The 144,179-nt window shown below is 40.6% G+C and overlaps 3 protein-coding genes across 8 annotated transcripts; all 3 read left to right on the plus strand.

The window, feature by feature from the left end:
• The first annotated feature begins 8,415 nt into the window (after window positions 1-8,415).
• On the plus strand, window positions 8,416-63,049 carry DAB2 (DAB adaptor protein 2). 4 transcript variants are annotated; one of them, XM_058170288.1, is made up of 15 exons: window positions 8,416-8,638; window positions 37,916-38,117; window positions 39,489-39,628; window positions 40,474-40,572; window positions 41,826-41,957; window positions 43,754-43,837; window positions 45,881-45,904; window positions 46,069-46,116; window positions 46,356-46,418; window positions 47,712-48,338; window positions 52,175-52,331; window positions 55,696-56,226; window positions 58,736-58,851; window positions 60,036-60,113; window positions 61,739-63,049. In XM_058170288.1, the coding sequence occupies exons 2-14, from the start codon at window positions 38,015-38,017 to the stop codon at window positions 60,102-60,104; spliced, it is 2,193 nt and encodes a 730-aa protein (XP_058026271.1). In that variant the 5' UTR covers window positions 8,416-8,638; window positions 37,916-38,014; the 3' UTR covers window positions 60,105-60,113; window positions 61,739-63,049. The 4 variants fall into 4 exon arrangements, with proteins under 4 accessions (XP_058026271.1, XP_058026272.1, XP_058026275.1 ...); XM_058170289.1 differs by having other exon boundaries at window positions 60,036-60,109; XM_058170292.1 differs by lacking the exon at window positions 47,712-48,338 and having other exon boundaries at window positions 8,419-8,638.
• Window positions 63,050-70,007: 6,958 nt separating this feature from the next.
• On the plus strand, window positions 70,008-108,856 carry LOC131193383 (complement component C9-like). Its single transcript, XM_058173477.1, has 12 exons — window positions 70,008-70,084; window positions 78,489-78,582; window positions 80,071-80,218; window positions 81,584-81,731; window positions 84,255-84,393; window positions 86,394-86,606; window positions 89,108-89,348; window positions 93,419-93,544; window positions 97,662-97,843; window positions 99,512-99,740; window positions 101,301-101,475; window positions 108,680-108,856. The coding sequence occupies exons 1-11, from the start codon at window positions 70,008-70,010 to the stop codon at window positions 101,453-101,455; spliced, it is 1,752 nt and encodes a 583-aa protein (XP_058029460.1). The 3' UTR covers window positions 101,456-101,475; window positions 108,680-108,856.
• A 12,053-nt stretch (window positions 108,857-120,909) lies between these two features.
• LOC131193343 (complement component C9-like) lies at window positions 120,910-142,892 on the plus strand. Of its 3 annotated transcripts, none has more exons than XM_058173423.1 (12): window positions 120,910-120,990; window positions 121,987-122,080; window positions 123,199-123,346; window positions 125,532-125,679; window positions 128,398-128,536; window positions 131,378-131,590; window positions 133,324-133,564; window positions 135,376-135,501; window positions 138,238-138,419; window positions 139,033-139,261; window positions 139,822-139,996; window positions 140,989-142,892. In XM_058173423.1, the coding sequence occupies exons 1-11, from the start codon at window positions 120,914-120,916 to the stop codon at window positions 139,974-139,976; spliced, it is 1,752 nt and encodes a 583-aa protein (XP_058029406.1). In that variant the 5' UTR covers window positions 120,910-120,913; the 3' UTR covers window positions 139,977-139,996; window positions 140,989-142,892. The 3 variants fall into 3 exon arrangements, with proteins under 3 accessions (XP_058029406.1, XP_058029407.1, XP_058029408.1); XM_058173424.1 differs by having other exon boundaries at window positions 141,431-142,892; XM_058173425.1 differs by having other exon boundaries at window positions 142,035-142,892.
• Window positions 142,893-144,179: the final 1,287 nt, after the last annotated feature.

Here is a 144,179-nt window from a genome sequence, read left to right on the forward strand (position 1 = left end):
GACAAATAAATAAATGTTCCTTTGTATATACAGAAGAATCGGTGCTGGGTTCAGCAAAAAGCATGGATCGCAGTTGCCATCTGTTTCTACGCTGCTGAGATCTTTACTGGCAGAACAAAAGAGTGTACTTTACTCATTGTTGATAAAAAAACAAAATAGGAAATTAATTAGAAGAAATGTGCAGTATGTGGAAAAGAATATACAATGAGTTCTATGTTTATAAAACATACATAATAAATGTCCCAAAGGTGCTTTTTTCCAAAAGGCAACAGGGCTTGATTTCCCCCACACCCTTTGAAATGCTTTGCTTCTCATCCAAGAAGCTTCTTCAGTTCTGAAGTTCAGTTTGGTTCTTGGATGAAAAGTGAAACATTTTTTAAAAAGCGAGCCAGGAGTGTCCAGTTGGCTTAGAAAAAGCGCCTTTGGGACAACCATGACCTGGATGATTGAGAATTTTCTTAGACGTACATATTAAATGCCTATTTGTGCTTAAATCTGTGTACATTAAATGCACACACAAGTTCTGTATTTCAGGGAAAAAGTAAGGCAAAAATGGTAAAATTCCAATCCTGAAAATTTTATGGGCATAGAGTTTCCTGACAGCAATATAGAAGTATTTGGCCACAGCCATCTTCTGCGATATATTTTGAACTTTCTGCCTGGGATTTCCTAATGATCTCCCACCCAGATAGTAACGCAAAAAGAAATGTGGCACACATGTGCATGTATGAATTAGACATAGAAGTCCTCTACACATACCTTTGACAATGGATCTCAATGGAAGGTGATACAATAAAGGAAATTGAATGGCATGTCAAATGTGGCTGACAGGCATTCAGCAAGCTAAGCATAATTTTCAAGAACAACCTCCCCCTATGCCTGAAAAGTTTTCGATCAATGTGTGCTATGTGCTCTAAAAGATGCTGGTGAAACATGGACACTAACCTCACAATTGATAAATGTCTACGGAGATTCTTATTCATCCATTGGGATATAATGGTTGTCCCAATGATGCTTTTTCAAGAGGCAAGTGGACTTTCTGGTTTTATTTTGAAGATGTTTCGCTTCTCATCCAAGAAGCTTCTTCAGTTCCGAGTCAGAACCTAAGACGCTTCTTGGATGAGAAGTGAAACATCTTCAAGGACAAACCAAGCTTCTTCAGCTCTGACTGGATGATCCTTCCAGTCCCCACCATCCAGTCAGAGATGAGGTAGCTTCTTGGATGAGAAGCAAAATGTCTTCAAAGAAAAACCAGAAAGTCCAGTTGCCTCTTGAAAAAGCACCGGTGGGACTCACACTCAAACAAAAGCTACGAGCCATGGAAAGATATATGCTTGGCAGCACAAGACAAGATAGAAACACATGCACATGAATTAAGAGAACGAGCAAAAGTATACGATATCATCAAGAAAGTAAAAGAATTGCAATGGAAATGGGCTGGTCACATAGCAAGAACAGATGGCAGGTGGACCAAGGCAATCATAGAATGGATCCCACTTGATAAAAAGCACCCACAAAAGAGACCTAAAACAAGATGGATCGACCACATCAGCAAGTATCGCAGGCCAAATTGGCAAAAGGAAGCTCACGAATCATATTGGTTGGAAACATATGGAAGAGGCCTTCATCCTGCAGTGGATAGACAATGGCTAAAATGATGATGTATTAAGAGATTGGCTCTTAAACCAATTAAAAAAAGAAAGGAACTGGGACAATGACCTTTGAATGCAGACATTGCAAGAGCCAGTTATTTTTCAGCACTTTGGTCTTCCAGCTGACAAGCGACACCACTGGTAAATTCCAAGCCTGACTCCTGAATGAATGTTTAAGAACTTTAAAGTCAGTGATTATTCTACTCATTTTGTTTTTAATGAAGATTAAATAAACATGGGTGGACAGGGCAGTAAAGGATTACATTTAAGCACTTGCTGGCAACAAGAGTCCTTTGTATAGCATTATTTCTAGCTATAACACGTGCCCATGTTGGAACTGTAGCAGAGATACTTGCAAAACTATTTGTAGCCAAAAAAAAACACCAAAAAAACCATCCGGGTAAAATTGTTCAGGTGTGTGGGTGGGTGTCCTTTTTCCAACCAGGAGTTACAGTCTATTTTGAGATCATCTTGACAATGTGCATTTATAACCACGCTGTTGGTACTTTTGTAGGATCTGTTAGAACTTGCAGCAATTCTTCAGAATCCATTGCAAGGATCATCATAATCATACTGCTGTGAGTAATTTCTAAGTTGATGTCTAGTAGACTTTCACATCCTGGATTACAGCATCTGCCTCTCTTTAGTGCATCACTTCCCTTTTTTTTTCTGCTTGCGTTTTACAAGTCTATATTCCTTCTCTTTCTTGGGTAGAGCTCTTTTCTGAGATAGGGAAACTCTTTTAAAGGCTGCAGCTCAATTCTTAGTGAGAGGAAGCCACACGTTCCCTTTACAGCTGCTCCAGATTGAAGCATGTGGGAGGCCATGGTAAGATCAGCTCATCAGGCCCGTGGGTGGCTGGTTATTCTTACGATGTTTACAATTGAGCAACAATAATAAAACAGCTGCTACAGGTGGTGATTGCCCGTAGAATCATAACAGAGAGATTTAAGCATGGCCTACAATCGACGTGGAGAATATTTGATCCTGCAGAACGTAATGAATTATAAATCCCATTATCCTTCATCTATGATCATGGGGCTGCTGTGAACTCTCATTTGGCAATCCCACAGGCTCCTTATTCCGGAGTTTACAGAACCAACCATGTAAGGGGCATGCATACTGGAAGGGGCGTGCATAAGTGCACCAGCGTGCCTACCGTCCCTGTCCTAATATTGCTTTTTACTTGCTCTTTTTGTGTATTCAAATTATGTTTATACTTTTATCTTATATATGCTTGACAAAATAAAATAAATAAAATAAAATGTATAGGTCTTTAACAATCCTAATACCCTGTTTCCCTGAAAATAAGACCCAACGGGAAAATAAGTCCTAGCATGATTTTTCAGGATGCTTATAATATAAGCCCTACCCCCAAAATAAGCCCCAGTTAAGATTGTCAGCCAGATGGGTGCCTTTAGTACCGTATTTCCCACAAAATAAGATCTAACCAGAAAATAAGGCCTAATGCGTCTATTGGAGCAAAAATTAATATAAGATCCAGTCTTATTTTCGAGGAAACACAGTATTAGCCACATAGAAAAAAGGAACACATTGGGTGGAAAATTGGAAAAAGCTCATAGAAGAATCTACCCAGTCTCCTGCCCAGAATGATCGCTTCATTGCCCTGGATATGTCAGGCTCTTTACAGCAATTGACAACTTCTTTAGCATCACTGCAAGGGCCATCTGCGAATTGGCTGCGGCTCCTGCAATTGACAGAGTGAGCTCACAATCAGTTGCTTTCAAAACTCCATCAAAGTCACGTGCACAGGCTTAAGTATGTCAGTAAGTAGCATTCCTTCTAGATCAGGGGTCTCCAACCTTGGCAACTTTCAGACTTGTGGACTTCAACTCCCAAAATTCCTCAGCCAGTTTTGCTCCCAGAGGAATTCTGGGAGTTGAAATCCACAAGTCTGAAAGTTGCCAAGGTTGGAGACCCCTGCTCTAGATAAAACAACTTTATTGTCATTTTTTTTACTGCAAGCAAACCAGACCACATTAAAAATGAAATCCTGTTGCCTGCTCTCAAGAGAAAGTGTATTATCTACCCAAACACATACATAACGCACATTTACACATGCAATATATATACATAAATATATACCTGCACCATTCATATATATACACCTATGCTGTCCCTTTTGAATACGTAGCGGAAAGAGGTAACTTGAGAGTTCACCAGGTTGTTGCTATATGGAACAAAATTGAATCTAGATGTTCTGAATCTAGATCAGGGGTGTCAAACTTGTGGCCCACAGGCCGGATGCATCATGTGCTGGCCACGCCCACCCATTTTAGCAAAGGGGATAAAAGTCATATGTCACGTGATGACAACAGGACAACATGAGTTTGACATCCCTGATCTAGATGTTCTGCTTTAGATACCATGAAGCCTCCTCCCAGAAGGTAACAAGGAAAACAGATTGTGAAGAGAATGTGTAGAGTCCCAGACAATCCTGCAGACTACTATTTCTACTGAATAGAATAGAATAGAATAGAATAGAATAGAATAGAATAGAATAGAATAGAATAGAATAGAATAGAATAGAATAGATTTTTTTATTGGCCAAGTGTGGTTGGACACACAAGGAATTTGTCTTTGGTGCATAGGCTCTCAGTGTACAGAGTACAGAAAAGAAATGTTCATCAGGAATTCTAAGGTACTATTGTGTGAAAGGGGAGTGTAAGAAGGGAAAATGAAAAATCTCAGATGGTGATTCCTGCAATCCAAGGACAACCTGGTGGCCTCCAATCCATTATAACTGGGTCCTTCTAAGAGCCTTCTGGAAGTTGTCATTCCAAATGCATGAAGCCAGTAAAGTAGTATCTCCCATTACAATGAACTAGCATAGTTTGGAGGGGAGCTATCCCTTCTCATATGAATATAATAATCTACCACGATGGCTAGTGAGCACATGAAGAGTGCTTTTCTCTCAACAGCCACTGCCCCATCTATCTTGGTGTGTTTTGTCATTCAGGCCTTATTTTTAAAATCAGAATTACTGAGAGGTTTCCATTCAATTTGCTGAACTTTATAGCATGGTTGTGGTATGAAATATTTTGTCAAACAGACTGAGCAAATGAAAAACAGACTTCTGGTCTAAAGATAGAAAAGAGGAAGGAAGGTTATACATCTCCGAATTGCAGATAACCAGGGCAGCGGTTCATGTGAGCTTTCTGACACCTGCTCTGTAGATCACGGGCTGCAAACTTGAGATCTTTGCTCCTTCTAAGATAGCAATGGGATAGTTATGTCTAACACAGTTGACTTTGAAGATTTTGAGGGTGGTGGTGGTTATGCTGCTGAGCATCTTTGGTTTAATCTTCAAGGTAACCATATCCCTTGTAGCTCTTACTGATATAATAATGCTTTGCCAACACTTTGATGCTTCAAGGATAGTCCTGGAAGAAACAGATGATTCATCAAGGGCAAGAGAAAGTACAGCAATTAAAAACTCAAAACACAGAGCTGCAGGGAACTCTCCTCCTCCTCCTCTCCTTGCTCCTCTAATGAATAACATCTCAATTGGATCTTGTTTTTATTTGTTAAGGATTCTTCCTTCTTAAAAAAAACCCTACACACTAATTGTCTTTAATTACCTTGCCATATATTTTAGATGCTTTTAATTGTTCAAAGCAGAGGTTATCTTTAGAAACCTATTAGTAGTGCCTGAACGTATGTAAAGCCAAAGAAAATTCAGAATCACCAGCTAATAGAGGATGGACGGTGTTATACAATGCAGAAAAAGGGAGATTCTAAATTTGAAAACCTAAAACCAGTGGATGAAAAGGATTGAACTTAGTGAAATTTGATGGGCTAAGGCACAAAGGTCAAACTCGATCGTGAAAATTTTCACCCATTGTGAAAATTTATATATCAGAGATCATATATAATAATGTAGCCTTTTTCTTTAAATAAGCTATTGTAAAATGTTTAAAATTGTAGCCATTGGTATTCCCACCCTGAGATGTCAGTATTATGAAGACAAATAATGTAAAGCCACAGTGGCGCAGTGGTTAGAGTGCAGGCTACTGCTGTTGACTGCCAGCTGTCTGCAATTTGGTAGTTCAAATCTCACTAGGCTCAAGGTTGACTCAGCCTTCCATCCTTCCATGGTGGGTAAAATGAGGACCTAAATTGTTGGAGGCAATATGTTGACTCTGTAAACCACTTACAGAGGGCTGTGAAGCACTGTGAAGCAGTATATAAATATAAGTGCTATTGCTAAAACAGGTGAGCTCAGGTTGATGATTTTGTTCAGGGCCTATTTTGTTCAACACAGCCAGGAAAAGTTGGTTCATATTCCATTAGTAGAAGTTAATCATTAAAAGGAAGGATTCATGAGATTGGAACTATTTTTGAAATGGCTCACATACCCTTATCTAAAGAAGATGATTGGTTCTCCAGTTGATGCCAGTGATAAGGGACCTTCCATTTCCAAGGAGGATGCAGAGAAAAGTGAACCAAGGAGTTCTTGATTGCATTAGCCAGAATTGAGGATGCAATCTTAGAAAAATGCTGGAATTATTCTCCTGGGATCTTTGTCCTGAAAGGATACCATTGTTTCCCCACTGTCTGTATGCTTGTTACACATTTTTTCACCCCAAGAAAATCATCCTGCCCTTGAAACTACTCACTGCTCAGGAATGTGAGGAATAACACTCTTAATTGTAATAATAGTTATGTAGTAATCTTGTTTCATGTGTGTTTCCTTACTATAATCATTGAAATAACTACATAAGCCAGACTTTTCCAACATGGAATCTCCAGATGTTTTAGACCAGGGGGCTCCAAACTTGGCCACTTTAAGACTTGTGTACTTCATCTATAGTGGGCTGAGGAATTCTGGGAGTTGAAGTCCACAAGTCTGAAGGTAGCCGAGTTTGGAGAACCACATGTTAGACTGTAACTCCCAGTATTCCAAGTTCTTTTAAGAGTGGATAATTAAGCAATGACCAACCTTACATGTATAAAGTTGCAGCTGTTGTCATATCTTCTAATTGTAGAGACCAGTGCTTCTCAACTCTGGTCATTTAAAGTAGGGGTCTCCAACCCTGGCAACTTTAAGCCTGGAGGACTTCAACTCCCAGAATACCAGCTTTGCTGGCTGGGGAATTCTGATTTAAAAATGTGTGGACTTGATAATGTCTAGGAATTCTGGGAGTTGAAGTTCACACATCTTAAAGTGACCAAGGTTGAGAAACACTGATCTATGCTATTTTTGACCCATGAGATTTTTGCATGGTATAATTGAAATTGCAAAAAAAAATAAAATTAAATGGATCGCATCTTATGGAACTGTTTTGTGTGTTTTTTTATTTCCACTCACAAGCATTTATTATTGCTCAGGTAAAAAAACTGAATGGAAGCTACTATTAAATATCAATTTTAATTATACTCAAAGGTTAATAAACTGTTCACAGAGGAAGTGGATTTAAAAGGCAAATAGGCAGAAATAATCATGCAAAGTTGGGTTTTCCAGATTTTTTTTTCAACAAATACTCTGGTACATAGATAATAATTGAGCAAAATTTTCCAATTTCTTTGATTCATATGGAAACTGATCACCCAGGTTTTTTTTTAAAAAAAGATATATTCTGCCTTTATATGCTTGAATATATAACAATGAGTTTGCTTTATTCAATCATTCTGAAGAATTGTACAAAACAATAAAGTGATATATGGCATCCTGCAGAGTTTCTCAACTTTAGCAACTTTATGATAAGTGGACTTCAATTCCCAGAATTCCCATGCTGGCTGGGGAATTCTGAGAGTTGAAGTCCACCCATCTTAAACTTGCCAAGATAGAGAAACCCTGTTCTATAGAATTTGGGAAATGCAAAGGCCAAATCTGTTTCATTTGTTCCTTTCAGATATAAAAATAAAACATTCCTCTAGCTTCCAGGACATCTAACCCACAATTTACTTAATCAGGATTTACTCAATCAGCTGGATTCACCTTAGCCTTTGAAGCATGTCCTGCGAGAATTTCCCATTTGAGCCCATCCAGTTATATGAATCCTGTCACTTGCTTTTGTGTGTGTGTGTGTGTGTATCTATATGTGTGTGTGTGTGTGTGTATCTATGTATGTATGTATGTATGTGTATATGTATATGTATATGTATATATGTGTGTTGTTGGTTGGTATGTGGCTAACTTCAGCCAGTGGACCATTGTCAACTCAAATGAGTTGCTTAGTTCCCAAATAAACTGAGCAATGAACTCAGAGTATATTGGCTGGAATATGGTGGTTTCATTTCTGATTTGCTGGTAACACCAAATCAGTTAAAAGAGCAAGGAGCTGCATTCACACAACATGATAAACTTGGTTAGCATTAACCTTATGTTAACTTTAGGCAATTTAGCCTACTGTGCCAAACCCAGCCTGGGGGAAGGGGAGATTTATGGTTGGTCGGCAGGTTAAGGTATTCTACAAATCTAGTAAACAGAAGAAATCATCCATGGGATTACCGTATTTTATTTATTTAGTTATTTACGGTATTTAGTTAGTTATAATCCATCACCTTGTCTGAACGCAGGCTAGGGGGGTGCCAGGCGAATCCTGCCGGCGTGCCTATTCAAAGGGATGCGCGAACACGCAACACTGCCTCCGTTCACACAACGGGGGTGGGGAGGCTCGCACGTCGTGCGAAGGCAGCTCCTCCTCTTGCTGCTGCCGCCGTTTCGGCTCTTCTTTTCCCTCCTCCTCGGTGCGGAAGGAGTTAAGTTTTGGCAGGCGCAAGACACAGTTAAGGGGGAGTCGCCCGAAGCCGAGGCAGGCAGCGCAAACATCGCGGCGCATTCCTGGGTAGCCCTCAGCTGCCAGCATCTGATTAAAACCATCTCTCTCGCTGTGAGTGGCTAACTAAACAGAAGGCTGGAGTACGGCTGCGTCTATTTAAGCCGAGTTGCCGGAGCTGCGCCTTCGCCGGCTCCAGGGGAAAAAAAGCCTCATGCGCTAAGCGGGTCGGGGATAAGCCGGGTAAGTTGGCAACCAAGGAAAAAAAAAAAAGGACGCGTCTTTGGGGAGCCTCGGAAGGGCGACGCTGCAAAGGGGTCGCGGTGGGCTGCGCGTTTGGAAACGCCGAGTTGGGTTAAGGAAGGAAAGGAGGAGACGGTGGCCAACTCAAGGGACGAAACCAAAGCGGTCGCGGCTTGGGAGGGAAGCGTCTTCCGCGGCTCTTTTTTCTTTTTTTCCTTCCCCTCCCTCGGCCCCCCCAAAAAGGAATCTCCTTGGGGATCTATTTCTCCGGGATTTTCGGTCGCCTGGCCGAAAGCGGCTGCTTTTTGCTCGAGCTGCTTGCGAAATAACGAGGATCTTTTCTGATCTCCATCCGAGCTGGCTTGTTGAGCCGCCGAGCAGACGCGCATGGATTATGCGGGCTATAAAACCTCTATGGAGACAGATTTTCTCCGCGCCCCCCCCCTTACGTTTTCTAAAAGCTTTTTTTTTTAATATGAGTTGCCAAAAAAAAAAAGAAGTGGGGGGAGAGGAAGAGTGCTTGCTGTAAGGCTTGTTCGAGGAATCCAGAAACCTTTGCCAATCTTGGAGGCTGACGGTAGGAAAAAGGGAGGCAACAGAATGAATGGGAAGCACATAGAGACCGAGCGAGCTGTAAATATGGTGTTTTGTATAGGAAACTTGGCTTAGAAGATTACCTTTTCAGAATGGAAAATACCACCCTAAGAGTCCAGGATTTCAAAGCGGGGGAGGGCATTGACTTAAGAAAATAAGTATTGGCGTTTAAAAACAACAACAGGCAGATGCTTGCAGATGCTAACAAGGAAAACTTGGAAGAGTTGTGGAATAAAGCAATGAAATTTCAGAAGATGAAAACTGCAAATTCCTCAGAACTGGAGGGGAGGGAAAATAGATGGTTAGGAGTTGTAGGCCTTTCCTCTTAATGTAAACCCACTTGTTCGTATGCTTTTAAAAAAATGTTAAATTAAGCCCTGGTACTTTGAGTCACTGGACAATGTTCTAAACATAATAGCTTTGCCTGGAGCAGAATTTCCTCCCAGGTGTAACATTATTCCTGCAGCTCCTTCCTTGCCCAAGTGAAAACAAATAATAACTTCCCCAAAGCAGCCCAAGATGGAATGATATGGTTTTCCCAACAGCAATGGATGAATAGTGCTTTAGTCTGTGAGTGAACCAGTTATGTTGAAATTAACTTTAGGCATGTCTGGCTCATCTTTTGAAGATAAAGTATTGTTACTTTTAAAAGCCTCTAAAGGACTTGTAGGATTCTTGTTCCCTTCGACCTTCCCCTCCTCCCATGCCTGTTTGTTGGGAAGGCTAAACCTTTCTTAAGGGATAAAATGCGTATTTGGTGTCAGCATCTGGAAGCATTTGTCTAAAAAAACCAACATTGGCCATGTTATGTGAAATAATACATAGTCTATGGTTTCAGTAAGATGTCTTGTTCCCCAGTGAAGGTGGAAGCAAAGATTATCTGGGGATTGCAGGATTAATTATGGACAGCAGACACATTCTTGCTTAGGAAGAAAGTGGGTTTGCCAATTTATCTGCTAGTTCTTTTTAATCCAGCATGTCTGAATGCAGGCTAAGTGCCTGCCTTCTATTGCTGGGTGTTCATACCAAGTTAGTTTCATTACTAGGAAGAAAATTGCTCTCCTCAATGGCTTTGGATTTAGGAAGCCTCTAGCACACACCCTAATGTGTGTTGATGCTGGCTGGAAAGAAAGCTGCTGATATCTTGGAAGGAAAATTGTCTCCAGCTGTATGTAGAGATCCTGCAAAAGGTTAGTTGAAGCTAGAAAAGGGAGCTAATGTCTCATACAATGTATTCTTGGGCTGTATGAAGCAAAATGAGAGACAGCTGACTCTACCGTCACAGGTGTGATAAAGAGTGTTGTGGCTTCTGTTAATGAAATAAAATCTAAGTAGGTTTCATGGTGTTCTGTGTGTAACCTTGATTAGCTGAAATGCTTGCTATTCACTCAGCCTGTTTGATACGTAGAGTTGGCAACTACGGGTCAAGGAAAATAATTTTCAGCAATGCTCTTGTAACCTCTGATACAAACGATGGAATTTTTTCTCTTGGACTGCATGTCCAGGAAGACCTGGAAATTGCTTTGTAAGCAGAAGACTGTGAGTGAAGTTGTAATGTTTAACTCTGGTTAAAAATGTCTTCAGTGGGCTACTGACATTGGGAGCAATGTAGGATCAAGGATTACAATGTAGATGTGAAATGTGATGGTACAGTTTTATTAGCTACTTATGAGGAAGCTTTTGAAGACCTTGTTAGTCTCATTAGTAAGGCATCCCCTTACAATGGTTGTGCAAAATATTAAGTACTTGCTGCATTCTTTCACTCATGTAAATGTTGAGTCATCTTTTCAGTCCCAGCAAGGGGCTGTAACAGCAAATAGAGATACAGAGGATAACCAGCTTAGCCTGCTCTGTACAGCTGAGATACAGCCAGCAGGAGGGTTTATCAGAAAGCTGGTTTCAGCAAGGTTTTTCATAATTTAGTCTCCCAATATGATACCCTCCAGATAAGAGACTTCCCGAGAGTGCCAGGTATGGGGAAGGCGGATTATGAATAGTTTTGAAATGTAGATGTATGGAATAAATGTATGTAAATCTCTGGGATTCTTAAAAGCAACTGGATGCATAGCTAGTGCCAACCTCAGGTTATACTAGTCATTTGATGTGTGGAACTAATTTCCTAGCAAAGCGTATTGAATAGAGCAGTTGGTATCAAATCATGGTCATGAGAAACTTTGCTTGAATGTCTTCATTTTTGTTCTAACATATCCTGCTGAGAGTGTCTTCTTCAACCCCTTGAATTTGTTTGGATGAAAAGTCCTCTAATAAATTCTGAGGAATCTCTAAAATGTAGACATTGCAACATGTTTTTTCTGAAGAGTTGCTTCTACTGGAAATCGATTGGACAGCAGTTGAGATGAGGAGGAGATGATTAATTTCCAGCCTGATATAGTTTTTTCACAGATCTTGCCAAGCAAGGCACATGACAGTATTGCTGAAAGGAGATTTGATTAGGAAGGAAAGTGAAGAAAGCAGATGAGTCAGTTTGCCTTCTAGTCAAATTGCATTTGGCTACAATTTCTACAATCTGATGTTTTGATTGTGCTGCCTGGAACTTTTGGGGACTGAAGTTTAAATCATTTGCAGGTACCTGATTGCTTATTCCTAGGCCTGTCTTATATATTGTATTAGCCACAGATGTCAATGACCTTAACACCTCTGTCCTGGGCCTCACTGATTTGCAATAGCAATAGCACTTAGACTTACCCTGTTTTCCCCAAAATAAGACATCCCCTGATAATAAGCCCAATCGGGCTTTTGAGCACATGGCAATAAGGCACGGTTATATACCACTTCACAGTGCTTTACAACAGGGGTCTCCAACCTTGGTCCCTTTAAGACTTGTGGACTTCAACTCCCAGAGTTCCTCAGCCAGGGACTGTGGGAGTTGAAGTCCACAAGTCTTAAAGGGACCAAGGTTGGAGACCCCTGCTTTACAGCTGTAAGTGGTTTACAGAGTTCCCAGAGTTTATTGCCCCCAACAATCTGGGTCCTCATTTTACTGACCTTGGAAGGATGGAAGCCTGAGTCAACCTTGAGCCATTCAGACTTGAACTCCTGGAATGAGCAGTGAGTTAGTCTGCAATACTGCATTCTAACCACTGAACCACCATGTTTCTACCATTAACCATGGTATCTTTCTGGATCAGCTCAGTGATTTGGGAGATACCATGTTGTGATGGTTTCCCCCCAATTACACTTGCTGCTGGAGGGAGTTGGCCCACCTAAGAATTCTGCTTTGCAGGGTATCAGCTTGTTGAGGGCAATATGCTGACACTGTAAACCAGGGGTCTCCAACCTCAGCGGCTTTAAGACTTGTGGACTTCAACTCCCAGAATTCCTCAGCCAGCTCTGAGTTGAGTTCCTCAGCCAATTCTGGGAGTTGAAATCCACAAGTCTTAAAGTCACCAAGGTTGGAGACCCCTGCTTAATCTGCTTAGAATGAGCTGTAAAGCACTATGAAGAGGTATATAAGCCTTAATTGCTATTACTATCAGGGCTGTACCTTCTCCCCACTTACCGGTATTTTAAATATCTACAGGAAACGACTGGGGAACTACAGGAAACGACTAGTGTCCAGTATTATCAGTATATTGATTATTTCAGGTGTAGATCTTTGTCCTTGGCTGAACAGGTATGGCTGTCAAAGTCCTGGCCTGGCATCTGGATACTATAGGACTTTGGTTGAGGGAAGAAGAGTTTTTGGTGAAATTTAGGAGCTATGGTTGAACAGTGGTTAGTTAGAATGTAGTATTGCAGGTTAACTCGGCTCACTGCCAGGAGTTCAATCCTGACTGGCTCAAGGTTGACTCAGCCTTCCATCCTTCCGAGTTTGGCAAAATGAGGACCCAGATTGTTGGGGGCAGTAGGCTGACTCTGTAAACCACTTAGAGAGGGCTGTAAAGCACTATGAAGCAGTATGTAAGTCTAAGTGCTATTGCTACTTACCAAGACCAGATTGTCCATTCTTGGTTCTACTCAGGGTTGTACTCCCCTACATGTGCAATTTGGCCAGCCTCCTAGACTCCAGCAGCTCCTGATCATTTACCCAACTTTGTCTTGTGCTTCAGTTGCTTCCCTTTCTGGATTGGGAGGTCCTGCCCACTGCTTCTGAATGGAGTACTGCAATGTGCTCTATCTAGTGCTGCCCTCTAAGGCTGTTGAAAAACTCCCCAACAATCCAGAATGCAGTGATAGTTATAGTTATGGATGCCCCTCATATACACATGTAACATCACTAACTTTCTGAGCCACACCAACTACCTATGGTTTGATAACTTGGGTGCAATTTAAGGAACTGGTTATTTATCTATAAAATTTTTCATAACACAGAACCAGGATATTTATGAGACCTCTGTAACTTTTTATCCTACAGACTCTAAGGGTAGGAATGCTTGGGTCCCATCCTTCAAACAATGCCATCTGATGGGACTGCCCTCTGGAATGATCTCACCCCTGACCCTACTGGTCCTCAGAAAGATATTTTAAAATATGGCTTTTTCCTGTGGATTTTACCTGGTTTTTTTTCTTTTTCTTTTATTGTGCACCAACAGGAGTCACAGCGTTTTGAGTCTGGAGGCTGTATAAATTCTTTAAATAACTTAAATAAATGAAAACCATATTATGGCTCAAAGGTGTATGCATCAAAAGATTTTGGCTTAAAATTGTTATTTTAGCATCACTGGGTTGCATATGTGAATTTAATTTATCTTGTATCTTAAGTATTATTAGACCCTGAAGTTCAGAGGAGTTTATTATTACTTTTGTTATGGCTGTCCAGTCCAAAAGATGTGCAACAAGCAATATATAAAAATATCAAATTAAACTTGAAACAAAATATATTAACCTGGACAAAAACCAGCTACAATAATCAGGCACAATAATACCATCACCACCCCAGGCTTCTAGAACAGGGGTCTCCAACCTTGGCGACTTTAAGACTTGTGGACTTCAATTCCCAGAATTCCTCAGCCAGCTTTGCTGAGGAATTCTGGGAGTTGAAATCCACAAGTCTTAAAGTTGCCAAAGCTGACTGAGGAATTCTGGGAGTTGAAGTCCACAAGTTTTAAAGTTGCCAAGGTTGCCAAAGCTGGCTGAGGAATTCTGGGAGTTGAAGTCCACAAGTTTTAAAGTTGCCAAGGTTGCCAAAGCTGGCTGAGGAATTCTGGGTTGAAGTCCACAAGTCTTAAAGTTTCCAAGGTTGAAGACCCCATTCTAGAATACTATCAAGTCTTAAGGCCTTCTAGAACCCCAGGAGAGGGAAAGCTGTATGAATCTCTGAGGCAATGGTATACCAGAAGGCAGGAGCCGCAGTGACAGAAAGCACACTTTCTCTCACAAGATGGTAATGTTTAATTGAGGGGGAACCACAGTGTCTCTGAAGATAGGGAGAAATGATTGGAGACAGGAAGTCCCCAAGATTATTAGACCCTGTGTCACAAAGAGCTTTATAGGTGATGGCCAGTACCTTGAATTGCATTCAGAAGCTAGTTAGCAGTCAATGCAGCTTGCAACACAACAGTGGTACGGGGCATGAAGTGCCCATTACAGTTTCCACCACTGTATTTTGGAACAGCTGTAGTTTCTGGATGGTCTTCCAAGTGCAGCCCTCTAAATGCATTGCAGTACAGTAGTCCAGTTCTGAGATCACCAGGGCATAATGAGTGACTTCCTGTTTGAGGAAAGGGTGAAATTGGCAGACTAGATAAACCTATGCAAAGGGCCACCTGGCCGCAGTTGTCACCTACTCCTTAGGTGTCAGCCCTCCAAGACTAAGGATGGAAATGTCCCTAACTCAGGGGACTCAATGAGTCACAGCTACTCAGTTATGTCAGGCTTGAGCTGAAGTCTGTTCTCTATCCAGTTGTTTAGGTTAGTACATAACTGACTTCATCCATGCACCTTGGAGTTGAGATGTATAGTTGGGTGTCATCCATATACTGATGATACTAAAGCCTTAACTTTTAAATTTGGCTCTTAGTAAAACATCTAAGTACATTGTATTGTCACTGAGTTTTAATTTACACTCTGAAATTCCTAACTGAAATTTCTATTCAGCAGAAATTGAGCAAAAAAGTAGAGATTACAATATATACATACCAGTTGTCTTTGAGCAATAGCAATCATCCTATCCTTTGTAGATGTAATATACCAAGATTTATTAGTTTATCTCAGATGTTTTGCATTTATAAAAGAGGATACAGATTGTATAGCAATCTGGGGTAATCCTGTTTTTCCTCCAGCAGTTTGGGGGAATGTACCTATTACTTCATCCTCCCCACAACTCCTCTGCAATAGGTTGGGCTGGGAACTGGTCCAGAATCGCCAACTGGGCATCCGTGGCCAAGGATGAATTTGGGATTTTAGCCAATGTTCTGGTCTTGTGGTTGCTAATTGAATACCCATGAGAAACACACAAGACGACTGAATATTCTCTTGTATGGTTCCAGTAACATAAAACAAAGGCAGTGAGATAAAAATCAACCTCAACACAACATAGTGTATAATTAGCTTTCACCTGTGAGTGCTGGAACCATCCACAGAAGATTGTGAATTAGTGGTGAAGAACATAATCCACCAATTGCTGTATACTTGACAGAGCAAGTTGCCTTAGTTCTGGGATCCATGTATTGGCCAAGATAAACCTTGCATCACTAGACTGACTCATGGGTGGAACCAAGAATTTTTTGGCATCGTTGCAGTCAGCCTTTTGACAAATGCATAGCCATGCCTTCCTTGCTTGATATTAAATTTAATACACTTGCTAGCCCAGAACCCATCGGTGCATATTATTTTTTTAATTCTTATTAAACTTCAAACCAATGCTTGCTATTAAACTTCATACACTTTCCTAGCCTAGAACCAATCAGTGCATATTATTCTATTTTTTAAAAAAAAAAAATTTTATTAAACATTTTTCAAAAAAAATATCTTTAAACAATAGTTTCTTTCGAAAAATTATAATATATATATATATATATATATAATTCTTAATATATATTATTGCATATTATTCTTTATTATTATTGTTGTTGTTGTTGTTATTATTATTATTATTATTATTATTATTATTATTATTATTATTATTATTTAATTTTTATACCGCCCTTCTCCCGAAGGACTCAGGGCAGTTCACAGCCAGATAAAACCAACAATAAATAGATACAATACAAATAAAAACATTAATAAAAAACTTATTAAATTTGGCCCCTAAATTAAAATACATAAAACTATAAAACCCCATTTAAAATTACAAATAATAATACTAGTTCTATGCCAGTCCTGCGCGGAAGAATAAATATGTCTTCAGCTCGCGGCGGAAGGTCCGGAAGGTCAGGAAGTTGACGAAGTCCTGGGGGAAGCTTGTTCCAGAGGGTAGGGGCCCCCACAGAGAAGGCCCTCCCCCTGGGGGCCGCCAGCCGACATTGTTTGGCTGACAACACGCTGAGGAGGCCCTCCCTATGGGAGCGCATGGGTCGGTGGGAGGCAAATGGTGGCAGAAGGCGATCCCATAGATAGCCCAGTCCTAGGCCATGGAGCGCTTTAAAGGTGATAACCAACACCTTGAAGTGCACCTGGAAGACCACAGGCAGCCAGTGCAGCTTGTGCAGGATAGGTGTTACATGGGAGCCATGAGTGGCTCCCTCTATCACCCGCGCAGCCGCATTCTGGACCAACTGAAGCCTCCGGGTGCTCTTCAAGGGGAGCCCCATGTAGAGAGCATTGCAGTAGTCCAGGCGAGAAGTGACGAGAGCATGAGTGACTGTGCATAGGGAATCCCGGTCTAGAAAGGGGCGCAACTGGCGGATCAGGCATACCTGATAGAAAGCTCTCCTGGAGAAGGTCGTCAGATGTTCTTCGAAGGACAACCGCCCATCCAGGAGAACGCCCAAGTTGCGCACCCTCTTCATCGGGGCCAGTGACTCGCCCCCAACAGTCAGCTGCGGCTGCAGCTGGCTGTACCGGGATGCCGGCATCCACAGCCACTCCGTCTTGGAGGGGTTGAGCTTGAGCCTGTTTCTCCCCATCCAGACCCTCAGGGCCTCCAGACACCGGGACAGCACCGGGACTTCGACAGCTTCGTTGGGGTGGCCTGGGGTGGAAATGTACAGCTGAGTGTCATCAGCGTACAGCTGGTAACTCTCCCCAATCCCCAAGACCTTAATCCATGTTCTTTATGCTGTTTCCCCCCATTAATTTGCCATAACGGGGTTCTTGCTTGGTGCAAGCATCTTTAAAGGGAAAGGATCCCAAATCATGTGTCAGAATGCCATGGACTATAGCTTTTTCAGATGTTTTCCAGCTGTAGGGGGACAATCAACATTTATGTGACATGATGGCAAATATCATACTTTTTGTCTCTGAAAAACAGCTGGGAAGATTGACAAAACCTGGCAAAAAATGTTTCAACAAATTCAGTTTAAGTTTGAATATATTAACATTTTAGGAACTTAACAGTAGTAAGTTTTTCTTGTAATTGTTCAAGAAAGGATCAGAAAAAATGTATTGATCTATCTTGGATGTTATAGTAAACAAAGCAAACAAGGAATGTCACTTTAAATTCCAAGATAAGGAAGCGAGATTCCAGTTGTACAATATTGAAAAGTATTTTGTAAATATTTCCTGTTTGGAATTCAGTGTCAGAAAAGAAAGGTTTTTTTCCCCCCCCAAAGGATTTGTGCTTTAATTCAGGGGTCTCCAACCTTGGTCCCTTTAAGACTTGTGGACTTCAACTCCCAGAGTCCAGCCAGCAAAGAGAGGAACTCTGGGAGTTGAAGTCCACAAGTCTTAAAGGGACCAAGGTTGGAGACCCCTGCTTTAATTCATTTTTACCTATGCAGACTCTTACAATTAAGTCAGAGGTTTGCCTGAACCGGTAGCGGAAATCGCAGGTGGGCCTGCCCACCCATCCCGGCTCTATGCCATCCTATTTAGGCATGTTTTTTAGCTGTGCACATGCATGCAAGCCGCACGTCTGAGCAAAGTGCATGCACAGAAGTCCGTGCGCATCTGTGGACCACACACGTGCTCACATTTCAGAATCAGTAGGGAAGGTAAGTGAATACCACTCCTGCCCTGGATGGCTAGACTTAGTAAACAGGAAAATATGAAGTTATAACGGGAGAATAATATCTATGCCCTACATTGGCACAGAAGAGTTCACCATCCTGATCTGGTCAAGAATGAAGTGCCAGAATAAACTGTGACAGCACATGTCTTATTAGCATAGGGCTGTTTCACTGCAGACTTATTAATTATTATACAGGACCAGATTCTTCTACAATTCCTCCATCTAATATCAATTAGTAAAGCCTAGGTATACATTTATACATTTAAAAGACTTGTATAGCTGCCCATCTTATAGAACACAACTCCAGCCAACTACAAAACCAGATTCTTCTTGTGCCATATCCGTCATCAGACGTTGGTGATCATGTTGACAATCCTATTTTTATCAACAGCCCCACGAAAAAGTGCTGTTGAGTTTTGTTCAAACCAATCCCTTAGATTTTGAGCTACGGTGGCATAGTGGTTAGAGTCCAGTAGTGCAGGCTACTTCTGCTGATCACCAGCTGCCAGCAGTTTGGCAGTTCAAATCTCACCAGGTTCAAAGTTGACTCAGCCTTCCATCCTTCCATCCTTCCAAGGTGGGTAAAATGAGGACCCAGATGGTTGGGGGCAATAGGCTGACTCTGTAAACCGCTTAGAAAGGGCTGTAAAGCACTATGAAGCGGTATATAAGTCTAATTGCTCTTGCTGTTTTGAAGCCATGATGATGTTCTTCTGCCTGGACCTCCACAATTGCCAGTCCATCATTTTACAGAATCCTTGGGGTCCACATGATGCTGAGAAAAGGGAGGTTGATTATTTCTTAGATTTATATGCTGCCCAGAATTGTACAACAGTGAGATCAGCAACATATAAATTTAATAAATAAATATCACCTTTCTCAGCACCTTGAGGAAAAGCCAACCCTCTGAAGCCAGTCGGGAAAGATACCATGGTCAATGGAATCAAAAACTGTTGAGATTCTCACATCATCTCTGTTTCAAACCTTTCAAGATGACCAATGCTGTCTGTATACACTCTGAACCCAGTCTGAAAATGATCCAGACAATAAACTTTCGTATGATTTGATGTGATTTGTAATATGATTTGATGATATTATACAATATGATTATATTATACAGTGTGTCTTAGATTTATTCCTAAGACATTCCAAAATAAAACAAGCAATTAAAAGCAACACAGAATAGTGCTCTAGAGCAGGGGTCTCCAACCTTGGCAACTTTAAGACTTGTGGACTTCAACTCCCAGAATTCCTCAGCCAGGAGTTGAAGTCCACAAGTCTTAAAGTTGCCACGGTTGGAAACCCCTGCTCTAGAGTGATGGCCCTCAATCTTTCTGGTCTCAGGGATTAGTTTTTTTCGGGGGGTGGGGGGGTGGGGGGGGATTAACCAGGCACAATCTCAGATCATGATGTGGACCCCTGCTCTAAAGCGAAGTTAGGAGTTCAAACAAGTTTGGTTTGAATCCTGGTTCTGCTTGTTAAGGGTTAGGGTTATAGACAAACCTCCTCAACCTCATTCTCCTTGTGTGCTATGAAGATGTGGAGAAGAGTAATTGATAATATTACTGTTATGGTAATTGACATATTTAGTGGATATGCTGTTTTTGAACACTAGAAATGCTGAAATGTAAAATCAATATTGAACTTCAATGTAGAAATTTGAATGAGAATGTCATCCCCTAAGAACAAGCTTAATGTTCATATGCTTAGGATCTGTTTATGATCATTGATAGGAAAGGAATACAATTCCATTCTTTGAATTAAGTATATTTGCTGATGACTGAAGTGCTATGTAGTAAAATGTGCTGTATAAGCCAAAATGCCTTAGTTTTTGAGACAGGATGTTGTAATTCATTTCACAACTTCCCCTTTGAAGTATATAACAATTCATGAATTATCCTCTTCTTGACTTACCCTTGACTCAAGGATATCACCATTCTTGGTGGTATGAATACAATAGATATACAAGTTTAGCAAATTCTTGGCATAATTTCCCAATACAGTGCTGTATTACTCATTCTGTTTCAGTGGAATGCATTCAGTTATAGTATCCATCCATGTGCATGGCTGAGCAAAGGAGGGAAAACTCCTATTTGTTGCTAAGTAAATGTATTCCTTCCTGGCTATTTCTAAATAATAAAAATCCAAATAAAGGAGTTGTCTATTCTCCAAGGAAGAAGATGAATTTTCCTGTGTGTGAAAATTTCACTGTGTGTGAATTTCACTGATGAGAATAAGGTGGCTGAATTTACACAATGGGCCTTGTCTTGGTTACTGAATTAATTCACCTTGCCTGGGTTGTTGTAGTGTATTGAACAGCACCCTGATCAAATTACAAAATAGGCAGTCAGATTTTAACAATGTATTAGCTATATTTTTGAACTGTTTGATTTCAAGTGATTTAAAAATAAAGACCAATGGGAAGGAGCCAAAATCTGAAGGTTGCACACCAATCGTTAGCAATAGATAGAATAAGCTAGTTTTCCTAATTAAAGTGAGGTTTTTCTTGGATGCTGACTTCTAAATTTGTCTGCATCTTTGTCTGTGAATAGAAGATGGCATTCCTATTCTATACATTGGTATAGAACGTATCAGTTAGATTGAATTTCTTAAGAAATGGAGATTAGATGCAGGATAGTGTTTGATTGGATAAAGGACACCTTTTTTTTAGAATATATTTAGAGCTATTAATATAACTGAATGCAAATTGCTGGGTTAAATGTTGGTATTTGGGGGGGGGTGTTTCTTGCTTTTAAATGTTAATGTTTATCAAGGTAATTTTCAACTTACAGCTGGTCATTTAAGGACTGTTTGCAGTCGTCACACTTGTAGAACAGATGCTTTGTAGCCTGTAAAGCACTTGTAGGCATTTGTAGGCGCTGCCCTCCAGCTCACTTAACTATATTTCTCAGCAGAGTCTTTCAGAATGCTGGTTTCACTAGCATTTTCTCCCCCAGAGAGGAGAAGGATGTTAACAAAGGAGATAGATTCCAAAAGATAAAATACTGAAGGCTCCTGAAAGGCTCCAAGTCTCAGTATTCTGAAATGTATGCAGCTGCATAAAGACGGTACTGGGTTCCACTTACCTTCGCTACCGGTTCAAAACTGTGAGCATGCACGTGCGCATGCACAGAGTGTCCATGATGATGTCTGGGTGGGGGTGGGGGCAGAGCTGCCACCACCACTACCAGTTCGCCCGAACTGGGGTGAACCTGTAGAAACCCACCACTGCTTAAGGACCATAATGGGGAGCTCAGATTGCGATTGTGAAGCAAAGCAGTCATATTGGATTTCTTTCTTAATGCTACAGTGTTTTAGGGCCAAAATTCTGGCTTCAATTGTAGTTCTCAGCCAAGGACTACATATATATATCGTATTCTTTTTCTCAAGGTGACACACACACACACACACACACACACACACACACACACACACACACACACACATAATAGTATTCACTTCTTCAGATTTAATCCATAACCACAACTCTTTAGGCTGGCCTAAAAGTGTAGCCAGATGTCACACCATGAGGTTCCATGTCTCAGAGTGGACTAGAATCTGGATCTCCCAGTTCAGCATCTTAACTTTAGCTCGCTGACTTTAGAAGAGTATTTTAATAACTAAATCTTACCATGCAGTTTGCCATTGGAAAGCCATTGCTGTAATCAAAAGGACTCTGGGTGTCTAAAACAAGTGGTTCTAGACCAGGGGTGTCAAACTGGATTTCTTCGAGGGCCGGATCAGCATTGTAGTTGTAGTTCTCCTCTGCAGGTGGGCTGGGGGGAGTGGGTGGAGACAGGATAGATGGTTTCCTGCAACACCCTGCAAGCTGAAAATGGGGTGATGCATAGCCCCCCCGAGTCCCGTTTTCCCTAGCAGAGGCACCATGGGCTGGTCCTTTGCTATTTCCAGGCCAGCCCCGTGGGCCAGATTTAAGCACCTCACAGGCCGGATCCCTCTGTGGGTCTTGAGTTTGACACTCCTTGTTCTGACCCAGCTCCCCAAACATGACAAACCTTGAAGTTAACTCAATTCCTTTATTAGGAGCGCCAGCAGCCCCAGCAAAAAGTTTCTCTCTCACTGCAGCCTAATAAGTCTGGCCAGCCGGAAGATGAATAGTTGCCTGCCACATCTATTCATCTCCTCCTTTTATCCGCAGAACTGAGGTTGGGGCTTCGCTAACAGTGGTGGCTCTTCCTTCCCAAGGATCGGTCCACGAATTTCCACTGCTCTCCTCTTCTCTGCCTTCTGTGCATCTGCATGTCAGGCACTGGACCCAGCTGTTCCTCCTCTTCCTCATCAGCCACCTCCAGACCTGGGGGCTGTTGTCTCTCCATCTGAGGGCTGAAAGATGGCCCAGACTACGCTTCTGTCTCTCTCTCTCTGCCAGCTCCCCTTCGGAGCTCTCAGGTTGCCTTGTTGCTGACCCTGACTCCCACACCACCACCACCTCTGTTCTAGATCAAAGGTCACCCATTTCAATCTGGGAAGAAATTCCCTTTCTGTACATAGGAAGAAAATGGGAAATGATCAGAACAATCTCCCCACCTCCACAAACACTATCGTTATATGCTTAAAAACCATGTAAAATACAAAAGGGTACATACCTTCTTAAATTCCAAAAAGCAAAGCTATCTTCCACAAGCTATGTAAATTCTTAGCAAGATGCAGGAAGAGGATAAGTACTCTTGAGACTTCCCATATATCTGCCTGTGAAATGTAGACTATTAATCTTGAGTTCTTGCTAGACCAGTGTTTCTCAACCTCAGCAACTTTAAGATGTGTGGACTTCAACACCCATGCTGCCTGGGGAATTCTGAGAGTTGAAATCCACACATCTTGAGTTAGTAAGGTTGAGAAACACTGTGTGAGGCCATGGAGAGATCAACATAAGACATTTACTGTTCGCTGCCTGGCTACATTTTAATAGACCTCAAGATAGTAAATACTCAGAACAATACCCAGAAAGATGAAAATAAACAGTACACCTGTATAAGAGATCCATGAAGTTGTGGGCTAATTAAGATGTATATGTTTTTGTAGCCTGAGGTTAATGCCTAGGTCCGGCAATCTTGGGCCTCGATACAATTGGCAGCCTGGTTAGCAATTTTTCTCATGATACCTGATCTTATTACGTAAGTTACTTTCAATAGCTGCCTGTCAAACTCTCATCAACTTTCTCTAATTTGTGAATGTGAAATGAGCGTGAGAAGTTAAGGTGAATTCCTGCTCTTCCTGTGATCAGTGGGGCGGTTCAGGTCCACAAAGGGAAATTAAATGAAAGGGCCTTGACAGTGAAATGGTTGCCCTTTTGGCAGGACTCTACACCCCTAATCAATTATGATTTCAGCATAGGCCAGCTTAAAAGACACCTCTTTCTTCTTGAATGAAAGGTGAATACGGGTAGTCCTTTCTTAGAGACTGCCTCATTTAGTGACCGTTCAAAGTTATGGTGGTGCTAAAAATCAACTTAGTGACCAGTCCTTACATTTTTTAACCTTCACAGAATATCCCCTGCTCTTAGATTTACTTATTTGCTCCATTTCAATATGACCTAAAAGAGAAAGAACCCAGTTCAGTTGAAGAAAGTAATAAGAAGAAAAGTAAAACTGAAGTAAAATCGTAAGCCCTATCGCTGTCATGGGAGTTTCACCTAGCAACCACTTCATTTAAGAACCAAGTTGCTGGTCCCAACTGTAGACACTAAATGAGGACTACCCGTACTGCTTCCGAGATGACCACTTGTAATCCTGAAGAATTTCCTTCAGATAATATTTCCATTTTTCCATTTGAACCGAGGTACCAAGATTTGGCTCAGTGGCTAAGACGCTGAGCTTGTCAATCAGAAGATCAGCAGTTCAGCGGTTCGAATCCCTAGTGTTGCATAACAGAGTGAACTTCCGTTACTTGTCCCAGGTTCTGCCAACCTAGCAATTTGAAAGCATGTAAAAAATTCAAGTAGAAAAATAGGGACCACTTTGGTGAGAAGGTAGCAGGACTCCGTGCACCTTTGCCATGTATCCACAAGACCGCGGAGATGTTTTTGGACAGCACTGACTCTTCAGCTTAGAAACGGAGATGAGCATCGTCCTTAGAGCCAGAAATGACTAGCACGCATGAGTGGGGGAACCTTTACCTTTACCTTTTTACGAAGATTTTTTAAATGTAACCAGGTTTCTACATTAGAGTAACTCCCAGCTTATTTATCTACAGTTTTTTGAATAAACTCTATACCGAGATATAAATTGTGGTTTACACAAAACCACAATGACTGGGGTCATGCAGCTTTGTAAGCCACAGCCAAATTACAGTATGGCTTTAGCTGTACATTGTCAGAGCCATAATCTTTCAATGTTCTTCAACTTTTGCTAATGTTCAGCAGTGAGAAGCATTCATATCTTTGCATCTACAACGGTCAAAAAAGAGTTTGAAAACATACGCTGTATTTCTGTCCCTGATCCTGTCGGCACATTTTGTAGCATGAATGTAATTCTGAAAATAGAACTTGACTTGCCGGTCACAGAGTGATCCAGCTATTCAGTCACATCCAACTTTCACACTTCCTTCTCTTGCGCTTCTTTGGAGTTCTATCAAGCAGTGAAAAGCAGGACCAACACAAGGCACAAAGCTGAACAGGGCTTGGGTGGAGATTTATGTGATCTGCGTCATAGTAGGTCAAGGCTGGCAGGCAGCTTGGACTATGGCTTGCCATTTATAAATGTCATGCTACTTTGGCTCTACACAAGCTTTGTCATGAGTGATGGAGAGTTCTGTAATTTTCTCTTTTTGACAGATGTTCCCCTCTATTACTTGGATACATATTTTCTAAATGCAAAAACCACTGTACTATGACAATGCATTGCTTCTTCAAACTGGGTGAAAAGTAGGGGAACTCACTGTAATTTAAATGTGAAGTACTCTGTTTTGAGGACAGAAGGTAGAGAAGTAAATTTACCTGTCAAAATGCCACATCAACTTGGAATTTTTTTTTTTCAGGGAATAGATAGGATGTTGATAGGAGAATTATTTTTCAATACTTCAGTACTTCCTGGCCTTTTGATATCATCAGCACATGATTAAAAGCCTTGCAGTTCCCATGACATCCAGAAGGAGGTCTCCAAGATTGATTGATTGATTGATTAAATCACATTTCTACCCCTGGTAATCAAAGAACATGTGGCTGCTTACAGTATCTTGTTTTCCCCAAAATAAGACATTCCCTGATAATAAGCCCAATCAGCAGGGGTGAAATGGTACCAATTCGGGCCGGTTCCCCCGAACCAGTAGTAAAAAACGCTACAGGTTCACTGAACCAATAGTAAAAAAATGTAAAAAAAAAAGTTCCAACAATCAGCTGAGCGACACGTGATCGTCGGAACTTTTTTTTTTACTTTTTAAGCATTTATATTACTACTGCTTCAGGCGAATAGTAGTAAAAATGCTTTTAAAAAGTAAAAAAAGGCTTGGACGATCACGCAGCATGGCTGTGATTGTCCGAGCCCTTTTTTTTTTACTTTTTTAAAGCTTTTTTTTTTACTACCTATTTGCCCGAACAGCTGTGTCGCACAATTGTTGAAACTTTTTTTTTTTACTTTTTTAAAGCATTTTTTACTACCTATTCACTTGAACCGGTAATAAAAAATGTTTTTAAAAAGTTTTTAAAAAGGTTCCCAAGATCACGCACCACAGCTGTTTCCCCACCCCTCGCTATTGTACTTACCTTCCCAAGCCTCCTTTTGGTGTGCGCAGCGCATGTTTGGTGTGAACTATCCATGGGCGCATGCAAAGCTTACTTGGTGCGCAGCCCACATGCGCGGCCCACATGCGCGGTAACAAACCAGTTCAGATTTCACCACTGCCAATCAGGCTTTTGAGAACATGGCAATAAAGCCAAGCGCTTATTTAAAAAAAAATATAAGACAGGATCTTATTTTTGGGTAAACATGGTACATATAAATTAAAACAGCCACGTGAGATTAAAATTCATCTAAATCATAATAATCTCCATCAATAACCACATTAAAAATGCCAAGACACAAAAAGCAACAAGAAAAAAAAATGGAATCAGGGAAAACGTAAGAAAGGTTTCCCTAAAGCAATTCAGTTTGCAACTTTCCCTGAATGTATGTGGAAAAGTGGGAGAAGAAAATGAACATAATTCCTTTTGACTTGACAAAGTTAGGTACATATCCCAGCAGCCACCGGGTCTCCAGAATTGGCAAGGTAGGTTCTCCTAATAGTTAAAAAGAATAAGATCAAAATCAGTGAGTAAAAGCTTTTCCAGAGGACCTGCATTGGAAACCTGGCACCTGAAAATATTTGGCTGTTTTTCCTTCCCTCAGGGGTGAAAAGTTGTTTTCCATTGCTGGGGGTTTTTTTTCTGTCAGGGTTCCCTGGAAGTAAGAATCCACATAATAACAACATTTAGGTAGAGCAGTATATGTTTTCTTCAAGGGACAATTATGGTTGGGTTTTCATTTGTTGATTGTTTTTTTTGTTTTTAGGATGGTAGATAATAAAATTGAAGAAAAATGCCTTTATCCTCTGATAATGTCCATAGGTAGGTTTGTCTATTAGTAGTAGATTAGTATATACTAATCAGCGATGGGTTTCACATTACTACCAGTTCACTGTGCGCATGCTCGCTTTGTCCACACGTGCACCTGGTTCACGTATGCGCCTGTCTTCCACACATGCATTTTGCTCACGCGTGTGCCTTCCGTGCATGTACCCAGCCTCAAAAATGTGCCTAAATAGGATGGCATAGAGTCATGATTTCTACAACCAGTTCAGGCGAATCAGTCTATACCGGCTGAATACAATCTCTGATACTAATCATGAAAAGGGTCCATTCTCTCACCTTTGGGATTATAAAAGATCTAAAGAGCTCTTCAAGTAATTCCACAGCAACGTTCCCAAGTTGGTACTCAGGTTAGGAATTCTGGAAACTGTAATCCAATACATTTGAAGGACATAAGTTGACATATGCAAAATGTTTTGAGTTTGAAACATTCTAACCTGAAACAGAAGCTGAAATGGTTTTTCTAAGACTAGAGCAGAGTGTTTTGACCTTGAAATGTTTTGTACACCTCTAGGCATTAGGTCACTTGCTATTCAATAACTTCCATGCTTTTATTTTTTTTTAAAGTTGTCCTGATGTGCTAGAAAGTTTGAACATAAAGTCCTGGTATTGATTTGGAACTTCTGAGGCATCTGTTATAAGAAGCTTCAAGAGCTATCTCTTTCTGGAACTACCATTTCTTCATAGGGAATAGTTGGCTTGCAAAGTTATGTTTCCCCAAGTATTGAAGTTGTTCACAATCCATCTTTATGTCCATTCAGCTGCAACTTGCATCATACCTAGCTGCGTACCTGCCATGAATGGGGAGTTGCAATCCAACACATCTGGAGATATCAATGGAGATTCTTAGTCATCCAGATCATGGGTTGTCCCAAAGATGCTTTTTTCAAGAGGCAACTGGACTTTGGTTTTTTTTAAAAAAATATTTTGCTTCTTATCCAAGAAGCTTCTTCAACTCTGGGCTGGATGAGAAGGGAAACCTCTTCAAAGAAAAACAAGGAAGTCCAGTTGCCTCTTGAAAAAGCACCTTTAGGACACCTGGAAATAGTAGGTTTAAGAAGGTTGCTCTGATGAATAATTTTGAAGGAAAAATGTTCTGCTGTCTTGGTGAATGTACTATGGTATGTTAGTTGACTATAATGACTGAATAGAAAGTCCACATTAAAAGAAGATATTTTTAGTCTATATGTTGGTGTCCTATTGGCAGGATTGCTAAAGGCATCTGAAAGAGGCAGATGGAATTCTGGCTTGGATGCACCTTGACCCAACACTGGTCTTGTATTCTACTGGGATAGTGCCACTGCTTTATGCAGTTCAAAAGCATCCACTGCAGAGTAAATGATTGGGTGCCTTCCAAGTGTTATCCAGATCAGGGATCTCCAACCCTGGCAACTTTAAGACTTGTGGACTTCAACTCCCAGAATTCCTCAACCAGCAAAGAGTTGAAGTCCACAAGTCTTAAAGTTGCCAATGTTGGAGACCCCCTGATCTAGATTACAACTGTGGTGAATCCACCAAATACAACAAGTGTTTGAGGTTATGGAAATGTTTACCCAAAATCTTTGATGGACTGCCCTTTGGCTTTGTGTCCTGGCTGAAAGCTTTCCAATGTTCTGAGAGGAATCTTTTTTCAGCTGTAGCTGGAGATGCCAAAATTTAACCTGAGACAACCTTCTTCAGGCGAAGCACCTGTTGTGGCTCTTCTCCTAAAATACTGGGAGTTTCCTTAAGCTGGTTGTTCTCTGAATGAACTATCTGACACCCCCATATAATTAGCATGCCCATTATTGTATTAAGTGTTTCTGTAAATTATTGCTCTTTTTTTAAAAACAACAACAAACTAAAACCTACATCCACCGTTGCTCAACTATCAATTAGGCTTGATTTATTCCTTCATCTGTATGGAACCAAGTTTGGCTTCTTTGTAATAGGAGAATTTTGTTCTTCCACTTTTCTGATGTACCTTGGAAAACATTTCCTGTTAGAACTATAAATGTGACTTTTTTGAGTTTGTAAGACTTTTATCACAGCATTGGAAGAAAATATCCATCTGGTTCAGTTTCAAACTGGGAGAAAGATACTGGAAACATGGAGGCTGATTGGAAAGATGGTTTATTAATGAAGCAGAACCACATGTGATTCTGGACAGCTGACAAAATGGAGTTGAGAGTGGGTGGCTTTTATACCTTCTCTGGGATTTTCCTGTTCCTGTGCAAGAACATATATTCTATTGGCTGCTGTCAGACTCTCATGGGGCCATGTAGGGATTATGTAGGGGCCATAGCTGGCTCTATAGGCAAAGTACAAATCCTAGGAATTTGTCTGAGCTAAATTTGGTTGAAGTGTGGGAGGGTGATACAATGACTGAAATACCCTTAGGACATGGGTGTGAAACTCACGTCACAGCAGCATCATGTGACGTATCAGGACTTTTTCCCCCTTGGCTAAACCAGGCGTGGGCGTGGCCAGCACGTGACACAGGCCGGGAGTTTGACAGCCCTGCCTTAGGAGATTGTGCAATGTAGTGAGCTCTCTGTCTTCTGCTAAATGGTAGTGGGCTAATTTTATTATGTCCTGAAGGCTCATGTCCTGTTCTTAATCCCATCATGCTGGAGCTGAAGGTCTTTTGTTTTGTAGATAGGCTGGCCCAGTCTTTCTTAATGGGCACAAAATATCTGCTATGGGGGGGGGCTATTAAGAGTGAGTCTGCTTCCTGCCTCTAGAAAAAACATGTTTCTCCATTTATTAATTAATATTCTGCCTTTTTAATATTCCTCAAAATACTTCATTCTTCTTGGACAGGGGTCCTCAAACCTGGCAGCTTTAAGACTTGTGGACTTCAACTCCAGCAGAGCTGGCTGGAGAATTCTGGGAGTTGAAGTCCACAAGTCTTAAAGCTGCCAAGTTTGAAGACCTCTGTTTTAGGAGGAGCGGTGGCTTCCCGCAACAGTCTCATACAAAACGCATGTTTTCTAAGCCTTATTATTGAAAACAAAAGTGTTACAATAGCTGCACTGTCCTCACACATTTATCTTGAGGTAATTACTGTTTTATGTATGTCCATTGCCTGTTTCTTTCTATGCTGGTAGTTATATCTAATAGGGCAAGGTATTTTTTTTTTCTGTTGGATTATGGAATACTTGAAATGTTCCAGTGGAAAGCTTCAAACGGGGCTGTACGGGTAGTCCTCAACTTGAGCCCAAAATTTATGTTGCAAAGTGAGAAATTTGTTAAGTGAGTTTTGCTCTATTTTACAACTTTTCTTGCCCCGTTTGTTAAGTTAATCACTGCATTTCTTAAATTAGTAACATGGTTGTTAAGTGAATCTGGCTTCCCCATTTGCTTGTCAGAAGTTCGCAAAAGGGGATCACGCGACAGTGGGACATTGCAGCTGTCATAAATGTGAGTCAATTGTCAAGCATAGAAATATAAATCATGTGACCATGGGGATGCTGCAATGGTCATAAGTGTGAAAAATGGTCAGAAGTCACATTTTTCAGGGCCGTTGTAACTTTGCATGGTCACTTAGTGAAATGTTTTAAGTCGAGGACTACCTGTATTGATCTAAGTTCATTGGAAACGTATCTTTGTGAATGTCCTTTCTGGAAAGGCTTTAGTTATGATGTAACACAAGCTTTCCCATTCTCCTAAGACATCTTCAGGGCGTGAGGTCGAGGAAGGCTTTTTTAAGAATTGTTATTACCCAAAAAAGCATTTTTCTAAAGTATAGTTGTGTTTTTTTATTAACATAGAACAGTGCAGGAGAGAAATAGTGCAACGTTTAACGGGTGTATATTTCAGAAACATCTTTAAATACTATTGATGAACCTTGGTCACAACCTGAAAGCTATGTGCTTATATTTTAGAAACAGTAGTTCTTACTGAAGTATTCTGAGATTGAATGTGAGTAGTTTACAAAGAGAAAGGTTTGTAATGGAAGTTAAACCTAGCTGGTACCTAAGGATAAGATAAAGGAAAAAGTTCCCCTTGCACATATGTGCCATTCGTTCCCGACTCTAGGGGGCGGTGCTCATCTCCATTTCAAAGCCGAAGAGCCAGCGCTGTCCGAAGATGTCTCCGTGGCCATGTGGCCAGCATGACTAAACCCCAAATGAGCACAGAACGCTGTTACCTTCCCACTAAAGGTGGTCCCTATTTTTCTATTTGCATTTTTTACGTGCTTTCGAACTGCTAGGTTGACAGAAGCTGGGACAAGTAACGGGAGCTCACCCCGTTACATGCCAGCACCAGGGATTCGAACCACTGAACTGCCGACCTTTCGATCGACAAGCTCAGCATCTTAGCCACTGAGCCACCGCATCCCTAAGGATAGAAGGCTTCAATATCATTTGAGTCCTCAGTAAGGATTTTCAAATCGGCTACGCAAGGAGAGCTTCCTCTTTTTGCTGATGCTGCTTGAAATAGTGAATGAGCTGGAATTCAGGAGCAAAAGTCTTTCTTAGCTGAAGAGCATGGCAGGATCAAAGGAAGGAATCATGGGGACTAAAATATTAACTGGTTAAGGCTGCAACCTTTGTACTCCAAAAACCCATGTCAGCATTCCAGTACTTTCAGCTGACAGATAAAATACAAGCAGGGAAGAAGACATGGTTCAGTCTTGAGTTGAGCAGGGATTCTCTTGCAAACACTTTTCTGTTCCAGTAAAGGAGAATACAGTATTTGCAACTCAGGGTTGAAATGAGGCATCCTAGGTAGTTTCTGAGCTTGGTTGTTTTCTTGCAGATATTCTTGTGAGCATTGACAATGTTGCCTAGTTTGGGTAACAAAACATTTGCAAGAAAGCTAAGCTGAGAGAGCATGAAGGACCCCTCACATGTCTGCTCCTTGCTAAAAGTGCAGTAGGGGGACACATGGATGCCAGTAGGACAAATGCTTGTATACCTCTAAACAAGAACACGAATCTGCAAACCTGGCTATGTTCCCCTGCCTGAGGCGCTGAATGTGCTAAGGGCCATGTTTCCTGGCTGTATTATTAACTCATCAAATATCTTGCCCCCATGTGTATTTAATTTGGATGTCTTTAGTGTATTGTTTTAAAATGTTTTTAGTCTTTTTCATTGTAATTGGTTTTCTGAATTGTAAGCTGCTCGAAATCATTGGGTGGCTATAGAAGTTGAATAAATAACACAATTTTGCAATAACTAAATGAAATGTTCTAACGTGAAGACTGTGCCCCGATGCCCATTCCTCTGTAGGATGCTGACTACATATTAATTGATCATGAGCCTTTTCAAATCCTATATTCCATTTATCTTTATATTAGTTATAAATGACCTTTTAAACCAAAGACTTCTGGAAAATAGATGCAGGAGCTCCCTATCATATATGTATTAATTTATTAGGGCCAAATGTTGCTTCGTTCCATTATTCTGTAGAAATAATGAAATGAATCTTTCTCATGAGAAGAACTGGAATATGGAAGGTAACAGCACAGAGCTCGCCTTGGCCAAATTGAAAAGAAAACTGGGGGGGTCACCTTATGAGGAAGACCAGGTCAGAAAACTGATTCCACAAGAAAACTAGTGTGATGGAAGAGACGACACAGCTCTTTCAGTAACAACAGCTCTTTATTAGTAGACTAGTACAACCCAACAGAAGGCTAGTCTGGCAGTGTCCTCTTTTATAGAGGGCTGCCAGACGGCTTAACCAATGAGCTTTAAGTATTTCCCCGCCTTTTTGGAGGACCTGAGTGAAAGCTATAGCTCACTTCTTATATGATACATAACAACTAGGGCTAGACTTTATTCAGTGGCTGAGACGTTGAGCTTGTCGATTGAAAGGTTGGCAGTTCAGTGGTTCGAATCCCTAGTGCCACATAATGGGGTGAGTTCCCGTTACTTGTCCCAGCTTCTCCCAACCTAGCAGTTCGAAAGCACCTAAAAAATGCAAGTAGAAAAATAGGAACCACCTTCGGTGGGAAGGTGACAGTGTTCATGTGCCTTTGGCGTTTAGTCATGCCGACCACATTACCATGGAGACGTCTCTGGACAGCGCTGGCTCGTCGGCTTTGAAATGAGTGAGGCAGGATACAATATTATAGTTTCCAGAGATTAATATTTAAGACTGTTCAGAATTCCAGTGGCTGTGACAATTCTACCCCCATCCTAAATACTTTGAAATCCAAATCAAACTTGACTAGAAAAAGCAGGTCCATTAAGAACATTTGGTTACTTCTGAGACTTTAACTAATATTTTCAACAGGCTGAGTTTAGTATTTCATAATATTGCATAGCTTGTGACAATAACCTTCCAGATTCTATGGCTACGCACATCCTGAGATTATAACCCATTCAAGATATTCAACAGTCCTTATATTATTTCAAGATGCTTGTCAAAGGAAAGACTTTTAGTCAAGCAATTATTGTGGCATAATCAGTGTGCAGATGATCATTTCTTTTTGGAAGTGACATAGGCTTCCGTGTACCATTCAACACTATATGGGTCTACTTGTTTTATTGAAGCACCTTGAATTCAAAGTGAGAAAGCGTCACTTAACCTACCAAAGTTAATGTTCTGGAGAGCCATGTTTAAATTATGACTTATACTGTTTGGCAATAATGCAAGTTATCATTTTGAAAGTAGCAGGTTGGGAAAGGCTGGTTTGATAGGAATAAAGGAGATGATTCTGCAACTGACTATTCTATTTTAGCCTCATTGGAAAAGTAGAAAGATTTAGTGGATTCTCAAAGGTAGAAAGATATGGCCAGGATGATGCCATCTGTGGGTTTTGGATTTAGTGGTTCAGTTGTGGCTACTGCTTAGGGCAAATTTCAGGATCCCATATGACCATCTAGATCAGGGGTGTCAAACTTACAGCCCATGGGCCAAATGTGTCACATGCTGGCCATGCCCACCCCCGGTTTAGCGAAGGGGGGAAAAGTTGTGATAGGTCATGTGACAACGACATGATGCGTGTTTGACACCATTGATCTAGAGCAGGGGTCTCCAACCTTGACAACTTTAAGCTTGGAGGACTTCAACTCCCAGATTCCCCCAGCAAGCTGGCTGGGGAATTCTAGGAGTTGAAGTCCTCCAGGCTTAAAGTTGCCAAGGTTGGAGATCCCTGATCTAGAGAATGATAAAGATCAGGCAGCCATCACCTAATCTGGCATTCAGAATCAACATCTGAGCTGTTGGCAGGAGTTACTGGGTTGACATTACTTGCTATAGCATTACTTTCATAGACAACGGAACGTATTAGGTCTCAAGGATGATTTTAAAAAAAACATTTTAATGTACAACTATGTTTTTCTAAAACTGCATGGTGCATACTCCGAGAGATCATTTAGCCTAAGGTCTGAATTTACCTTGGTGCTCTGCAGTTTGGATTATAGCTCCCAAGAAACTATTCTCATGAAGCCAAGCCACATTGCTTGATGAGGGTGATGAGAGTTGAAATGTACAGTATCTAGCAGGCTTCAGCCAAAAAATGTCAATAGCATTTCATATTTTGGTTTGATCGATGGATTGCTCTGAAAGTCATAAAGTGAATGGGGGCGATCTTGGCTTCCTCGATAGCCCATCCATCTTTCCTATGTGAGCCAGTTCCCTTCAGACCACACGTGGGATATGAGATCTGTGTCAAGTATGCGAGAAGTTCTGATACAGTTTGCTATCTTAGTCCCATGCCAGAAAATCTTTATTTTTATTATTCCTCTGGATGCAATAATTGCTGATGGAAAAGCAATTGAAATATTTTGATAAATTTTTAACAGATGAGGTAGGGTTTCTGGCACTTCACTTCATTATGATGCAAGTTATGTATACATGTATAAGACTGTCTAGTACAGTTTTTCTCAAACTTGGCAGGTTGAAAATGTGTGGGCTTTAACTCCCAAAATTCTCTAACAAGCATGACTGGCTAGGGAATTCTGGGAGTTGAATTATACACATCTTCAAATTGTCACGGTTGAGAAACACTGGTCTAGTCACTATTTCATCACTAGTTGGCAGTCTGATGTTCATATTCCAGTTTGTCCCAAAGGAAGGTATCATAATGAAACACGATTTATATTGATATTGATTGTTTCCTAGTATGATTTGATTGCTTATTGTACCATATGACTGTAACTGGGTATTGTGCCTTGTGATTCTTGACAAATGTATCTTGTCCTTTTATGTACACTGAGAGCATATGCACCAAAGACAAATTCCTTGTGTGTCCAATTACATTTGGCAAATAAATAATAATCCTTCTCCTTCTCCTTCTCCTCCTCCTCCTCCTTTGTCTGAGGTAAATTTTTCAGACCAAGAAGCAAGGAGAACCAGAGAAACTGTAGAATGATGGGAGATTTATTATTATCATCATTATTTTTAAACTACTGTATGCAGCCTTTCTGAACAAAGCTATCCCTCCTGGTAGCTTGCAGCATCTTAAAGTTACAATTCAAATATTAAGTTTTCATTGAAAACCTGCAACATGCTTCTGTAGCCAAATGAAGTTAATTAAATTTTTTGGGAGAAAAATTTAAAATGTATACACACACATCTCCTGAACATAAAATAGTGCCATTAGTCACTTTGTAACATCAGAGTAAACTCATAAATATTGTACTTAAAGCTACAGAAACAGGCTTTTTAAAAAAAGGGAAGACAGTATTTAAAATATTAGACATAATTAGACATAATTAGACATAAAATATTACATAATCTTAGCTGTTCACCATGATGCAGGAACAAATGGAATTTAAATAGGAGTAGGACACATCTCTAGAGGGATGCGGTGGCTCAGAGGCTAAGACGCTGAGCTTGTCGATCAAAAGGTTGGCAGTTCAGCGGTTCGAATTCCTAGTGCCGCATAACGGGGTGAGCTCCCATTACTTGTCCCAGCTTCTGCCAACCTAGCAGTTTGAAAACACGTAAAAAATGCAAGTAGAAAAAATAGGGACCTTTGATGAGAAGGTAACAGCGTTCCGTGTGCCTTTGGTTTTAGTCATGCCGGCCACATGACCACAGAGACGTCTTCAGACAGTGCTGGCTCTTCGGCTTTAAAACAGAGATGAGCACCGCCCCCTAGAATCAGGAACGACTGGCACATATGTGCAAGGGGAACCTTTACCTTTGCCTAGGACACATCTCTAAATGTGTATTTCCACTAAGAGAGATGACAGAGACTTTGATTAGATCTTGCAATGATGAATTTAGAGCAACCTTTTGAAGAAAAGGAAAAAAGTCCTGTTCGTTTCCAGTGTGAGTACTTACCCGGACCTATTTAAATCCAAATTGAATCAAATCCATTAAACTTTTAATCTTATCAAGTTTAAGAATTATTCTAACATCAAGGAGCTGATTATTTAGTTTATCAATGAATTTGTAATTGAATGATACCAAGATCCTTCTGTTTTTTTAATTGTTACTATCAGGGAGTTGCAGGATAGAAGCTTTTTAACACCATTGTAATTATTATGGGAGTATCTGACCTTGTCTGAGATTAGAAATTAAGTAGCGTGGTTGTTTTTTATCTGTACATGGATGGAAAGTCATCAAAATGTCAAGGCTGTAGGCAATACTGGAACAAAAAACACTAGAAAAAGGCAACGGCCAATCAATTATATACTGTTGTGAAGACAACTGAGGTCCCATGAAATCGCCATCAAATTCAGTTCAGAAGACAAATTATTTTTCCATGTCAAAAAAATATATCTAGCATTCAGAGTCATATTTAATGAGACCTAGAACTAGAAGAATCAACTGACAGACTGAAGTGAGATGGACAAATATTGTATCTTGATATAAAGCAGCTTTTATAGCTTTCTGGTTTTTTGGAGCTCCGTGTTCGAAATTAGAACATGGATCCAGAAAATCTACCACAGAGCTTGTTGAGAGTGAATCTGAATCTGGATTTTCTTTACCACTGATTCTGGGGGACAGTTGAGCTGCATTGTTTTGGAGTAGACAAGTTTTCTGCTCCATATCTTGCCATACTTGAAAGGGCTGAGTCCTTTGCTGGTTGGGGAGCTTTTGCCAGTTGCTTGTCCATATGTCCATATGATAAGAATATCAAGAGGCCGCTGAGCTTTTTAAAAACTATTGGAAAATGGAAGAGACCTAAGTCATCCATTTTAGTTTATGGCCTCATCTGTCTTTGGACCAGATCCGATTCATTTTTCTGTTGACTTTTAATGAGAGACACCGAGAGTGAGAGAAAAATCAAAATTGTATTTGCACAGCATTGGAAAAGTGGAGAGATTGCTGTTGATGAGAAGGTGATAAGGAAAATATTAGAATGTGCAGAAATGAACATACTAACATTAGCAATTAAGGAGAAAGAACAAATTGAATATTATGTGATATGGGACATATTTTATCAATGGCTGGAGAATAAAAAAGGAGTTTGGAAGTGAAGAAGATTAAAGAGAAAGTAAAAATATATTAATAATAATAATATCAGAGTTGGAAGAACCTTGGAGGTCTTCTAGTCCAACCCCCTGCCCAGGCTGGAAACCCTACACCATTTCAGACAAATGGCTATCCAACATTTTCTTAAAAACTTCCAGTGTTGGAGCATTTACAACTTCTGCAGGCAAGTTGTTCCACTGATTAATTGTTCTTACTGTCAGGAAATTTGTCCTTAGTTCTAAGTTGCTTCTCTCCTTGATTAGTTTCCACCCATTGCTTCTTGTTCAGGTGCTTTGGAGAATAGTTTGACTCCCTCTTCTTTGTGGCAGCCCCTGAGATATTGGAAGACTGCTATCATGTCACCCCTAGTCCTTCTTTTCATTAAACTAGACATACCCAGTTTCCGCAACTGTTCTTCATATGTTTTAGCCTCCAGTCCCCTAATCATCTTTGCTGCTATTCTCTGCACTCTTTCTAGAGTCTCAACATCTTTTTACATCGTAAAAAATGTTATGTGAATGTGAATGAGATAGAAAATGGTGAATGATGTTGCACAGAGATGTTTGTAACCAGACGACACACTGCAGATGGACAGATGGAATGTTTAAGTTTGTAACTGAAAAATAAAAAAAACTTTTATATGAAATAAATCAATTCATTTTCTTTTCTGAAGGTCAGAGTGGTATGCTTGTCCTCTGAGGACCAGGAACTGGAGATCAGTTTTATTATTAAGCCCGGTCTTTGTCTTTGGAATTGAAGCTGGCCTCTCACCATGTCAAGTGAAGCAGAAACAGTCAGTGTCAACAGTCAACAGCCAACTGCCCAGCAGCAAACACCACTCAAACCACAGCCTTCCAAAAAAGAGAAAAAGAAAGGTAAGGTGTAAAAGTGAATCAGAAGGCATATCATTTCTGAAACCATCTGGAAAAGACTTGAGGAAGCAGCCTGGTGCAGATCAAAATAGGATGGAGGGCCTGGTTTCAGTCCGGTTTGAATCAGACCGTACTCATAATTTGGTGCTTGGGATTGTCCAGTTGATGAGATATATATACTTCTCTGATGAATAAAATGCATGAAGGTATCTGTGAGTAAATAGAAAATGGGAAAGCAAATAGTAGGAGGAATCCTTTGCCAGGGGATGTTTGTAGGAGAGGAACATACGTGAAAGTTACTACAAAGTTCATGCCACATGTATGTTAACCAAATGCAAACTGATGCAAGAACAGAAAACATACTCTGGAAAACGCAATGATAAAATGAAAAGCAAACAAGAAACAATAGGACAGGAATGGTAGGCACGCTTGTGCTCTTATGCACGTCCCTTACAGACCTCTTAGGAATGGGGAGAGGTCAATAGTAGACAGTTTTTGGTTAAAGCTTTGGGGATTTTGGAAGAGACCACAGAGTCAGGTAGTGTATTCCAAGCATTAACAACTCTGTTACGGAAGTCATATTTTCTGCAATCAAGATTGGAGCGGTTCACATTAAGCTTAAATCTATTGTGTGCTCGTGTGTTGTTGCTATGGAAGCTGAAGTAGTCTTCAACAGGAAGCACATTGTAATAGATGATTCTATGAGTTAAACTTAGGTCATGTCGAAGGCGGCGGAGTTCTAAGTTTTCTAAACCCAGGATTTCAAGTCTGGTGGCATAAGGTATTTTGTTGTATTCAGAGGAATGGATGAATAGATTTGAAATGAATAGATTATAACAAATGAATATATTTGGTTGGTACAGTGGTCCAGTTTGCGGTAAATCTTGAACCTGATGCTTATGAATCTTTAATATATTTTATAGGGTACAAAAATATACTCTAGTCTCTTGAATATCCATCTATCCTTTTTACTTTCTGTTATTACGAATTAAAAATAAACTAATTGGAATCTTGCATTGGACTGCCATCTTATGGTCTTGTCGTACATAGCAGAATCCTTTGACTTTAAAAAGTGGTCAGCCAACCTTGGCTCTTCCAACTTTTATGTGTATGTAACCTTCTGTTCAGAGAATTGACCCTTGGCGCTCCTCTATACACAATTATAGCTCAAATATATTTATGGCTAGTGCAACAGGAAAGCATTACTAACATGCTGAATGTCTGCTCGTTGCATCCAGAAGAAGAGCTAATAATTTATTAACTACAATACACCGATGAGGGGCGCTGGCTGTTATAAAATGCATACTGTACTCTGTTATCTGTAGCCACAGCAAGATTTCAGATGGGCTTACATGAATTAAACTGGCTTTTCAGGATTGGAAAAAACAGAGGAATTCCTTTTGGCCAGATTTCAAGGTGATGGGGTAAAGTACAAGGCCAAATTGATCGGTATTGATGATGTTCCAGAAGCAAGAGGAGACAAAATGAGCCAAGATTCAATGATGAAATTAAAGGTAGGTTTGAGTCATTCCTTGCAAGTTCAAGTCTTATTAAACCTATAGATAATGTCATCTACATAGATATGGATTTTTGTCTAAGAAGACCATCTCTAGCATTGGAAATGATAGATTGTAGGTCCTTGGTGGTCTCTGAGCTTGATTGTTTTATTGCAGGCATTTCATTACCCAACTAGGTAACACCATCAGTGCTCTGTTGGGGATGGTGACAATGGACAGGATGTGCTTGCAAATCTAGTTTTACCAGAATTTTGGAGCTATTTGTTATTGCATCCTGACACGGACTTAATTTGAAGATGGGCCAAATGTCATGTTTGTGACTTTTCCTACTGGAGAACTTGTGACTCCAGACATGGGTATCACTCTGTCTTCTGACTCAAGAGAAAAATATCTCGAATTACCACACAGGGGAAAAAAAGGAAAATTTGCTAGAACGAGTGTTCTGAATCTTGTATTCAGCTTTCTGGCTTTTCTTCATATTTTCCATCAGAAAGCTTTGTTTATTGGGCCAGGGGAAGTAAGGTTCAAGACCTGTACATTTTCCAATATAGGTCAAAAATGTTGATAATAGTTTGAAAAGTGACAGTTCATTATGCTGCATCCCAGTTCGACAGGACTGCAAAAATCAAGGGATGTTAAGCCAGGTGGTTTCTTAACTTTGTGGCTTCATTTTTCTTTGGTTGGAAGCACTAAAAGACCCAAATAATTTTTACTGCTCTTTTAAGGAAAAAAAAATGCAAAGTGAAGTGAACCAATTTCAATAATGACACTTTTTTACTTATTTTGATTGATTGATTGATTGATTGATTGATTGATATAATATGCTGGCTTTTGGTTACTAGGGAATGGCAGTTGCAGCCCGTTCCCAGGGACAGCACAAGCAGAAAGTGTGGGTGAATATTTCTCTTGCTGGAATCAAAATCATGGATGAAAAGACTGGGGTGAGTTCTATGTCCAATAGGGGAGTCCGGTTCTGTTTAGAGGCCTACCTGCTTGCTGAAACAAGGAAATACTAATTTTCATTCTAAATCTTTATTACTCTCAAGCACTGTGTCTAAACCAGAGATCTCCAACCTTGGCAACTTTAAGACTTGTGGACTTCAACTCCCAGAATTCCTCAGTCAGCTTTGGCAACCTTGGCAACTTTAAGACTTGTGGACTTCAACTCCTAGAATTCCTCAGCCACAAAGCTGGCTGAGGAGTTCTGGAAATTGAAGTCCACAAGTCTTAAAGTTGCCAAGGTTGCCAAAGCTGACTGAGGAATTCTGGGAGTTGAAGTCCACAAGTCTTAAAGTTGCCAAAGTTGGAGACCCCTTGGTCTAAACCGAAGCTGGAGTTCCTTCAATAAAATGAAATAGCCATGTTAGAATGGAGAAACTAATTATGCACCTGGATTAAGTATATCCTGTTCTTAACTTTAAAAAAATTACCTGCCTGCAAACTCTTGCTGCACGTTGTGAATTGCCATGTAAAATTGAGTTAGCTCTGATTTGCAAACAGCAAATGAAGAATTAACATTGAGGCACAACTCTTTTTAGGTCAAAGGACAAGCAACAGCTGTAATATCTTAAATAGCTATCTGACTTCTTGTCCTATATTCCTTGTTCTAAACTGAAACTTAACTTCTCTTATATCAAATACTTTTTACCCTCATAACAATATCTGGGGTTTCTGGTTCTATGATTGGCATATATGACTTATTCAGGAGAACGTAGATTTCTAGATCTCTGGTACTGGTAATTCAAACTACATGTTGGACTATAATGCAGTTCATTTGATTTTTGCTTAGGGTAATGTACAGACTCAGCCAAGCATGATTCAGTCAGCCAACTAAACTAAGGTTAAACATGATATGCGACTAAGTGTTTTATCTATCAGAGTAAAAAAATTGTTTTGTAATTATTGAACATCAGCTAAAGTGAACAAGAGTGGTAGCAGTCTTAATTAGAAAACAGGTTATCCTCTTTAAGAGGTAAGGACTTCAACTCCCAGAATTTCTCAGTCAGCCATGCTGGCTGAAGAATTCTGGGACTTGAAGTCCGTGTCTCTTAAATTGGCCCAGGTTGAGAAACACTGAGTTAAACAATTAAACGTGTTATGCAAACTTGTCAAATTGCTTATTCTGAGCTCTGGTTACTTTGACAAGGGATTATGCTATTCATGGTTATTTCTATGTTGCTTGGTTTGATTCTAGGTTATTGAACATGAGCATCCAGTCAACAAAATCTCTTTCATTGCTCGAGATGTGACAGACAACCGAGCCTTTGGCTATGTCTGTGGGGGAGAAGGGCAGCACCAGTTCTTTGCCATCAAAACATCACAACAAGTAAGAGGATAATAATGCAAGAATAATGATTGGCATAGAGGCTGCTGTCCCTTGCTGCCAATTGTCAATACAAGAAAGACAAATGTGACATTTCCCCCAGTCAAAAAAACCTGTCCATCTCTGGTTTAAAATAAATTCTGTGACTCAGCTCCAGGTTCTGCCTGAATGTGCTCTATCCATAAACGTTTGTGTTGTGGTCCACCAGCAACCTGCAGAGCTGGCAGCAGAGTCAGACAGTGAGGAGGTTGGGGAGGAACATGGGCCTGTCCTGGAGTCTGGGGAAGGCTCAGATGAGGGCTCTGCGTCAGAGGCAGAGAGGGGGCCAGGGCCATCTGGGAATTACGTGCTGCCTTCGGAGCCTCCAGAGTCAGAAATCAGTGAGGCAGAGGAACAGGGGGAGCCTGTTCCTAGTGCGCGCATGCGCAGAGCTGCCAGTAGGCAAGAACAGTTAAGGCAAAAGGGACGACTTGGGAGTAGGGCTTGAAGATGATTGGCCCCTCCCATAAGACATAAAGGAGGAGCAAAGGCACTTTGTTCGTTCTGGTCAGTTTAAATTCTGAAGCTCTGTTTTGACTCTGTGCTCCTTGTGGCCTTGCAAAGCTAACTGCCAGTTAGGTCTTTGGCAGCGTGTCAAGGGAGATAAAGATAGGTGCTTATCAGCCTTATCCCAAAGGACTGGGAAGGACTGCGACATACGTCTGTCGGACTCCTTACAAACTATTTGTGACTCATTACAGCCTGTGAATGAACATAATTCACAGCTGTTGAAATAAAAAGAGGGTTTTTGGGACTAATCATGTGCTTTTACTGTCTCAGGAAGCCTAGGTCAGAACAGTTCTTTGGATAATCATTGCTAATGCAATTCCTACAAGATTGATCTATTAATAATAATTTGTGGTCCTACCTACCGTATTTGGGGAGCCTTAGTTTTTGGGGAAGAAAATAAGAAAAAAACTGATTGGCAGTTGGATTGCCCTCCCGGAATACCTGGAATCAGCTATTCCCAGAGGTGAATTTTAGGAACAGGTTCCTTGGTTGTGAGCTCTGTACCTTGCTCATTTATTTATTTTTTGCTTTTTTTTCTGCCTCTGAAACTTTTTTCTGCCTCTGAAAGCCTCTGAAACAGAGCTTCAGAAAAAAAGCCTCTAAAGCTCTGTTTGGGAACTTCTTTTCTGAAGCTTCATTTCTGATGCTTTTTTCAGCCTCTGAAACCTCTGTTTGAGAAGCTGGGCGGGGCTACATTTGGAGTATAAGACACACCCAGATTTTCACCATCTTTTTGGTGGGGGGGAAATGACTCCAAAAAATACAGTATTTCATTCAGAGTGCACATGACATGCATAATGGAGCAACACTTGGGAAACAAGAGCTGTGTTTCATTCTGCTCAGAATTATAGCCCAGGTTCCTTATTCCTTAGACCTCCAGGAAAGATGATTCTAGAGCAGGGGTCTCCAACCTTGGTCCCTTTAAGACTTGTGGACTTCAACTCCCAGAGTTCCTCAGCCAGCAAAGCTGGCTGAGGGACTCTGGGAATTGAAGTCCACAAGTCTTAAAGAGACCAAGGTTGGAGACCCCTGTTCTAGAGAACTGTAGAATTCATTTAATATCTGGGATAATACACAATTCCTCTTAGTTCTCCAGGCCCGGAGTAATCTTTTCTCCTTGGATGGTGCTTAGCACAATCATTTATATTTCTCGAAACCATATATCTGCCATTTAACGAACTTGTAATTCAAGCCCTTGAATTGCCTGGTTTTTTTTAGAGAATGCATCTCACTTGGCTCTCTTTTCTTAGGCTGAACCTCTAGTTGTAGATCTGAAGGATCTCTTCCAAGTAATCTATAACATGAAGAAAAAAGAAGAGGACGATAAGAAGAAGGTAATGCTGCTTCATGGTAGACTCTGACAGATTTCAGGCTACATTATAATTGGATACAAAGCTGGAAAATGCTTCAGTTGATTCCCAAATGTTTGCTACATCTTGAACTTTTAACTAAATTATAGGGTTGTGTAGTATCTTCAAAGGGCCCCTTTGCTTGGATAAAAGTCTGAGCACGTTGATTGCACAGGATAAATGCTGTGGTGCTTTGCTCTTAATTGGTGGCCTGGACGTGGTGCTTCAATTGACAACAGTGGCTTTTGTCAACTGCAGTAGCAAGGGAGGGAAGGAGCTATGACTCTTCCAGTGCTCTCATTGGCTGCAGAGCCACAAAGCTGCATTTCATTGATTCAGCAGCCTGCCATTCGCACTTAGGAAAATGCTTTCCTTTTTCAAAAAACGAATGTCTACTGCTGGGCCAATATTGCTGCCAGTCTGGCTGGAGGGGTAATATGAGAGGCCTCTTTGATTGGAGAGCCCGAGAGTGCCCCTTTGTCCATGTCCAATAGCAACCATAGCTTGCTGGTAGAAAGCACACACGGTAACCAGATGTAGCCTTCAATTTTAAAACAGTTTATTTTATTTATTTTATTTTATTAGATTTTTATACCGCCCTTCTCCCGAAGGACTCAGGGCGGTGTACAGCCGAAATAAAATACAGAGTATATACAATTAAAAGAAATTAAAAGAAACTATTAATAAATGGCCGATAATTTAAAAATTTACAAATATTTAAAATCTCTAAAACCCCAATTTAAAATCAACTATTTATGCCAGTCCTGCTTGAGTGAATAAGTATGTTTTTAGCTCACGACGAAAGGTCCGAAGATCAGGCACTTGACGTAAGCCAGGGGGGAGTTCGTTCCAGAGCGTCGGTGCTCCCACAGAGAAGGCCCTACCCCTTGGAGCCGCCAGCCGACATTGTTTGGCGGACGGCACCCTGAGAAGGCCCTCTCTGTGAGAGCGTACGGGTCGATGGGAGGCATACGGTAACAGCAGGCGGTCCCGTAAGTACCCGGGTCCTAAGCCATGGAGCGCTTTAAAGGTGGTAACCAGGATCTTGAAGCGCACCCGAAAGACCACAGGAAGCCAGTGCAAACTACGGAGCAGTAGTGTTACGTGGGAGCCTCGAACGGCTCCCGTTACCACTCGCGCAGCTGCATTCTGGACTAACTGCAGCCTCCGGGTGCACCTCAAGGGCAGCCCCATGTAGAGAGCAAGTTGAAGATAATAGTGCTAATATTATATTGGATGGATGTTTATACCTAAACTCTGTTTAAATGAACAGTAACAATCACAAGCCAATATAAAACCAGTGCCAACAATAAAGGTAGTCCTCAACTTATGATCATAGCTGAGCCCAAAATTTATACTGCTAAGTGAGACATTTATTAAGTGAATTTTGTCCCATTTTATGACCTTTCTTGCCACAATTGTTAAGTGAATCACTGTAGTTGTTAATTTAGTAACACCGTTGTTAAGTGAATCCGGCTTTCCCATTGACTTTGCTTGTCAGAAGGTTGCAAAAGGGGATCACATGACACAGACACCGCAACAGTCATAAATGTGAGTCAATTCCCAAGCGTCCAAATTTTGTCCCATTTTATGACCTTTCTTGCCACAATTGTTAAGTGAATCACTGTAGTTGTTAATTTAGTAACACCGTTGTTAAGTGAATCCGGCTTTCCCATTGACTTTGCTTGTCAGAAGGTTGCAAAAGGGGATCACATGACACAGACACCGCAACAGTCATAAATGTGAGTCAATTCCCAAGCGTCCAAATTTTGATCAGAATGGGAATGCTGCAACGATCATAAGTTTGAAAAACAGTCATAAGTCACTTTTTTCAGTGCTGTTGTAACTTCGGTCACTAAATGAACTCTTGTAAGTCAAGGACTACCTGTATAATCAACTTGAAACACCAGGATACTGATTGGGGAATGCTGGGTGTTGAAGCCCACATGTTTTAGAGTTGCAAAGTTTGAGAAACACTGAACAACTTTTCTTGAATATTCCTGATGCAAGTTTTTTCTTCTATTTCAGAATGAAGAGGCCAGCAAAACTGAGGTAAGAAAGACGTGTCTTATGGGGCGAGTTATATATCGGAGATCATAGCAATTATATGCACCAAGACAAATTTCTTGTGTGTCCAATCACACTTGGCCAATAAAAATTCTATTCTATTCTAGCAATTGATTTCTTAAACCTGACTTAATTTTGTTTTCTTCCAGAATGGTAATGATGAAGCAACTACTGATCAAGTTGGCAAAATAAAGTTGGTATGTAGAACTTTCTAACTTGAAGAGCAGGTTAATAGACTTCTGAGTGGTGGATAAACCAGAAAAGGTTGCATTATTGCCACAAACTTTGACTGACCTGATATAGCTAGTTTGTCTCATAGCTTAATGCAACAACAGCTTGGTTTTTTTCCAGCATTCCTGTGTCTGCTTTTGTTTGGACTTGAGTGACTTATAGATTGAAGTGTGGAATCCTAACTGTTACAAATTTTGTACTTTAGGGTGTCGACCAGATGGATCTATTTGGAGACATGTCTACTCCTCCTGACCTCAGCAGTCCCACAGTGAGTAGTAAATGATTACCACCTTCAAAATCAGGAACATTTTGAAAGTCCTCTTCAGTGTTCTCCTGTCGTGCCTGGATGATGAAGTGATCCTCTATAGACAGTCCTCTGTTCAAAGGATCTTGATGGAGGGACCTTGAACAAACTGCAGATTGTACTATTGATCGATGCCAGAGGCTCATTGTAGCTTTGTATCTAAGGATTGATCAGGATCTAAAGAAGAATACCTAGCATAAACTGAGTTCCCATAAAGTATCTTTGCATAGCTTTGGCTGGTTTGAGGAATAATGATAACTTTAGGGATAGTATAGAAACACATTGGCAGTCCAGAAGGTTATAATAAATGAGTGTAAAGAAAGAAGCTTGGAGGAAGAGAGATGGAAACATTTAGCAGAGTTTATTTGAAGAAACTACCTTAATGCACTTGGTTTGATAATTAGCTAGATTTGGAAAGCTCTTGATCAAATACTGCTACAGTAGCATCATGACATCCAACGTCGCCTATTCAGGGCTGTTTCAGTACAAGCCGTATAACTTCCTCCTCCTGCCACTGTTTCATAATCAGGTATGGATAATCGTGGTCTCCAGTAAGATTGTTTTCCCAACACAAAAAGCCAATCCAGGTCATGAATGTAAAAATGCATTCAGAAACCTAAACTCATGGCTCCTTGTTATAAACTGTGGCTTTTTGGTGGCTCAGTCTACTGTCTGTATTTGGAAGAGTCATCGTTTCTTGTTAGAATGAATGAGAAATTAAAGTCTGTCTAATTGTTATTTTGATTCTAGCTCATGCTAACTATAAATGATGCCTGCTCTGATGTTTAACCTATGCTTAAGTCATAGAAAGAAAAAAAACTATGGTTAAAGAATTCCCGAAACGGTTGATATCATGACTGTTTTTATATATTTATTATTTGAAAGAGTTGTCGTGTGCTGTCCAAAGACCCTTTTTGTGAGGTGGATGGCCCTATAAATGTGATCATTCAATAAATAAAATAGGAGATTAGATGCTTGTACATGCATACTCCCAACCAATGATTGGTTTGATGTATTACTATCCATTATAAATCCAACCGAGATTGAAAACAGCTGGTTCAATAACTTCACAGTGGGGTGATAGTTAAAAAGAAGAAGGAGAGCAGCAAAATGCCTTTCTGTCATAGGCGCACATTTTCTATATATATATATAAAAAAATCCATTTCAAATCTGCTTGCTTATCATTTTTTTTTAATCAAGAGCTCATGAGACTACTTGCACACATGCTAATCTGTCTTCTTTCCCAAACCTAACAGGAGGAGGAAAAAGAGATCCTGTTAGTGGATTTAAACTCTGAGATTGAGGCCCCTCCAACTTCTCTCAAAGGGGAGGACCTCTTCTTGAACGACATCACGCCTTCCCTGCCATTGCCAAAGCTACAGCCGCCTTTCTTGCCTGAAAATGCTTTTTCTGCAAACCTCAGCTTCTTTCCTACCCCCAGTCCTGACCCTTTCCGTGACGACCCTTTCACGCCAGCTGACCAGTTGGCACCCCCTTCCCTTGATTCTTCTTTAAAACCTTCCAGTCAGAAGATGGAGAACAGTGGTGTGAATGGGGACATAGACTACTTTGGGAAAGAGTTTGATCAGATTTCCAACCGGACTAGCAAGCAGGAGATGCCGTCCAGCCAATGGCTGCTTGAAAGTAAATCGGCACATTTAGCGGTGAAGACATCCGACGGGGTGCCGGAGAGAGAACAGAATGGTTTCGTGGCCAAATCCCCCTTGAGTGTCTTTGCAGAAAGCTCTCCCAAAGGAACACCTGTGCAGAATGGGTTACGGCTAGACTCTGATAGCAGCCACCTGTCAATGCCACAAGACTCCATCACGATTAGCCCACCTCCACAAAGTACAAAGCCAGGAAGAGGAAGGAGGACTGTTCAGGTGAACGTTGGGGCATGCACAAAGTGGTAATATGCATGTTTTCTACTTGGAGTAGGTGAAGGAAACTCTTTCCCTCTCTTCCTGAAAGCTCTGCTGGCAAGAAAGCTTTCCTTACCTTCACTCTATAAATGCTGCAACCGCTGTGAACTTAAATTTTTCTCTGTAGAATCATCCTTTCCTAACCTTGCTTTCTTTCTCCTAACGCTGCCATATATTTATATCTTGGGTAAGTAAGACACTTGGAACTAGTTATTGCATGCATTAAGCACATTGTTTTGGAAGAAACACCATGTTTTCCTTGTTTAGTTCAAGTATCGGAATCTGGTATGGGATGATCAACCATGTATAGTAGACCTCAAAGGTCTGGAAGTGAGGTCAAGGAGATAACATAAACAATCTTGGTTTTCTCATATAAACTGAAACTAGTGCAGGATAACCCTCCTGAAAGCCAAACCTTGTCTTAATTAAGAACAATAGACCCCAGCAATCTAGTACTAATGAGAACCATCTCAACTATAGGCTTAGACTGAAAGATTTTTCAGGAATGTTGCATTTTTATTTTCATGTATGGGGAGGGCAGGTGATTAAAACTGGGAGTGTGCACGAGAGGTGGTTGAATACCATCAATTCGGGCTGCGCTAGACTGATTTTTGCAGCTCTGTGAGACAAAAGCAGCCCAAACAGACACAGGTATATAATTGGAGGTACAAGGAGTAGAATCTTCAAAACCAAAACTGATTTACCTCACACCTGATTTTTCTCTCCCCAATAAAAGAAGAGGTGAGAGACAGTAAAACCAAAAGTAAAATAAATAAAAACCTGTTTTTGCAGAGGAGATGCAAAATAACCTTCCCTGAATCTGGATACTTGCTTATATCCTCTGCATGTACCTATCTGAAATTAAGTATTATTGATATTTGAGGAAGGAATAGTTGTATGTGCAAACTTGTCCCATTCTTTATTTGGAAAGAAAAGAAAGAAAGAAAAGAGAGAGAGAGAGAGAGAGAGAGAGGAAAGAAAGAAAGAAAGAAAGAAAGAAAGAAAGAAAGAAAGAAAGAAAGAAAGAAAGAAAGAAAGAAAGAAAGAGAAAGAAAGAGAAAGATGGATGGATAGATAGATTGACAGTCTGAATTTAGCTTTTTTCCCATTCTAATGGTTATGCTTTGGATTTTGGACTTGGAGCCAGATCACTCAGGGTATACCCCCCCCCCCCGTTAAAAGCCTATCTTAAAAATGTAAGTTTTAGCATTAACTACTGAGTGATAAAAAGGCTTGTCCATTGTACTCAAATCAGTTCAATAAAACAAAATCTTGCTGGAGCAAAACATTCTGTGTTACAATAAAATATTGCAACACACAGCCTGCTGAAGTTCTGAAATACAAAGTTCCACACTTTGTCTCCCAGGAAAAAGTCTTATTGGCCAAGTCTGTCACCATTAGGCTTCTATGTTGGATTTGGGCAGGCAAAACATACCTTATTGTGCAACTGATGAGTTGGCTTAAGTTGGCCAAAGGTGCTGCTGGGGTTTATTTCCAGTAAAAGAAAATGTATGAATATGTAACTCTGGTTTGAACTACGAATTTTTTGGTGCTCTCTGAGCTTGGTTGTTTGCTTGTATATGTTTCATTACCGAACTAGATTATGTCATCAGTGTGAGTAAATGTGAGGTTTGTTATCTGTTTATAATAGCTTCCCCTGCCAATTTTGGTGAGAGATTAGTTTCCTCCTTGGTGGTTCTTTGATTGGAATATTGTTTTCTGCTTAATTGTATGTCTGGTGTTGATCACTGCTTATCTGAGTATTAGCTGCTGGAAGAAATGTGTTGTAGGTTGTTTGTTTCCTTCATGGATTTTTTTTTTACTCTTTTTTGAACTGTATGCAGTTTACCTCCATTTGTCTACTGATGATTGATTTGTCTGAATGCTAAGCCTACAAGAATTCCCTAGTATTTTTCAGCTACTGATCGAAAGCAGGGGTCTCCAACCTTGGTCCAACCCTGATCGAAAGCAGGGGTCTCCAACCTTGGTTCCTTTAAGACTTGTAGACTTCAACTCCCAGAGTTCCTCAGCCAGCTTTGCTGGCTGAGGGACTCTGGGAGTTGAAGTCCACAAGTCTTAAAGGGACCAAGGTTGGAGACCGCTGATCTAAAGTATGGATATCCATTCTTTTGGATTGCCTGGGCCACACTGAATGAAGAGGAATTGTTTTGGGCCACATATAAAGTATATACTATAGTAAATGTATATAAATCACATAATAATGTTAAAAGTTTGCGAACTTGTGAGGCTGCATTATTAGATTGGACAGGCCTAATCAAAAGCGTAGTTGAGACTTTTGATAGAGACTGTCCACGTGTTCTGAGATTAAGGCATTTTTCATTTAAGAGGTTTATATATATATATATTTTATTAAATGTGGAAAGCATCTTTCCTATAAGAGCTGAGCACATGCTACCTGAGAGGTAGATTGGGCTTAGACCAACCCCAACCTTGGCTACTTTAAGACTTGTAGACTTCAACTCCCAGAGTGGAAGTTGAAGTCCATAAATCTTAAAGTGGCCAAAGTTGGAGAGCCCTGGCTTAGACCGACTTGGCCATAAGTTTCTATGGTTGATTGGATCATAGTTTCACTCAGTTTCCCAAATCCTAGTCCCCATGCTTTTGTTTACTATTTTACACTGATTAATTATCATTTTATTGCAAACTGGTTTGATGCTTCCGGCATTGGACGTGCAATAATAACGCTAGCATTTAACTAATTCTAATTGTGTTCATTTCTTCAGGAATATGTTTAAAACATGCCTCTGAGTTTATATACAGAAGTAATTACGTTCCCCAGAATGCCACTCTTTTATTTATTTATTTATTTAATTAATTAATTAATTAATTTATATATCGCCCTTTTCCCGAAGGACTCAGGGCGGTTTACAGCCAAATAAAAACAGATTCCACAAAAATTAAAAACATTTTTAAAAGCTAATTCGATTAGGCCGAGATAGACTAAAACTATAATAAAACCCATATTAAAACTACATTAAGCCAGCCCTGCGCGATAAAACAAAAAGGTCTTTAGCTCGCGTCGAAAGGTCCGGAGGTCAGGGAGTTGACATATCCCTAGAGGCAGCTCATTCCAGAGGGCAGGAGCCCCCACAGAGAAGGCCCTCCCCCTGGGGGTCGCCAGTCGACATTGTTTGACTGACGGCACCCTGAGGAGACCCTCCCTATGGGAGCACACGGGTCGATGGGAGGCTATTGGTAGCAGCAGGCGGTCCCGTAAATAACCCGGTCCTATGCCATGGAGTGCTTTTTTGGGGCTGTTTATTCGGTTTGTGCGTAGCCCAGTGCTTCTGCATTAGAGAGACTGCTTGTCAAAAGGACACACGATTTGTTCTTCCGCAATAAAATGCTGTTGGCAGTTGATGTTGCACCATCATTTACATTGCACATGAAAACTCTGCAGGCCACAACTATAAACATTGCAAAGTCTTCCTTTGTTGTTGTTGTTTTTCAGATTTTTAGAAAAGATTTTACCCAAGTAAAGGAGAATAGGCTTGTATTAATGTTTTGCATCTCTATACCTGATGTTTCTGAAGCATGCCACCCTGTTTAATATGAACGGAAATCATTTGTCTGGAAGTTGATCACTCACGTCTTACATCTCTAGCTTGGTTTTGCTGCTGGAATGTCACAATGTTGCTGAGCAGATTGGGGTGCTGGTAGCATAAAGCACGACTGAAGATACTTAACTCCAAATAACAGAATTCTTTCTGTGCAAAAAACAAACAAAAAAACACAGCCTTTCTAATGAAGGCTCCCTCTGGTTGGTTTTTTTCTAGAATGCAGCCAGCGACTTGTTTGGTCCTGATATTTTTGCTCCTGGATATTCTGTAACAAGCACTCTGACTACTGCAGGACAGCCTTCCGGTGTACAGACTAACCCACTAGACCTCTTCAAAACCAATCCTCCTACAGCAGCTCCCATACCTGGACTAGGTTGGTAAAGATTGTGAAACATGAACCTAACTTACATATTAGCTAAGTATGTTGAATGAATTATGCACATACTACTACTCTATGGTCCAGGGTGTTATGCAAACCCATTAAAAAGGGGATTTGCGGTAGTGGTGGGATTCAAAAAAATTTACTACCAGTTCTGTGGCCGTGGCTTGGTGGGCGTGGCAGGGGAAGTATACTGTAAAATCTCCATTCCCACCCCACTCCCAGGGGAAGGATACTGCAAAATCCCCATTTCCTCCCCATCCCACTAACCTGCTTTCCAGCACCATTCTCTTGTGCAGGGCAACAAAAGAAGACCCAGCAGATCAGCTGGGACTCGGAAGGCAGCGAATAGATGGGGGTGGGGCCAGTCAGAGGTAGTATTTGCCAGTTCTCCAAACTACTCAAAATTTCCGCTACCCGTTCTCCAGAACTGGTCAGAACCTGCTGAATACCAGCTCTGGTTTGCAGGGTAAACAGTAGATTGGTTAATTGTGGGAAAGTATGTCAAGCAAATCTCAAAGATGCTTTTTTTCAAAAGGTAACTGGACTTTTTTTTTTCCCTGAGAAAGATTTTCGCTTCTCGTCTCAAGAAGCTTCATCGGTTCTGGCAGGATAGTGGGGGCAATGGTAGAATTAGTTCTGAGAGGGTGGGAGACGGGATTAGAAGGATTATATTTCTTTGCAATCAAAACACCTGGATGACTTGAGAATCTCTACATTTATGTCAAGCAAATCAGTCCTTATATCGTTTTTTGAAAATAATAAATAATAATAATAATATTTTAATTTGTATACCGCCCTTCTCCCGAAGGACTCAGGGTGGTTTACAGCCAAGATAAAATACAACAACAACACATACAATACTAAAAACAAACATTAAAAAACTTATTCAATTTGGCCCCATTTTAAAATACAATCAACCCTATAAAATTAATACAAATTTCAAACCCATAAAATCAGCTAAAAGATTTAAAAATCAAGCCAGTCCGGCAAGACAGAATAGATAGGTCTTAAGTTTGCGGCGAAAGGTCCGAAGGTCAGGTAGTTGTCAAAATCCAGGGGGAAGTTCGTTACACAGGGTAGGAGCCCCCACAGAGAAGGCCCTTCCCCTGGGAGCCGCCAGTCGACTTTGCTTGGCTGATGGCACCATAAGGAGTCTCTCTCTGTGAGAACGCATAGGTCGCTGGGAGGTAGAAGATGGCAGTAGACTGTCCCGTAAGTATCCCGGTCCTAAGCCATGGAGCGCTTTAAAGGTGGTAACCAATACCTTGAAGCGCACCCGGAAGACAACAGGCAGCCAGTGCAGTCTGCGCAGGATGGGTGTTACATGAGAGCTCCGAACCGCTCTCTCTATCACCCGCGCAGCTGCATTCTGGACTAACTGGAGCCTCTGGGTACTCTTCAAGGGGAGCCCCATGTAGAGAGCACTGCAGTAGTCCAAGCGAGAGGTAACAAGAGCATGAGTGACCGTGCATAGGGCATCCCGGTCCAGGAAGGGGCGCAACTGGCGAATCAGGCGAACCTGATAAAAAGCTCTCCTGGAGACGGTTGTCAAGTGGTCTTCAAAAGACAACCGCCCATCCAGAAGAACGCCCAAGTTGCGCACCCTTTCCATTGGGGCCAATGACTCGCCCCCAACAGTCAGCCGCGGCTGCAGCTGACTGTACCAGGGTGCCGGCATCCACAGCCACTCCGTCTTGGAGGGATTAAGCTTGAGCCTTTTCCTCCCCATCTAGACCCGTACGGCTTCTAGACACCAGGACAGTACTTCTATAGCTTCGTTGGGGTGGCCTGGGGTGGAAAAGTACACCTGCGTATCATCAGCATACAGTTGGTACCTCACCCCAAAACCACTGATGATCTCACCCAGCAGCTTCATATAGATGTTGAACAGGAGAGGCGAGAGAATCAACCCCTGCGGCACCCCACACATGAGGCGCCTCGGGGTCGATCTCTGCCTCCCTGCCAACACCGTCTGTGTCCAGTCAGAGAGATAGGAGGAGAACCACCGATAAACGGTGCCTCCCACTCCCAAACTCCCCAGCCGCCGCAACAGGATACCATGGTCGATGGTATCGAAAGCTGCTGAGAGGTCTAATAGGACCAGGGCAGAGGAGTAACCCTTGTCCCTGGCCCTCCAGAGATCATCAACCAATGCGACCAAAGCCGTCTCCGTACTGTATCCGGGTCGAAAGCCGGACTGGAACAGGTCTAGATAGACAGTTTCATCCAGGTACTGGGGTAATTGACGTGCCACCGCACTCTCTACAACCTTCACCGTAAAGCGAAGGTTGGAGACCGGACAATAATTTCCTAAAACAGCTGGGTCCAGGGAAGGCTTCTTGAGGAGGGATCTCACCACCACCTCTTTCAAGGCAGCAGGAAAGACCCCCTCCCGCAAAGAAGCATTTGTAATCCCCCGGAGCCAGCCTCGTGTCACCTCCTGCGTGGCCAGCACCAACCAGGAGGGGTACGGGTCCAGTAAATATGTGGTGGCATTCAACCTCCCCAGCAATCTGTCCATGTCCTCGGGAGTCACAGGGTCAAAAGAAAAGGCCTCTGGTAGTGGAAGACACTGTTGGATACAACCCTAAAATGATTAATATGACTTTATTAAATTAATACAACTCTTCTTTTATTATTTTTATTGTTTTATATTCTGTAAGCCACCTTGAGGCAACAACATTAATGCAATAAACAAACAAACAAACAAACTATAAAAAATCAGTTTGGTCATTTCTGCATCAGCCAGGAAGGCCCACAGAATTCTTTCTTCAGAAGTTTGAATGGCAACAACCTGCAATGTTTATGTGACAGAGTGCCATTAAACTCCTGAGAGTTTAAACTCCCATTAACAAAAAAACAAGCAAATTCCCATTCAGGGTTTGTTTGTTTTTTTGCCCTAGCTCTACATAAGTTAAGAAGTTCAGGTACTCGACTCCCTAACAATTATATACTGTACTTCCAGGCTAAGGGCTGGGAAAAGTAGTGCTGATTTGTGAGGCTACGGTCCCAAATTTAATAAAGTGACTTTGAAAGTATTCCAAGTAAAATGATAGTGAATATAATCTGAAAGTAAAACAATACCGCATATTCTGTACTTGGATTTTCAGAATTTTTAAGTCCACAAAACAAAGTCACCAGATTTTCACAAAACAATTTACTGCGGGTTAATAATTTCTAGAAAACTCTTCTGAGAAAGCCTTCTTGCAAATAGACAGGATAAAAACTGAGGGAAATTGGATAGAGATAATATAGGGAAGAGTATAGTCACATTTATGAAATCGTATTGATACTTTTTTTTTGAGTTGTCCAATAATGAGTTTACTTAAATGAGTCATTTTATTTTTTTCCCCAGGTGGTCTGCCTACATCAGCATCCCCAACACCAGCATGGGGTCCCCAGTCTACGCCCTTCGGTCAACCAACCCCAGTGTTTCCTGGAACTGCTCTGACCACTCAGCCAGTGAAATTTGCACCATCTCTTGGTTTTGGTGCTCCTCAACAATCACCTGGTTGGGGCCAGCCAGTTCCAGGCCAGACTCCAGCTCCTGATCCCTGGAGTCAATCTGTGTGTGTTTCTCCATCCAATGCCTGGGCACAGCCTCCTACTAGTGGAAACCCATTCCATATCAACATGTTTCCACCTTCTCTGGCATCTCACCCTCCATCTATGTTGTCCTCCATGTCATCTACTAGCCCTCCTCCTCAGTTGCCTCCTAGAACTGCACCACAGAAGGAGTGCAGTGTAAAAAAAGAAAGTGATGCCTTTACTGCTTTGGATCCTCTGGGTGATAAAGAGATAAAAGATGTCAAGGAGATGTTCAAAGACTTCCAGCTGACAAAACCACCCGCTGTGCCTGCCCGGAGAGCAGAGCAGCAACAACCAGGTAACAAAATAGAGGTTCCTCGAGATGTGGCTGGCCGCGATCTCATTGGTCTCATTGAATAACCTAGTTCTATATCAAACCTCTTCTTGACCATATTGAGTGGCCTTGAATAATCCATTTCTCTTATATTAGCTAAGTGACTGATACAAAAAGTGTGGTATTTGGTGGCAACTTAATTTTTCAATTTAAGTAAGTCTAGTAATGGGACGCGGTGGCTCAGGGGCTAGGACGTTGAGCTTGTCGATCGAAAGGTCGGCAGCTCAGCGGTTCGAATCCCTAGTGCTACCGTGTAATGGGGTGAGCTCCCGTTACTTGTCCCAGCTTCTGCCAACCTAGCAGTTTCAAAAGCACATAAAAATGCAAGTAGAAAAAATAGGGACTACCTTTGGTGGGAAGGTAAAAGCGTTCTGTGCGCCTTTGGCGTTGAGTCATGTCGGCCACATGACCACGGAGACATCTTCGGACAGCACTGGCTCTTCGGCTTTATTTATTTATTTATTTATTTATTTTATTTGATTTTTATACCGCCCTTCTCCCGAAGGACTCAGGGCGGTGTACAGGCAACAATAAAATACAAACACCACAATATACAATTTAAAATACGAGTTAAAAAACTTATTATAATTAGCCTAGAACCTTAAAATTGAAACGGAGATGAGCACCACCCCCTAGAGTCGGCAACGACTAGCACCTATGTGCGAGGGGAACTTTTACCTTTAGTTGGTGGTAGTCGGTGCCTCAGTAGAGGGCACTAGTACTCTATAATATACAAGTATTCCCAATCTACAGAAACATGAAGAGTTCAATACTCAGAATTCCCCAGTCATTGCTCAGAATTCTGGGAATTGTTAGCTACCAGGTGAGAAAGGGTGTTGTATATGCTGTCTTAGGTTGACAACGAATGTGATACAACAATAATCAAATAGATTACAGCTTTGAATTGACACCAGGAGATCTGTTAAAGTAAGAAAGAAACATGGCTGCTTTCCTGAGGCAGCACAAGTTTCTCTTCTTCATCCACAAAGCTGCCTTCTATTCTAGAATTCCTGGCTTGCTAAAGAAAGTCACGTTCTTTATTTTACAATACTCTATAATGCAATTAAAATGTTTACCAAAAAAAGGTCACGTTCTTAATCTGTCTGGGAATTTTTGGCTCTTTATGAAACTAGGCAGTGTTAACAAAGTTGTGCCATTTAGGTGCAACAGTGGCTACTAGAGTGCTTTCATCTGTCCGAAAAAAAACCCTGAAGATTTTCCACAAATAGAAGTAGAAGTAAATGGTGTTTAGGGAGGAGAAAGGCTAGGAAAGTCAATCAGGAATTTATTTATTTTATGTATTTATTTATTTTGTCACAACAATATATGTAGGAATCATACAAAAGATTATATAGTATATAAACATATATGGGTAAATATAAGGAGGTATAAGCATATATATAGAAAGAAGAAAAGAAAAACAATAGGACAGGAACGGTAGGCACGTTTGTGCGCTTATGCACGCCCCTTATGGTCCTCTTAGGAATGGGGTGAGGTCAATAGTAGAAAGTTTTTGGATAAAGCTTTTAGGATTATGGGAAGAGACCACAGAGTCAGGTAAAGTGTTCCAAGCACTGATGATTCTGTTACAGAAGTCATATTTTCTGCAATCTAGATTAAAGCGGTTGACATTAAGTTTAAATCTATTAGTTGCTCTAGTATTATTGAAAGCTGCAGGGTAATTGTAACAGGCTGTGAGAAATAACCTTTGGGAGACAGGAGGAAGAGCCACAGCCAGGGCAATGGTCAGGAAAGTGATATCCCAGCCCATAAAAGAACAGAAGTGAAGAAAACGTGTCAGAAGAGATCCATCCTAGTTCTCTAAGTAGCAATAGCAATAGCACTTAGACTTATATATTGCTTTACAACCCTTTATAGAAGAGGGCAATATATATGCGATATATAGCATAAAGTGGTTTACAGAGTCAGCATCTTGCCCCCAATATTTTGGGTCCTCATTTTACCCATCTCGGAAGGATGGAAGGTTGAGTCAACGTTGAGCCTGGTGAGATTTGAACTGCCAAATTGCAGGCAGCTGGCTGGCAGCAGAAGTAGCCTGCACTACTGCACTCTAACCATTGCACCACCGAAGCACATTAAAGTCAAGCGAGGGGAGAAGTAAATATAGTGTTAGCACACATTAGTTTGGTTTCCTGTCTGGACTAACTTGAAAGGCTGACACTAATACTATGCATTAAAAGAAAGCAACTATGTCCCTGAATCCAATGCTGATTTGTGTTGATTGCATGAAATCTGGGAATCATGCATGTACAGTATGTGATGGTTGCTTAGTTAGCCTTGACATGGAGTTTGCAGAAATACATTATGTATTGCTCTAGTGAAGATATCCTCAGTTTGGGTGCTGTTTCCTGTGAAGTTCATGTCTGATGTCAAATATGTACTTCTTTGCTACCTAATAAACTTCCTGGCAATATTTGGATATTTTACAAAAGTGTTCCTTTATTCAACATAGGGCTTCCAAAGCTTGGTCTGAGACAAAATGCTGTCCCGCTTATTTCCAAGCCTGCTGAAGACCGCTTTGAAAATCCTTTCAAGATGGATCCTTTCGCTGCTCCCTCACAAGGTTTAGTAAGTATCCGGACTCCATTTTACATGCAGTGACTTATAACATGGTTTAACTGTGGGCTAAGGGGGAAAAAATGTGAACATAGAAACTTGATGCTCAAATAAATAGACTGTATTATGGCTTAACTCAGTGGTCCACTTCACACAAATATTAAGACGATGCCTGGATTGCCATAAAAAGTTAAACCACAAAATCCATGTTAGCCTAGTTTAGAATGTTGAGTGAAAAGACAAAAAAAAAATTGTTACCTATAGCTACAATCCAGTGTTTACTCTCAAGATGAAAGAAAGTGGGCTTCTATAAGCTGTTAAACTGAATAACAAAGCTGTGGCCTCTAATTGGGAAGATCTGGAATGAGAGGTTCCCAGTAAAGTAGAAAGACTTTAATTTGAATGTTGTTCTTAGTGTCGTAAAAACAAAATTCTGATTCACAGTGGCAACCCTTTAAGGAGAAAGGAGCTCCTTTTAATGGCCTAACTTTAAAGTTAATGAAAAGTTGGCCCACCCCATTTTTCAAGCGAGATTTAATTACATAATCCAATATAACATTTCTCTGTGTCAGTTGTTCTTGTAGGAGAAAATCCGTAGCAGATGGATGGGTGGAAAAAATAGAACTCATTCTTATTTGTTAATATCTAATAAGCTGATAATACTGGAAAAAGCTACAGATACTTTTAATGAGAAATGTTTCAGGAAAGGCTTCTTGGTTCTTTTTTCCTAAAATGATAACTTTAGATATGTGAATAATTCTCAAACTAACCTTGATCCAATAAGCTAGCTAATATGTTAGGTGTATTCAACTGGGCTAGATGTGGGTAGACTATACAGACACAGTAAACTGGACATGTTTTGGGCCTGAAGAGACCAAGCTACTGTGGCAAATATTTTGAAGTCCTCCATGTCCTGCAGTTTTTCAAGGTGTTGAAATGCCTAAACTGGACTGTATTGCTTGTCTTTCATCTTTGTAAGAACTCTACATCTCGATTTTGTAACATGAAATTATCATGCTTAGTTTTCCCTTGAGAAGTATATGCTTGTAACATTAGCTGCTAGAAAAGTAGTGCTTAGTTTTGCTTCTGTGGGTTGAGAAATATAGGAGTGTTTATGTACCTTTGGCTTGGAAAAAAGTTTGTCTGCAAAAATATCTTCAAATCATGGTGAAAGTTTTCCTTTTCCTTGTCTCCAGATTGCAGCTCAACAACAGCAATTGTCTTCGGTTCCTTGTAATGATCCTTTTAAAAATCCATTTGCATAGATTAGGTTGGTAAGTGATATTTAATGTAGTTACACTGTACACTGAGAGCATATGTACCAAGACAGATTCCTTGTGTGTCACACTTGGCCAATAAAAAATTCTATTCTATTCTATTCTATTATTATTATTTAACATATGATTAGAACATGACAAAAGTGTAATGTATGCACATAATCCACATAATTATATACAAAACATCCATGGGGAGAAGGCAATGGCCTCATAATGGGTTGTCCAATTCAGATATCCAGGCTCTGGCATTGCTTCGTGCAGATCTTCTAGGAAATAGGGAATGCAAATCCTGGGCAATCTTGCACAATATGGTTAATTGTTTGCATATCAGCACCACAATCACTACAAGGGCAGTCTTTCCATTCCCACTAATACAATGAAGAGGCACTTTTTTTTTTTGTTTACATTTATATCCCGCCCTTCTCCGAAGACTCAGGGCGGCTTACAGTGTATAAGGCAATAGTCTCATTTTATTTGTATATTTTTACAAAGTCAACTTATTGCCCCCCCAACAATCTGGGTCCTCATTTTACCTACCTTATAAAGGATGGAAGGCTGAGTCAACCTTGGGCCGGGCTTGCACCTGCAGTAATTGCAGGCTGCTGTGTTCTAATAACAGGCTCTAACAGCCTGAGCTATTACGGCCCAATACTTCTTCCAGTATCATACCTAATTCTGTTCAATTTCATCCAGACAGAGGGAGGCAGTCTTGGTAGAGGGATCACTAATGGTCAGACCACAAGAAGGTATCTTGGACCATTCTTCTCTCCAGGCATTCTTGGGATTAAATTGGGTAGATGTTAAATGAATAGCGGTTTATTATGCTGGCCTATTTAAATCTTGTGGTGGGCACATTGTCCTGGTGAATAAGGAAGGCCATGTTGTTCAGCATCCTTGACCTCAGCAACCAAGAGCTTGTTGTCTTCTAATGTGGAGAGATATGATATTGCTAAGTACTGGTAACCAGTGCATAGGAGTGGGGTGCAATGTGCCAGAGATGATATGCATTGTCCAGTGGAATTGGATGTGGGCTCTATTAAGTCACATGCTGGCACAATATTCAGCTGTGGAATCAACCAAAGCCAAGGCTGTTGTTCCTAGGATATTAGCATCAGCACGCCAAGGTGTCTCAGCTTTAACGTACTTAATGGATTTTAATAATGTATTTAAATTGATGTGTTTCATTTACTTAATGTAGTGGCGATCCTATTTAACTTGGCTTTTGAAAAACCCTTCTGAACTCAACCGAACAGTTAGCAACATTTTAAGGCCCGATATATCAACATGGGCTTTTGACTGATGGCAGCCGGAGCCTCCTTAAATTGAAACAATTAAAAAAAACCTAAAGTCTCATGAGAATATAAGATTTCTCAATTTCAGTGTTCTCCTTTGAAATGTATGAGATTTTATTTGAGATTTGGGAATTTCACGACTGCTATATCTTTCTTAATTATAAATGTTGCAAGTGTTATTTTGGAATACAGTGGAATATCCAGACATTCACAGGCATTATATTGTTCAATCCCATTCTAAAGTACTCCGCAGTTAAATAAAACAAAAGCAATACTTGTTATACATCCTTGTATAAAAATCACCTTTTTAATAAAGTTTGTTTCCCACAGCCCACCAAATGTGAAAAGAAAACAAGCGTTATGGAATGCAGCTGTGAGATGCTCACAATCCATCTCATTTCTCTTCACCACAAGTGGGTGTTATTGGCAAAACTATAACTGGATTGTTGGATCAAACAGATGCAAGGAACAACTGGACACTGAGCTTATTGTCTTCAGTCAGCATTATCTGCCTCATTCTTCAACTTTTGGATTCATTCAAGTTAAGACCTTGGAACTTCTTAAGCCGAGGAAGCAATTTGCTTGAGACCAAACTGGAACTGGTGGTAATTTTTAGCCCATGTGAATGGAAGAAAACACTCTATGGTGTCTCTTATTCCCTCACTTTCCATTTTCATCAATGCTTAAAAGCACTAAAAGTGAAAAATGAAAGAGAAATTAATGGTTCTTTATGGACAAAGACACACAGATTTGTATTCACTTCTGCACAAGGGAAAACCATGATGTCAGCAGCACTGAGTTGCCAAGAACATAAAATAAAATAGTCAAATGCTATTGTAGAGTTTTCCTATCAATATTATTACAATTTTTTTTAAAAAAACCTAGCACTCTCTTTACAGCCCACCCAAATGTCAAGGTGAAAGAATATTTAAATTATGAAATGGGCAAATATTGTATTACTTCTAACTGGTGAGTTCTAAAAATGCAATTGCTAGCTCTAAATTATGCAAATTGAAACATCTTTGATGGTAACTTGTCCAGGATATCAAATGCTGTTTTCCTAGAACATATTTTGTTACGGATTGGTCTCTGGTAAGATTCTTGTTTTTGGAATCAGTGCTGGGAAAAAAAGCTACAAAAATGGATAAATGGATTTTAAGATAAGCTATTAAACTGGAAAGCAATTGTACTTTTAACAACTAGTCTGAACAAAATGATATTCATGTCTATTAATTATGATATGGCTAGAGGCTAATAATTCACTCTTTAAACAATAAGTTTAATAATAAGTTGGACAAAGCTATTGTTAACAGCCAGATGTCTCTCCAGTACAGCAGTTACCAATATAAACTTGAAATGGTATCCATGTTTAAATGTTTAGGTGAACACAACCTGCTGATCTACTTCCTAAAAAATACCAAGCCTCCAGTGATCCATTCAGCTCTGTATAATATTCTATTGTACATTCCTGTAAGACAAAGCTCTCAATGCATATGTTTGTCTCAGACTGAAAATACAGAAACTTCTTCTGGACTGTGTTACACTGTAAAAAGTACTCGGGTGTTCTGGCAATTAAATGTAACTTCATTTCAAATTGGCACTCAGAGGAAATGTTTGATGATTAAATATTTTCTTTACTTGTTTATGGAAGAATGCCTGCCTGGTGGACCAAGTTCACTTTAGTGATCAGATGATCTTCTATTAAGCAGAGCAATGTAATGAAACCGGGATTTTTAATTTCTCTAAAATGTAAGCAGCCACTGAATGCCAGCGGATGGTGCTATTGATCCAGTGAGTTGGTATGTAACATGACATTTTTTATAGATTATGAATTTACAGTACAAAATAACCACAACAGTTGAAAATGAGGGTATCAGCTCTTGAGTGCTTATAGATGTTGATTCTGTTTTTTACCAACTAAGCATCTAAGTAGAGTCTTAGATAGCACTTAGCAATAGCACTTGGACTTATATACTGCTTTACAGCCCTCTTTAAGCAGTTTACAGAGTCAGCCTATTGCCCCCAACATCTGGGTCCTCATTTTACCAACCTCAGAAGGATGGAAGGCTGAGTCAACCTTGAGCCTGGTGAGATTTGAACTACGAAATTGCAGGCAGCCGGCAGGCAGCAGACGTATCCTGCAGTACTGTACTCTAACCACTGTGCCACCGTGGCTCTTGATGTAGTAATATGGCTTTTTGATAGAAAGATTTCTTCACCTTATATGCTAGCATCAGTGTAGAAGCCCATTATAATGGAATGTGCACCTGCAGCAGCAGAAGGAGAGGATTTGGTCAACTTGGAGCTTTCCCAGCAAAAGACCCAATTCAAGACACTGCATATTCCTGAGCTGGATGGGAGAGAGAGAGAGAGATGAGGTTGGCAAGATAGATGTCAGGCCCAAGTCCAGAATGAGACAGATCCAAACGAGTCCAATCCTTTATTGACTTATACCCAATAGACAGAATCTTGCCAAACTAAAGTTATCCTGAGAGATTCTAGATATGAACCTCCCTCTTCCCACCCCTCAACACACACCTTCCTTCCAGTTCAGGACTGCTGAGTCTCTTGATCCAAGCTCTTTCTGGGAAAACTCTGAATCTTTCCCTTCTGCTACTGCAGGTGCATATCTCATCACACTCATAGAGCAAATAAATCCCATTTGGACATAATAGTATTTAAACATATATACCATATCATAGTGCTTTACAACACACTGCATGGCTTGCAGTGTCAGCATTATTTGCATGTTGCCCCCAACAATCTCGGTTCTCATTTTACTGACCTCAGGAGGATGAAAGGCTGAGTCAACCACAAGCCGCCTCAGGATTGAACTCAAGGCTGTGGGCAGAGTTTGTTTGAAATAGTGCACTTAACCATTGCACTACCAAGGCACTAAAAATGGATAGGCAAACTTGACCAAACATGAACAGTATTCCACCTTCCTTTGATAGTACATAGTATGCATTGGTAGTGGGCAAGGTTGCATAGAAAAGTCTGAACTGCTAAGGTATATTTATTTATCCATAGTTAACAACGTGGTTATAGCTAAAGCAGATCTTGAACTAGAAAGGTTTTTTTTAAAAAAAAGGTATGAAAATTGTATGGAATATCCATACAGATATGTATAAAGGTAAAGGTTCCCCTTGCACATATGTGGTAGTTGTTCCTGACTCTAAGGGGGCAGTGTTCATCTCCGTTTCAAAGCCGAAGAGCCAACGCTGTCCGAAGACGTCTCCGTGGTCATGTGGCCGGCATGACTAAATGCCAAAGGCACACGGAACGCTGTTACCTTCCCACCAAAGGTGGTCCCTATTTTTTTACTTGCATTTTTTATGTGCTTTCAAACTGCTAGGTTGGCAGAAGCTGGGACAAGTAAGAGGAGCTCATCCCGTTACACAGCACTAGGGATTCGAACCACTGAACTGCCGACCTTTCGATTGACAAGCTCAGCATCTTAGCCACTGAGCCACCATGTCCCTAAAGATATGTATGGAATAAGATAATAAGGCTTTCGCAATGGCTGGCTGTAGATTATATTCAACTGGGCAACCATAGAATATAAATAAGAAAGAGTCAATAATGCAGGAGAGAGGGGAACAGCAAAACACAACTGAAAGCTGAATTTATACAGAGAAAAAAAAATCAGTGGGATTATTTTTGCTATTGGTTCAGATGACCCAGAAATTTCAGTGGCAAAAAACACATGGGCAAGGTGTACACACACTACAATTGGCAAATAAAGGTGGGAACAAAATACCTTGTTTCCAAAACACAATCAGTAGATCATCTTCCAATTAAAACAAAGGCTGTGATAAGAAATGAAATGGGATGATAATATATTGATACCTTCTAAGGTTGCTCTGAGACCCAAATAATGTAGCAGCGATAAGAATCTGGACATTATTTGAGTTCCTTAAGTGAGTTAAAAACAAAAGTGATGGACTGGGTTTTAGAACTGAGAGCTCAGGTGAGCTAACTCTTAACTGGTACACTGGTTAACAATTGTGTCATATTTTGGACAGTTTGGTGTAGTGGTTAAAAACAAGCTAGAACCAAGAGACTGGGTTCTAGTCCTGGCTTGGGCATGAAACCAGCTGAGTTTTGACAGTCACTCTTTCTGGGTTTGAAACAGTCACTCTTTCTCAGCCATGGAAGGAGGCAGGTGAAAACAATACTTCTAAAAAATCTTTGCAAGAAAACTGCAAGAGTCAAAAACTGACCTGAAGATGCACACACAAACACAAGGCCACTGGGTCAGTTCATCTGCTGCCATGAAATGTAAATATCATTGGTTTGCTGATGTTACCCAATTGTACATATCTGCCCCTGGTGAATTAAGTGAATATTTTACCCTCTGCCTGGAGGATATGAGGATCTGGATGGGAAAAAGCAAGGTTCAGCTGAACCTTGGCAAGATTGTGTGGCTTTGGGGCAGTGGTGAAATCCAATTATTTTTACTACCGGTTCTGTGGCACGGCTTGGTGGGCATGGTTTGATGTGGTGTGGTTTGATGGGAGTGGCTTGGTGGGCATGGCAGGGGAAGGATACTGCAAAATCTCCATTCCCACCCCACTCCAGGGGAAGGATATTGCAAAATCCCCATTCCTTCCCCACTCTGGGACCAGCCAGAAGTGGTTTTTGCCGGTTCTCGGAACTACTCAAAATTTCCACTACCGGTTCTCCGAACTACTCAAAATTTCCGCTATCGGTTCTCCAGAACCTGCTGGATTTCACCCCTGCCTTGGGGGTCTGCCACTTCTAGGACTGTGCCATCTATGATGTTGGATGGCACTGCATTGTCCCAGGCAAACCCAGTGCACAATTTGGTTTTCTTTTTGGACTCGCAACTCATGCTCAAAAGGCAGGTGGCAGTCGTGGCTAGGAAGGCCTATGCACAGCTTCGTATTGTGTGCCAATCACACCACATGGTGTGTAGGGGGGTGGGTCCACTCACAGTCACATCCTAGTCACCTCTCAATTGGATATTGCAATGTGCTTTTTATGGGCCTGCCCTTGAATTGTATTTGGAAACTTCAGTTGATGCAGAGTGCAGTGGTGCAGGCAATAATGTGTGCATAGACAACACAGTACTTCTGTTCCCTGAGCTGTATTGTCTACAGGTTCAATTAAAGGTGCTGGTTTTAACCTTTAAATCTCTTTTTATTTTATATTTATTTATGCATCAAATTTAGAGACTGCTCATCTCACTCGCAGAGCCCAGTCATTCGAGAGATTGCCTCTCCCTGATTAAGAATAATTTCAGACTAAATACTTCCAGGCATGCAAGAGTAGTATTACTAATTTAGTTATTACTAATTACTACTTTTAGTAATGCTAATGTATTAATACACTCACACTTGTGAGATTCTGTTTTTTATATATATATATATTTATTTACATTTATATCCCGCCCTTCTCCGAAGACTCAGGGCGGCTTACATTGTGTAAGGCAATAGTTTCATCCTATTTGTATATTTATATACAAAGTCAACTTATTGCCCCCCCAACAATCTGGGTCCTCATTTTACCTACCTTATAAAGGATGGAAGACTGAGTCAACCTTGGGACTGGTGGGACTCGAGCCTGCAGTAATTGCAGGCAGCTGTGTTTAATAACAGGCTATCTTACAGCCTGAGCCACACCACTTAATATAACTTTACAATAAAATAGAATTAACTCATCTGCTCTTGTTTCCTGTCCAGTCTATTTTGTAGGGCTGAGATCAATCTTACAAAGTCTGAACATACTTTTCTCCCACCATCCTCTTTGCACCTCAATAACTAGGAAGGGTCGCTTCTGAGCTTTTTGCTCTGACCACATTCCTGGAGTGGGCTTAGCCATCCAGACTGTTCCTTTGGTTGAGTCTCATTGCCCTGTCTCCCAAGGTCATTCCCACACACTACTTTTTGTTGTTAGTTGTGAAGAAGTGCCCGACCCACCACGACCCCGTGGAAAATGTTCCTCCAGGCCTTCCTGTCCTCTACCATCCTCTGGAGTCCATTTAAGCTCACGCTGACTGCTTCATCCATCCAGCCACCTCATTCTCGTGTCGTCCCCTTCTTCTTTTGCCCTCAGTCTTTCCCAGCATTAGGCTCTTCTCCAGTGAGTCCTTCCTTCTCATTAGGTGGCCAAAGTATTTGAGGTTCATCTTCAGGATCTGGCCTTCTAAAGAGCAGTCAGGGTTGATCTCCTCTAGGACTGACTTGTTTGATTGTCTTGCAGTCCAAGGGACTCGCAAGAGTCTTCTCCAGCACCAGAGTTCTATTACCTCTCACCAACGGTGCCCCGAACTGCAGGTTGGATGAACATGCTTTCAAAGCCATGTTCTCAGTGCTGACTCATAATCCTCCATATGTGTAGTATCCCAGTAATCCTGAAGAATCCCAGTATTCTTCAGGATTAGCCATGTTGTCTGGATCTGTTGGGAATTGCAGTTCAGCAATATATAGACTCTACATCCTACTTACCTGTTAACGTTATCACCTTCTCAACTACAATTGTTAATAAAACTGCAAGGCTATAACGAGGGGATTTTTTTCTTTCTTTCTCAACATAATAGAAAGTTGATTTAGACTTAATTTCATCTTAAACTTGGCAGCTGAAAATGCAAGTGCAAATATAAAAAGAAACTACTAGCAAATATTTAATTTCTTTTATCAGGCACGGGTTTCTAAAGAATGAAAAAGTCCCTCTCCATGGGATAATCTCTTAAGTAAACAGTGTGACTTAATTGCAAATAGAAAGGGCTTGGCTTCCCGTATTTTCATCAAACTTTACATGAAAGCAAAACTTCAGCTTTATCACGAAGTACTATTTTGCAGCTTTTATACAAGTTGCAACGTAGCAAATAAAATTAGATGATCCAAAAAGCTTATTGAACAGCTACTCACTTTATAGGGAAAAAACTGTTCTTACTAAATCTTGAACTATGTAGAAGCTGTCCATTAATGACTATTGTATCACATTGTTTCCATTAAATTCACTTAAATATTGATGTAGTTAATAGTATCTTTTCCCTGCCATGCCCACCAAACCATGCCCACCAAGCCATGCCACCCACCAAGTCACACCCACAGAACCGGTAGTAAAAAAATTTGAAACCTACCACTGATTCATACATTACCTATACAATAACCTAGATCAAAGTTCCTGCCTACCACAAGTTCTTTTTGGCCATAGAAACGCAAAATGTCCATTACCTCCATCATGGTTACAGATTGCAGATTTCTGCAAAGAGAAGCTTTTCATCTCCTGACTGAAACTTCACTATTTTATCATTAGGAACTTTCTTTTAAACAGTCGCTTCCTTGCAGTTTTTACCTACTGAAGTTTACCAATATCCTCTGGAATAACAGAAGACAAATCTACTATCTGGACAATCACTCAGAAATCATAAAAAGTGATCAATGGACAATCTTCCTAGTGTGGGGGAACCCATCCTATTAGAAGATAGAATCCAGAGGTGGGTTTCAGCAGGTTCTGACCAGTTCTACAGAACTGGTAGTGGAAATTTTGAGTAGTTCAGAGAACCGGTAAATACCATCTTTGACTGGCCCCGCCCCCATCTATTCTCTGCCTCCCGAGTCCCAGCTGATCGGGAGGAAATGGGGATTTTGCAGTAATCGTCCCCTGGAGTGGGGAGGAAATGGAGATTTTACATATCCTTCCCCTGGAATGGGGTGGGAATTGAGATTTTACAGTATCCTTCCCCTGCCATGCCCACCAAGCCACGCCCATCAAGCCATGCCACGCCCATCAAGCCATGCCACACCCACCAAGCCACACCCACAGAACCGGTAATAAAAAAATTGAATCCCACCTTTGATAGAGTCCCTTGAACATTATAACAGACTTTGAATGCCAGTGGAAGGCTGACAGTGAGTGAAATCAGTACCCATTTTGAGAGGAGGATTTAGGAGATTTTGAGAGGTTAGGATTTAGGCACATTGCCTTCTAAATAGCTAATCTGGATTTAAGTTCTTCTCAGCAATGAGCTTCAGCTTCCTGGTTGAAGAAATGTGAAGACTTGTTTCAGCCACTATCTTTCTTAGAAATTGGTAGCACTAAATATGAGCTAACTTGCTCTTCCACTTTTTAACCAAGAAGATCTGTCCTATTATTGGGCAGAGAGAGAAAGAGAGACACTGTCCATTCAGAAAGTAGGTGAGAAACAGTGATAGGCTGAAGAGTAGAATTTAATGGGCCATGAGCACCACACACTACCATCTAGGATATATTTACTGTCCTTAATTGTATATTTTATTTCCATCAGTTCCTATATATTGAACAAATTTACCATTTACCATTTCTACAATATTTTATTCTGCAGGTAAAATAATGAGGCATCAGTGGCCTTACTGAATTTGAGTTCAAAAGCTTGGGTTTCCCATTTGCCCTTCGCCTCTATTTGTACCAATAGACTTGCCAAATTGAGTACATGTACAACTAGGTCCAGATCACTTCTCGGCAGTCAGCATGAGCATTGACCTTTATTTGCCATCACATTTTGTTTATTATCCTTTTAATATTTAACAAAATTGAACAGAATAAAAGACTTGAATCTGGGTTTTATTTACTTTTTCGTAGACCTACCACCATGTCTACTTCTTTGCTTCTTATAGGAATTCTCTGCATTTTAGGAGCAAATAGTTTTGCCTCAGGAGGGAAAGCAAGGTAAGTTCATTGTACAGGATAGAGGTAATATTTCGTAGCATTTGTGTGTGATTTTCTCCAAATTTCCTAGTACTCTATTTTTAATTTCGGGAAGCCAGAAGGTAAGAGAACTACCTGCTTCCTGCCATTTTCCAGATGCATCTGAACGATATGTCAATCCTATTGACTACAATAGTAATTATTTCCATGCATAAAATAATCAAACTGTTAAATGAGAATTATTTTATTAGTAACAGATTGTTAACATTTATGTACCTCTGAACCGGTTTGTGAATACTGGAATTTCAAACAAAAAATCAAATATTTTTACGTTAGAAATATTCATAAAAGTATAATTTAGTCAAATTCCAACACTACTTTATATAATTTGCTTGCTCTTTTCCAGCTTGCCCAAATTGCATCTCACAAATGTAATTTGTATGTGCCCACAAATTTTATTCTTACAAAAAAAAAAAAAATAGAAGGAAAGAAGGAAGGAAGGAAGAAAGGAAGGAAGGACTTTGAAGTTACATCTCTCTAATTTGAGTGAAAGGGATTTAAATATACAAACTGGAACACAATATCTGATGCTCAATACTTGGTAGGCCTTTGCTGTTAAGTAGAATAGAATAGATTTCTTTATTGGCTAAGTGTGATTGGACACACAAAGAATTTGTCTTTGGTGCATATGATCTCAGTGTACATAAGAAGAGAAGATACATTTGTCAAGAATCATAAGGTACAACGCTTAATGATAGTCATAGGGTACAAATAAGCAATCAGGAAACATAAATCGTAAGGATACAAGCAACAAAGTTACAGTCATACAATCATAAGTGGAAGGAGCTGGGTGATGGGAATGATGAGAAGATTAATAGTAGTGTAGATTTAGTAAGTAGTTTGACAGTTCTGAGGGAATTATTTGTTTAGCAGAGTGATGGTGTTCAGGAAGAAACTGTTCTTGTGTCTAGTTATTCTGGTTTGCAGTGCTCTATAGTGTCGTTTTGAGGGTAGGAGTTGAAACAGTTTATGTCCAGGATGTGAGGGGTCTGTAAATATTTTCACAGCCCTCTTTTTGACTCAGGCAGTATACAGGTACTCAATGGAAGGTAGGTTGGCAGCCATTGTTTTTTCTGCAGTTCTAATTATCCTCTGAAGTCTCTGTGTGTCTTGTTGGGTTGCAGAACCAAACCACACAGTTATAGAGGTACAGATGGCAAGTGTTGACATTCTAAAACTTTGATGCATGAGGCCAACCTCAACCTCATCTCAAGGTTTATTTCAAGGATAAATAGCCAATATAGGAATAGCATGGAAGAAGAATGAGCTAAATACTGCCTCTTTCCATGGTGTGCTGACAGTAAACACAAGACAAAGCCAACTGTTTGTCTCCTTTTTTAAAAAGAAATTTTATTTTTCCACAACAACAACAAAAACATTACATCAAACAATTTCAATATGCTGAAGGGGTGTTTACATACCTTCTTGTGCAATCTCAAGATAAACATCTCTTTCATAAATATATCTTTGTTTTTCTAACATATTTTCCCATCTAGCCAGTTATAGAATAAATCCCACATTTTATAATATTGCTTGTCTTCTTGATCTCTAATTTCAAATGTCAATTTACTCATCTCTGCACATTCCATCATCTTCCTAATTATTTCATCTTGCAAAGGTAATTTCTCATTTTTCCAGTTTTTAGCAAACACAATCCTAGCTGCTGTAATAATATTCACAATCAAGTATTTTTCATCTCTAGTGTATATCTCAGGAATAATTCCCAACAGAAAGACTTCTGGCTTAAAGTCTATATGTTTTTTAATAATTTCCTCCAATCATGTGTGTATCTTAGTCCAATATCTTTTTGCTTCAATGCATGTCCAACACATATGGTAGTATGATCCAGGTGCCTGATGCCTTCCAACATTTTTCGGATTTGTCCTTAAACATTTTTGCAATTCTTTTCAGGGATAAATGCCACCTGTAAAACATCTTATACAAATTCTCTTTATATGCTGTAGACACCAACTGTTTGTCTCTTATCTTGGGTCCTCACTTATTTTTCCTACATCAGTGGTACAGAGAAAGTTTATGAGAATTCTTTAAAAATATGAACGTACAAACCCATCAAATCATTTTTAAAAACTTCTTTGTGCTGTATCACATCAGGTAATACCTTTCTTGTTTGAATTCTGTTTTTAAAACAAGAATTGCACTCGGAAACTACAAATGATTTGAAGAAGTCAACCCCCTTTTTCCTACATTAGAATAGAACAGAACAGAACAGAACAGAACAGAACAGAACAGAACAGAACAGAACAGGACAGAACAGAACAGAATAGAATAGAATAACAGAGTTGGAAGGGACCTTGGAGGTCTTTTTTTTATTATTCAAAATGTTTTACAAAAAAAATTTTCCCCATTTCCCCCCAACCCCCCTCCCTTCACTAATCCCTCCCCCCTCCCCCCCTGACTTCCCGGATGAAGCACAAGGTATACCGTATATACTCGAGTATAAGCCGAGTTTTTCAGCACGTTTTTTGTGCTGAAAAGCGCCCCCTCGGCTTATACTCGAGCTGCCGCTCAGCCCTTCCTCTTGCAGCGAGTCCTTTCTACCGCAGGCAGCTAGCTCTCGTTAGTGCGCGCGCATGCGCATTTATTCCTATGTGGACACACGCGCACCCCTCACGCACAATTACCCGCGTTAGTTATAATTGTTGACAGCGTTGACAGAGGGCACGAGGAGGCGAGGCAAGGCAAGGACCCCGACCGAAGAGTTATAATTGTTGACAAATACACACGCGGGGGCGAAGAGTGAAAACCCTCCGGGTTTCAAGCGAAGGAAGGCGCCTGGCTACACACCCGCCTTCAAAGAAATAGCTGGCATTCCTCGCGGGTGACGGTAGCAGACACACACACACACACACACACACACACACGCTCGCCCTCCTAAATTCATTTCCCCCACCCCACCCCACCCCTTTTTTCTTGGCTGCTTCTTCTTTTTCTCCCTCCCCCCCCCCCGGCGCCGCAGGCCGTCTAGGGCTCTCCTTACCCAGCCCGTGCAAGTGCGGTCAGCTGCCAAATCGCACGTTTCCTCTCCTCCCACTGAGGAGGTTTCAAGCTCTGGATTTAAATACAACCGAAAGGGGACGCTGGGGCTACAAACAAGACAGGGGAGGGGAGGGGGGAAGGGGAAAGGGACGGAGGGAGGGAGGGGAGGTCGAGGGGAAGCGCAAGAAACTTGTCAGGTAAAACTCAACAGGGAAGGGCGGAAAAAAAACAGGGAACTGGGAAACGCCCCAACTAGGGAGAAAAGGGAAGGTGTTTTTAAAAAACAAACGCCCCGAAACCCGGCGACGGACCCTTTTCCAAACCCGGCTGCCGAGCCGAGAAGTGACGGACGGACGGGCGGCCGACTCGCGAGGCCAGAAGGTAGCCCAGCCGCCCCTCGTCAGGCTTTTCTCAGTTACTGCGGCCCGCTCTCCCTCCCTTCCGTAGCGGTTTAGCAGGGCTGCTTTGGAAGAGCCTTAAACGAGCCCGTCCTCAGCCACCCTCCCTTCCCTTCCTTGAGCCTCCAGCTCCAGCAGCAGTCTATCCCGGTGGGCGACGCCTCCCGTTTGCCTTCCTGGAGCCTAGCCGGCCCGCTCTCCCTCCCCTCCGTGGCGGTTCAGCAGGGCTGCTTTGGAAGAGCCTTAACGAGCCGTCCTCAGCCACCCTCCCTTCCCTTCCTTGAGCCTCCAGCTCCAGCAGCAGTCTATCCCGGTGGGCGACGCCTCCCGTTTGCCTTCCTGGAGCCTAGCCGGCCCGCTCTCCCTCCCCTCCGTGGCGGTTCAGCAGGGCTGCTTTGGAAGAGCCTTAAGCAGCCCGTCCTCAGCCACCCTCCCTTCCCTTCCTTGAGCCTCCAGCTCCAGCAGCAGTCTATCCCGGTGGACGAACGCCTCCCGTTTTGCCTTCCGGGCCTAGCGGCCCGCTCTCCTCCCCTCCGTGGCGGTTCAGCAGGGCTGCTTTGGAAGAGCCTTAAACGAGCCCGTTCTCAGCCGCCTCCTTCCCTTCCTTCGAGCCTCCAGCTTCAACAGCAGTCTATCCCGTGGACGAACGCCTCCCGTTTGCCTTCCTGGAGCCTAGCGGCCCGCTCTCCCTCCCCTCCGTAGCGGTTCAGCAGGGCTGCTTTGGAAGAGCCTTAAACGAGCCCGTTCTCAGCCGCCCCTCCCCTTCCCCTTCCTTCGAGCCTCCAGCTCCAGCAGCAGTCTATTCCGAAGTAAGAATCCGGCCCGTCTACCTTCCCGGAGACTGGCCGACCCGATCTCCCTCCCTTCTCTAGCGGGGCAGGTGTCTAGGGCTAAAGAACCTTGAGCTCCACCGCCCCCCTCTCCCTTCCTTGAGCCTCCAGCTCCAGCAGCAGTCTATCCCGGTGGGACGCCTCCCGTTTTGCCTTCCGAGCCTAGCCGCCCCGCCTCCCTCCCCTCCGTAGCGGTTCAGCAGGGCTGCTTTGGAAGAGCCTTAACGAGCCCGTTCTCAGCCGCCTCCTTCCCTTCCTTGAGCCTCCAGCTCCAGCAGCAGTCTATCCCAGTAAGAATCCGGCCCGTCTACCTTCCGGAGACTGGCCGGCCCGATCTCCTCCCTTCTCTAGCGGGGCAGGTGTCTGGGGCTAAGAACCTTGAGCTCCACCACCCCCCTCTCCCTTCCCTTTCCTTCGAGCCTCCAGCTCCAGCAGCAGTCTATCCCGGTGGATCCCAGCAGTCTATCCCGGTGGACGACGCCTCCCGTTTTGCCTTCCCGGAGCCTAGCCGGCCCCGCTCTCCCTCCCCCTCCGTAGCGGCTCAGCTGGGCTGCGGGCCCCGTCCTCGGTCGCCCCTTCGCCCCGGCCCTTTGCTGGCCTCGCCTGGGCAGGGCTGGGCAGAGCCGGTGACATCACCCTCCACCGCCCGCCCGTTGCCGTCCGCCGTCCGCCGCCGCCGCCGCCGCTGCTGCCTCCGTCCCTCCCCTCCGCCCTCCTCCAGCAGCCAGCAGCGTGGCGGGCGCTCGGCGCGGCAGGGCCGGGCTGGCGGCGGCCTCTCCTGGCGGCAGCAACGGCGGCGGCAGCATCAACAGCACCAGCAGCACCAGCGGCTCCGCAGCAGCCCCGCAGCCGCCTCCTTCCCGGGCGCCACCTGCATGAGCCACCGCAAAGGCGACAAGCCGCCCATCAGCATCCAGGAGCACATGGCCATCGACGCCTGCCCAGGTCCCATCCGCCCCATCAAGCAGATCTCCGACTACTTCCGCGTTTCCCCGCGGCCTCCCGCCGCCGCTTTGCTCAGCCGAGCCTCCTCTCTCTCTCTCTCTCTCACACACACACACACACACAGAGAGACTTCTAAAGTGGGTTTAATGATATTAGAGACCCTTATTGCCCTGCCAAAAAAAAAAAAAAAGAGCCACCCCAACGTCTATGAAAATTAACCTTCTCTTCCAAGAGACACTGTGCAGGGTATTTTCACTGTTGGTGTGCATACAGGCTTAGATTTGTGCTGGGTTCTTAGTACTTAGAGCACTGACCTTCAGAGGCACCCTGGTCCCTTGGAAGCTAAAGGAGGACTCATTTTCATGCTTGCAGTGTTCAATTTGGGAAGGGCATCCAAAGAAGTGGTAGATCCTTGTGTGTCCAATCACACTTAGCCAATAAAAATTCTATTCTATTCTATTCTATTCTATTCTATTCTATTCATTTTATTTTGTCAAATACATATTAAATAATTATATAAATATAAGCATGAATTGAATACATAAAAGGAATACAACTAAAGGGAACATTAGGACAGGGACGGTAGGCACGCTGGTGCTCTTATGCACGCCCCTTACAGACCTCTTAGGAATGGGGTGAGGTCAATACTAGATAGTCTTTGGTTAAGGCTTTGGGGATTTTGGGAAGAGACCACAGAGTCAGGTAGCACATTCAGGCATTAACAACTCTGTTACTGAAGTCACATTTTCTGCAATCTAGATTGGAGGTTCACTTTTAAGTTTGAATCTATTGTGTTCTCGTGTATTGTTGTGGTTGAAGCTGAAGTAGTCATTGATAGGAAGTACATTGTAGCAGATAATTTTATGAGCTATGCTCAGGTCATACCAAAGGCGGCGTAGTTCTAAATTTTCTAAAGCTGGGAATCCTCCTTCCCCCTTTTGCACTTTTATTGTTTTTCGTTCAAATAAATATTCATGTTATTTTACTTGGCTCTATCTTTATTTTTTACATTGACCAGTAGCTGCCTCATTTCCCACTCTCGGCTTATACTCGAGTCAATAGTTTTTCCCAGTTTTTGTGGTAAAATTAGGTACCTCGGCTTATATTCGGGTCGGCTTATACTCGAGTATATACGGTAGTTAAAAATAAAACAAACATATGCTAAGAAAAATTTCCCCCAAAACTATTATACCAATTTTCCCTCTCTAGCTCTGACTTCCTCCTAACATAACCAAAATCCTTCAGGAGAGGGGGAAAAAAATTAACAATTAACAGTAACAAAATATATAAATCAATAGAACAAATTAATCCTAAAGTATTTAAAACCAACTAAAGCATAAAAATCCAATCCAATTCAAAGAATGTCTCCCTTATAGCTTCTATAACCATATAATTTTTCCCCCAGGTCTTTCTTACATAAACTCTTTCAAAAATATTCTATTCAAAATACAATACAACACATTTTAAAATTTCAATACCAAGAACTACAGTAGCTATTCAAATTTAGTCCTTCCTCGTCAAAATCCAGTATAAATCCAAATACCTAGTCTTTTATGATAGATATAAAACATATAATCAACCCATTTCTTCCAGATCTTCCTCACATATTGTCTTTCAGGGACAGTAATATTTTTGTCTGTTAACAATTCAAAACAACCTCGTTTCAAGGATAATACTTTTGTCTCTTACCATTTTTTTTGATGCATTAATCTCTGTCTTTCCTTCATTACTCCTTTTGAAAAGTCAGTCACAATATTGCCTAATAGTTCCTTATGTCCAAAAATCCACAAATTACTACCATATATTCCATCAGTCCAAAGAGAGAATTCTTGAAAAGCATTAAGCCTATAAATTTTTTTCGGTTCGGGAGACAGCCTCCTGTAACACAAATTCTGACATTTCATCCAAACTATTTAAAGGAAACTTCTTTACATCAACTTGTTTATTCACGATCATATCTTCATATTTATCCACTTTTGTTTGTATCTCCTCCATTGCATTTAAGTCCTGATCACACTGGTTAATTTCCTCCAAGCCTTGATCCAAAAAGTCCCCATTTTTTATCAGTTCGTATTTTTGAATAATTAAATACATTCTTTCTGTGTAATCCTGTATAAAGTCACGAATCCATTCTTCTGAAAGAACCTTCATGGCAAAGTTCTTGCTGAAAATCCCCTTATGAAATACTTAAACAATGTAATATAATCCAACAATCCACAATCCAATACAATAAGATGAAGTCTCCATTCAGTTTCGATTTCACAGCAAGGCTATCGGTCTATTTGCAGTTAGTCTCAAACGCCATTTTAAAAGAAGGAAAAAAAAATTTTTTCTCTCTTTAAAAAAAGGAGGAAGTCAGGAAATCAACAATACTTGCAAACCAGTAATTGTTCACTCATGCTTCTTCCGTCTGCTTGTAGAAATCCACAAAAAGAAATCAATTGTTAGCAGAACTTGGACATCTTCCTCTTTTCCTGCTTTTGCAGGAGACGCGCTGGATACTGGAGATAGGAGGAATTCAATGGGATTCGACCTTTTGGGACTTTGCATAACAAAAACAAAGCCCCTAGGGGAATCTACCACTCTCCCCCCTGCTCTTTCCCCTGCTCTCTCAACCAGAGAGGGAAAATTAAGTCGGGAACAGCTGTTCATAGCTGTTTACACCGGCTTTTACCATATCCAGTGCGGAGTGCCATAAATTAGCACCCAGCGAGAAAGGTGGCGCCAAGCAGAAGTCGGAGGTCTTCTAGTCCAACCCCCTGCTTAGGCAGGAAACTACACCACTTCAGACAAATGGTTATCCAACCTCTTCTTAAAAACTTCCAGTGCTGGAGCATTCACAATTTCTGGAGGCAAGTTGTTCCACTGATTAATTGTTCTAACTGTCAGGAAATGACTCCTTAGTTCTAAGTTGCTTCTCTCCTTGATTAGTTTCCATCCATTGCTTCTTATTCTGCCCTCCTATGTTCATGGAGTTGTCAACATTCCAAAATGCAGCTTCTGTGGAATCTTGAAATCAAGTATCCTCATGCAAGCTTATGTACCGAGAGACCACAATGAGGCGGCATGCAACTAAATGAGTACGCAAACAAAGTCATATTGTTCCCTTTCACTATGTAGATACAAACATTGTACATATAAACAGTGTTAAATCAGAAACATTTCAATTTACTTTAAAGACTATTTTATTCTAAGGGTGACCCAAGAACCTAATGCTCCAGAGCCCATTGACTGCTTGCTGACTGCCTGGACTGATTGGGGGCCATGTATTCCATGCTCAGGAGAAAGAGTAAGTAGTTTTTATATAATTTTGTTGTTGTTAGTTGCAAAGTCGAGTGTGACCCATCGCGACCCCATGGTCAACGTTCCTCCAGGCCTTCCTGTCCTCTACCATCCTCTGGAGTCCATTTATGCTCATGCTGACTGCTTCAGTGACTCCATCCAGCCATCTCGTTCTCTGTCGTCCCCTTCTTCTTTTGCCCTCAATCTTTCCCAGCATTAAGCTCTTCTCCAGTGAGTCCTTTCTTCTCATTAAGTGGCCAAAGTATTTGAGTTTCATCCTCAGGATCTGGCCTTCTAAAGAGCAGTCAGGGTTGATCTCCTCTAGGACTGACCGGTTTGATCATAATTTCATAATTTATCTTGTATTAAAAGGGCTTCATAAAGAAGATTTATTTATGAAGTATAGGCTCCTTGGTGGATATTAGTTTCAAATAGTAAAAGAAAAAAGGCTTTCTTGTTTGGAATCACTGGTTGTCCACTAATTATAGCGTTAAATTTGAATGGATGGTAAGAGATCACTCATTTAAATCCTTTCACAGTGTAAATGTGTATATTTTCGGTAGCTATGAAGTTTCTCAGGTCATGGTTGTCCCAAAGGTGTTTTTTCAAGAGGCAACTAGACTTTCTGGTTTTTCTTTGAAAATGTTTCGCTTCTCATCCAAGAAGCTTCTTCAGGTCTTCTTCAGCTGTGGAAGAAGAGCTGAAGAAGCTTCTTGGATGAGAAGCAAAACATTTTCAAAGAAAAACCAGAAAGTCCAGTTGCCTCTTGAAAAAACACCTTTGGGACATTTTCAGTAGTTGTACATTGGCTTTCTCAACATCAACAACTTTAAGATGTATGGACTTCAGCCTTCAGAATTGGAAATCCATACATCTTAAAATTTTCTAGGGTTGAGAAACACAGTTGTAGGTGATGATCCAGCAATAGCAATAGTACTTAGACTTACATACCGCTTTGCAGTGCTTTACAGCCCTCTCTAATCAGTTTACAGAGTCAGCATATTGCCCCCAACAATTTGGGCCCTCATTTTACCTACCTTAGAAGGATGGAAGGCTGAGCCTGGTGAGATTCGATCTGCCAAATTGCAGGCAGCTGGCAGTCAGCAGAAGTAGTCTGCAGTAGTGCCTTCTAACCACTGCGCTACAGTGTTGAACTCTGAATTTCCCATCCTTTCTATTTTGGAGTAATAAAATACGTTTCCATTTCTTTCACCTTGTATATTTATTTTATTTATTTATCATCTTTTGAAACAGCCCATTTCCCTCACAGAGGGGAATTTTGGGTGTCGCACAAATAAAATATTAAAACATAAAAGTATATCAAAATTTAAAATTTATAAAGCGGCAAGGATGATTAAACTTCAGTGCTAATCATTAATTAATAGGCAAAGGGAGGGCTTTCGCGACCAGCCTCATTTTCCCCAGCCGTTCATCCCCTCCACAGCTGACTGATTCTGAGCCTGTTTTAATTTTGTTTTTAATGTCTCTCACAAAGCACCGCTCAAGGGGTATTCTGAAGTTCGGACAGTTTGGAGGGAAGTCATGCATTGTGGCTCTGAGCGATAGAGAATCCTGTGAGACAAAAAGCCTGTGTCCAGATGAGAGAGGTCAATGTAAGGATCAAGAGTTTGAATGTGAAAATGGTAGGTATGGCGCAGTGGTGGAATTCAATCCTTTTTACTACCGGTTCTGTGGGCAAGGCTTGGTGGGTGTGGCAGGGGACGGATATTGCAAAATCTCCATTCCCACCCCACTCTGGGGCCAGCCATCAGTATTTGCTGGTTCTCTGAATTACTTAAAATTTCTGCTACTGGTTCTTCAGAACCTGTCAGAACTTGCTGAATAGCACCCCTGGTATGGAGACTCTGACATCATTTCTCTATACATCATTTCTCATTTCTGCCATCACTAACTATAGTGGTCTGATGACAAGATGAAGATTCAGAGTCATATCATTATGATTAAAACTCTAGGACAGTGGGCTTTTCTTGCAAGGAAAGCCTCCAGAGTCACCTTTCAGATGGAGAAAATTGCAGATGTGTTCTTGCTTGCTTTTAAACTTTCTCCAATTTCACATTTTTTTCTCAGCCTGCATTGTAGAGTATGACGTTGAATATTGTACAGTAAGACGTTGAAAGGGATGCAGTGGCTCAGTGGCTAAGACACTGAGCTTGTCGATCGAAAGATCAGCAGTTCAGTGGTTCGAATCCCTAGTGTCACATAATGGGGTGAGCTCCCGTTACTTGTCCCAGCTTCTGCCAACCTAGCAGTTTGAAAGCACGTAAAAAATGCAAGTAGAAAAATAGGGACCTCCTTTGGTAGGAAGGTAACAGCGTTCCGTGTGCCTTTGGCATTTAGTCATGCCAGCGACATGACCACGGAGACATCTTCGGACAGCACTGGCTCTTGGCCTTTGTAAGAGAGATGAGCACCACCCCCGAGATTCTGGAATGACTAGCACATGTCTGCGAGGGGAACTTTTACCTTTAATGTTATTTTTGTAATAATATTTTATTTATGCATGCATTTTTATAAGCCATGTTTTGATGGGGTAACCATACTATAATGTTCAGAGAAATGTTAAATATCAAAGTATTATGATATTTCCTGTTTAAAAAACTGAAGAAGATCTTGCTCAGTTTCAGTATACTTTAATCACCAATATGTATTATTTTCACTGCATTATTATATTATGATGATTGTTGCTTTTCCCCAAATAAAACTTTTTGAAAATATTTTGCATTACATATAGGTGTAGCTCCATTTGCACTGAAATGCACCGTATGATTCAAAAGTATTATAGTATTTCCCCCCCACCCAAGGCAAATTAACACTAAATCAATCAGTCATTCTTACATAAATGGCAGTTTGTTTTATCTGGGCTGCAAATTTGGGCAGTTGAAGTCCAATACACGACTGTGTATTGAAGGCAGTGTTGATTTATGAAAGCATTCTACATATCCAATTACCTATAATCATAAATGTTTCATTCTTTATTCTACACTAAGGATATTGTCTAAAGAATAGGCTGGTATGTAACACAGAAAATGACTGTGGTGACTTCTCTGATGAAGATAATTGTGATGAAACCAAACGCCCACCATGTGGGGATCGTGACATTGACGTATCGGAACTTGGAAGAACAGCTGGACAAGGGTAAGTTCTAGAAAATGTTCAGGAGAAGAATACAAATTATATGTTGCGCTACCTGATAACGCTAGAATCCGCAAAATGGTTTTCAAGAATGCAAAAGTTCTGAACATCTTTCTTAGTTCCACTAGGATCAGGGATGGGCTGCTGGGGGTTCGCAGGGCTTCAGGAGAACTTCTAGATAAGATTCTGTGCAGTTCAGAGAACCCCCAAATCCCACTCCTGGCTGGTCCCACTCACCCTGCCCCGCCCCTCCCAGGAATCCCCACACAGCATGTTTTGGATGCAGGTTAATGCAAGGCAAGCACGGAGGCTCAGGGAGGGCGAAAAACTGGCCTACTAGAAGTTCAGGAAGGCCAGAAATGGGCCCATTTCTGGTCTCCAGAGGGCCTCCAAAGCCTCTGGGAGTTTTCGCCCTCCTGGAGGCTTGATGGAAGCCTCTGGAGCCCGGGAAGGGCAAAAAGCCCAGCCACTCCGCCATCGCCATGGTGCAGGAGGCCATGCCAGCTATGGCCACGCCCACCCAGCAACTAGGCAGAGAACCCCTTGCTAAAATTTTTGAAGTCCACCCCTGACTAAGATCACATTTCTATCTGACTTCTATTCACACACACACACAAACACACACACACACTTATTTTAAAAGTTATGTGATTTTCTTGCTTTTGCTCTGGCCTGTCATGTACTTTCTGCTAAGCATCATAAGACATTTCTATGATGTGAACATTTTTTTTTTAAAAAAAATTGAGCATATAATAACCATCAGCTGGTGTGTAGTGCTACAGATCTTTTATCAATCCCTTGCAGTTAATGAATTACCATTTTGCTTTCTGATCCGACATTTCGACATCATGAAGATGTAAGTTCTTCATTATTTTTAGCTGCTTCTACATTGAAAAGATCAGACCTGTCCATCAATGATTGGAATGTTCTATCTGCTAACCTTGGCACCTTATGGATGTTAGCAAAGCAAGTTTTATTTCTTCTGCCAGCATGCCAGATTAGAAAAAATCAGCAGAATAAACTAGCCTGACTAGGTGGCTCAGTAGCTAAGACACTGAATTTGTCAACCAGAAAGGTCGGCAGTTCAGAGGTTCCAATCCCTAGTACAGGTCTCCTGCGTGAGCAGGGGGTTGGACTATATGACCTCCACGGTCCCTTCCAACTCTGTTACTGTTAAATCAATCCAGCCTAGATTTTAACAGAGATGGATCGGATTCATCCACTCTTTTCTAGCTAAATGAAAACCAGTTTCAGATCATCTTGATCTGCTTTAGAAAGGGTCTTCAGATTAATCCAATGTGTAGCCCATTAATGGATAAACATGTAAACCCATATGATAATTTGGATTGTGATCCTTGAAATAATGTGATCTTATAGGTTCCAGGAACTATACTTTCCTTATTGTGTCACTTACTTTCTGGAATGATATCCTCCCCACACATACACACATATACTTTAGAACAGGTCCCACCATCATGACATTCTGAAAATCATTAAAAACTTGCCAGGCTTTGGAAAAGGGTCATTGTATAATCCTCATAACTTTGGCTTTCTACTGGTCTTCACTGACCAGCCAAGGATTCTTTTGTAAGTCTTCTTCTCTATCCTATTATTTGTAGGCTACCTAGAAATTGTAAATGCTCCAACACTGGAAATTTTAAAGAAAATGTTGGATAACCATTTGTCTGAAATGGTGTAGGGTTTCCTGCCTGGGCAGGGGGTTGGACTAGAAGACTTCCAAGGTCCCTTCCAACTCTGTTGTTGTTGTTGTTGTTGTTGTTGTTGTTGTTGTTGTTATTATTATTATTAAATATTAAGGAGTCAGAGAGGCTCAAAACTGACTTAAATAATATCTAAAGTTTACCAGGCAACATAGGCTAATATTTAAGGCAACATAATACTCCTTGTGTGAATTTAATGGTTAAGTTACCAGGCTAGAAACCAAGAATGAGTTCTAGTCCCATTTTAGGCATGCATGCTGCATGGATGACTTGGGGCCCCTCACTCTTAAACCCACAATATTATGCCTAGGTGGCAAACCAGTTCATCAGGGTTTTTTTTGCAACCAATGGATCAACACAGATTCAATAAAAATGAACTTGGGGAAAATGCTATGACAAAAAAATCTATCTTTATAATTTTTATATATATTACTGATTTGTCTTTGTTGTATTGGCTTGATATTTCTGATAGGAATATGTAGTAGTATGACCAGGGGTGGGATTCGACCGGTTCGGGCAAACTGGTAGCTCCGATTATCAGCTGGGCCCGCCCGCCCACCCCTGCGCTTTACTTACCTATATCTTTGCAGCTGATTAGCTTGGCAGAGCAGATTACCATGCCTAATCCGCACTAAAGCGGAAGGTGATTTTTTTGTTCAATTGCACATGCGCGCACAGCGCACAATCACCAAACCGGCTGTTAAATCACCAGGATCCCACCACTGTATATGACATTTAATAGTACAATGAGATGGCTGATGATTAATATCCTTCCCTCCCTCCCTCCCTCCTTCCTTCCTTCCAGTGTGAATGTACTGGGAATGACACCAGCTCAAACTGCATTTCAAAATGAATTCTACAATGGCATTTGTGATAGAGCCCGTGATGGGAACACAGCCACTTATTACCGCAAGCCATGGAATACGGCTGTCCTCAGTTATGACGTAAGCTTCTTTGTGTAAAACAGAGTTTTGGTCTGCACCAAAAAGCAAAATCCACTTTGCCTCAGCCTCAACTTCTAAAATGTCAAGGGTGTGTCCCTGTAATTTTCTTGGCAACTTTACATAAACATTTTGCCATTGCCTTAGGATTTTTTTAAAAAAAATTCCCTTGTCTAGTTCAGTGGTCTCCAACCTTGTCAACTTTAAGACTTGTGGACCAACTCCCAGAATTCCTCAGCCGGCTTTGCCAGCTGAGGAATTCTGGGAGTTGAAGTCCACAAGTCTTAAAGTTGACAAGGTTGGAGACCTCTGGTCTAGTTTATAGGAATTTCTAATGTCCCATCCAGACAGACCTCAGTTCTGATCCTACTTAGCCTTTTGAGATTATCCAAAATCAATCAGGTGCTTTTGTTGCAGCAAAACAAATCTGGCAAAACCAAAATGTAGTGCTGTCTAGTTTTGGGCGAAAAATTTAGACAATAGTTAGACTTCCCTATCCATGTTTACTAATTCAGACTTCCCATCACAGTGTTGGCCATAGGCATCTGGATTACAGCTTTAGAAATTCCCATCAGATATAACCCCTATATGGCTGAAAGGCATGAGTTATAAATATTTTGTTAAATGCTGTTAAAACGATAGTGATTAAAAACCACCTTCTATGCTGGAAAGATAGAGTTATTCTGTATATAGGTGCTTTAATTTATATATAACAATAAAAGCAAGCATTCTTCTTTAACAACAACAACAAAATGTGGAATTTTATCCCTCTTCAGACATTCACCTGCCAACATGAGGGATCACCACTTCTCTTCCAAATTTTATTTGTTATTATTCGGTCAGAAGCCTGTAGAAGAAATAGCCTCACATTGGCCTTAACCTCTCTTTATGAATATGTGTAGGTTAGACCAGTTCAGACCACATACTTTTCACCCCTCACAAGCTTAAATGATTTTGTTGGCCACAGATTTACAGAACAATCTGAAGGACTGGTGACTTGGGAATAGGGATGGCAGCATAGGATGTTCTGAATGTGATTATCCAAAAGATATTCCAGGGATGAGGAAGGAGATGTGTCCATCCCAACAGCTCCAGTCATCTCTGCTGAAAGTTCATTGGTGATAGATCCACCACCAGACATAACTTCCTTCCCATCCCATGGACTGTAGTCGAAGAACCCCTTATTTCCCCAGAATAGAATTTTTTATAGAATTTTGTTTTTATTGGCCAAGTGTGATTGGACACACAAGGAATTTGTCTTGGTGCATATGCTCTCAGTGTACATAAAAGAAAAGATACGTTCATCAAGGTACAACATTTACAACACAATTGATGGTCAGTATATCAATATAAATCATAAGGATTGCCAGCAACAAGTTACAGTCATACAGTTATAAGTGGAAAGAGATTGGTGATGGGAACTATGAAAAAATTAATAGTAGTGCAGATTCAGTAAATAGTTTGACAGTGTTGATGGAATTATTTGTTTAGCAGAGTGATGGCCTTCGGGGAAAAACTGTTCTTGTGTCTAGTTGTTCTGGTGTGCAGAACAACTATTATTTTTATTATTATTATTATTATTATTATTATTATTATTATTATTATTATTATTATTATTATTATTATTATTATTATTATTTGATTGCTTACACCAGTGTTTCTCAAACTTAGCCACTTTTAGATATATGGATTTTAACTCCCTTGCTGGCTGGGAAATTCTGGGAGTTGGAGTCCACACATCTGAAAGTGGCCAAACATTAAGAAAGTGACTTACACTAAGAAGAAAACTAAGAGGAGTGATTCCAACAGAGAGAAACATTCTACATCCTGGATGGATTTACTAGTGGTGCTAATTCAAAATCTGGTTTGCTAACTTATAGCTTAGTGTATTGTCTGAACAAAGCACACCTTAGGGTACCAAAGGATGTCATCACAGATTATGTTGTTTATCATCACTTATCTGTTACTCAGCCATTTAATTGTATTTTTTTCTACCTTTCAAGACAAGAGGAGACAAACACTTTACAAGTGAATTCTACAGTGACCAAGCATCAACAATGAAAGAAATCTTCAAAACAAAAACACAGACTTTTGATGCAAACTTGTCTATTAAACTGAAACCGACTGAGTCTGATATATCAGGCACTATTGGGGGAGGCTTCAATGCTAGCAGATCATCCAACATGAGTGAATTCTTGAAAAACACCAAAGGATCGGTAAGCTTTTTTTTAAAAAAAAAAATCATAGGTAAGTATACTGTCAGGGTTCCAAGTAACATCCCCAATGAACGAAGACTCCAAAGCTACAAGTTCCTAATAGTTCCATTCTATTAAGAGATGTCATATTGACACATCTGGGAAAACCCGAATATGAAAGCTTCCAGGTTTTCCCCACTCAAAAGAAGGTCCAAGTCCCTTCCCTTGCGCCCACATGTCCGTCACATGGTCCAATCACTGCACCATCCTGCACCTGGAGATGCCTCCCAGACACGCCACTCCAGGTGCAGGCCGAATGTCTTTGACTCTCTGAGAAAGGAATGTTATTTAAACTAGATATCCCTGCAACTCCATGCAATCTCCCATCCCAGTTTCCCACAGCACTAAATGTGGCAGCCCTGAAGATCCAAAGAAAAAGATGGCCTCCAGGGCTGACATATCCATTATTCCTGAGGAATGATAATTTACATGCCCTAAGAAATACTGAGCCATTGGCTTCATTTGTGCTGAACTGGGTTATTGAAATACCAAAAACTATTAACCTTGTTTAGGTTTTCAGTGTCTTAGCATGTCGTGAGAATCCATTTATTAGTTTATGGGTTAACGTATTGTGCAAATCCCCACAATAGATTATCTTGATTACCAAAATAAAGATGCTGCATGAATACAGAGACATGAAACCTACAGTCCTCTGCCTACTTTCTGTGAGTAAGGTGCACAGGATGATACCAAAGAACTAGAAACCCTAATCCAACCCACATACTGATATGTTTGGGAGCCCCACTTTTAGCCAACAATGTAGTGATCATTTTCGGTGTCACAATGGGATTGGGTATTTTAGGATGGAGGTGTAATATTGGAGACTTTTGCGCTTCTTCTTTACCATATACAGTGGAAGTATTTACAATTACAATAGGTATTTACAACAAAGGTACACGGTGGCTCAGGGGCTAGGACGTTGAGCTTGTCGATCGAAAAGGTTGGCAGCTCAGCGGTTCGAATCCCTAGTGCTGCTGTGTAACAGAGTGAGCTCCCGTTACTTGTCCCAGCTTTTGCCAACCTAGCAGTTTCGAAAGCATGTAAAAATGCAAGTAGAAAAAATAGGGAGCACCTTTGGTGGGAAGGTAACAGTGTTTTGTGCGCCTTTGGCATTGAGTCATGCTGGCCACATGACCATAGAGATGTCTTCGGACAGCGCTGGCTGTTCGGCTTTGAAACAGAGATGAGCCCCGCCCCCTAGAGTCGGCAACGACTAGCACGTATGTGTGAGGGGTACCTTTGCCTTTACCTTTATTTACAACAGAGGTGGGTTTCAGCAGGTTCGGACCAGTTCTGGAGAACCGGTAGTGGAAATTTTGAGTAGTTCGGAGGGCCGTGGTGGCTCAGGCTGTAAGAAGCCTGTTATTAAAACACAGCTGCCTGCAATTACTGCAGGTTGTAGTCCCACCAGGTCCAAGGTTGACTCAGCCTTCCATCCTTTATAAGGTAGGTAAAATGAGGACCCAGATTGTTGGGGTGGCAATAAGTTGACTTTGTAAATATACAAATAGAATGAGACTATTGCCTTACACACTGTAAGCTGCCCTGAGTCTTCGGAGAAGGGCGGGATATAAATGTAAACAACAACAAAAAAAAAACCGGTAGTAAAAATTCTGACTGGCCCCTCCCCCATCTATCCTTCCTCTGGATTGGGGAGGGAATGGATATTTTACAGTATCCTTCCCCTGCCACACCCACCAAGCCATGCCCACCAAGCCATGCCATGCCACGCCCACCACCCATACCCACAGAACTGGTAGTAAAAAAATTTGAAACCCACCACTGATTTACAACAAGATGTGGGCTGCTACCCAGTATCAGGTTTCTTCTTAAGAAGAAATCTCCTTCCTAGAGACTATAGTAGAACTTCTGGTCACGAATGCTTCTGACCATGACCAAATTGGTTCCACCCAAAAACAATTCACTTTTTTTTTTTTGCAGCCAATTTCCTCTTCTATGCCATTTTTTTGTAAGCGCCAAATTTCCAAAATTAGGTTCGGGTCACGACCAAATTCGTTTGTGACCAAAGTTATGGAACAAATTATGGTCGGTAGGCACACTGGTGCTCTTATGCATGCCCCTTACAGACCTTTTAGGAATGGGGTGAGATCAACAGTAAACAGTCTTAGGTTAAAGTTTTGGGGATTTTGGGAAGAGACCACAGAGTCTGGTAGTGCATTCCAGGCATTAACAACTCTGTTACTGAAGTCATATTTTCTGCAATCGAGATTGGAGCGGTTCACTTTAAGTTTGAATCTATTGTGTGCTCGTGTATTGTTGTGGTTGAAGCTGAAGTAGTCATTTCTACTGTATTGTCTATGAATTCCTTCATTACCTGAGAATTGACCATATAAATAAATTTACAATAATCAGAGGACAATGTAAAAGAGTTCAACAATCTCATTCTCTACCTCTATACCTGTGGATAGGATAACTTATATATCACTATTTTCTCCTTATAGAATCCCATCTATTTACAAGTCAAATCTGATATACAACTGGGAACTTTCCAAATGCGAAGACGTGATTTGCGCTTGAGTGAGACATTCCTGGAAGAACTAAAGTTTTTGCCAAGTACCTATGAGAAGGGAGAGTATTTTAAATTTCTTGAAACATATGGAACTCATTATTCACATAGAGGAACCATTGGAGGAAAATATGAGCTGATATATGTGTTGGATAACCAAACTCTTTCATCACTTGGTAAGGACAGAATGAAAGTGGTCTCTTATGCACAAGAATAATGGCATAGCTGGCAATCAGAGCAACTGATTTCTGACCATAATCCTGTTTCCTTTAAAACTGGGTTCTTCAAAAACTTCAGCTTGGATTGGTTCAGGGTACCAACTGGATCTTAGTGTGTTTATATTGAGTCACTGTTAATCTTATTGTTGAATTCTTCATCTCAAAGACAACAGTTGGATTCCCCCTAAAAACTTACAACCTTTGGTGCTCGCTTCACATGATTTTAACCTTTTTGAATTCTTTTAGTTACAATAAATACATGTATTGGAATCACACTGGCTAAACGATAAGTGCCCGTAGCATCCATCATTATGATTTTCCCCAAATTATATTTATCGATTTATTTCTTTATCAAGTTTATAAACTACCCATCTCACTTAAGTGACTCTAGTATTAACAAACAAAAACAATAAAAAGAGACATTGCTAAAAATGATATTAAAAACAGAGTTTAAAAGTTAAAATGTTAAAAATCACAAAAGATTAAAAGAACCAAGGGCATGTCCTCCAGCCATCCACCACTGCCAGGGTTGTATGCTACTCTGAATTCTTCTCAGTTTCATGTATCTTCCTAGAAAATATTCTAAGTGGATGCAGCCCAGGGCTTTGGTTGGAAATCCCCTCCCCACCATCTGCCCTGGGGAAATAAATAATTCCACAGGCAATCGGTAGTGTGGAACCTGTCCTGGAAACCTGGAAAGAGTTGCAGGGGGCATTGTAGTAAGTCTTTTTTTTATATGGATGTTTTTTAAATGGATGTTGTATGACTTTCCACGTGCATCATGGCAGCCTTTTTGTGACCTGGCAAACTGAGACAACCATGTTGTGACAGCACCCATGGTCGGGATGAGAAATGGTACCTGCAGGGATGGGCTGTTGGGGGTTTGCAGGGGTTCGGGAGAACCTCTAGCTAAGATTCTGTGCAGTTCGGAGCCCCCCAAATCCTACTCCTGACTGGCCCTGCCCACCCCCACCCCTCCCAGGAGTCCCCACCAGGGGTGGGTTCTACTTACCTTTATTACCGGTTCGCATCGTGCCCGCGTGATAAGCCTTTTGATAAGCTTTCTTTCTTTCTTTCTTTCTTTCTTTCTTTCTTTCTTTCTTTCTTTCTTTCTTTCATTCAAAAGGTTTTACAGAAAATTTCCCTCCCCTCCCCCCTCCCTTCACAACCCCCCTCCCTCCCCCGACTTCCCGGAACGAGCACAAGGTATAGTTTCTTTCTTTCTTTCTTTCTTTCTTTCTTTCTTTCTTCCTTCCTTTCTTCCTTCCTTCCTTCCTTCCTTCCTTTCCATCTCACAATAAAGGAATTCTAGATACCCTACATTAAAACCAATAATAAAATCCAAATGTCAAAAAATTCTATTAAAAATACTTCAACTGTACTATTATAAATAAGAGTTTTGAGAGAATTGATAATAAAACAATGAAATCATCTTAAACTCACTATTGCTTTGAGATCCTCAGACCTACGTTATGTTTAAAAAGTTATAAAGTTATGTTTAAGGTCCTGAAAAGATGTCTAGGATTGAGCCAAGTGTTACTTAGGGGAGAGGAAGAGTATGATGTCCTGGGTCTCTTATGCTGACAAGGCTCACAGCATATCTCCTTTGCTGGACCCCACAGGGCAGGAATATATAATTGGCTCAAATAATGATGGGTTTTAAAAGTTGAAACTAGCACTTTGAATTAGGCCCAGAAGCAAAATGGCAACAAATGCAGCTTGAAGAGCAGAAGTGTAATATGTGCTGTTATAGGAACAGACATAACTACCCCACATTGCTATATTTTCCACCAGATGAAAACTTCTGATGGAACTTCCAGATCCCTTCAAGGGCAACACATGTAGAGTGCATTACAGTAGTCCATTTGGGAGGTGATTCTGGCGTTAGTGACTATGAGTAGTTTCCCAGTCCAGGATTACATACAACTGGTAGACAATACTGAGCTGTGCAAAAGCCTTCCTACCCATGACTGCCATCTGCTTTTCAAGCAGGAGTTGCAAGTTTAGGAGGGCCTCCAAATTCTGAATCTGTGCCAGATTAATAAAAAGTCCTCTCTTATTATCTCTTGAAGCAGTCAGTCACTAACCCAGCCAAATCTTCTTATCCAACAATTGTGCTTGAACAAAATCACCTTAACGTGGCCAAAAACCACCATTTTGGAAATTCAGTTTCCTCCAGGATGTCCAGTTTCCTCCTGCCCTCTACTAATAAAATACTGGCAAGGTTTCACACCTCACTAATCCCTTTCCCATAGTCCAGGCAGGCAGCAATGGTTGTGGCTAGTTCACAGCAACTAGTTGGTATTTAGAAGATGCTTCCAGTCCTGGAAGCTCAATTTGATGTTCCCGAAACACTTCTCATTGTCCTTGTTCACATTCTATAGGAATAGGGTCTGTATGTAAGAATAATATCGTGATATAATGATAATCAACTCTTGCTCTGGGATAATTTCAGGGACAAACCAGTTTTCATATTAGCTCCTCATAGTGAGTTGTTTTTAGAGGGATCATAAAAATTTGAAATGGAATCCTCCATTGAAATAGCCTTCACAACCCAAGTATGTTATTATAGCCATTTCACTACATGCCATTCTTTTTGTAATTAACATTAGCTGGATCATGCCCAATATCTATTATACAAGGAAGGAAAAAATTAACCTCAAGTATAGGAAAAAAACTAAGTTTAATGTATATAGTTTTTCTTCAGCAGAACAGTAACTATGTTATTTACCAAGTTGATATTTGTTATTGGTGGTGGTTGCGAAGTCGTGTCTGACCCATCACGACCCCATGGAAATATTCTTCCAGGCCTTCCTGTCCTCTACCATCCTCTGGAGTCCATTTAAGCTCATGCCTACTGCTTCAGTGACTCCATCCAGCCATCTCGTTCTCTGTCGTCCCCTTCTTCTTTTGCCCTCAATCTTTCCCAGCATTAGGCTTTTCTCTAGTGAGTCCTTCCTTCTCATTAGGTGGCCAAAGTATTTGAGTTTCATCTTCAGGATCTGGCCTTCTAAAGAGCAGTCAGGGTTGATCTCCTCTAGGACTGACTGGTTTGTTCGCCTTGCAGTCCAAGGGACTCACAGGATTCTTCTCCAGCACCATAGTTCCAAGGCCTCAATTCTTTGGCACTCAGCCCTTCTTATGGTCCAACTTCAAACATCAATATTGTTAGAAAATAAATTATGAAAAAATAGACCATTTGAAGAAATGTTTTACATTTAACCAAATAACCACCTTTGCTTAAAATGAAGCTGATCCACCACCTATCTTTATTTTTGGTTTCACTGTAGAATGTTTATTAACCTACTATGGAAATTTATTTGCATTCAACAAATTCTTGAGATTTTCTGAACTAAGGACTCAGCAGCCTTTAAATAACAGTTAGGAGCTTTAAATATAAGGGGACTGTTCATAGCTTGTCATGGGGGAAGTTCCTTTACAGGTAAATTCAAATCTGCCCAATTCTAGGGATGAGCCAGACTGATGCTAGTCTATGAGATCATGCTAGTCTTAAGCCATCTTTCCTTACATGCCCTGATGTCTCAGTCCTTGATCTGCGTCACACTGTTACACACACTCATCAGCCTTTCCCCAGATTGGTGCCTTCCAAAGGTGATGGCTATAATTCCCAGATTTCTTATCCAGTATCAAAATTGTATTCTAACTTATATGGGGAGCTTCCGATTAGTATAAAATGATGGGGCAAGTTACACACTAAAGACAGTCAGTCTGCACTTCTGATTTGAGAACTCTTATATTAGAGGTTGGTTCAGATCTCTAGTAAGAGCTACCATTGTTTCCCTGAAAGCAGCCATTAAGAAAGCAATGACATCTGAAAAACAAATACAGATTGGGGGGGGGGGGGGGAGAAAAAACAAAAATAAAGGGATCCAAAGTAAAAAATCTCCAATACTTCCCACCTTGCAACTTCTTCCAATATCCATTGGAAAAATCAGGAATTTGATAGCATATTTTCTGTGTAACAGTTGTGTACACCTCTAATCATTTTTATTGACTCTTATTTTCAGGGTTCAGTGCAGAGGATGTAAATGGATGCTTAGGCTTTAATTTAGGAATTTCTATCGACGCAGATGTTGCAGAAGCCACAGCGGAGATTAAAGCCAAGCAATGTAAAACCAGTGGATTTAAAAGTGGTGAGTACATCAGCCCCTACTTTCCTCTGGCATTCTGATGCCCAAGTTTGCATATTCATTGGTACATTGTATCCCTCATACAAGAACTAAGATGTGTTGTCAGAAGACATCAATCACATGCTGTATAATCACATTAAGTAATAAATAATACTGATGTACCTATTAATGCCAGTGTAATATAATATATAATGAGAAGCATGATGGCTTAGTAGTGAAGACCTTAGCCATGAAAGCCTGCTGGATGTCACTCTCAGTCCAACATAAGTCACAGGTTTGTTGTTGTGGGAAAATATGAGGAAAAAGGTATGTTAGATATCTTTGACTCTTGAGATATTTGTAAAAATAATAAAGGCAGGATATAAATAATGAATAAAACATATTTCACTAATGTGCCAATCACTATATAATGCCACAATTGGGACTTGGGAGGCAGAGAATAGATGGGGGTGGGGCCAGTCAGAATTTTTACTACTGGTTCTCTGAACTACTCAAAATTTCTGCTACCAATTCTCCAGAACTGGTCAGAACCTGCTGAAACCTACCTCTGCATAAGACCTACACAAAGCAATCAAAGAAGGCAGAATTTTTTGCTCAGGAACATTTTTTTTTTATTGAAAGAGTTTTAAAAAAACAAAAACATTTTCCCCTTTTCCCCCTCCTCCCAAAAACCCTTCCCCTCCTCCCCGGCTTCCCGGTCAATCACAAGGTATTGTTATACATAAACCAAACATAGAATAAAATTTTCCCTTCCAATCCAAATAACCACATCCAAAGCTTTTCATCTCCCAACCCCCTCCCCATTACATAAAATAACTTTCTAATTATTCAAAGGCAATCTGATATCTCTTAATCTAATATCTATTTTGTAGATAATCAATCCATTTTTCCCATTCAGTTAAATATCTTTCCTGCGTATTGTCTTTTAAAAAAGCTGAGATTTTAGCCATCTCAGCCAAATTAATAAATTTCAATATCCATTCTTCTATTGTAGGTATCTCTTCTTTCTTCCAGTATTGTCCAATCAACAGTCTTGCTGCTGTTATTAAATTCAGAATCAATTTAGTCTCAATCCCTGTACAATCCATTATAATTCCCAAAAGGAAAAATTATGGCAGGAATTTTATCCTCTTCTTCAGTACATTTTAAATAATCCACCAAATTCTTATCCAAAAGACCTTAATTTTCTTGCAAGTCCACCAAATATGTCCTTGATAGAATACTGTCAGTACTGGCACCTCCCATCTGAATTGAATCTGATGTTTTTTAAGTTCTTGTGTAAAAAAAGCAAATTCCTTCCTATCTCTTAACATCTTTGAAGGAATCTCTTTCAACACCTTCAGCTCCTGTTCTCCAATTTTTAAAGTTGTCTGATATGAAACTTGCAGAATCTGATTTCTCATAGTCCTTTTCACAAAATAAACCACAATGTCCCGAGGAAGCTTTCTCTGTCTTGCAATCCAGGAATTAACTCTATATATTTTATCAATTTGGTAAGCTACCTCTTGGGGTTCCACTTCAATAAATTCAGCCAATGCTTCTGATATAATTTTTCTTAAGTCTTCTCCTCGCTCTTCTTGCATACCACGAATTCTAAGAGCTCCTTCCATAAGTTTATATTGTAATATCACAACCTGATCTTCATTTTGATCCACTTTTTTCTGAACACCTTTCATTTTGTCTTCTAAATGCTTATTTGACTGAGAGATCTGTTGCATTTCCACTTCCAATCCCTCAATTTTTTTACTCAGTCCTTGAACTGCCATAAGAATATCTTCTCTTATTTTTGCATTAAAATTCTCCATCATCTCTTTTTGCCTATCTTCAGAAAGTTTTAATTGTTCTTTCAATATTTCCTCAAGACTTGGTTCAGATCCCCTTCTTCCAGAAGGCTTTAAAGGTTTAGCTGCCATTCTGTCTTCAAAAGAATCAGGAATTCAAACTTAATAACTTTCCTTCCCTCCTTTCAGTATAAAAAAAACTCCGTTTGTAACAATCCACAAATAACGCTACTTTATCGTACTAAAAATTTTTTACTTTCACTTCAGACGCCATTTTAAAAGTCAATTAATCAAAGACAAAGAAAGGTTTCCAGTTTCAAAAAGGGAGTCGGTACTTGCCGTGCTGATTCTACATCAAAGATCGAACGCTTGTGAAATTCCCGTCTGCTTAGAAAATCAATCAATTTAATAAGTCCTTTTGAGCAGAAGCGACTTGCCCACTCCTTTTTCCTGATAAAAACAGGATCGTGTTGAAGTTGGAGGGAGTGGAATTCGGTGGGGTCATAAATCCAGGAAAATTCGCTCTTAAGAGCAAACCCCCTGTCAGACCTGCCACTCTTCCACAACTCTGCATAACATTCTTTCGCCCAGAAGGTATGCTAAGCTCAGTGAACAGTGATTTTTTCTGTTTCACTGACTTTTACAATCTTCCAACACGGAGTGCTCTGTTAGAGCACCCAGCAGGAGGGTGACGTCACTGGAACCTGCTCAGGAACATTTTAATTGTTGCAGTGTATGGAAAAATACAAAATCTGACAAAGACACAATAAGTTATATTTTACAAGACAACAGATGTTTTCCCCTTGACATAATGAGGCAGTGGGACTCTTCTGGAAGAGTTCCCGCATACCTGAAGAAAAGCCAAGGTGGGACTGGCCAAGTTTCAGCTTCAGCTTTTTATGGTAACTCCAAAGAACTCACCAAGTGAATCATCTGGACCCTTCTCAGTCAGGATTCATACCTGGATAAGGGATTGAGACGTCATTGAACACACTTCTAGATTATCTCTGGCAGGAGCAGGATGGGATGTTGCATGGTCTTAACCTCTCGAAGACTTCAATACCATTGATCACCTGAAAAACTGTGACTAGAACTTGCTAGTATGTTGCCAAATTGGGGCCATTTAATCTGATTTATTTATTTATTTATTTATTTATTGAATTTTTATACCGCCCTTCTCCCGAAGGACTCAGGGCGGTTTACAGCCAAAATAAAACGACAATAGTATACAAATAAAACAATAAATTAAAAAATTTATTAAACATATGGCCGAATTAAAACATTTAAAATCATAAAAACTCCATGAAATTTATAAAATTTATATCAAATATTAAAACTATTAAAAATCCTATGCCAGTCCTGCACGAATAAACAAATAGGTCTTCAGCTCACGGCGGAAGGTCCGAAGGTCCGGCAGTTGACGAAGTCCAGGGGGAAGTTCATTCCAGAGGGTGGGAGCCCCCACAGCGAAGGCCCTTCCCCTGGGGGCCGCCAGCCGACATTGCTTGGTGGACGGCACCCTGAGGAGTCCCTCTCTGTGCAAGCGTAAGGGTCGGTGGGAGGCATTCGGTAGCAGCAGGCGGTCCCGTAAGTACCCTGGCCCTAAGCATTTTGGAGGCTCCTACAATAGATTAGAGGCTTAATTTATATGTGATGTCAGCCCATAGATTGACATTAAGGCTGGCTTGTAGACATTGATGGAAAAAAAGGATAATAAAAGCATCTCTAAAAGCACAGTATCTCTCTGTCTCTAAATCAGACTTCCCCAATGTTTTGGGCATCAGGGACCAGTTCTGTGGAGAGACAATTTTCCATGGATCAAAAGGGAAATAGTTTCATGTGTTGCCTGCGTCCTGTGGATGGGGCTTCACTTGTTTGCGCAGACCGGTTTCTGGCATGCTGCGGACCAGTGCCAGCCCATGGGTTAGGATCTCCTGCTCTAAATCATGAAATAATTGAAGAGTGACCAAGCAAGACGTCTATTCTAAAAGATTGCCTGATCATTTAGGCACCATGGAATTCTAGCAGAAATTCCTGAATCATACACTGGTTCTCTGGATCACCAGTGTGCAAGATGGAATCACTTGATTTGATACCAATGAATATAGGAAGATTGAATTTCCTCAATCTGGGCAGTTGGCAAAAACTCTTAGGTAATCCATTTCCAACTACAGTCAACTTCATCATTTCCCTTTCTTCGAAGTGAAAGTGGAAAAATAAAATCAAATGAATGTTCAGTTGCCTGTATCACCACCATCGTCATCATCATCATCCAAGAAAAATTGTTTTCTTAAGGCCACTCTTCCTATTAGTTCACCTCCATTTTTTTTCTCCTCCAGTTGATGAAGTGAGACAGAGTGGGGTTATCCAAGATGTAGTCTCTCTGATTCAAGGTGGGACAACAGCTACCTTAACAAGGTTGAATGAATTGCTTTCATCAAATGTCAGGCTAATTGATGTAGAACACTATGTCGAATGGGCTGCTACACTACCACAAGCTCCTGCAGTGATAAGACAAGAGGTGAGAGGATTTTCTTCTATCTATCAATAAGTTGGAGACGTTTTCAATATCTGTGAACCCACAAATGAAAGATTGTATTCTTGAAGAAATATTTTTAAAAAGTTGCAAACTTTTCAGAGTCAAAGATTCTGATCAAGCCGCACTCAAGTGAAGTTTGACTGCTATAGTTTCTATAATGTTTTCTAGGAATGGTTCACCATAGCTTTCTTCCAAGATGTTTTTTCATTTTACATTCTGATAAAAAATCCTGGATTTCCTAATAATCCTTCCTTCCTTCCTTCCTTCCTTCCTTCCTTCCTTCCTTCCTTCCTTCCTTCCTTCCTTTCTTCCTCCCTCCCTCCCTCCCTCCCTCCCTCCCTCCCTCCTTCCTTCCTTCCTCCACCCTCCATCCTTCCTCCCCTTCCTTCCTCCTCCCTTCCTGCCTACTTCCTTCCTTCTTCCTTCATCCCCTTCCTTCCTTCCTTCCTTCCTTCCTTCCTCCTTCCTTCCTCCCTCCTTCCTTCCTTCCTTCTTCCTTCCTCCACCCCTCCCCTTCCTCCCCTTCCTTCCTCCTTCCTCCTCCCTCCCTTCCCTCCCTACTTCCTTCCTTCCTTCTTCCTTCATCCCCCTTCCTTCCTTCCTTCCTTCCCCTTCCTTCCTTCCTTCCTTTTCCTTCCTTCCTTCCTTCCTTCCTTCCTTCCTTCCTTCCTTCCTTCCTTCCTTCCTTCCTTCCTTCCTTCTTGCCTTTGCCTAGATAACAAAGCAGTTCTTTTGGTTGGAGACCTTCTACTTCACAAGAATGTAACTTTTTAGGGCTATAGACCACGATCAACCTTTCTTTGGGTTGCATTCCAAAAAATCAGGCAGAACCTTAAGAAAGAAGTATGTGGAGTTAAGGGGAAAATAGCATTAATGATAAAATGGTACATTAACTTTAATTTATGATAAAATTAATCACATGAAATGGGGCAGAATGAATGAATGGAAGGTCCTATTCTATTCCTTTTATAATTATATAAATGTATATAATGTATAATTATAACTATGTGACAATCTTTCATTGGGGCCCTCATGTAAGAGTTTTGAAACCTATGGACTACTATGATAGTTTTCCCAGCAAACTTTATTTCTACAACAAGCCTCAGCAGGAGTTTTGCATTCGTATCATTTGCCTTAGAATCCCTGTTTGAATAGACCCAGCTATTCTAATCTCATGATCCAAATCACATGCATCCTGTAGACAAAATTTCATCCCAACAAGTTATGTGTTAAAGTACTTAAAAGTTTTCAAACAACGTTTCTCTGATTTTAACTGGTAATGTATAATAAAATAAAATTGTTCTAAGTGGGCATGTGAGATCTCTTGCCCTATCTTGATGGCGCTGCTTTCCTGAGGCCTACTTCTAAAGTCTCTCACAGACATCTCTATATCATGAAAGAATTACTGGGAATTTGACAGAAAGCCGTAAAATTGACACTTTACAACTGTTAATGATGGAGCTGTAGTAAAATGAACAACTAAAATCTGCATTTGAAAGAATTGATTACTGAGGAGAGGTAAGTATAACTGTAGGAGAACAGGGATCTTCTCAGGATGAAAGGCTATAGTCTGTGTTTTCTTTAGGTAAGAACCACATAATAAGGATAAACAATTATTTAAACTGAAAAAATGCATTAAATATTTTGCAGTTAACCCCAATTTCGGACCTTGTACCGCTGAAAATCCCAGACTCCCGAGCAAAGAAAGTAAATCTGGACAGAGCTGTAGAGGATTATGTGGCTGAATACAGCGTATGCAAATGCCAGCCTTGTCTACATGGTGGGACAGTAATGCTGATAGAAGGGAAGTGTGAATGCGCCTGCACTCCATTTTATAAGGGAGATGCCTGTGAAATACCCAAGTCAACTTTCATACCAGGTTAGAATTCATTCATTGACTTACCATATATTTTAATGGCTCTCTTGGCTCTACTGTGTTATTTAAAAATATACAGAATCTATACAAAATGTCCAAAACTTAATTATGCTGAGTTTGTCTGAAATGAAAAGAGCTATGCAGTTCTCAACTTATGACCACAACAACTGGGAGGAGAATTTCTATTGTTAAGCAAGCTAGTTGCTTCAATCCCGGCAGATTTTATGATGCAGTTGTTAAACAAATTCACCTTCCTCCATTGACTTTGTTCATCAAGTGCTGTCCGGGAAGGTTGCAAACAGTGATCACAGGGAAGTTAGAATTGGAAGGCAGAAGTTGAAAATTAAGAGTTGATAAATAAGGTGAAGGGGAGCAATAGGAACTTATGAACATTCTAGAGGTCCAGACTCAAAGGGGAGACTCAAATAGATGCTTCACATATTCCACAGAGCCAAAATGTGATGTCTCTTTTGTGGTTTGCTTATAGTTTCAAGAGGGAATATACCACCCCTCCTCCAAGGCTGATAGAAATACCTTGTCCATTTGGAATGCATTCACCATGACTCAGATACAAGCACATGTGACTTCCTGGGAGATCTTAACTAATCTAGAGGGACATGGATCTAACAAGGATCTAACATAGAGGTGTTTGGATTTATAGCCCTGAGAACCCTGTCTACACCCCAAAGAATTCTTCCAGATTCTTCCAAGAAATTAGGGCAAGACCATGGCTCAGTCAATTCAGCTGCACCTGCCCATTTTAAGTCCAACTTGGAGCGATTGACAGGTGCCTAGAAAATTAGTAGTTCTGTACATGTTGTCGAGATTCTTTCTTCCTCAGCACGGGAAAAGTCATTTTGAAAAGGGTGACGGGTTGACTATCAGCATCTAAGGACATGATAACAAGCAGGAAAATAATAGTAATTTGCCACTACAAGTAAGGGCTCCTAGAAAAGTACACTATAAACAAATAAAATATAATACACTAAATAAAATCCATAACCCAATAAATAACAGTAAAATCAAAATCGTCCATTTCAAATCAGAAAATATTACCATTTTTAACTGAGCAGGACTTGCAACTGAGACTACAAGTCTGTAGAACAGTTCAAATGTAATTAGACAGTGCATTGTTAAACTTTTTTAAAAAAACCAGTATTGGTTGATTTGGATTTATGCAATATAGTTAGCCCACAAACACAATCAACATACAATTAAAATATAGCAATAGCAATAACACTTAGATTTATATACCACTTCACAGAGCTTTACAGCCCTCTCTAAGCGGTTTTACAGGATCAGACTATTGCCTCCAACAATCTGGGTCCTCATTTTACCCACCTCAGAAGGATGGAAGGCTGAGTCAACTTTGAGCCTGGTGAGATTCGAACTGCCAAATTGCAGCCACCCAGCAGTCAAGTAGGCTGCAGTACTGCATTCTAACCACTGCGCCACCATGGGTCTTTTATACTATATGATTGTGAGATTCTGAAGGAAGACAGTGTTATTTCTAAAATTCTGAATGTTCTGAAGTTAGACAAATTCTTTCTGATCCTGATCCAGCTCAAACTGCCATTGATGGGAACTGGAACTGCTGGTCTAGCTGGTCCTCATGTCAGAATAGAGAACGTCAGCGAACAAGAGAGTGTAATAATCCTGAACCTGGACCTGGGGGCAAATCATGTCCTGGAACAAGTGTAGAACAAGACCATTGTTAATTACAGAAGACTACTAACAGGTTTGTAACTTCTGAATGTGTATAATGACTATGGTACTATTTTAACATAAGACCATGGGATATCCTGGATTTAATACTTCTGGAAGCAGCATATCCGCATGGAGAGCTGAAACTGTGAAAGTTTTGCTGGTTATGTCAGAAGGGAGGAAGGAAGGAAGGAAGGAAGGAAGGAAGGAAGGAAGGAAGGAAGGAAGGAAGGAAGGAAGGAAGGAAGGAAGGAAGGAAGGAAGGGGAGGGAATGGAGAATGTCTTCTCAGAACTCAGCTGACTGACTCAGAGAGAGCAAAGATTGGTAGAACTTGCTTGCTTTCAGTTGCTATTCTATCACTAGTTGTGCTTGGGATCTGGGCTAGTGAGCATATGGGTGGGGGATCATAGATTGGATTTAAAATATATTGGGAATGATTTCCAAATGGGACAGATGATGGCTTGATTTGAAAAAAAATTTAGTCAGGTCCTGTTGGATTCGGGCAATAACGAGGCAGGAGACCAGGATAGTGACAACAGCTCTTTACTATATGGTGAACCCAGCAGCCAGTGCTGGGAAAAACCCCTCTTTATATACAGTTTTGCCGGAGGCTTCAACCAATCAGCAACGTGCTATTTTCCCGCCAAAACTTTTAAAGATACATTACACTCCTTCCCTCCCAGAAAACACTTTACCAATATTTACATGAAATTAACATCTTATTTGTCAACGTAATCATGCAAGTAGACTGGGCGTCTCCTGACTCTTTCGGACCTGCGCAATGCATTTTCTGGGAGTGAGTCGAGCTGACCGGAGGGACTGTTTGTTCCTCTCAGCTCCTCCTCTAGGCCATCCGGCCCTGGATTATTTGCAGAGTCGTCCCTGCTGTTTTCAGGAGGAACCGGTTGGCGTCGCTGGACCTCCTGGAACTCAGATAAGTCCTGCGTTTGCCCCGGGTTTGAGTCAGCTGTGGATTTATGCATTGAATAGTCAGGGTCTGTTTCGTCTGATTCTGCTTTACCGGTTATGCGTTTCCTTATTTGATCTATGTGGCGTTTCCATACCCGGCCATCCTCTATCTCTATTAGATATGATTTTGGTCCTGTTATTTCTAGGATTTTTCCTGCTAACCAGGTCGGGCCCTCGCTGTAGTTGTGTGCCCACACTAGGTCGCCTACTGCCATCTCTCTTGTTTTACCGTGTGCCCCTTTGTAACCGTCTGGTATGTAGTTTGGGTTTAAACGGTCTAGTGGGCACCTAAGCTTCCGACCCATTAATAGCTCGGCCGGGCTGCGGCCAGTTGTTACACAGGGGGTTCTGTGTTGGACTGCTAGATATGTATCAATTTTTGTTTGCCAATCGCCTGGCCTGATTCTGGACAATGCTTCCTTTGCGCTCCGAACGAAACGTTCTGCAAGGCCGTTCGTCGCAGGGTGGAAAGGCGCCGAGAGGACATGTCGGATGCCCTCCTCTGCCAAGTACCCCTCAAACTGGGTTGCCGTGAATTGCGGGCCGTTATCGGAGACTAAAGTGTCAGGCAACCCGTGGGTTACAAATAGGTGCCGTAGGACTGAAATCACGGCATCGGCTGTCATGGATCTCATGAGAATGATTTCCAGCCATTTGGAGTAGGCATCGACTACTACCAGAAAGGTTTGGCCGTGGAAGGGGCCGGCAAAATCGATATGGATCCTAGACCAGGGGCCCTGGGGTCTCTCCCATTCCCGAATCGGGGCCGTTGGGGGTAGCGGTCTGGACTCCTGGCAGGCCTGGCATTTCCCTACCCTTTCAGCAATTTCCGAGTCCATTAAGGGCCACCACACATAGCTTCGTGCTAGACCCTTCATTCTCACGATCCCTGGGTGACCTTCGTGCAGGAGATCCAATACCTTTTTCCTCAATTTCTCCGGGATCACCACTCGATCCCCCCATAGCAGGCACCCCCCTTGAGCCGAGAGTTCCCCACGTTTTTTTACAAACTCTTTAAAACGCCGCCCGCAGCGGCCAACCTCTTGTACCCAACCAATTACAGTTCTTATTGTAATGTCCTTATACGAAGCCCGAGCCACCTCTTTGGATGTGACTGGGCCAGAGTCCAAAGAGTCAATTAGCAGAACTGGTATTCCCGGAGTGGGGTCTTCGATAACAGTCTCTGGTAACGGGCATCTGCTCAGGGCGTCTGCATGCCCTAATTCCTTTCCTGGCCGGTGTAGTAATTTGTAAGAATACGCTGCCAGGAAGATAGTCCATCGGGTCAGTCTTGGCGAAAGTGCCACGGGCGTTGGGCGGTCGCCTGCCAACAGACCTAGCAAAGGTCTATGGTCCGTGATGATTTCAAAATCACAACCAAATACATATTCATGGAATTTCTTTACTCCGGAGACTATAGCCAAGGCTTCCTTATCAAGCTGGCTATAATTCCTTTCAGTTGATGACATGGTTCGGGAGTAATATGCAATAGGGGCTTCTGTGCCATTTGGTAACCTGTGGCTGAGCACAGCCCCCACCCCATAGGGAGATGCATCGCAGCTTAACACTAATGGCAGCGTGCCATTGTATTGGATAAGGAGGCTATCACTCGATAGGAGATTCTTTACCCTTGAATGCCCTAGCTTCCGCCTTTCCCCAAGACCATGCAGCCGTCTTTGCTAGTAATTTATGCAGCGGCTCGGCTACTGTTGCCTTATTCCTTAAGAATACCGCGTAGAAGTTGACCAGACCTAAGAATGCCTGTAACTCCGTTTTGTTCTTTGGAACCGGGGCCTTCCTGATGGCCCGTACCTTGCTCTCAGTGGGGTGAATCCCTTCCTGTCTATCCAGTAGCCCAGGAATTCCACAGACTCAACCCCGATCTGGCATTTGTTCAGTTTAACCGTGAGACCGGCAGACCGGAAAATGCCCAAAACTTTTCGCAGCCTTGCCCCTAATTCCTCTAGATTCTCAGCGGATACCAGTACATCGTCAAAGTATGGTACCACCCCTGGTAGGGCCTGCAATAGCCGCTCCATTAGGTTCTGAAATAACCCTGGAGCCACACTAACCCCAAACTGTAACCGGGTACACTTAAAAGCCCCTCTGTGAGTCACAATTGTCTGCGCTTGGCTGTGCTGCTATCTACGGGCAGCTGTTGATAGGCTTGGGCCAAGTCTAGCTTGGCAAAACTTGCCCTTGCCCCATTGAGTGCAGTAAGTGCTGTACCACCGGACGGGGTAAGCACTCTTTTGCAACGCTTTGTTAAGCGTTGCCTTGTAGTCAGCGCAAATCCGGACCGACCCGTCCGGTTTGACTGGGGTGACTATAGGGGTCTCCCACTTAGCATGGTCGACTGGCACTAGAATTCCCTGGTTTACTAGCTTGTCCAGTTCCCGGTCAATCCTGGGCTTTAGGGCGAACGGGACCCTCCTAGCCTTTAGACGGATAGGGGCAACTTGGGGGTCTAAGTTAAAAGAGATAGGAGTCCCCGTGTACTTGCCCAGGCAGTCTCTGAAAACGTCCCCAAATTCCTTCACGAGTGCGTCTTTGAGGTCGACTTCGTTTCTGAAGATTCCAGTCACTCCCATGCCCAATGCTCGGAACCAGTCCAGTCCCAACAAGCTTGGCAGGGTCCCATCGACGATGGTGATGGGCAGAGTTTTCTTGTACTGTCCATACTCGACGTGGATGGACGTTACCCCTCGAACAGGGATGCGATTCCCTTGGTAGTCTTGTACCCTTAATTTCTGTGGTTGCAGCTTGCGCTTTGCGATGGCGGGTAAGGCTCTCACGAGATTGTCCCAGGACATCGCTGCTTTCCGCCCCTTGTTTGCTGGGTTCGCGTCTTCCTGGTGAGTTCAGTTCTTTTCCTGGCGCTCTTAGCCTCGAGATCCCACCTTCGTCGCCAGTGTTGGATTCGGGCAATAACGAGGCAGGAGACCAGGATAGTGACAACAGCTCTTTACTATATGGTGAACCCAGCAGCCAGTGCTGGGAAAAACCCCTCTTTATATACAGTTTTGCCGGAGGCTTCAACCAATCAGCAACGTGCTATTTTCCCGCCAAAACTTTTAAAGATACATTACAGGTCCCACTCTTCTTACTATTACAAGCATATATTATTTATTTGTCGGATCTGTATCCAATCTCCCCCTCAGAACTTCAAGATAACAAACATAATGCTCCCCCTCCATTTATTCCCCCCAAGAGCTGTTTCTCTTCGGCCCTAGCCCAACACCTGAACTACAAGACCAGTGTTTCTTAACCTGGGCAACTTTAAGATGTGTGTTCAACTCCCAGAATTCCCCAGCCAGCACAGGAGTTGACGCCCACACAACTTATAGTTCCCAAAGTTGAGAAACACTACATTAGTCCATGCTGGTTCTTCCATAATAGGACTTGGTACAAATGTTGCAGGATATTCTCCTACTAAAATAGGGCAGCTCAGTCCAGAGCTACATACTGTATATTCTCTTCTGTAGGATAATAACAGATTAACAGAGGAAGGGATCTTATAGGTCATCTAGTCCAACCCCCCACTCAAGTAGGAGACCGTAACCATTTCTGACAAATGGCAGTCCAATCTTTTCTTGAAAGTCTCAAGTGATGAAATTCCCACAACTTCTGAAGGCAAGCTGTTCCATTGGTTGATTGTTCTCACTGTCAGAAAGTTTCTCCTCATTTCTAGGTTGAATCTCCCCTTGGTCAGTTTCCATCCATTATTCCTGGCCTGACCTTCAGGTGCTTTGGAAAACAGCTTGACCCCCTCCTCTCTGTGGCAGCCCCTCAAATATTGGAACACTGCTAACATGTCTCCCCTGGACCTTCTCTTCACTAGACTAGCCATGCCCAGTTTCTGCAACAGTACATTGTATGTTTTAGCCTCCAATCCCCTAATCATCCTGGTTGTTCGTCTCTGCACTTTCTCTAGAGTCTCAACATCTTTTTTTAAACTGTGGTGACCGAAACTGGATGCTGTACTCTAGATGTGGTCTTACTAGGGCTTTATAAAGTGGTATTAGTACCTCACTTGATCTTGACTGTATCCTTCTGTTAATGTAATTTAGGATTGCATTGGCTTTTTTAGCTGCCACTGCACACTGCCAGCTCATATTTAGCTGATTGTCTGCTAAGATTCCAAGATCCCTCTCAAAGTCACTGCTATTAAGCCTGGTTTCCCCCCAGTTTGTATGTATGCTTTTGGTTTTTCTTGCCTAAGTGTAAGACTTTACTTTTATCTACATTGAATTTCATTTTGTTAGATAGGGCCCAGTGTTCAAGTCTTTCAAGATCCATCTGGATCTTAAGCCTATCTTCTAGGATGTTAGCTATTCCAGCCATCTTAGTATCATTTGCAAATTTGATGAGTTCCCCTTCTATTCCCTCATCTAAGTCATTTATGAAGATATTGAAGAATACTGGGCCTAAGACGGGACCTTGTGGTACCCCACTGCTTACTTCTCTCCAGGGTAGACTTAGACCCATTAAGGAATACTCTTTGAATATGGTTTGTCAGCCAGTTGCGAATCCATCTGGTGGTGAAGCTATCTATCCCACTTTTTTCTAGCTTACGAAGAAGTAGGTTATGGTCTACTTCGTCGAATGCCTTGCTGAAGTCTAAGTATATTATGTCCACAGTATTTCACTGGTCTACTAATTTAGTCACTATGCTGAAGAATGAAATAAGATTGGTTTGGCATGATCTGTTTTTAACAAACCAGTGCTGACTGCTAGTTATTACTTTACTCATTGATAGGTGTTGGCAGATCTGTTTTTTTATTATCTTTTCCAGTATCTTCCCGGGTATGGATGTTAGGCTGATTGGTCTGTAGTTTCCTGGGTCTGTTTTTTTTTTCCTTTTTTGACGATGGGAACCACATCAGCTCTTTTCCAGTTCTCTGGTAGTTCCCCCGTATTCCAGGATTTTTGAAAGATGTAGTGCAATGGTTCTGAGATGACATCTGCCAGCTCCTTTAGAACGCTGGGATGTAATCCTTCAGGTCCTGGTGATTTGTATTCATCAAGATCAGACATAGAGAAGTCTATGTAAGAAAAGGAATAAAATAGTCAGGTCCCATGTCTTTCAGTCTTTAAAAGTTAGAACTTCTATCCAAGCTTTGATCAGTATACAATCATTATTAATTTTTATAACAATTTTTGAAATCTAAAAATGCTAATTAAATTATAACATTACAGTAACAGAATCTTGCAAGTGTGAAAGCCCTCTCCTCTTCTTTAACTTTCCAGAGAACCAGGGAGAGGCCCTTCATACCCTCTTATCCTTCCTTTAGACTCAGATGTCTCTTCTCAAACCATAGCCTAGGTCCCAGTGAGTCCTCCTATCTCCCAAGGTTATTCCCAGAGCCCATTACAGAAGAGCCTAGTCTTCCAGTCAAGAGAAAAGAGGAGCAGAGAAAAAGAGTCCATGGACTGACGGGAACTTGAAGCCATGCATTAAAAACTCTTTGTGATTAGAAACAATGGAAGTAAGGTTCAGCATCCCTTCACTCATAGTGAGGTTCTCTGTACACCATTTTTGGAAGGATGTTTTGAAAGCCTACCCCACTTGTCACCCTCTGAATGGAAAAATGAAACTCCATTGATTATAATGGGATTACTGCAAACACTTCTGCAGATTTTTAGTTGAGGAATTTAACTAAAGCTTAGTTAAACTAAAGCTTTAAGCTTAGTTTAGTCTCTCTCTTTTTTTAGTACAGAAAACAAATGCATTTATAGATATAAAGGGTGATGTCAGGGTTCCAAGTAACACCCCCAACGAAAGAAAACTCTGAGGCTTGAGTTTCCTCAAAGTTACATTTTATTAGAGATGTCATATTGGCACATATGGGAAAACCCAAATCTGAAAGTTTCAAGGTTTTCCCCACCCAAAGAAAAGTTCAAGTCCCTGCCCAACACTCACAAGTCCATCACGTGGTCCAATCAAACATCGTTCCAACTGGAGATGCCTCCCAACTCCAGCCTTTCAGGTGAAGGGCAAGTTGGCCTTGACTTCTTGAGAAAGGAATGTTATTATGACTACATATCACCCAAGCTCCATACAATCCCCCCTCCCAGTTTCCCATAGTAGTAAACATGGCAGGTCTGAAGGCCTAATACAAAATATGGCTTCCAGGCCTGACAGGTGAGTCTGTTCCAAACAGTAAAAGATTGGAAAAGGTTGTAATCCAACTCAGAAGTTGCCAATTTTGCATCAGACCTTTTTCTATTGTGTCTTTTCATATAGATGTTTTCTGTGTCTTTCAGCAACCTGAATGTCTCTCTCAGATCTACGGATAAAGATTCTTGTGACCAGATTGAATTAAAAGCTATGGATCCATTGATCTCTGGGTTTCAGAACACCACTTTGTACTATGCAATAAATTTGATGGCTTGCAGAATACACATCTGTGTTGCTTGCTCTATCAACTTCATGTTTAATCCTTTAAACCTAGTGGTCTCAGTATAATGGCACTTCATTTTATTTTATGACACTCACTGGCATTTGAGTGATGTTCACATATTTGAAAATACTGGATATTTTACTGTTCCCACACAAGAACAATGTAGCATAAGACGTATGGCCAACTGTTCTTACTTTCTGGAAAACCTTGAAGATTTTTCTCCAGGCATGGAGCATGGGAAGTTGTCATGTATGGTATTTTCAGCAGCCGCTTTGTCTTTTAGTTACTTATGTGTATTTTCAAATTTGTATTTTTAAAGTTTTCGTAGACCACCCAGTATTACATCAGTGAGATGGGCAGCCATATACATAATTTATTGTTCCATGATGGAATGCTGCTCAGAATGGAAGGGAGACCCGCAGGAGGGTGATGCCAGATAGGAGCATAAGATGTAGTTTGGGAAGGAGTTGGACCACCAGTCCTAGATTGGGTCTGGATGAGAAAGAGGCAGAAAAGCAGCAAGAGCGTAAGGCAGAGTGGAGAAGAATGGAAGTGGCAAAAGTGGCCATTGAGCAGATGCTGCTGAAATTACACCACAGAATCTGGAAGTTTCAGGAACTAAATTTGTAACTCCGAGTCCCTGGCTGCAGACGCCACATTTTTGTTTCATAAAGCCTTGAATTAGGCAGCAAAGATTGACATCCTTTAAACACAATAGCTACTGAGACAAATTCCAGTTTGAGACTTAATATGTCAGAAGAAACAAACATCTAGGGTGCCCAATTCTTTGCTGTAACAGCACCTCTGATCAACTGCCAAGCAAAATAGATGATTCTTCTTCTTGTGCTATATCCCTCATCGGATGTTGGCGATCATGTTGGCGATCCTATTTTTATCAACAGCCACACAAAAAAGTGCTGTTGAGTTTTGTCCAAACCAGACCCTTAGCTTTTGAAACCATGATGTTCTTCTGCTGCCTGGACCTCATTTGCCTTCAATCTTACCTTGGAGGATTAAGTGAAGTATGCTGTATTTTTCTGAGTGTCGCATCACATGACCAAACTATTCTAACTTTCGCTTTTTTGTGGTTTTGATGATTTCCCAGGTGGCCTATCACCTCCTCATTTCTGATTTTGTCAACCCAACTTATATGTAACAGGTGATATTGTCCTACTGAGAATTAAAGAATACCATATTTGGCTTCATGGTGGGCCAGTTTTTCTACTGTGGAATGCATTCCCCAATATCTTAAAAGTTGTTTGATGTATTTATGAACTGCTTCTCTATTTTATAACTTGGTATTTATTTTATTTTATTTATTTATTAATCATATTTATATACCGCCCTATCTCCCGAAGGACTCAGGGCGGTTCACAGGCGATTAAAAAAAACACATAAATACAGAATAAAAACAATTTAAAAAACTTATTTTAAAGCCCGTTAATTAAAATATACAAATAAAACCCAATTAAAACCCATAAATTTAAAATCTAGCTCAGTCCTGCACAATTAAATAAGTATGTTTTAAGCCCGCGGCGGAAGGTCCGAAGGTCCGGAAGCTGACGGAGTCCGGGGGGTAGTTCGTTCCAAAGGGTGGGAGCCCCCACAGAGAAGGCCCTTCCCCTGGGCGTCGCCAGACAACATTGCCTCGCTGACGGCACCCTGAGGAGACCCTCTCTGTGAGAGCGCACGGGTCGGTGAGAGGTATTCGGTAGCAGTAGGCAGTCCCGTAAGTAACCCGGCCCAATGCCATGGAGCGCTTTAAAGGTGGTCACCAAGACCTTGAAGCGCACCCGGAAGGCCACAGGTAGCCAGTGCAGTCTGCGCAGGATGGGTGTTACACGGGAGCCACGAGGGGCTCCATCTATCACCCGCGCAGCCGCATTCTGGACTAACTGCAGCCTCCGGATGCCCTTCAAGGGGAGCCCCATGTAGAGAGCATTGCAGTAATCCAGGCGAGACGTCACGTAGTATCTAAATATAATAAACAATATTTTCAGATTCATGTTCTTCATCTGAGCACACCTTATAATGAAACCTCATTGTAATGGATTAATTTATGTCACTTGCATGACAATGTCACTGTACGAAAGAGGTAAATCCCCATGCATATTTGGTCCACTTATCCTGAGGTCTGGGAAATACAGTTTTCCACATATTCGAGTCATAGATTAATAGGACTCAATTGCAGCCACACGAGAGCAAGTGCTGTCCCTCAAGTGCATCTTCCACACATGGAGATCTGTCCATAGAAGCCTAATCTTCAAGCAGTAGACAAGGGCATGTGAACTAGCAGTTTGAAGAATGTCCTTCATGCTCCTTTAATAAATGCTTTTTTTTTTACTATAATACCTTGTTTGGACACAATAGGACAAGGAAAGTAAAAGGGGAACACCACACTTCCTCACCACAGTTGTGGAACACGCATGGCATTTGCAGTGCTCAAACAGATGATTACAGTATACCACAGGAGTCTTGGTATTGCCACGATATGAATCTACTATATAAATGAGCAAAATGAAAGTCCTGCTTCTGTTATTGTTGGCTCAGCTTTGGGCTAGATATTAAATACTAAAAGTACAAACACTATGAGCCAATATTTCACAGATTAAAATAAGAATATCCGGGCTGGTGGGGGTGGGGGTGGGAGTGACACAAGCCCTATTCTTAGAAAGCATTCCTATCAGTGGTGGGATTCAGCCTGTTCTGTCCGGTTCGGGTGAACCGGTAGCGGCGACTGCGGTAGGCCCGGTGGTGGGATTCAAATAATTTAACAAACGGTTCTCTGCCCTAATTATTTCTTCCAAAAACTAGTTCATCAAACTGCTCAGGAAGTTAACAACTGGCTCTCCCAAAGTGGTGCGAAATGTCTGAATCCTATCACTGGGTAAGCCCCTCCCAGCTGCCCAGACCTAACGCTGTCCTATTTTGCCACGTTTTGGAGACTGTGCACATGCGCAGAAGGTGTGTTCACGAGCAAAAAGCATGCGCAGAAGGTGGTACATGCGAGCTCACATTTGTGAATTTGTAGGGAAGGTAAGTGAATCCCACCTCTGATTCCTATATACTCCCATATTTATATTTTTCCTTCACAAATAATTCATTCCTAAAGTAGCTGGCTACTTGACGTTCAAATGCAGGTGTACATGTTTAAGTAAATACTTCAGTTTCTTAAGAGCAATGCCAGGACCATATTTTATATTATCAAGCAGCTGCTGAGAGCCAGATGTACAACAATATTCCACCGCTGACCCTTCCTTGCTGCTTTTTGCTCCTTGTTCATTAGCTCTGTCCAAGCATGAAAGTGCTCCATGCTGAGTTGGGATAAGAATTCAAGTTGAATCAATTACATAAATATGTGCTTGCTTATATAAATACAGTATTATATGTTTGCCTTTAAGATGGATTGCACTGATTCATCCTGAAGAATGTAATTCTTGAGACAATGCAGGGGTGAAATCCAGCAGGTTTTGACAGGTTCTGGAGAACCGGTAGCGAAAATTTTGAATAGTTCAGAGAACTGGCAAATACCACCTCTGGCGGGCCCCAGAGTGTGTGGGAATGGAGATTTTGCAATATTCTTCCCCTGCCATGCCCACCAAGCCACACCCACCAAGCCACGTCCACAGAACCGGTAGTAAAAAAATTTGGATTTCACCATTGAGACAATGCCAGTTGGTGCCTATTAGTGACTCACTGATTACCTGTCTTGAGAGGGGGAGCAGATTCAAGTGTGTCTATCCAGTGCATTCTTTTCTCTTCTTCCTTCACAGTAAAAGTCTGGGGGTCAGCTGGGTAGAAAAACACTTACAGCCTTGGCAATCATAACAAAACTGATATGTTACATGGTAATGTTTCCACAATGTGAAGTATGCTCATAGGTGTGGCAATCGCCAGTCTTTGTAAAGGAGCATGGGTGTTTATTTTTGCTATGTTTATTCTTAGCTTTTATGACTGTGCAGTTGATAAGAACCAATTTCCATTTGCTGAGGTTGTTCAAAAAAACACCTTGATTGCTTGAACTTCAGACAGACTTTCTTTTTCACTTCAGGCTGTCAGGTGCCCATGAATGAGACTCTATGCAAAAGCTGGAAGCAACATGTATTGTTTGCAAGATAATAGTTACGCTGTTTTAACTGTAAAGCAAAACGAGCTATGCAAAGTATTAAAATGGTAACAGCTAGCGGGATGCAATCAATTTTGACATTGAAAGATTCTGAATTTCTGAAAGCGGAGTAAGAAGCACAGAGAGGATGTTTGACTGTCTGTCCCAGATAAAAATATTCAAAGTGGCATATAAACTAGGTGCATCGGGGTGAAATGCTCCCAGTTCGGACTGGATCAGCCAATCCGGTAGGAATGGCAGCAGGTGGTTTGGAGAACTGGTAGCAAAAATCCCTGCCCCCCCACCCTCATGCACAGCTGAGCCACATGATCATCAGAGCCTTTTTTTTTTTTTACTTTTAAAAGCATTTTTTAACAATCTCTTCGGTCAATCAGGTTGTTAAAAAATGCTTTTAAAGGGTTAAAACAAGGCTCTGACGATCCCAGCTGAGGTGCATGATCATCAGAGCCTCTTTTTTTACTTTTAAAAGCATTTTTTAAAAGGTAAAAAAACTGAAGCCTGCTAGGCAAAAAATGGGGGGGCGTAGGCAAAAAATGGGGGGGGTCATTTGAGAGAGAGAGAGAGAGAGAGAGAGAGAGTAAGAAAGAAGGAAGGAAGGAAGGAAGGAAGGAGGGAGGGAGGGAGGGAGGAAAAAGGAGAGGAAGGAAGGACTACAAACCTGGCACTAGACCCAGCTTCAGAGAATAATCCAGGGCTGGAAGGGACCTGGAGGTCATCTAGTCCAATCCATTGTTAATGAGTTTCTGTCTTTTGATCCCCCAGTCACATGGTTACATAGCCACGCCCACCCACTCAAATGACCCCCGCCCACCAAGCCATGCCCACAGAACCGGTAGGGAAGAAATTTAGATTTCACTACTGATCAAAACCGTATAAAATATGGAACTACCCAGCTTGGTGCTCAAAATGAAGCATCAGAAGCAATATTGTTCTGTCTTGAAAAGTGAGGGGTTGGGGCAGTCTGATTAATTTCCAGGCAAATAACTTCTACACACGTGCAAAGAAGATGGAAGAATCAGAGAAACAACTAAAGCGGGATGGTTTCTCTGTTAACTCAACCTATCCCACTGCTTCGCTTTGCAGATCTGCTTTCGGTGATTCAAATTTATCCACCCCAGTGAAGATTCACACAGTCCTAATCGATGTTCTCTGTCTTCCCCAATGTTATTTTGCTCTGACAGAGTAAAGCAGGGGTCTCCAACCTTGGTCCCTTTAAGACTTGTGGACTTCAACTCCCAGAGTTCTTCAGCCAGCTTTGCTGGCTGAGGGACTCTGGGAGTTGAAGTCCACAAATCTTAAAAGGACCAAGGTTGGAGACCCCTGGACTAAAGAGTGAAGAATTAGCATAAAATCCTCCAATACATTAGAATAGAATAGAATAGAATAGAATAGAATAGAATAGAATAGAATAGAATAGAATAGAATAGAATAGAATAGAATAGAATAGAATAGAATAGAATTTTATTCTATGACCAAGTGTGATTGGACACACAAGGAATTTGTCTTGGTGCATATGTGTGACTGAGGGAGGTTTTAAAGCTGGATCTAGGCCGTGATATCTGTATCGCATAGACTTTTTCACCTGCATTTTTCCTTGTTAAAAACAATCTAGTGAAAAACAATCTTAGATAGTCTGAGAAAGGAACTATAAATGGACAATGACAACCACATATAAGGAAAACTGGTCCAAATTATTTTATAGCCACTGCCACTTACCACTGGCAAGACTAGCCAAAATTAATAAGTTGACTTTACTTTAGTCATTGCACCTCGTACAATGAAATTAAATGCCATCTTCAGTTCAAAATGTTTAAAAACATGTCCGCTAAATGTTGGAAATCTAATCAAATTCCAGGCACATTATTACCACATGCGGTGGACGTGTCCAAAAGTTTTTAAAAAAAATGGACAAAAATGCATACATTGTTGAAAAAAATGTTAAGGCAGAATATAGACTACAAACCAGAATTATTTTTGTTAGGCATAATACTAAAAAAATATGATAAAGGGAATGTATATTTAATATTACGTGTTTTGACAGCAGCAAGAATTGTATTTGCGCAATACTGGAAAAACGAGGAAACAACCGCAGAAGAAAAGATAATTAAAAAAATATTATACTTTGGCCACCTAATGAGAAAGAAGGACTCACTGGAGAAGAGCCTGATGCTGGGAAAGATTGAGGGCAAAAGAAGAAGAGGACGACAGAGAACGAGGTGCCTGGATGGAGTCACTGAAGCAGTAGGCATGAGTTTAAATGGACTCCAGAGGATGGTAGAGGACAGGAAGGCCTGGAGGAATGTTGTCCATGGGGTCACGATGGGTCGGACACGACTTTGCAACTAACAACAAAGACTGTGCAGAAATGGACAGACTAACAATGAAGATAAAAGAAAAAGAAGATACAGAATATTTTCAAATGTGGGACACTTTTTACCAATGGTTGGATAATAGAGGTAGAAATTAGGAGTTTAATATTGTTATGTATGGGCAGATGGGCAGATGGGCTTACCCATGGGTCACCACTACCGGTTCACCTGAACTGGTCCGAACCGACTGAATACCACCACTGAATGTCTTGGGGTCATGTCATCACCTTTTATGACTTTCTGACAAGCAAAATCAATGGGGAAGCTATATTCACTTAACAATTGGCAACCTTAACCCTAACCCAAACAACAATATTGAAAGAAAAGTTTTCATATTGTTGTAAAATGGGGCAAAAGTCCATTAACAAATATCTCACTTAGCAACATGCATTTTGGGCTTAATTGTGGTTGTAAGTCGAGGACTACCTGTACGCTACACAAAAAGCCCAGTGTACTCCCCATTTTGTCTACTTATTCTCTTGTAATATCTTCCTCTCCTATCTTTCTGCTCTCTGGGAGTGGGGACAAAAATGGTTCAGGTAAAGATCGCTTGTGCCCCCCACTTCTGAAAGTGGAGAGATTGCTTAAGCATTGGAGGAGAGAGAAAAAAAGAAGAAAAAATTCAAGAAATCCCTAGCAAAAAATAAAAGCAGAATATCAATTTAGGTTTGAAGAAAAATAACTAAGAAGCTGCTTAACATTTCACTTCTTGGCTTTTCTTCCTAAGCGTCTTTGTTGGTCTGGTTGGATAATGATAGAAGGTTGAACTAAAAGGAAGTTTCTCATTTTTATTTTTATTGATTTGGTTTGGTTTGATTTCTATAGCAACCCATCTCAGCAAATGACTCTTGGTGGCTTACAATTTATTTGTCATTATTACCACCAATTGTTATCATTTTGTAGGTTGAACTGCTATAAAGATCATGATATGCAACTTCCTGAACAAAACAGTCTTGAGACATAGTCCTCAGCATGCAAAATAAATAAATGAAGCACTGTAGCTGCCCCTTCTCCTTTCATAGAAATCTGGTGAGCTCGAAGTTTATTCCCAGCCTCGAAAGAACTACAAAGAGTTTAGTTCCTTATTTATTTATTTATTTATTTATTTATTTTGTCAAATACATATTAAATAATATATATAAGTATAAGCATGAATTGAATACATAAAATGAATATAACTAAAGGGAACATTAGGACAGGGACGATAGGCATGCTGATGCTCTTATGCACGCCTTATTCTATTCCTTTTCTTTGCCAATAACTGGCAAGTACTGTAAGATACTATAAGAGAGCGTTGCTTGTCTTTGTGCCCTTAAAATTAACTGGAGCATAGTTAAATTTCTGCTTCAGAGAAAAGCGGAATTTTCTGCTAAGGCCAAAGACAATTCTTCCTTATTAGTGTAGATTATGAACATGCACAACCCATACATAGGAATGTAAAAAGTCAATGGCATTTCCTCAAGCACAAAGAAGATTTGGAGCCAGTGCTATGTGTTTTATTTCTTAATATATAAGAGAATTTACTTCCTTTAGTCACAAGTAAGAGAACAAAAGTGAAGGAAAACAGTCAATAGCCCTATCAGTTACATTAATCCATCAATTGCATCAGTACTTCTTCGGACTATACACTATAAGCCCAACATAATTAAGCAAGTTTATTTCAAGCTCCAGCATGATGTGGAACCCCAGAAAACAGATCAGGTTAGAGGAGAGAAACCCTTCTAACACCAATGTGCCCTTGCTCATTTATTAAGAGTAATCTCCACTTCAGTCTTCAATGCCATCAATTGTATAACAACTGAAACTAGAATCATTAAACATTCTACATTTTCACAAGGAAGCTGTTAACATCTCTTTAATAATGCAGCGAAAGCTACACTGCTTAATGTGCACTGCGGGCTGTAGTTATTTTGATGTGAGAACGTTGCTTATCTCTTCAACCTTGGAATTCATTCTTGTTTCACTTTTGAGTAAGCTTTCAGCAAAATCAGAAGGAAGGAAGGAAGGAAGGAAGGAAGGAAGGAAGGAAGGAAGGAAGGAAGGAAGGAAGGAAGAAAGGAAGAAAGATAGATCAGTTAATGGCTTATTATCAGGGCCACTTCAAGCAAAGTGCTGAGTGCTTTCTATTGATGTTACTTCATTTAACTTTTTTTTATTTTATTTTTTTATTTTGTCACAACAGTATATACAATCATCAACATAAACAATAATCCATCATGAGAGAAAAAGTATATATAAGTAAAAGTATAAGTAAAAGTATATAGCATAATACTATAATGGAGAGAACAATAGGACAGGAACGGTAGGCACTTTTGTGCTCTTATGCACGCCCCTTATAGTCCTCTTAGGAATGGGGTGAGGTTAATGGTAGATAGTTTTTGGTTGAAGATTTTGGGGTTTTGAGTAGAGACTATGGAGTCAGGTAATGAGTTCCAAGCATTAACAACTCTGTTACAGAAGTCATATTTTCTGCAATCAAGTTTGAAGCGGTTGACATTAAGTTTAAATCTAATGTTTGCTCTTGTATTGTTGCGATTGAAGCTGAAGTAGTCTTTTACAAGAAGGATATTACAATAGATGATTCTGTGTGTTAAACACAGATCATGTCGGAGACGGCGGAGTTCTAAGTTTTCTAAACCCAGGATTTCAAGCCTGGTGGTATAAGATATAATTTATAAATAATTTATAATTTATAATAATTTATAATTTATAATATAATAATATAATAATAATAACATAATAATATAATATATATATTAATAATATATAATATTATATATTATATATTATATACATAATAATATAATAATATAATATAATTTATAATATAATAATAATTTATAATTTATAATAAATTATAAGATATAATTTATAAGATAAATTGCTTCAAGTTGTAAAAACAACGTCTTCATTTGTGCGATTTAAACCAGAGTCTTCCACCCATGCTGTTTTTGGAGATAAAAGCAATTGGTTTAATTTTGGTGCTGAAGTTAAGTCCAAGCGATAGTACCAATCTGTCCAGATCGTAGATGTCCATCTCTAAAACATCATTGTTTCTTTTTACCCTAACATTCTGGGCGTGGGCTCAATCCCTCAAATGTACAGCTAATCTTTGACTTTTGATTGTAATGGAGCCTTGTGGTCATACATTGTGATGGACATAAAGCAAGTCATCATATGATTGACCTGATTTTTATGTTTTTTTTCTTTGTAGTGGTCATTAAATGGGTCACCATAGTCTTTAAGAAAATATCACAGTTCTTGAGTAAATCCATTGGTTACTATAGTGCATTTTTCTTGAAAACCAGAAGTAAGTTTGGAAGCCATACCATATTTCTGACATCAATACAATTGAACGTGTCCAGAAATATTTTACAAGAAGAATTCTCCACTCCTCCAAATACAACAAAATACCTTATGCCACCAGACTTGAAATCCTGGGTTTAAAAAATTTAGAACTACGCCGCCTTCGATATAACCTGAGTTTAACTCATAGAATCATCTATTACAATGTCCTTCCTGTTGAAGACTACTTCAGCTTCAATTGCAACAATACACGAGCACACAATAGATTTAAGCTTAATGTTAACCGCTCCAATCTTGAGTGCAGAAAATATGACTTCAGTAACAGAGTTGTTAATGCTTGGAATACACTACCTGACTCTGTGGTCTCTTCCCAAAATCCCCAAAGCTTCAACCAAAAACTATCTACCATTGACCTCACCTCATTCCTAAGAGGTCTGTAAGGGGCGTGCATAAGAGCACAAACGTGCATACCGTTCCTGTCCTATTGTTTCCTTTTGTTTTATCCAATTAATATAGTTATTACATACTTATATATATGTTTATATATTGTATAATTATTTCATGCTTATGCCTATATATACTGTGTGACAAAATAAATAAATAAATAAATAAATAAATAAATAAATAAATAAATAAATAAATAAATAAACAAACAAACAAACAAACAAACAAACAAACATCAGCTGCTGGGAACCCCAAATGTAATTATGTGACCAAGGCAGCAGTTGTTGGAACTTTGGATTGTACAACTTACGTTGTAAGTAGCTCTTGGGGGGGGTCTATTATAAATTGAGGACTAGCTGCAATATGGAAATGTACATGGAAAATACCCAAAGTTGCTGAAAACATGTGCCAATCCTTTGTTACAAGTGACCAATACAAACAATTGAAACTTTAAAAATGAATTAACTATTTATGAAGCTATAACCAATGACCCCAACTCAAAAACCAATCCCACCAAAAAAACTAACGAATTAAAGATAAAATAAACAATACTTCAGTTGGTTGGAGTAATGATTTTTTATTCTTGATCTACTGTTTTGTAGTTTTATTATACAAGTATAAATAATAGTTGAGAACCAGTTTGGTGTTAGTGGTTAAGGCAACAGGAACCGGGAGACTGTGAGTTCTAGTCCAGTTTTGGGCACTTAGCCATCTGGGTGACCTGGGGCAAGACACTTTCTCTCAGCCCTAAAAAGAAGGTAATGGTAACCGGGCTTCTAAAAATGCTTGAAAGACAACAGTTGTGTTGCATAGGCTAAAGAGCATCATGCAGTATTCAAAATGACCAAACCTGGTTTGGAACATGGTCTTCCATTCACCTCCTTCTTTGATTCTGATCAGGTTATAAGGGCACAAAGATCCAACTTGACCTGGGGGTCTGATTCAGTTGCAACTTAGGTTGTTCCAGGCACTTGGTTGATTCCCCACAGCAATTCTTCCTGGGATTCTGCATCTCACTGAAGCATGTAACTCTTGAGCAAGCAGCAAGGTGCTAAATTCACCAGCAACCAACAAGGCTTGACTATAGCTGTGCCTATTGAGCAGATAGAGTATTTAATTTGCTATGGGAAGACTGGTTCTCCTGTTAGAAGCAACTCCAGCATCTGGCTTGCCTGTCTTGGCACTTGGAATTGAGTTATTTGAAACCTTGGCTTGTCGACTACCAACAACCTTGTCTCTTTCGTGCTTTGGCATGTAAATCTTCACCTTGACTTTGAACTGCTAAACTTTGTACTTTGTTTTGCTCAGCTAAGCCTCATCTACAATTAATTGCTATGTGTTGTTGTCTTGCTGTTGGGATTTACAGAAGCAAGTATTTCCTTTAACACTGGCTTCACTTCAATCTACAATTTCCTTGTACATATATGCAATTCGTTAAGTCTCTTTGTGTATACACACACACATATCACACGCACAAACACACACATATTTATCTGTGCAGGACTAGACTAGAATTTTAATTTTAAATTTAGTTTTAACGGGGTGTTATTATTTTAATTGTAATTTTAAATTTCGGCCTAATTCAATAAGTTTTTTAATTAGTGTTTTATCTTGTATTATATTTGTATTTTTATCGGGCTGTAAACTGCCCTGAGTCCTTCGGGAGATACAGAGACTTAATGAATCGCATATATGTACAAGGAAGTCCATAGCATTTTTAAAAAATTGGCATGAAATTTGACTTTCACCTAGCATCACCTTTTGTTTACTGCCTTATTAATATTTAACAAAGATGAACAGTATAAAAGACTTGAATCTGCGTCTTATCTTATTTCTTATTAGAGCTGCCACCATGTCGTCTTCTTTGCTTCTTATAGGAGTTCTCTGCATTTTAGGAGAAAATGGTTTTGCCTCTGCAGGGAAAGCAAGGTGAGTTCATTTTATGGGATAGAAATTACATTTGGTAGCATTTCGTGGCCAATCTTCTCCAAAGTTCCTGGTACCCTGTTTTTAATTTCTGGAAGGTAGAAAGTAAGAGCATACCTGCAAGTGAGAATCCCTGCTTCCTGCCTTTTTCTAAATGCTTTCATTAACTCTAAGTGATTTTAGAAATCCTGATGCTTTGATTAATTTGGAACAATATGTCAGCCCTATTGAGGACAATAGAATTGATGTCCATGCGTAAAATATAAAAGCAAACTGTTGAATGTACATTATTTTATTAGTACCATGGTACTAAAATTTCCAGGGTGTGCTGATAGTAAATACAAAAGACACTCAAACAAAACCACATATACACACACATCTCTTGACTCATCACTGATTTTTCCTACATCAGTACAAAGAAAATTCCTGAGAATTCTTTAAAATGTGAATGTACAAATTCATCAAGTTCAGTGGTGGGTTTCAGCCAGTTCGCACCACTTCCGGAGAACCGGTTGTTAACTGTCTGAGCAGTTTGGTAAACTGGTTGTTGGAAGAAATCATTAGGGCAGAGAACCGGTTGTTAAATTACTTGAATCCCACCACTGATCAAGTTATACATTAAAGCTTCTTTGTATTAAATCATATCAGATACAAACTTTCTTGCTTGAATTCCGTTTTTAAAAACAAGCAAAGAAGCTTGCGCATAAAAACTGCCAATCAGTTGCAAGACTCAACCCTTTTTCCTATGGTCATAGAGTTTTCAGGGGCACATTCCAATACAGCATGCATCTTGAAATTGCTTAGTCCAGAGCAAATATTGTCATGCAACGTTTCGGTGTGAGAGCTACAACAAGATGGCATTTAATAGCCAGAGGAAAAAAGTTGTATTGTTCCTATATTGCTTCCTTGCAATATACAAACATTATGCATACAAACAGAAACTTACAACGTATTAAACCAGAAACATTTCAAATTACTTTAAAATGATTTTATTTCAAGGTTGAAACGGGAACCTAATGCTCCAGAGCCCATTGACTGCTTGCTGACTACCTGGGGTGATTGGGGGCCATGTAGTCCGTGCTCAAGTCACAGAGTAAGTGGCATTTCTATAATTTCACTTTCAACGAAATGGCTTCATAAAGAAGATTTATTTGTGAAGTTTAGGCTCCGTGGTGGATATTAGTTTCAAGTAGTAAAAGAAAAAGGGTTTCCTGTTTGGAATAACTGGTTATCCACTAATGTTAAATTAGTGGTAAGAGATCACCCTTTCACAGTGTAAGTGTCCACATTATAATAGCCTCTCTAGCTGTACATCAGTGTTTATTTCTTAAAATTTGCTGAGGTTGAGGTTGAGTAGATGATCATCCAGTGATGGACTGATAGTCTCTCCTCCTGAATAGCCAGTGGTAGGTTTCACATTATGTTACTACTGGTTCGCTGTGCGCGCGCACACTCACTTTGTGTGCAGCTGGTTTGCATGTATCCATGCCCGGTTCACACATGCACCTGCCTTCTGTGTATGCACCTGGCCTTCCACACATGCTCCCGGCCTAAAAAACATGCCTAAATACGATGGCATAGAGCCGGGGCGGGGGTTGGGGGGCCACCTGCAATTTTGGCTGAATATCACTTCTGCTGTGAACCTTAAATTCTCCATCCTTTCCATTTTGTGGCATTGCAATAAGTTTCCATTTCTTTCACCTTGTATATTTATTTTACTAGCCATTTCCCACATAGAGGGACTAAAAACTGTTAAGTCCCTGGAGTTCCGATGGAGGCGAGCGCCTTGCCAACAGCAGGAGACTGCTGATTGGCTAAGGCGTGAGCCGAAAGGGAGGCAGGAAAACCGAGGATTGTCATTGGAGCAGCCATCTGACAGTTCTATATAAAAGAGCTGTCAGACAGCCTCCCTTGTTGTTGTTGCTGTTTCTGTTCCATTTGATTCAAACCATTCTGCCTTGTCAATAAAGTTGAGTTAATTAGCAAACAATTCGCCTCAGTTTATACCCACTGAAGATATGTAATAAAAACAGTATATCAAATTTAAGATTTAAAAACAGGCAAGGATAATTAAAGTTCAATATTAAACATTAATTAAAAGGCAGGTGGAGGGCTTTCGAGGCCAGCCTCATTTTGCCCAGCCATTCGTCCCCTCCCCAGCTGGCTGATTCTGAGTCGGTTTTAATTTCGTTTTTAATATCTCCCACAAAGTACCGCTCAAGGGGTATTCTGAAGTTTGGACAGTTTGGAGGAAAGCCATGCATTGAGGCCCTGAGCGATAGAGAGCCCTGTGAGACAAGAACGCCGTGCCCAGACGAGAAAGGTCATTGTGGGAAGCAAGAGTTTGAGTGTGAAAATGGTAGGTATGGAGACTCTGACATCATTTCTCTACCGCCATCACTGACTATAGTGGTATGATGACAAGACGAAGATTTAGAGCCAGATCCCAATGTTTTAAAGCAGTGAAATCCACTTACTTTTACTACTAGTTCGAGAATGGGAGCATGTGGGAGTGCATGGGCACTATGCGCGCCTCTTCTGCACATGCGCAAAGGGTCAATAAAGGGATATAATGATGTCCTGGTGGGTGGGCAGAGCCTCCTATCACCAGCGCTACTGATTCGTGCGAGCCAGATAGATCTGGACGGATTTCACCTCTGGACAGTGGCTTCTTTGCAAGGAGACTATCCAGGATCACTTTCCAGATGGGGAAAATTGCACACTAGCTGATATGTTTTTGTTTGCTTTCTAAAACTGCAAGAAAAGCAGTATGGGTATGGAGACTTTGACATCATTTTCCTGCTGACATCATTTTCTGGCAAAGAGAATCTCCAGGATCACCTTCCAGAGGATGAAAATGACATACTGATTGATGTGTTTTTGTTTTTTAAACATCTTTCTCCCATCGCACATTTTTTGTCTAAACAAATGTCCACAGTATCACAGTATGATGATGAATATTGTGTTTTCTAATGTCATTTTTGCAAGAGCATTTTCTTTCTGCATGCATTTTTATAAGCAGATTGGTGGGGTGGCCTAGAGATGTAGCTCTCGCTGTGAATTTGATCCTAGGTAAAGGCAGATATTTCTCTCTCTGGGCACAATGAGTATATATCTGCGGGTATATAACTCCGCATTGGCGACAGGAAGGGCATCCGGCCAGTAAACACTCAGCTCCATTCAGTTCCCAAGCTCTACCCCACAAGGGATCATGGGGTCATAAAAAGATTATGATAATGATGCATTTTTATAAGCCATGTTTTGATGGGAGAACCACACTGTACTGCTCAGATAAATGTTAAATGTTGAAGTATTATGATGTTTCCTGCTTAAAAAATCTGAAGAAGATCTTGTTCAGTTTTGGTATATTTTGATCACAAATATACTAAATAATACCATGTATTATTTTCATTGTACTACCATATTATAATAAGGATGCAGTGGCTCTGTGGCTAAGACACTGAGTGTCAATCGAAAGGTCGGCAGTTCAGCGGTTCGAATCCCTAGTACTGCATAATGGAGTGAGCTCCCATTACTTGTCTCAGCTTCTGCCAACCTAGTAGTTCAAAATCACATAAAAAATTGCAAGTAGAAAAATAGGGACCATCTTTGGTGGGAAGGGAACAGTATTCCGTGCGCCTTTGGCGTTTAGTCATGCCGGCCACATGACCACGGAAATGTCTTCAGACCGCGCTGGCTCTTTGGCTTTAAAATGGAGATGAGCATTGCCCCCTAGAGCTGGGAATGGCTAGCAAATACGTGTGAGGGGAACCTTATCGTATTATATGATGATGGTTGTTTTATTTTACCAAATGAAACCTTTTTAATATGCATATGGGTTCAGTAAGAACAGATTACCGTATATACTCGAGTATAAGCCGAGTTTTTCAGCACGTTTTTTGTGCTGAAAAACGTCCCCTCGGCTTATACTCGAGTATATACGGCTTATACTCGAGTTTTTTTTTTTTCCTTTTTTTCACATTATACCGGCCGGCGCGAACTTGGCGGGCTTTTGCTTTAGCGCGGGGAAGCCCTGCCGGTGCAGTGAGAGGGCGGGGCGGGGGAGCCGCCAGCCTTCTCGGCCGAGGGAGGGAGGGTTTCGCCGACCGGTAGGTGCCTCATTTCCCACCCTCGGCTTATACTCGAGTCCCCAGTTTACCCCAGTTTTTGGGGTAAAATTGGGGACCTCGGCTTATACTCGGATCGGCTTATATTCGAGTATATACGGTAAGTTAAATTTGCACTGAAATGCCAACCAAAAAGCCTCAGTAAGTTTTTTTTATCAGTGTCTGATATATAAAAGCATATTATATCATTCAAAAAAATATTGCACTATTTCCCCTCCCCCAAAAGAAATTAACTGTAAATCAGTTGATTATTCTGATATAAATGGCAGTTTGTTTTATTTAGGCTGAAATTTGGGGGAGTTGAAGCCCAATTCATCCAAAAGGCACAATTTGGGAAAGCAAACTTGATTTATGAAGGTATTCTAAATATCCAGTTATCTATCATTATAATTGTTTCATTCTTTGTTCGACACTAAGGATATTGTCTAAAGGGTAGGTTGGTGTGTAACACAGAAGATGACTGTGGTGACTTCTCTGATGAAGATAATTGTGATGAAACCAAACGCCCACCCTGTGGGGATCGTGACATTGACATATCAGAACTTGGAAGAACAGCTGGACAAGGGTAAGTTTTAGAAAATGAGAAGAATACAAATTTTTATTTATTTATATATTGCATTATTTATGCTCCCATCTTACAATAAATTCTGGGCATCTCCCAATCAGAAATTACACCATATTGAAACCATATTAAAACTGTTAAAACCAAATGCATAGAAACAAAAACCTGACACCAGGTCAAGCTTCCAAAGTGCAGAATTGGATGTCGTGCTTTCTGCTAAGTCTGGATTCAAAATGGCTTCCAAGAGTGCAAAGCTTCTGAGGACCTGCATTGATTCCACCAGGCTCCCAATTCTATTTGAATTTTTTATTAACACTACACACACACCCACACACCCACACACACACCCACACACCAGTGGTGGATTTCAAAAAAATTTACTACCAGTTCTGTGGGTGTGGCTTGATGGGCGTGGCAGGGGAAGGATATTGTAAAATCTCCATTCCCTTCCCAAGCCAGGGGAAGGTTACTGCAAAATCCCCATTTCTTCCCAATCAGCTGGGACTTGGGAGGCAGAGAATAGATGGGGATGGGGCCAGTCAGAATTTTTACTAATGGTTCTCTGAACTATTCAAAATTTCTACTACCGGTTCTCCAGAACTGGTCAGAACCTGCTGAAACCCACCTCTGACACACACCTATAAAACTAATTTGATTTTTAAAAAGTTACCTGAAACTTTCAAGACTGGCTTATAATACCAAATATGTTAAGATAATAAAAAATGATCTTCCTGCAAAGCAAAGTGCCAGCTTTCAGTGTCATCTTAATTTCCCGTAAAGCCCTTGAGCTGAACAGCACATAAGTCTTGACATTTTTTTTTAAATTTACTTGGAGCATTTGTATGGCACCCTAAGTGATATGGTAATGATTTCAGGTGGTATTCATTAAAACCAAAGGAAACTCAAAAGATTAAATTAAAATCAACAAGATCAGCACAAACAAAAGTCACTAGAACATTAGCATACAATCAAGACCCATTAAACACAAACTTCACCTCCAAACTGGGGAGCTTTGCATCTTGAAATGCTCCTTGATTTTGCTCCGACGTGTCATGTATCTTCTGCTAAGTTTCACTAAGTTTTCAGCTCATGTGATGATAAAATTGAACATATAAAAAAGATCAGAAGTTGTGTAGTGCCATGAATCTTTTATCAATCCCTTGCTGCTAATGAATTTACCATTCTGCTTTCTGCTCCTACATTTGGACATCATGAAGATTAAAGTTCTTCATTACTTTTTAGCTGTTTCTACATTGACCTGCCCATCAGAGATTAGAATTTACTATCTGCTAACCTTGGCATCTTATGGATATTCACAAAGCCAGCTTTGTTTCTTCTGTTTTGTACTGCTGCCATGGCACCAGCATGCCACCTTAGAACAAACTTAAGCCTAGAGCTTAACAGAAATCTAAATACACAGTGGACTAACTCTTTCAGCTTTGCAAACTAGTGAGGGAGGGGGCAGAGGTGATGGTTCTGCATGAGCAGCTGGCAAACATGTGTGCGCATGCAACTCCATTTGCACAAGAAAATGGAGTGTACACATATGTTCACCTGCTGCTTGTGCAAGTGAAGATGTGTGCATGCATATGCGCACTTGCCGACCATTTCTATGGCCTGGTTGCAATCTGCTTGTGGTCCACTAGTGGCTATGACTCACAGGTTGGGGACCCCTGTTCTAAATTTTTTCTAACAAATTATCCTGGTCTGCTTTAGAAAGGGGCTTCAGATTAATCCAATGTAGCTCATTAACGGAGGAATACAGTATAAGCATGTAAATCCATGTGATAATGTGGATTGTGATCCTTGAAACAGTGTGATCTTATGAGTTCCAGAAAGTATACCTCCTCTGTTGTGGCACTTGCCCTCTGAAGTGACATCCCCCTCTGACTTTTGAACAGTGGTGGCTCAGTGGCTAAGACGCTGAGCTTGTCGATCGAAAGGTCGGCAGTTCAGTGGTTCGAATCCCTAGTACTGCATAACGGGGTGAGCTCCCATTACTTGTCCCAGCTTCTACCAACCTGGCAGTTCAAAAGCATGTAAAAAATGTAAGTAGAAAAATAGGGACCACTTTTGGTGGGAAGGTAACAGCTTTCCATGCGCCTTTGGCATTTAGTCATGCCGGCCACATGACCATGGAGATTATCTTCGGACAGCGCTGGCTCTTCGGCTTTGAAACGGAGATGAGCACCACCCTCTAGAGTCAAGAACGACTAGCACATATGTGTGAGGGGAACCTTTACCTTTAAGCCATCCAGAGACATTGAATAGTCCAATAACCTGACAGCCAAGTTAAATGTTTACTAAATAAAATCTTCCAGACAATAAGTGTTTATTTAATATTTAAGGTGCAAAAACAAATATTTATTGTTTGGGTGAGAGCCAATCTGGTTGACCAGGAGACTCACTTGTAGTCCCACCATAGGCATGAAAACTGGCTAAGTAACTTTGGGGTGGCGCCCATGATGACAAGCTGGTCTGTCACTTCCTGTTGCAACCAATGGAACAACACTTGGTTTGTTTTTGTTTGTTTCTGAAAAAAGCAGATCTTGCACTTGGAGGAAAATTCTAGGAAGAAATTTTTTTTTTGATATTTTCTGTATATTACTGATTTGTATTTGCTGTTCCTGCTTGTTATTTCTGATAATATATGACATTTAATAATACAATGAAATGGTTGTGTATTAATAACGTAACTTTTCTTCCTTCCTTTTCTTGAAGTGTGAATGTGCTGGGAATGAAACCAGCTCAAAAACCATTTTACAATGAGTTCTACAATGGCATCTGCGACAGAGTCCGTGATGGGAACACAGCCACTTATTACCGCAAGCCATGGAATGTGGCTTTCCTCAGTTATGAAGTAAGCTTCTTTGTGTAAAGCAGGGGTCTCCAACCATGACTGACTTCAACAGTTGAAGTCCACAAGTCTTAAAGTCGCCATGGTTGGAGACCCCTGGTGTAAAGCAGAGCTTTGTTTTGCATCAAAAGGTAAAATCCACTTTGCCTCAATCTCAACTTCCAAAATGTCAAGCGTGTGTCGGTATAATTTTCTCTGCAACTTTACTTAAATGTTTTGCCATTACCTTAGAATTTTCTTTAAAATTGCCTTATCTAGATTACATCCCTGGAATCCATTCAGATAGTCTGCCTTATCTAGATTACACCCCAGACTATTCATTCAGATAGTCTGCATTTCTGGTCTTGCTTTGCTTTTTGAGATTAGCCAAGATCAACCAGGTGCTTTTGTTGCTGAAAAACAAACAGGCAAAAACAAAATGCAGCACTGTCTAGTTTTTTGAGGGGGGGGAAGAACTAGATCTATAGCAAGGTCCCCCTATGCATATTTGATAATTCAGACTTCCCATCACAGCGTTGACCATATGCATTGGGACTGACACACCCAGAAGTTCCCATCAGCTCTTAGGGTCTTCCGTAAGTATCTTGCATAAAAACAGGGCAGAACAACAACTGATGACCTCCTTTTACAATAGAAAGCGTCCTCACTTATTGCATCATGGTATGGCATGCCGCCTTGACAGCCATGGATAGAAAAACATTACAGAAGGTGGTGAGCCCAGCACAAAACATTGTGGGCTGTCCCCTGGTACTATTAGATGAGATCACTAGGGCTCGCTGCCTTAGAAGAGTGAGGAAAATTCTCAGGGACGATTCTCACCCTGGTCATCACTTCTTTACCCTCCTACCATTAGGAAGGAGATATAGAAGTATAGCCAGCCGCACAAACAGGCTGAAGAAGAGTTTTTATCCATGGACTATCAGACTCCTGAATGAGAAATAACATCATAACTATGTAGTATGATGGACTTGCAGGGCCGGCACAATAGAATAGAATAGAATAGAATAGAATAGAATAGAATAGAATAGAATAGAATAGAATAGAATAGAATAGAATAGAATAGAATAGAATAGAATTTTTTATTGGCCAAGTGTGATTGGACACACAAAGGAATTTGTCTTGGTGCATATGCTCTCAGTGTACATAAAAGAAAAGATACGTTCATCAAGGTACAACATTTACAACACAAATGATGGTCAATATATCAATATAAATCATAAGGATTGCCAGCAACAAAGTTACAGTCATACATTCATAAGTGGAAAGAGATTGGTGATGGGAACGATGAGAAGATTAATAGTAGTGCAGATTTAGTAAATAGTTTGACAGTGTTGAAGGAATTATTTGTTTAGCAGAGTGATGGCCTTCGGGAAAAAACTGTTCTTGTGTCTAGTTGTTCTGGTGTAACATGTTCACACTGGTGCAATAGGACTGGGTGTTTGTTAATTTGATTTATTGGGTTAGGGATTTTCTGTCTTCACTGTGAATTGTATTGTGTTGGGGGCGCGCACTGAAGGAGCTCAACCAATCTCATTGTACATAGGTTGTGCAGTGACAAAGGTTGTTATTATTATTATTATTATTATTATTATTATTATTATTATTATTATTATTATTATTATTCTTTATTCATTACACATGAAACTCAGTCAATTGAACATTCAAAAAGGCATCACAAACACCATTGACTGTTATTAATGGTTGATATGGGTTGATTATTATTATTATTATTATTATTATTATTATTATTATTATTATTATTATTATTATTATTTCTTGTATGGCTGAAGGGCATAAGTTATAAATATTTTGTTAAATGCTCTTAACACCATAGAAATTTTTAAAAAAATTCCTATGCTGGAAAGATACAATTGGTGTTCTGTGTATAGGTGTTTTAACGTATATATAATAAAAGCAAGCAGCTTAGTTCTTTATCAACAATGTGGAATGTTAGACATTATATTTGCTATTGTTCAGTCAGAGGTCTGAAGAAGAAATAGCCTCACATTGGTCTTAGCACCCCCTTATGAGTCTGTTTAGTATAGGAGAGACCAGTTCATGTACTTTTCACCCCTCAAAGGTTTTGATGATTTTTATGGCCACAGATATACAGTTCAGGCTGTCCAGAGCAATCTGAAGGTCTCCTAATTTTGGAATTGGGATGGCAGCATAAGATAATCTCAAAGTAACCATCCAAAATATATTCCTGGGATGTGGACGGAGATGTGTCCATCCCAATAGCTCCTGGCATATCTGCCGAAAGTTCATTGGCTCTTAGTCCACCACTGGACTTAGCCTTCTTCCCTCCCTCTGATCTGTTATAGAAGAACCCCTCATTTCTCCAGAAATTAGGATTGATCACTTACACTAAGTAAATTAACAGGAATGATTTTAAAAGAGAGAAACATCCCACAACATTCACCAGTGGTGCCAAGTCAAAAATCAGATTTACTAACATCTTGTCTGAACTAAGCCCATCATGCGTTCCTACAGGATGTCATCATAGCTTAAGAGTTGTCCATCATTACCTAACCGTTACTCAGCCATTTAACCAGGGGTAAAATTCAGCAGGTTCTGACAGGTTCTGGAGAATTAGTAGCAGAAATTTTGAGTAGTTCAGAGAACCGGCAAATGCCAACTGTGGGTTGCCCCAGAGTGGGGTGGGAATGGAGATTTTGCAATATCCTTCCCCTAGAAGTGGGGAAAGAATGGGGATTTTGTAGTATCCTTCCCTGCCACGCCCACCAAGCCACATCATGCCCACCAAGCCACGCCCACAGAACCGGTAGTAAACAAAATTGAATTTCACCACTGCATTTAACTGTATATTTTCTGCCTTTCAAGACCAGAGGAGACAAAAAATTTACAAGTGAATTCTACAGCGACCAAGCATCAACAATAAAAGAAATATTTAAAACAAAATCACATTCTCTAGATGCAAGCTTCTCTCTTCAACTGCAATCAACTTCGTTCCCTCTATCAGGTGGTTTGGAGACAGGCGTAAAATTTTCCAAATCATCCAATCTGAGTGACTTCTTAAAGAAAACCAAAGGAAAGGTAAGATGTTAAAACAAATCATAGGTAAATGTGGATTATTTTAGGAGAAACTAAAATTCAAATGTCAAAAGGAGCACTGAACCGTGGGTTGCATTCATATTGAATTGGGTTATTGAAATACCAAAAGCCTATATTTGCACAAGCTAAGCTTGCTTAATGTTAACTTTGCTTAGAGTGATTCTCAGCACAAATCACCCCCTTTTTTCGGATCTGTTCAGCAATACTCATCTGCATCTCTTCTTCCCCCAGTCTGAAACCAACTGTGTCCTTCCTGACCTGGGTATTCGGTCTAGATACCATCTCTTAGGGACCTTGCTTTTCTTCCTACAGGCAAACCACCTGTTGACTTTTTTTGCCCCTCTTTGACCAAGATCTGACAATTGATCTCTGTACTCACATCAACTTTACTCCCCAAATACCGTATTTTTTGGAGTATAAGATGCACCGGAGTATAAGATGCAGCTTAGTTTTTGGGGAGGAAAGTAGGGGGAAAAAATCTGCCTACCAGGGATTCATCTGTCTAGCGTCTTTAGTCTGGTCAGCTTCAGCACTTTAATTTGCTGGTTTTTTTATCTCCTTCTTGGGTATAAAAAACAACTTCTAAGGTATAGCTGAGAGGAAGCAGCAATTGAGAAAAGCAGGCAAATTAGGGCTGAAAAAAAGCTTCGAAAAAGCTACATTCAGAGTATAATTTCAGCCTCTTTTAGGGGGGAAAAAGGTGCATCTTATACTCTGAAAAATACGGTAGCTCTCCAGCCATTTCCTTCTACTACATTTTTTGTTGTTTGCAATTTTTCTCTTCATTCTTCTCCTCTTTTTCTCTTCACTCAACTTCTATTGTTGGGTTAGACTGGCAGTGTGTCTCCCATCGCAGGGCTTTTGTGCACCTGTATCCAAGGTTAGACCAATGAGAATACTGTCTACCAGTATTGGTTAGCAGCTATTTCAGCTCATCAGCCCACATGATGGAACACCTGAACTTCAAGACTAGAGTGGAGCTTCTTCTCCCCTATATCTCTTTCTATTTGCCAACTCACATCAGCACAACAGTAACCATACAAAGCCACTAAAAACATATGCTTTGCTGGCTGAGGAACTCTGGGAGTTCCTCACAGGTTTTGTCCACAGGTCTTAAAGGGACAAAGGTTGGAGACCCCTGGACTAGAAGACTTCCAAGGTCCCTCCCAACTCTGTTATTCTAAATCCTAGTGGTAGCTTTGTCTCCTTGGGGAAGTAATCATGATTTCCAAATGCTTGTTTACCTGGGGATTTTCAAAATAACAGCTGTCTCTAGGCACCAACATTCTTGAATATTAATTCTAGATAACTACAAGCTTTATTGTATGAAGTAGTATGGGTTTCTTCAAGGATTCTTCAATTTATTACTACAATAGAGGATAGCAATACATAATTTGTTAGTGTTTCCTAGATCACTCCATGGTAAAACTGTGAGTTTTGTCTGGAAAAAACACCTGCTCTTCTCAGGGCTCAGCATCTCCAATAAAAATGGTCATGGGCATCAGAACTGGACACCATGCTTAAGACAATCACTGTCATGTGTGAGGGACAACCACTAGAATAGCCATTTGAAATGCCTAAAAGTTAGAAGTACGTCAGCAAGCAGGATTGTGATTTCCATAAATTTTGCACATTCCAATTTGCACATGCCTATAACTCCCAATCTCTTAGTGATTTGTGTATAAAATATATATATTACTGTTTTCTCCTTATAGAGTTATGAGTATTTACATGTCAAATCTAATATACAACTGGGAACTTTCCAATTGCGAAAACGCAATTTGCGCTTGAGTGAGACGTTCCTTGAAGATCTAAAGTTTTTGCCAAGTACCTATGAGAAGGGAGAGTATTTTATATTTCTGGAAACATATGGAACTCATTATTCACAGAGAGGAACCATTGGAGGAAAATATGAATTAATATATGTGTTGGATAACCGAACGATGACATCACAAAGTAAGTAATGTCTTATAAGCAAGAGTAAATCATGAGAAGACTGTCAGTCAAGCCGTCTGATTTCTGACCATCAACATGTTTTCTTTCAAACTGAGTTCTTCATAAATCTTAATTTGGATAGGTTCAGGACACCAATTGTACTCTAATGCTTATTAACCCATTACGATACTAAACATCTTATGATGTTTATATTGAGCTGCCATTAGTTTTGTTGTTGATTTCTTGCCTTCAGAGGATTCCCTGTACAGGTAGTCCTCAACTTACAACCAGTTGTTTAGTGACCATTCAAAGTTACAACAGACCCCTGAAAAGCTACATATAACCTGGTTTTGAAATTATGGCTGCTGTAGCAGTTATGAGGGGAAAAAAGAGTGGATTTGACCTTAGGACCAATAGCAGGGACACTGCAGCATCTATTACTCCAGAAGCATGTTGAGAAAGGAGAGCAGTCCACTCCACCACCTGGTACTCTTGGCTCCATCCTGAAAGGAGATGTCATTTTCAGAGCGGCTCCAATGAATTGAGGCAGCTCCTAAAATGGCACCTGCTTCCAGAACAGCCACATGGGGCCTGCAGTGTTGCAAGGGATCAGACGGCCTGCTTTCCTTCCCCACTGCAAGTTCCAAAGCTCTGGATATCTACAGCAGATGAGTGATTGGTGAAAGGGTGTGGGGTGGAAGGTGGTGGGGTGGGGATTGGAGTGGGGGGAGACTTTGGGAGGTCTGGGGTAGAGTGCCAGGGAGCCTTATTGTAACTCCTCATGCAAACTGCTTTGTGAAGGTATGGTTTTACCCACCACCTACCTTTTACAATTGGCTTTGCCTCAGAGGGCTTATTAACCCATTGTGATACTAAATTCAAAAGGAATTTTATTTGCATTCAATAAATCCTTGACATTTTCTGAGCTAAGGCCTCACCAGCCTTTTAATAGCTCTATAAGATAATGAGAATGGTTCACTGCTTTTCAGGGGGAAATTCCTTTACAGATGAATTCACATCTGTCCCTAAAATGGTGTCTTAGAAATGTGATGGTTATAACTCTCAATAAGATGTGATGACTCAGCAGTTAAAGTTGCTGAGCTTGTCAGCTGGAAAGCTGTCAGATGGGTTCAAGACCTGACCACTGCATGCCAGGGTGAGCTCCTGTTACCTGCCCCAGCTCCTGCCAACTTGGCAGTTCAAAAGCATGCAAATGTGAGTAGATAAATAGGTACAACTTAAATGGGAAAGTAACAGCATTCTGTGCACCTCGACATATAATCATGTTGGCTACATGACCATAGAAATGTCTTTGTGTGACACTCAGCTAAGAAACAGATGCCCACTGCTCCCTAGAGTCAGATTTTATAACTTCAGAGTTCATAATTCTCAGAATTCTTATCCTGTATGGAAATTATATTCTAACATATTTGGACAACATCAGATAAGGAGAAAAGATGGGGCAAATTACACACTAGAGATCGTTAATCTGTATTTTTGATTTGAGAAGCCTTATATTAGAATTTGGTTCAGATCTCTAGTAAGAGCTACTTGTCTACCTGTTGCATGGGGCAGGGAAGAAAGAGATAGAGAGGTGACAAAATTAAAAAATAAAGAGACACAAAGTAAAAACATTTCTATTTCTACCGTTGGTTACGGCTGCACCCATTGTTTGCTTTATCGCTTCCCACTTGCCACCTCTTTCAATGGATATAAAATCAAGAGTTTCCAACTAACAATGTTTTAATTAAAAGACATAAAAACATTGCAAAGCATTGGACATGTGCTATTTACTTCCCATCTGTAATCATTTTTACTGACTGTATTTTCAGGGATCACTAGAAAAGATGTAAACGAATGCCTAGGCTTTAATTTAGATCTTGGGATCAATATATCTTCCTCAGAAGTCAAAATGAAGATTAAAAATGAAAAATGTAAAGGCGAAAAGTTGGAAAAGAGTAAGTATCTGAGCCCCTACCTTTTTTTGACTTTTTTTTTATTTGCATTTTATTTATTTTATTTTTATTTTATTTTATTTGCATTTATATCCCGCCCTTCTCTGAAGACTCAGGGCGGCTTACACTATGTCAAGCAATAGTCTTCATCCATTTGTATATTAAATACGAAGTCAACTTATTGCCCCCAACAATCTGGGTCCTCATTTTACCTACCTTATAAAGGATGGAAGACTGAGTCAACCTTGGGCCTGGTGGGACTTGAACCTGCAGTAATTGCATGCAGCTGCTGTTAATAACAGACTGTCTCAGCAGTCTGAGCCACTCAAGGACCCTACGTTTGATCCCTAAGTTTGCATTTTAATTGGTACATTGTATCCCTCATACTGGAACTAAGTTGTTGGAATAGGCCAATCATGTACTCTATAATCACATAAAGTAATAAACAATACTAATGTATATATCAATGCCAGTTCTGCAACCCAACAAGACAGACACAGATTTCAGAGGATAATTAGAACTGCAGGGAAAAAAAATAGCTACCAACCTGCCTTCCATTGAGGACTGTATACTGCACGAATCAAAAAGAGGACTGTGAAAATATTTACAGACCTCTCACATCCTGGACATAAACTGTTTCAACTCCTACCCTCAAAACGACACTATAGAGCACTGCACACTAGAACAACTAGACACAAGAACAGATTTTTCCCGAAGGCCATCACTCTGCTAAATAAATCATTCCCTCAACACTGTCAAACTAGTTACTAAGTCTGCACTACTATTAATCCTTTCATCGTTCCCATCACCCATCTCCTTCCACTTATGACTGTATGACTGTAACTTTGTTGCTTGTATCCTTACGATTGATATTTATTGCTTCCTCATTGCTTATTTGTACCCTATGACTATCATTAAGTGTTGTACCTTATGATTCTTGATGAACGTATTTTTTTCTTTTATGTACACTGAAAGCATATGCACCAAGACAAATTCCTTGTGTGTCCAATCACACTTGGCCAATAAAAAAATCTATTCTATTCTATTCTATTCTATTCTATTCTATTCTATTCTATTCTATTCTATTCTATTCTTTTTTCACTAACATGCCAATCACTATATAATGCTATGATATAGTAGTAATGTTTATGTCATATATTTGTGTGAATGGACCTTCGTTAAAATATATCAGACTTGCAAAAAGCAAGCAAAGAAGGCAGACAAGAAGATTTCAACAAATGCAGTGTATGGAAGATGAAGAATGGAGAACGAAGAATGCATCAAAGGGACAATAAATTATATTTCTCTTGAAGAAATGAGGCAACCTCGCAGACATGTGAAAAGTGGGACTGGCCACATTTCAGCAGATTGGTCAAGTCTCTTTGGAGGTATAATCACAGAAAAGTGTAATCTGTGGAAACCCTCATGTAGAACAACCTTCTATATGGGTGTTCTACCTTAAGAATTATAGTATAAGCTAGCCTTGCCCAACTAGATTTTGAATTAGGTAGGTGCTACTGGATAACGGAAGTTTTCAGTTCAAAATGTAAACAAGAATGGTGAGCATACATTTGTTTTTACCCTGTTTCCCCCAAAATAAGACATCCCTTGAGAATAAGTCCAATTGGGCTTTTGAGTGCATGGCAATAAGGCCAAGCGCTTATTTCAGGGTTCAAAAAAATATAAGACAGTGTCTTACTTTCAGGGAAACACAGTAGGTGTCTGAGTCACTGAAACAGAACAGTATTTGGAGATACATTCCAATATCTGCCACTGACGTAAAAAGAGTGGGGTTTCAGTCACACAGCTGAAATTAATAATAATAATAATAATAATAATAATAACAACAACAACAACGACAACAACAACAACAACAACAACAGAGTTGGAAGGGACCTTGGAGGTCTTCTAGTTCAACCCCCTGCCAAGACAGGAAACCCTACACCATCTCAGACAAATGGCTATCCAACATTTTCTTAGAAATTTCCAGTGTTGGAGCATTCACAACTTCTGCAGGCAAGTCGTTCCACTTATTAATTGTTCTGACTGTCAGGAAATTTCTTCTTAGTTCTAAGTTGCTTCTCTCCTTGATCAGTTTCCACCAATTGCTTCTTGTCCTACCCTCAGGTGCTTTGGAGAACAGCCCGACTCCCTCTTCTTTGTGGCAACCCCTGAGATATTGGAACACTGCTATCATGTCTCCCCTAGTCCTTCTTTTTATTAAACTAGTTGTCATCTCGAATTTTCTCTCTCACACACAAACATACCCTCTTTCTGTTTGTGTGTGGAATATTATTCAACAAAGGCAAATTTATATCTGTATATCTCTAGCTCATGAAATAATTGAAGAGTGATCAAGTAAGATGCCTATTCTAATAAATTGCCTGGTCATTCAGGCACCATGGGATTCAAGCAGGAATCCCTGAATTATTCACTGAGTCACTAGTGTACAAGTTGTGTACAAACCACATGAAAGATGACCCCGGCAAATCAGTTGTGACCAACAAATATACAAGATTATACTTCCTCAATCTGGGCAAATATAATTGGTAGAAACTCACAGTTACTCCATTTTCAACCATAGTAAGCCTCATCATTTTCCTTTCTTCAAAATTATAGTGAAAAAATAATAATTTTCACTTATATCATCTTCATTAAGATAATTTTCTTCATTACCCAGGGAAGTTGTTCTGATAAGCCACTCTCCCTCTTTTTTCACCTCCTTCTTCTCTCTTCCAGATTCTATGAATGAAAAAAACCGGATTATCCAAGATGTAGTCTCTCTAATTCAAGGTGGGACAACAGCTACTTTAACAAAGTTGAATGAAATGCTTTCTTCAAATGTCAATTCAGTTGACGTCAAACAGTACGTTGAATGGACTGCTACATTACCTCAAGCTCCTGCAGTGATCAAACAACAGGTGAGAGGAAGGGCAAAACTCACTTAACAAATGTCTCAATTAGCAACAGAAATTTGGGGCTTGGTTTTAGTCATAAGTCGAGAACCAGCTGTAAACCTTTGCATGAGGTTTTCTGGAAATGGCTTGCCACAGCTTTCTTCCAACACTTTACATTCTAAAGTCCTGGGAATTCCAAATGAATAACTTCCTTCCTTCCTTCCTTCCTCCCCCCTCCCTCCTTCCTTCCTTCCTTCCTTCCTTCCTTCCTTCCTCCCTCCCTCCTTTCCTCCCTCCCTTCCTCCTTCCTTCCTTCCTTCCTTCCTTCCTTTATTCATTCTTCATTTCATTGCTCATGCAAGACTTTTGAAACCTCTGGACCTCTACTTCAATTTTCCCAGCAACTTTTATACTTATATGCAGCAATAGCAGCAACAAGTCTGTAATTAGCAAATATTATAAAGTAGGTATCTTTAAGAATCAGAGTATTTACTTAGGAAAGTGAATATTACTACAGTAGAGCATGGATGTTTTCAAGATGAAGTGCTATATTCTGCACAGAACCACGTAATAATGGTAAGCAATGGTTTAAACTGAAAAAAAATGCACACATACATGTGGTTAAATATTTTTGCAGATGGCCCCAATTTCTGAACTTATCCCACTGAATATCCCAGACTCCCGAGCAAAGAAAGTAAATCTGGACAGAGCTGTAGAGGATTATGTGGCTGAATACAGCGTATGCAAATGCAAACCTTGTCTACATGGTGGGACGGTGATGCTGATAGACGGAAAGTGTGAATGCGCCTGCACTTCATTTTACAAGGGAGACGGCTGTGAAGTACCTGCTTCAGATTTGATACCAGGTTAGAAATCATTCAATGACTTACCATGTATTTTAATGGCTCTCTTAGCTCTACTGTGTTATTAAAAAATATTTAAAAACATAAATTGTAAGCAAATAAAATAATAGAGACAATTTCATTAAATAAAATCTATAACCCAATCAGTGGCAGTCAAATCAAAGCCATCTATGATACAAGTCAGAAAATGCTACCAATTATTCTTAATTGAGTAGAAGTGCAACTATGAATACATGTTTATAGAAGAGTTTGAATGTAGTTAGAACAAAGCTAATGTCCATACAGAGTAAATACGATTTTTTCCCCTATAGATTTATAATGTCCTCTTATTGTTTTGACCACAACTATACAGTTTACTAAAGTATGTACTGCTTAATTATTGTTTCCTGGGGGCAAGAAAAACTATTGGTTGATTTGTATTTATGCCGTAAGTTAGCCCAAATAACTAATCAATACACAATTAAGTTATACTGTGTGACTGTGAGATTCTGAAGGTAGATGGAGTTATTTTTGAAGTTCTGAGTGTTCTGAAGTTAGACAAATGCTTTCTGATCCTGATACAGCTGATACAGCCATTCATGGGAGCTGGAGCTGTTGGTCTAACTGGTCCCCCTGTCAGCAAGGACGACGCCAGCGAAGAAGAAAATGTGATAATCCTGTCCCTGGATATAGGGGCAAGTCATGTCCTGGAGCAAACTTAGAACCAGGCTATTGTTAATTGCAGAAGGCTACTAACAGGTTTGTAGCTTCTGGATACGTATAATGAATATGGTACGATTATAACATAAGACTTTGGATCTTTGGATTTAACGCTTCTGGAAATAGCTTATACAATTCCTACGGAGAATGAAACTAATGAAAGATTTGCTAGTCAGAGAGAAGGGAGGGAGGGAGGGAGAGAGGGAGGGAGAGGGAAGGTCAAGACAACAAGCAATAGCAAGAAGAAGGGAAGTTCAAGAGAATCCTCCAATAGCCACCCTGTGAGTTAGATTGGGCTGAAAGAGAATGACTGGCCCAAAGTCACCCACACATGTGCGAGGGGAACCTTTACCTTTACCTAGTTGGGTAATGAAATATCTGCAAGCAAACCAAGCTCAGAGAGCACAAACAATTCCACAGTTCAATCCTGAGTGACAAATATAATCTTCTACATATGGAAAGCCTGTATATGATATGTCATGTATTACATAGTTAGGTCCCAGGCTTTTAGAACAGACACAAGAAGCAAAGAATACTGACAGCAAATCTGCTCTGGACCAGTGTTGTTCATTTTAATTTTGAATAGAGATATTAGACAAGATGAAATAATAATGGGTGTGAAAATAAGACATGAAATTTATAAACTGAGAACTTTTACTGACAATTTAGTTATATTTTTACAAGACCCCTCTCCAAAGTGGTATAGAATATTTGATGAAAAAGTTAAATGACTTTGGAGTTTTAACAGATTTTAAAATAAATAAACAGGAAACAAAAATTCTGGTAAAGAATATGAATATTCAGGATTATGAAATCCTGATAAAGAAGTCAGGTTTTTAAGGTGGTGAAAAAATCAAATATCTTGGAGCGACACTGACAAATGCAAACTATTTCGAAATAATTTTGTGCCTGTTTGGAATGATATTAAAAAAAATATCTACCACGATGGGATTCAATGGCAATTATCTTTTTTGGGAAGAATCTCTGTAATTAAAATGAATGCTTTACCAAAGATTTTCTTTTTATTGCAGACATTACCAATATTGATGATGTTCCATTTAAACAAAGGCAAACAGGTTTTTCTAAGTTTATATAGCAATGAAATAAACCCTGAAGAATTAAAAACAAATTGTTGCAAGTTGCTAAAAAAAGAAAAGGTTTGGGTTTACCAGATTTAGAATTGTATTCTGATGCTTCTTGTTTGGTCTGGCTGAAAGACTGAGTGACCATTAAAAATAAAAGATTAGTAGAACTGGAGGGAACACCTACTATGGCATGACAAGATTAAAATAAATGCTGATTTTTTGAATCATTTTGTTAGGTGTGCCATCCTAAGAATTTGGAATAAATATAAAATAAGGCTTTCTCCTAAGATATCTCTTTGAGTGTCAGATTAGGAAGACTTTTTCAGAAAACAAATGATGGTGAGACTAAAATGGTGGACTAATGATGAAATAATATATTTTACTCAAGGGGACCCATAATCTCAAATCAAAAGAAGAATTGAAGTCAGGAGGATGTTTGCCACTGGTTCACTTATTTACAACTAAAAAAAAAAAGATTTAATTTAAACAAGAAGTTATGGGTTTGAATCGGTAAAATTGAAATTTTACTGTGTGCTAATGATTAACATGTTATTGCCAAGGTTTACAAAAAGTTTTGAAACTGAATCTGAAAAACAAATATTTGAAATATTGTATGAATCACTGTGCCAAAAAATGGTGAATGTAACATAATCCTCAAGGAATGGGGAAATGTGGATGCTTGGTCTGAAATTTACATTGAATTATAATTTGAACGAAAACTTTTATAGAATGATGTATCATTGGTACTTGACAAATTGTCTAATATGTATAAAGGTATCTCAAATGTATTTTGGAAATATTGTAAATAAGGAACTTTTTATCATCTTTGGTAGATTTGTGATAAAGCAAAGAAATATTGGGCGGGGAAATTTATGTGCCAATTCAGAAGATTCTTAAAACGAATATAAAATTGAAACTGAAGGCTTTCTTTTAGCACTATTGGACAAAGAGCTAAAAAAATATGGAATTTTGTTATTATATGTTGACTGCAGTGAAAATTTTATATGTACCAAGATGGAAAGATACGTCAATCCCCACAATGGAAGAATGTATGGAAAAAGTGAAGGAGTTGCAGAGATGGCAAAATTACCTGTTTTAATCATAGAAAAGAATATATCTAGTTTTGTTTCTACTTGGAGACCCCTTCTAGACTGTGTATTCGATAAAGGAAAAAAATGAAATTCAGATTTAGGGTTTTGTTGATTACATTAGTTTGTTGTTATAGAAATGTTTAGTTTTTACTAAATATTTAAAAGAAAAAAATTGAAATTATAATTCTTTTTTGTATTTTACTATGCTGGGAAAAAAAAGTTGGAAGCCATTGCTTTATTTTCCCTTTCCCTCTGGTTCAAGGATGTGATTGAAAAATTTCAGAAACCGGATCGCTGCCCGGTTGCTGGATAGCGTGGCCATGGGGCCTACTTGGCCTCCTGCACCACGGTGGGGGGGTGTTTTTGCCCTTCCCAGGCTCTGGAGGCTTTCCTGGAACCTATATGAGGGCAAAAACAGCCTCCCCCAGGCTCTGGAGGCCCTCTGGAGGCTGGAAATGGGTCCATTTCTGGACTTCCAGTAGGCCCATTTTTTGCCCTCACAGAGCCTCCATGCCCGCCCCTGCACTTACCTGGCATCCAAAACGGGCCATGTGGAGACTCCTGGGAGGGCAGGGGAGGGGAGGGGTCAGCCAGTCCTTGGAACAACCGGTCCGGTGAACCAGATTAAAATTAACATCCGGTTCACCTGAACTGGTTGAACCAGCTCAATCCCACCCCTGCTTTGGTCCCATACTTCTCTTTCTCCATTTCTTCCTTCCCCATTTCCCTACTTTCTTTGTTTTTAATTTACTGTATATTTTATATTATGATACTCTGAATTAAAAAACTTTTTAAAAGTTAGAACTTCTGTCCATGCTTTGATCAATATACAATTTGTCAGTATAATTTATGAGCTGGGATAGCCATAACTACAAGTCAGCCAAGGTTTTGGTATGTTCGGGTCTTTTTCCATGTAAGATTGAAAGTATTTAGGCAACATTTCGATGAGATCTCACTCATTATCTTCAGGCTGGAGTTTTTGGCTTTGTTCTTATGTGAATATAAAAGAAAAGAACTTTGCTCACATAAGAACAAAGCCAAAAAACTCCAACCTGAAGATGATGAGTGAGATCTCATCGAAACGTTGCCTAAATACTTTCAATATTACACGGGAAAAGACCCGAACATACCAAAACCTGCATACATATACCTGTGAAAACCTACGAAAACACACATATATATGGTTGGTTGGTTTCTCCTTGCATTATTGATTCTGTGCTTCTGGATCCTGAGTTCTGGTTCTGGCGTCTGCTGCATAGTATTGTATGCATGCATCATGTTTTACATTACAGTATATAAAGAAGTTCTTTTATACATGAATCCTGCTGAATTATTTACTGGTGTGCTGGTTGGATTGCTGCAAACTCTAACACAGTTATTACTAGTTCAATCCTATAACATTTTTTTAAAATCTAAAAATTGAGGGTTGATAATACTAAGATACTTTTTGACGCATGCAAAGTGTTGATAATTATGAGAATTGTAGTGTCAATGGGGGAAGGCCATATACTTGCTCAAGGCCTGTTTTGGTTATACATAAGTTTGCTCAAAAGTTGGTGACTAATAGTGATATGCATTAGACTGCACTATATGCCCTTTGTCCATAACAGAAAAAAGATTCTGCTCCAGAATGACAGCTTGGGATTTATGGTTTTTTTTTTATTTGCTTTTATATCCCGCCCTTATCCGAAGACTCAGGGCGGCTTACACTATGTCAAGCAATAGTCTTCATCCATTTGTATATTATATACAAAGTCAACTTATTGCCCCCAACAATCTGGGTCCTCATTTTACCTACCTTATAAAGGATGGAAGGCTGAGCCAAGCTTGTTGACTGTGATGAAGTTAATATCCTGATAATTAGAAATGGCACGTGCCCTGGTTGTCCCAAAGGTGCTTTTTCAGTAGGCAACTGGACTTTCTTGTGTTTTTTTCTCTGAAGACATTTCACTTCTCACCCAAGCAGCTTCTTCAACTCCGACAGGATAGTGGGGAATGGAAGGATTTATATGGAATGGAAGGTGCTCAATAGTAGTACCTGTGAGA

This window comes from Ahaetulla prasina, chromosome 2, assembly GCF_028640845.1.
Source record: "Ahaetulla prasina isolate Xishuangbanna chromosome 2, ASM2864084v1, whole genome shotgun sequence".
In the NCBI taxonomy this organism is placed as follows: domain Eukaryota; kingdom Metazoa; phylum Chordata; class Lepidosauria; order Squamata; family Colubridae; genus Ahaetulla; species Ahaetulla prasina.

Bases quoted from the DNA above. Each gene is read 5' to 3' on its own strand.
- LOC131193383 (XM_058173477.1), top strand. From the start codon at position 70,008: ATGTCTACTTCTTTGCTTCTTATAGGAATTCTCTGCATTTTAGGAGCA. The intron at 81,732-84,254 runs GTAAGTTCTAGA...CCTTCCTTCCAG, and splicing joins GGAAGAACAGCTGGACAAGG to TGTGAATGTACTGGGAATGA. The intron at 84,394-86,393 runs GTAAGCTTCTTT...CTACCTTTCAAG, and splicing joins CGGCTGTCCTCAGTTATGAC to ACAAGAGGAGACAAACACTT.
- LOC131193343 (XM_058173423.1), top strand. From the start codon at position 120,914: ATGTCGTCTTCTTTGCTTCTTATAGGAGTTCTCTGCATTTTAGGAGAA. The intron at 128,537-131,377 runs GTAAGCTTCTTT...CTGCCTTTCAAG, and splicing joins TGGCTTTCCTCAGTTATGAA to ACCAGAGGAGACAAAAAATT. The intron at 133,565-135,375 runs GTAAGTAATGTC...CTGTATTTTCAG, and splicing joins CCGAACGATGACATCACAAA to GGATCACTAGAAAAGATGTA.
- DAB2 (XM_058170288.1), top strand. From the start codon at position 38,015: ATGTCAAGTGAAGCAGAAACAGTCAGTGTCAACAGTCAACAGCCAACT. The intron at 38,118-39,488 runs GTAAGGTGTAAA...CTGGCTTTTCAG, and splicing joins CAAAAAAGAGAAAAAGAAAG to GATTGGAAAAAACAGAGGAA. The intron at 46,419-47,711 runs GTGAGTAGTAAA...CAAACCTAACAG, and splicing joins CTGACCTCAGCAGTCCCACA to GAGGAGGAAAAAGAGATCCT.